Source organism: Motacilla alba, chromosome 10 (genome assembly GCF_015832195.1).
Source record: "Motacilla alba alba isolate MOTALB_02 chromosome 10, Motacilla_alba_V1.0_pri, whole genome shotgun sequence".
NCBI lineage: Eukaryota > Metazoa > Chordata > Aves > Passeriformes > Motacillidae > Motacilla > Motacilla alba.
In genome coordinates, this window is record NC_052025.1 from 3,818,500 (window position 1) to 3,926,096 (window position 107,597).

The 107,597-nt window shown below is 53.3% G+C and overlaps 7 protein-coding genes and 2 long non-coding RNA genes across 15 annotated transcripts in view; 7 read left to right on the plus strand and 2 right to left on the minus strand.

The window, feature by feature from the left end:
* PPCDC (phosphopantothenoylcysteine decarboxylase) overlaps positions 1–7,646 on the plus strand; it is a 13,594-nt gene extending 5,948 nt beyond the window's left edge. Inside the window, exons 3-6 of one of the 2 annotated variants that reach the window (XM_038147447.1) lie at positions 15–110; positions 2,387–2,515; positions 4,235–4,403; positions 7,034–7,646. In XM_038147447.1, coding sequence (XP_038003375.1) covers positions 15–110; positions 2,387–2,515; positions 4,235–4,403; positions 7,034–7,119 — 480 coding nt within the window. In that variant the 3' untranslated portion in view covers positions 7,120–7,646. Of the gene's footprint in view, positions 1–14; positions 111–2,386; positions 2,516–4,234; positions 5,449–7,033 lie in introns of those variants that run through there. The other variant, XM_038147446.1, reaches the window with a different exon arrangement.
* A 9,118-nt stretch (positions 7,647–16,764) lies between these two features.
* Positions 16,765–23,135, plus strand: LOC119705323. The gene is made up of 3 exons (XR_005258189.1): positions 16,765–17,405; positions 18,019–18,246; positions 18,992–23,135. It is a non-coding gene; the product is annotated as an uncharacterized LOC119705323 (long non-coding RNA).
* A 5,190-nt stretch (positions 23,136–28,325) lies between these two features.
* Positions 28,326–43,528, plus strand: C10H15orf39 (chromosome 10 C15orf39 homolog). Its single transcript, XM_038146955.1, has 4 exons — positions 28,326–28,465; positions 38,362–41,388; positions 41,762–41,795; positions 41,997–43,528. Exons 2-4 carry the CDS (start codon positions 38,409–38,411, stop codon positions 41,998–42,000), a joined length of 3,018 nt encoding a protein of 1,005 aa, XP_038002883.1. The 5' UTR covers positions 28,326–28,465; positions 38,362–38,408; the 3' UTR covers positions 42,001–43,528.
* A 156-nt stretch (positions 43,529–43,684) lies between these two features.
* On the plus strand, positions 43,685–51,247 carry LOC119705033 (proline-rich protein 36-like). Of its 4 annotated transcripts, none has more exons than XM_038146958.1 (12): positions 43,685–46,282; positions 46,739–46,797; positions 47,411–47,565; positions 47,993–48,096; positions 48,222–48,280; positions 48,528–48,664; positions 48,745–48,869; positions 49,012–49,070; positions 49,406–49,560; positions 49,906–50,012; positions 50,128–50,241; positions 50,433–51,247. In XM_038146958.1, exons 1-12 carry the CDS (start codon positions 44,483–44,485, stop codon positions 50,475–50,477), a joined length of 2,919 nt encoding a protein of 972 aa, XP_038002886.1. In that variant the 5' UTR covers positions 43,685–44,482; the 3' UTR covers positions 50,478–51,247. The 4 variants fall into 4 exon arrangements, with proteins under 4 accessions (XP_038002886.1, XP_038002887.1, XP_038002885.1 ...); XM_038146959.1 differs by lacking the exon at positions 50,433–51,247 and having other exon boundaries at positions 43,685–44,269; positions 44,565–46,282; positions 50,128–50,417; XM_038146957.1 differs by having other exon boundaries at positions 49,906–50,241.
* Positions 51,248–51,894: 647 nt separating this feature from the next.
* COMMD4 (COMM domain containing 4) lies at positions 51,895–53,559 on the plus strand (the record flags this gene model as incomplete). Its single annotated transcript, XM_038147235.1, has 7 exons — positions 51,895–51,975; positions 52,050–52,115; positions 52,362–52,401; positions 52,519–52,638; positions 52,848–52,928; positions 53,013–53,189; positions 53,363–53,559. Coding segments are annotated over 7 exons (606 nt in total), but the record flags the coding sequence as incomplete, so codon positions are not given.
* An 89-nt stretch (positions 53,560–53,648) lies between these two features.
* On the plus strand, positions 53,649–57,280 carry NEIL1 (nei like DNA glycosylase 1). Its single transcript, XM_038146961.1, is given in 10 exon segments — positions 53,649–53,977; positions 53,979–54,202; positions 54,301–54,420; positions 54,574–54,652; positions 55,150–55,249; positions 55,397–55,521; positions 55,997–56,024; positions 56,360–56,433; positions 56,564–56,777; positions 56,933–57,280. Coding segments are annotated over 10 exon segments (1,278 nt in total). The 5' UTR covers positions 53,649–53,683; the 3' UTR covers positions 56,953–57,280.
* Positions 57,281–57,427: 147 nt separating this feature from the next.
* Positions 57,428–69,259, minus strand: MAN2C1 (mannosidase alpha class 2C member 1). The gene is made up of 26 exons (XM_038146960.1): positions 69,148–69,259; positions 68,430–68,555; positions 67,826–67,949; positions 67,505–67,575; positions 67,184–67,361; positions 66,528–66,717; positions 66,069–66,175; positions 64,949–65,059; positions 64,498–64,590; positions 64,266–64,382; positions 63,722–63,817; positions 63,275–63,420; positions 62,724–62,847; positions 62,442–62,563; positions 61,846–61,931; positions 61,213–61,383; positions 60,847–60,929; positions 60,572–60,666; positions 60,347–60,451; positions 60,008–60,164; positions 59,541–59,684; positions 59,354–59,463; positions 58,726–58,805; positions 58,454–58,599; positions 58,188–58,291; positions 57,428–58,113 (listed from the first exon to the last, which is right to left on the minus strand). Exons 1-26 carry the CDS (start codon positions 69,237–69,239, stop codon positions 57,996–57,998), a joined length of 3,096 nt encoding a protein of 1,031 aa, XP_038002888.1. The 5' UTR covers positions 69,240–69,259; the 3' UTR covers positions 57,428–57,995.
* A 228-nt stretch (positions 69,260–69,487) lies between these two features.
* LOC119705022 lies at positions 69,488–71,905 on the plus strand. The gene is made up of 2 exons (XR_005258113.1): positions 69,488–69,658; positions 70,672–71,905. It is a non-coding gene; the product is annotated as an uncharacterized LOC119705022 (long non-coding RNA).
* Positions 71,666–105,409, minus strand: SIN3A (SIN3 transcription regulator family member A). Of its 3 annotated transcripts, XM_038146935.1 has the most exons (22): positions 104,077–104,299; positions 103,326–103,383; positions 96,068–96,288; positions 94,504–94,680; positions 92,749–92,855; positions 91,977–92,259; positions 89,795–90,046; positions 88,251–88,403; positions 87,263–87,421; positions 85,956–86,045; positions 84,435–84,553; positions 82,752–82,962; positions 81,121–81,237; positions 80,184–80,422; positions 78,808–78,991; positions 78,065–78,638; positions 77,057–77,226; positions 75,869–76,042; positions 75,087–75,179; positions 74,642–74,736; positions 74,244–74,451; positions 71,666–72,878 (listed from the first exon to the last, which is right to left on the minus strand). In XM_038146935.1, exons 3-22 carry the CDS (start codon positions 96,254–96,256, stop codon positions 72,648–72,650), a joined length of 3,825 nt encoding a protein of 1,274 aa, XP_038002863.1. In that variant the 5' UTR covers positions 96,257–96,288; positions 103,326–103,383; positions 104,077–104,299; the 3' UTR covers positions 71,666–72,647. The 3 variants fall into 3 exon arrangements, with proteins under 3 accessions (XP_038002863.1, XP_038002866.1, XP_038002862.1); XM_038146938.1 differs by lacking the exons at positions 103,326–103,383; positions 104,077–104,299 and adding an exon at positions 105,372–105,409; XM_038146934.1 differs by lacking the exon at positions 103,326–103,383 and having other exon boundaries at positions 104,077–104,294.
* Between the last annotated feature and the right edge of the window lie 2,188 nt (positions 105,410–107,597).

The following is a 107,597-nucleotide window of genomic DNA, read 5'->3' on the forward strand; positions in this document are numbered from 1 at the left end:
TTCTTTCTGCTTAGCTCGAGGTGAAGGTGGTCACCACTGAGAGGGCAAAACATTTCTACAATGCCCAGGAGATTCCTGTGACTCTCTATGGTGATGAAGAGGAGTGGCAGGTGAGTTGTTCTCGCAAATGGAAGCATTCCTCTTGAGTTTTCTTGCAAGAAACCACACTTAGTTCCTTTTTAAACCTGAGCCAAGACTCACTCCTTGGTCTAGTAATATGTGTTTGGAATGTGGCTTTTGAAGAACGTGCTGTAAAGGAGGAGGAAGAGAAAGGCTGCCCTGATGCAGTGCAGGATTTTGTTCTGCAGCAGGCAGGGAGGGTAGAGAGTGGTCTCTCTTCACCCTGGGCTCAGCTGCTCTGAGAGGAGCGTCAGGAAATGTCAAGACAGCCACTGCAGAGCCATGGTGAGCAAGTTTGGTGCTTGTCATGAGTCATACTTGTCACGCAGGCAGCAGCTTCATTCTCCTTAGCTCAGCTGTCAGGGCTGTGAACATCTCTGCTCCCTGTGAAACGACTTTTTCTCCTGACTGCAGTTTTACTGACACACTTTGAGAGTCCTTCAGTATGAAGAGGTTCATTGTACAAGCATCAAGATTTGTTTTTCCATACATTTCATCCCTGCTTTGCAGTGCTGATCTGAGCACAAGGCGCACTCTCCTTACCCCTATTCCTGCTCACACACGAGCACCACTTTTAAGTGGACAGACACGCACCAATGGCAATGGCCAGGAAACTTTCTGGCTGGTCTCAGGGATTGGTGGATACCTACTGGATCCTAAGGTGCCACAGCCTCAGGCAGCTGTTTCTGAGGAACCCTCAGTGGGGTGATAGAAGAGCTGCAGGTCAGGCTCTGAGGTCTGCTGGCACCCTGCAGAGCAGGCACGGAGCTCTTGTGATGGGAAATAATCACAGAATGCTTTGGGTTGGAAGGGACCTCAAAACTCATCCGGTTCAACCCTCTGCCATGGGCAGGGACACCTTCCACTCTCCCAGGTTGCTCCAAGCCCCATCCAACCAGGCCTGGAACATTTCCAGGGATGGGGCAGCCACAGTTTCTCTGGGCAACCTGTGCCAGGGCCTCAGCACCCTCACAGGGAACAATTTCTTCCAATATCCCATATCCCAGTATCTAACCCTGCCTTCTGGCAGCTGGAAGCCATTTCCCCTTGTCCTGTTGCTCCAGGCCCTTGTAAATAGCCTCCTTCCATCTTGCTGGCTCCTTCAGGCACTGGAAGGACACAATTGGGTCATCTCAAAGCCTTCTCTTCTCCAGGCTGAACGCTGCCACTTCTCTCAGCCTTTCCTCACGGGAGAGGTGCTCCATCCCTCTGACCAGCTTGATGGCCTCCTCTGGGCTCACTGTGACAGCCTGCTCAGCATGTCTTTGTGAGATCCTTCACTGACAACGGAATGACAAGAAACACTAGAAGTGAGTGGAGGAGGTGGGAAAGGTGTTCAGGAAGCCCCGGCTTTTCGGATGCTGCCTTTTTGTTGTGGCTTCCCATGACTCAGAGGAGGAGCAGTTTGTGGCCCTGACGCAGCCCGTGCTGGCCTGTGGTTGGGTCTCCTCTGGGGAATAAGCGCCTGATGCTGTTTGCTGCTTCTCAGGACTCTTTCCCAGTTAACTGAGCTCTTAAAACCGGGGTTCTCTTGAGCAATTCAGGGCTTTAGAGAAAACAAATATTCACTCAAGAGTGTGTCAAGGAGAAGCTGTGGCTGCCCCATCCCTGGAAGTGTTCAGGGATGGGATGGGCCTTGGAGCAACCTTGTCAAGTGGAAGATGTTTCTGCCCATGGGACAAGGTGAGCTGTAAGGTCCCTCCCAACCCAAACCATTCTGTGGTTCAGAGAGCCGAGAAGAGAGAAGTGCCAAACTGGATAAACCTCATCCATCATGGAGAAAGCCAACAGGACAGTGTTGCCTGCAGTACTTAGGAGGGTTCCCTTTGCTGCTTTGAGTGTGAGTAGGGTTGTTGCATCCTAATTAAAAGTGACATGTTGAGTTAGGGGTCTGCACCTCATGAGAAGCCAGTGGGCAGCTTCACTTCAATGCGAAGCTTTCTAAATCGCATGGGTTCCCCAGGAAATGTGTGCCTGGTTTGGGCCTGCCTGGCTCAGCTGGCTGAGGGATGGAGCTCTTAGGAATAATTACAAAGCTAAGGGATGCTGTGGATGGGGACAGCTCTTTGCTGTGAGTTTAAACCTGTGGTTGTCAGATGTGTGAATTGTCTTGTGGGGAAAGGATCCCCCCCATCCACTGATCCGCTGCCATCCCTTGAATTCCATAAGCATAATTCCATAGGATTCCATCAGGAATTGTGTTTCCTGGGGTGGGATTGATGAGGTGTGTGAGGGTTTGCTGCTGCCCACCTTGTCTCCCCTGCAGCTGTGGAAGGGCCGCTCGGACCCCGTCCTGCACATTGAGCTCCGGCGCTGGGCTGACCTCATGGTGGTGGCACCTCTGGATGCCAACACGCTGGCAAAGGTCGCCAATGGCATCTGTGACAACCTGCTGGTGAGTACCCAGGCTCTGCCTGCCACTGCTGCCACCCCTCAGGACTGCCTGACCCTGCCTCCGTGGAGCCTTGGTGCCTCTGCAGCATCACCAACAGTGAGATTTGCACCTTCTGCTCCCCCTTCAGCTGCTTGTCTCTCTCTTCCCCAGCTTGATTCCCCTGCTCCTTCTTTTTCCTCCCCTGAAATCCATTCCCACTCCTCACTTCTTTGTCTCTTGTCTCATTTCCCAGTCCCTGCTTTGTCTTCCCTGCTTTTTCTGGAGGGTGGTATTTCTTTCTGCCTCCATCCTCTCTCTCTGTCACTCGTACACACAAACACACACTCACTCCCTTTTGAGTTCCTCTACGTTTTTTTCAATACAATCTGGAAAGACACCTGTGAGATCAGATAAAACTGTTTACTTCCTGCTACTTCACCACCTCCCTCACCTAACATAGCACAGACTTTCAAACATGCTCATGCCCACTTACCTCCCAGCCTCAGCTACAGAGGATTTTGCTTGTTCAGGCTTGTTTTTGCTATTTAAAGGGCTCTTGAAGCTCTTCAGCCTAATCAGAAAGTGTATTTAAAGGGAGTGTGCTTCTTTGTTGGGTGCTGGGGACCTTCAATGGGGCTGAATGTTTTGTGGCCAGGCATTAACCACACGAAAGATCTCAGGAAGCTGCAGATCTGCATGACCTACAGCCTTTTGGGTAAGGAGTGCATATAAATGAACAAAATCCACCCAGAGCACATCACTGGGGATCTGAGAGAAGCCAGAAAGAGCTGTGGGAGGGACAAGCAATGTCTTGTCCTTCTGGGTCCCTTGTGGGTGTGCTGAGGGAAGAGCTCAGGATGGATGTCAGGGATGTGTGGCTCCACAGGCTCCTGCCCATCTCTGGAAGCCTTGTGAAGGGAAGAGGCAGATCCAGGGAAGGGAAGTGAGTGCTGGAGATGCTGGTTGGCAGTTCAGAACAGATTCCATCAGATTTCCTTGTGCTGGGAAGGGTTTGAGTCACAGGGTATAAAAAAGGGTGGGCAGGGTTCCTGTAAGGACTCTGTGATCAGAGCTGCTCCCTTGGAAGCTCCTTTGTTTGAAATGCTGCAAGGCCTGGGGAATCCAATGGACATTGCACTAAGAACAACCAGCATTATCTTTCCAAGGGGATGAGGTGATCCTGGGTTATCTGGACGTGCTGAGGAGTCAGATTTGATTGCCTGTAGCACACAGGAGCTGCCAGATGCCTTGTAACCTGCCAGCATCTCCTGCAGCAGCCCGTATGTGCTCGTGCTCTCCTCTGTTGTGTCCTGGAAGTAGCACTGCTTCCCTTGCAGGCAGTTCTGGATCCAGCTGGCATTTCATGTCAGAAAGACTCATTGCCAACTTTCAGCGTTCAGCTTTGTTATCTGAAGTGTTGCCCCGGGGGTGTCTTTGTAGCCAGTAAGATCTGTGGCCACCTCTCAGCTTCTCTCCCACGCAGTCTGTGCACATCCTCTTCCAGCTTGGTTTGCTCCAGCCTGGGCTGCTGGCTGGAGCAGGGTGGGTTTTGTCCTCTGGGTAGCCTCCCTCATCTTTCCTGCCTGTCAGAGATGAGCTTGGCTGGAATGTGCTACAAATTACTCTCGGCCCATGGGCTAGTCCAGCTGCACTGACAAAACAACAGCCAGGCTGGAAAGCTGCAGCAAAGGGATGGGAAGGAGTGAGGAAATCCCAGCCCTGCCACGGCTTCTCCTGCAGACTTGCGTGATCCGCGCGTGGGACCTGAGCAAACCGCTGCTCTTCTGCCCAGCCATGAACACGGCCATGTGGGAGCATCCCATCACAGCTCGCCAGGTGGAGCAGCTGAAGGGCTTTGGCTACACGGAGATCCCCTGTGTGGTGAAGAAACTGGTGTGTGGGGATGAAGGTCAGTCCTTTTCCTGGCTCCTGCTCCTTTCCCTCCCTCATCCTGGAGGGATGTGCTGCCTTTTGCTGTGTGGCCACAGAGATGTTGAACTGCCACGGTTTGTACAAACAACCTGAAACTTTGCCCTGTGTTATCCCTCATCATTAATTTTTAAGTAGCCTTAAGAGCTTCCAGGTGAGCCTGATATTGAAGAGAAATGCTCGTTCAGGAAGAGAGGAGATCAAAGAGAAGGAAGGTTCCGTGGTGAACGTTACCAGCCTGGGATTTGGGTGTCCTGACTTTGCCCTCTGCTGGGCCTGGGGGCTGTTTTCATTGTGCCTCAGTTCCTCAGCTCCATCACTGGGATTAAATCTTGTCCCTGAGTGCAGACAGTGAGGAAAGCCCTTTGTAGCTGGGGGTGTAGCTGTACACAAGTTTAACATTTGTTGTTGTTGTTGCCTGGGTTACTTTTTAGCTTCCCAAACAAGCTTTGATTTGGGGTTTTGACAGCAGAGTTCTGTGAAGTGAAAGAGGGGTGTGGAGGAAGTGCAGACTGAATACATCTAGCTTGGAGTGCTAAGAAATAATGGTCTCATTTGAGTTTTAGTAGCTTTTAATGGAGGTATTTTGACTTTTGGGAAGGTTTTTGATACAAACCACTTGGATGAATGGATTTGCTTTTTTAATAAAAATTCATTGGGCAAATCTCTGTGAAACATGCCTTAGTTCCAGCCACAGCCTGCACCTACTTCTATGTAACCTACTTCTATGGAGCCCTGGCTCCAGCAGGATTTTAACCACCCTGTCAGTCCAATAAACATTCTGTGACAAAGGCAGGCTGTTAAAATGTCCCTCGTGGTTAAATTCTAGGCCTGGCATGGTTTTGGAATCCTTAGGTAGGTGCAATGCCTCCATGGATTTGTACTTTTGGAACTGAAAACTAGGAAATATTTACAGTTAGGTAAGTGTAGTCAAGTAACTCAGACAGCAGTTGAAATATCCTGGATCATTAGCCTTCCACTGGGATTTTAGGCATGATTACATCCAATTTCTTCATATCCAGCTCAGCTGTGAGAGCAAACTCCTGAAGGAGCTTGGAGGAGAGGGATGCAGGGATGGCAGGAGCAGCCTCATCTGAGTGGACTCCACTTGTGCTCGTGAGTCAATTCCCCACAAGATCTTCCTGATGGCAAACACCTGCACTTTTCCTGGCAGCTTCTAGGGAGATTATGGCAGGCCACTAATGGATTCAATCTCTCTGAAGACCCAAACTAGTCTCCACAACTGACTTTTTTTCACCCCTTCCCCTTTTCTCAGGCCTTTCACCCCACAGCCTGTTCCACGTTCATTTTGGTTTTGTGGCTTCCATCCACGCAGGGGTTTCCCTGGTTTCCACACAAGCAGCACGTAGCAAAGCTCACACACGTGGTGCAGAAGAGACTCAGTTTGCACCAGTTTTGTCTGTTGATGTTGTGGTTTGTTTTGCTCTAGGAGGTTTCTCTTCCTCACCCCATGTGGTTGGGCCTCACCTGAAATGCACCAGATCCTTACTAGCCCCGAGTTTTATCTGATGAATTTTTCTCCTTCGGTAAAGGGTGGGTTTAGACAAAAAGTCTAGCTAAAAGAGTTAGAATACCAAACTGAGTTTCTTGACTGGAGAGTTTCCATACTGCCATTATTTTCATCGTCCTTGGCTGGATTTCTAGAGCCTGGCACACTGGCAGATTTCCACCTGTAGGCATGAGCTGTGCTGTAAGAGTTTGCTTTGCTAAACCTAAAAATCCAGCACTGGATTGCCAGAGGTGTTGGAGTAGTGGATGGTGGAGGAAGAAGGCAGGCCTTGGAAGTGTTCTGGAAGGGTGTAGCTCTGCCAAACCATGCAGAGGGAGTGTCTCTTGTCAGGTGCAGCTCTTCTCCCTGAGCTTAGGAGAGCAGAAGGGTCCGAATCTGCCTGCAGCTTGTCCACAGGATGCTCCAGACCTCCTGGGATTTACAGGTCTGAAAAAGAGGAAAACGACATTTCCCAGAACTAATTTCTGCTGAGCAGTAGTAAGTTATGAGATCAATTAGCCAGCAGTCTAAAATACCAAGAGAGACTCCTTTTCAGTCTTCCAAGAGACAAATACCTGTGGGAGAAGATCTTTCCTCAGCTCCAGGCAAATTAGAAGAGTGAATGGCCTCAGTTCCTGGTGCTGAGTTGAGCACACAAGGTTAGACAAGGTGATTTAATCATCTCAGGCTTTAAAATTCTGAACCTGGGTTTAAAACTGCTTCAGAGGAAAGCAGCAGGCAACATAGATTAGATGTTCATCTGGCAGATAACCAGGCCCAAAGGAAAAGCCTTTCCATTTTGTTCTGTCCAGCACTCAGCTTTCTCCAAGAGTTGCTCCCAGGATTCAGGCTGGTGGGAATCCACAGCAGCTTTCTCTAATGGAGGTCCTTTCTCTCCAGGCAGAGTCATGGGAATGGTATGGCTTTGTCAAGTCTTTTGTATAGGCAAAGACCACTTCAGAAAGATGCTGAAAACACACAATTTTGAATTGAAACACACCCTGGAGAAAGGAGGTGGGGCAGGGAATTTTCATCCACACTTTTTCTTTAGGTTGCCCCCACCCTGGATTTCACCGTGTGGTTTTGCTCTTGCCCTGCAGGCCGAGGTGCTATGGCAGAAGTGTGGACCATCGTGGAAAGAGTTAAAAGGATCCTCGAAGAACGGGATGTGCCAAAGCAGAGCTGATGTTTTGGCATGTTAATGGTGGTTTTGTGCCTTCCTGATGGTTTGGAGATAAAGCCAACAAGAAGCTGGGCTCAGCTGCCCTGGTACTCTTGGCATGCATATCTTTAGCTGCTCTCCAACAGAAGGAGCCAACGGTTGTCTTCCAGCTGGTGCCAAACTGAAATGTGGTACCTCACCACAGACTTTCAAAAACCAGAGCCAAGAATGTGCTGTGTTAGTGTGGAAAACCCTGTGGTATTTTGGGAGTAACTGTTGCCAAGGCTGCTCAGCCCCCAGTGCTTCACACCTGCTCTGTTCTGGGCAGGCTGCAGAAGGTGTTTGAGCTCCTGTGGTTCTAGAGAGGAAAAGGCCCTGCAAATTCTGGTGCAGGGTAATTGCAGCCCGTTCAAGCAAGTGGCTCCTGGACCATTCCTGCTCTCCAAAGCTTGGTCCATAGCTGTGCTGGCTCCGTGTTCCTCCCAGCAGGAGTCACTGTCCAAACAGTTTTCCCTCTGGGAGCTTAATAAAAAAAAAAGTTTTTAATCCTGCCCCTGATGAGTTGCCTCTCATAAGTGCTTTGGCCAGTATCTTTGCTAAGTTGTGTCTGCTTAGGGTTTTTTTGTCAGATATGGAGAAAAATTGACTGAAAGGAGCTCTGCAGTCCTTTTGCCCTTTCGTAGCTGTTGTCTGGACAGGGATGCAGGTATCAACCTCATTCCAAAGCACCTCCTGCCCATCTGGGTGCCCCAGTCAGGAAACAAGCAGGCCAGGCCCTCATGGAAAGCCGAGGCTGCCTGTTTGCCATGAGAATGAAGTGAAACTTCACCTTTGATGACCTTTTCAGCTTGAAAATTTACTGCCTGGCATGAATAAACTGGGAAATCCTATGCCCTTGTGGGCCAGACCAGGCAGGGCTCCCCCAGTGCAGCCTTTCCTTGAGAGCACAATCTTACTCCTGAGGGGACTGGGAGCTGTGGAACCTGCTGCTCTAGCAGAGCACTGCTGACCTACCGAGTTCATTTTTTACTAAACCCAAACAAATTTGAGGCCTTGGGTCCAGCATGTGCATCCTGCCTGTGAGGGAAGCCTCCAGCCTGCTGTGCATGAGGGAAGAGGTCACTAGGTTAGGTTTGCTTAACTTACCCATCCCACACAAATAAAACCTCTGAACCTTCCCTGTTTTGGCTCTTCCACTGACAGAAATCCAGGGAGTCACAATTTCTGAGAAGGATCTTGGTAAGAGCAGAGCTTGTGGATCACACAGAGGGCTGTGGTGGTGTTATGGCTGTGACTTCTGCCTTTTGCCAGGATTTATGGAGTGACCTGCATCATTTGCTGATGTTCTCAGCCTCTCAGAGGACATTCCCTTAAGCTCACTGACAGTAGCAGAGATGTTTCTGGCTTCCATGAGTTTTGATGTGAATGGTGTTTCTTCTGCTCACAGGACAATGTGTGTTTTGGCTGCTACCACTGGCACTTGTCCTTGGGATCTGTCACAGCTATCTCCTGTGCCTGGAGTTGTTTATCCCTCCTCCTGCTCCCTGACTTGGCAGCACAGAAAATCCAACAGAGATTCCTCTATCCCAGGACAAAACACCACATTCCTGATAAGAGCCTTCCTCTCTTCCAAGCCTGCTTTGCTGCCTTGAGCTGCTCCAGAAATGTTGACAAGTGATCTTCTGCACAATTGCTGTGATTTTTTCATTGGAAGCAGGTTGTGATAGCTTTCCAGGCTGGGATAAACCCCTTCCCAAACCACCTTTCCTTCAGGGAAATAGAATAAACAGTTAAGTTTCTTCTGGGAGGCAGGAGCAGCTTCCAGCCTGCCACAGGTACAGGTCCCCACATGTGGCCAGGGAGGTGGAGCAGCCCATGGGCAGGAGCTGTTCCCTGTGGAAAAGGAGCAGGAATAGAGCTGGGGAAAACCCTCCTGCTTGAGGAGGTGATTTTGGGACAGTGTTTTTCTAGGACGAGGCTTGGGGTGGCGATGGAGGACCTGATTCCAAACCAGGGCTCCGTGCCAGCTTGGGGAATAGGCACTGCCAGGCTCTCCTTAGTCAGTGAGGTCACCAAGAGGTGTTGAGGGATGGATCCCTCAGCGCATTCAGGCTTCCACCTCCATCCCTCACAGCTCTGTGTGTGACCCAGGTTCACAGGGCAGGCCCCAGACACTTCCCATGAGCTTTTTTCTTCAGCTTTTCTTTTTGAGCCACATGCTGATTTTTGGTTTCACTTTCCCATGAAACTCTCGGATGACCGAGGCAGCACTCCCGTGAATCCTGCTGCGTTGCAATTTCATTCATCCTGCTTAAAACGCTTTCTCTCAGCATGGCTTGGGAGTGATAAAGAGCCAGGACAAAAGCTGAGCAAAGGCAGCAGCCCACCTCCCTTCCTGGGCTTGCACATGCCCCTCAGCATCCCTGGCTCTGGCTGCTTCCCCCCATCCCAAACTCCATGGGGTCCCTTTGCTGCTTGCATTTGGGAAGCACTGGAGGAGGATGGAGATGCTGTGGTGCTGTTTTGGTCTGGCTTTGATCAGGAGTTGGCTCCCCAGCCTGACTTGGGATGGGAATTGCATCATCTCACACGCCTGTCCCGTCCCACTCCTCCATCTTGGGAGCCTACAGCAGGAAAAGAACACGTGAAAAAAAGTGACCAAACCTCCCCATATTTAGACTTTGAGCCGTGGTGTCTCTGTGATGCACCTGGTGCAGTGGCTTTGCACCCCGGGGCTCCGGATTTGGCACCCACCCCCCCGAAGGGCGCGGGGATGCCGCCCACTCCAGATCCCCAAAGCACGTGAGGTGGCAGGAAGTGGGTTTGTCCCCAACCACAGCCCAGCCAGGCGCTGAGGGAGGCCAGGGGTTGCCACAGGGTGACAGATCAGCGGTGGCAAGTGAGAACGGGAGGTGTTGGTAGTTTTTTTCCTTTCCTTGCTCTGGCAGGGTTCAAAACAACACCATTAGACACAAATCTTCCTCCTGTAAGAGGAGTGACAGTGGAAAAGGGAGATCATCCAAAGGGATAATGGGGGTTCCAACCTCTGCCCTCATGTTTTGCTTTCCACGTGCTTAGGTTTTTTGTCTGGCCAGTCCTCTGGACTCGGGAGATGCTGGGAAGCAGCTGCATGACTCTGACTGGTGATAAGGTGGTTGCCAAAAGACCCAGCAGGGCTGGGCACAGACTCCTTGGCACCAGCAGCACAGATAGCTTAACTTTGGTGGGGCAACCTCCCAGTTAAAACTCGCAGGTGCAGGGTTCTTCCCCTGGCCACCTGCCTCCATGGGTGCTTGAAAAAATTGTTTCCAGGAGTAATTGAGCTTAATTAGAGCTTGAATTCCCTGGAGGTGGGATGCTCAGAGATGCACAGGGGACTGAAATAATCTGATGGGGCAATTTCCTGCTAGGTCTCACCCTGTCTGAGGTTTTTTTCATGGGATCTCATGTTGTCCTTTAGATGGGGATGGAGTTTTTTCCCTGGGAATGCTGGCTTTGGTGTACCTCACTTTTCTGACTCTGGGGAAAACGGGATAAAGGGGACGGAATGACCAAAAAGCCTTTATGCTGTCCAGGGAGATGAGGAATAAAGGTCACTTTAGTCATCACAGTAAAGATAAAATGAATATACTCTTGACCACAGGCTCTTGGGATCCTAAAGGAAAATGGGCTCTGCATGGAGACTCCTAAAATGAGGCTTAAAATCAGGCTCCAGCAAGTGTGATCGCAAAGACCCCTCAGTCTGAAATCAAGGAGTGCCTGGGTGCCTCCAGTCCCCTGTCCATGGCATTCAACCCCTGGCAGGTCATCACTGGCCACTGCCAGCTGTCGGGGGAGAGCACCCCAGTGACCCTTTGCTCCCCTGCTCCCACAGAAGTATCCAGAAAATCCCCCCCCCAATCCTTCTTCCAGTACTGGATGAACGTGCCAGGAGAGGCAGTGCCAAAACAAGCCGGGGGAGGGCCAGCACAGCAATAAAAGCTTTATAAAAGGCATTTATTCCTCCATGGCTCCCTGCATGGCTTGAAGAGCCTTTCCCCTGGAGAGCTGTACCCCCAAGAGCAGCCTGAGCCCCTGGGCCTGGCTCTGCTCTGTCTCGCTTGATTTCCACGGGGTGCTTGGGTGGTTTATCGTTTTGGAGGAATATGATTCATGAACTCCAGCGTGATAAGGATGAGGGAGGAAAGAAAAGCCACGTCAACCTGAAGGAATGTGGCTGGTAGAGAGCCCAGCCTGAGGCTGGCAAAAGCCCTGGGAGAGAGGATCAGGCGTAAAAAGAGACAAGATGAGAACATGTGCCTGAAAAAAATAGCTGAAAGCCTCCCATGCTGCTTCAGGGGCTCTTGTCCCTCAGTGCACTGCAGCTCTGAGGGCATGGGATGGCTCCAGATAAACTCCATGGACATGGGTCAGCCAAACTTCCTAACTGGGGATAATTGATGGCCCAAGCTGCTGTGTGTGCACTGGGCTGACTGTGCTCCCAAGGCTCTAGACCACTGCTCTGCTTCCCCAAGGACCAGGAACCAGCATGGGGTCTGGGAGCCATGCCAGCCATCCCAAAGCAAGCTCCTGTGTGAGTGGCAGGTGAGGGAAGCATTGTCCCTTTGTCCCCCTGTTCTGCTGGGCACATGGCTTGGGCAGCCGATGCCATGCCGAGATTTCCTTCACCTGTGGGAATGAGGGTGGCAGGGAAAGCCCTGACCTGGTTCTTGCCGCCCCCTGTGCAAACACGTCATATTTGCCATCCTGGCGAACACAGCCCCTTTATAAAGGCAGCCAAATTTGGCTGTGATGAGAGAGCACGGCCATTATCAGAAAGAATTCCAGCTCTGGGATGTGCCAAGGCACACACAGGCAGACCTCTGCCCCTTGTTCCCATCCAGAATATCCTTCCTGAGGGCGGGGAGCTCCTGCTCTTGCAGCATCCCCAGGGAGTCCGTATCCTGCATACCCTCGGGGTGAGTCTGCTCTGAGATGTTCTGGGTGGATGTTATTTACAGCAGCATTTTTTAATTTATACCAAATCGCTCCCGGTGCCGGGAAAAAGCTGCTGAGGTGCTGGCAGGGTGCAGCTGGAGCACCCAAATGCCTGCAGCCCGTGAACCCCGCCAGTTGCCTCGGCACAAAGTCAATATTGACCCTCCGTCAGCAGCGGCACTCCCGCTGCCGAAGCAGAACAATGCCCAGCGCGTCCCTCCAGCACCGCCTCTCTGGGTCGGCTCTTCAAAAGTAATCAGCATTAAATTGTTGGGTCTGCTGGGGCTTTGTTGGAAATCAAATACGTGGGAAAAGCCGTGGAGAAAGAGAGCTCCAGCTGCTCTGCTTCTTACTCCTCACCCTTCTCTCCCTCCCCTGACCCAGCATCCATCCTCTCCCAGAGCACGCATCCCAGCTGGATCGCTGCAAGACAGAGACATCACTTCACATCCCTGTCACATCCCCAGCTCCTCGGAGGGCACTGTCGTGCCACAGCCGGGACATGGGAACTGGCAGCACCCCAGGGAAATAAAAGCTGAAGTGCTTTGAAGGCTTGGCCTCCGAAGGGGGAGGGTGATGGGGGAGCGGAGAGGAACCAAAACCCCGTAGCGGAGGAACAGGCAGAGGGTGAAGGGGAAGTGAAAGCAGCTGTGATTACTGAAAGCTCAGATGTGAAAGAGTGGCAGCCCTATCTTTGGGGCTCTCACTTCCCTGTCTGTGCAGGTTTTCTTGGCTTCGGGCTATTTTTTCACCCCGTTCCTGTCTTTGCTCATAAATTCCACCCTGGGGTGGGTGGGGAGGTAAGTGCCACGTGTGCCACCAGATTTTGGAGTCTGGGGACTGCTGAGCATCCCTGCATGGTGGGGTTTGGGGGGATCACCCAGCATCTCTGCCTGGAGGAGTTTGGGAGGGGTCACCCAGTATCCCTATATGGTGAGCTTTGGGGGGATCACCCAGCATCTCTGCCTGGAGGAGTTTGGGGGGTCACCCAGTATCCCTATATGGTGAGCTTTGGGGGGTTACCCAGCATCTCTGCATGGTGGGCTTTGGGGGGGATCACCCAGCATTCCTGGTCTGCTGAGTTTTGGGGACTGTTCCCTGCCAGGGATGCAGATGTACCCAAGCTGCATCACCCCTCTCCATCCCCTTTCCATCCCATGGCACACGGGCTGTATCTGCATGTTTGGCCTCCAAATAAGGAGGTATTTTAGTCTTTTAAGCAGACTCACAAATATGTGGTCCCTGTCCCCAAATATTGTCTGCAGGACTGTGCACCTGGTGGTGGGGCAGAGTGGGGTGTTTGGGTACATCAAGCACCTCAGTAAAAGCCTTTTTAACATGGAACACCGTCACCAAGGGTTGAAAAAGCTCCTGGTCTGCTGTCAAGCAAGGGTTTTCTTTCTCCAGAAATAATTAGTGATGCTTCCTCTAAATGGTCCTTACCCCTGCAACCTCCACGCTTAGTTTTGAGTAACAAAATTCTGCAGGTGTGTGGATTGAAGCAATTTACCAGCACTAATTAAAACAGTGCACACACACACACCTCCCCACCGCTGCCCCATCCCTGGAAAGAGTCAGCATAACTCAGCGGTGACCTCGGCTGGGCTGTGTGAATACTGTCCTCTGCGGGACCCCAAACCTGGGCTTAAAGTTAAGCCTGGGATTAGAGGCTGTGCTGAAGCCAGCAGGGTGAGTCCCTCGCTGTCCTGAATCAGCAGTGGCCGCACAGGGAAGCCCCAGAGCGGGCAGGGAGTCTGGCAGCTCGTGGGGTGTTGGATGCTCCAAGGAGGGAGTGGCCGAGGGTCCCCTGAGCTGCAGGGGACAGAAACCCCAGTAAAAATTAACACCGCTCCCACACGCACCCCCATTGGGTTTAACCCACTTAAACCTCTGTGCCTTGGCCTGTTGTGGAAGAAGCATCCTCGTTCTCCCCCAAAATTCTCCCAGGTCTGTCTCCCTTCCTTTTAAAGGCTGTTTTTTCCTCTTCCTCTGCTCTTTTAATGCTGCTGGGTCGATTTACCCTCGTTTCCACTATACTGGCCTTAAATTCCATAATTAACAGGTCAATGCAGTCAGTCCTGTTCCAGGGATGGCGAGGGAGGCGGCTCCTGCGCCGAGCTGAGGAGGGGATGCAGAAGGAAACATCTGGGGACTTTCCCTCTGAAATAAACCAACACAAGAAAGAAAGGATAATATAATTAGGCGGGGGGGAGAGGCAGAAGAAAAGTCACTCCCTGAAACCCAGCCCCTTTCATCCCGCGGGAGCTCGGCAGGGAGATCACAGGCGAAGCTGGGTCAGATGCACTGGAACATTTCCAGGCCTAAAGTGTTTAAATAGAAAGGTTATGTATTTGGGAGATTCATTTCATCTCTTAATTGGTTGTTTGTTTGTTTACATGACTCGGGAGCTCTTTTCTCGTGTTTGCTTTGCTGGCTCACTCAGCTGCTGAAAATCCCGGCCGGCCGCGTCCCGACCCGGCCAGTGCCGAGCGTGGGGCTGTCCTTCGGCTCCGGTCCTCCCCATGGCCCCTTCCCATCCCCCCGGAGCCGCGACCCTCCCGTGGCACCCAGATGTGCCGGTGGGATGCTCCAGCTGAGGCTCCACCGTGCCAGCATCTCCTCTTCCCTTGTGGAAATCAGGAGATGGTGGGGATGGACACCTATGGGCCAAAATTTGAGGCTCTCCCTCTCCCGAGCCTCCTGCCAGGCCCAGCGGAGGATGAGATTCAGAACGCCATGGGTTTGGGTTTGGTTTTCCCCCTGGCCTTGGTTCTTTGCTGGCTTCAGCCTGCACAAAATTTTGGAGCAAAATCAGCCATCTCCTACAATGGCTCTGGAGAGAAGTTTTAGAAATACCTGGAGAAGTGCAACAGTTTCTCTCTCACCCTCCTCTCTTGGCTGTATATACATTTTATGCTAATTTTCTCTTGGTTTTATCTCGGTTTATGTTAATTTCCCCCTTTCCAGGCGTGCCCAGACAATGGGCATGAGGTGCCCTGGGGCTCTTTGACCCAGCGGGTGTCCTGATGGCAGATAATCCCCTCCACCTCGTGCTTGGATGGGAGAACCTCTTTCCATCTCCCCCCCCTGGAGCCAGTGGATCTTTATTCCAGCCTGGCATCCATCCCCGGAGGGAAGAGGGGAAGCTGCGCAGATAAGGAGCAGCCACCCCCATGGATCAGTGGGATGACCTTGGGAGGAGGAGCCTCGGGGCGATGGGGAAGCCGAAGGTGAAGGAGGGGATCGTGCCCAAGATGAGCTGGCACCACCACCCTTGAAACGAGAGAAGTGTTTCCAAAACAGGCGGCTTGGCCCCAAAACACCTCCCGGCTCCTGCGGCTCTGCTGGAACTGATGTCAGCAGTGGCCACGTGTGTTTGGGAGGAGCTGATGGGCGTCAGTGCAGGAATGTGAGAATCTGGGGTTTTTTTTCCCATGGGTTTTTTGGTTGCAAATGTGTTCACATCTAGGGTTTTTTTTTTTTTTTTGTTGTTGTTGGTTTGGGGGTTTTTTTGTTTGTTTTTTGTTTTTTTTTTTTTCAAAATCAATCCCTTTCTCAGTCTTTGCTGGACGAAGAGGAATACACATTGCTGAGAGCTAAATCAGAGCCTCTGCTCCTCCTCCTCCTCCTCATCTCTCCTTCCTCCCTTTGAAGTCTGCATCAGCACTGATGATTAAAACCACCTTTAGGAGAAGTTTATTGCTTTATCCTCTGGAATTTCTTTTTCCTCCTGGACTTTTCAACTGCTGTCATGGAGAAGTTCTTCCCCATGTGCTGCTCACATGTTTTTGTGAGGATATGATGGAGATTTTAGGGAAGGCACTGTGAAAAACGCCATTCACTGTTGTTAAAATTTTAGAAGTTTAATAGTAATGAAAATAGTAATAACAGTTAGGAAAATAAGAGACAATAAAAAGCAAAGAATTATGGACATCCAGGTGCCCGGCACTCAGCCAAAAAGCACACGTTGCTAACAAAGTATTACCCCTTAAAAGCAATAGCCTGTTGCATATTCATGTATCTCTTACATGATTCAGACGTTCCTTTCAAACTAGGGTGTTTCTGCTTAATTTTAGCTTCCCCCCATCTTGTAAATCAACCTTCTTGGTTCCTCCAAGTCTGAGCTTTCCCGATAAGGAGGCAATAATTCTTCTCTTGGGATCTTGGTGTCTGTTGCTGTTATGTCTGTCCAGAGAGGATAATGCGGAGAATTTCTTGATTATCTTTACCATTCCTAGGGCTAGTTACAAAAAGTATCTTATATCACATCGTTTCTATTTTAATATTATGCTATAGCCTAAAAAACATATTCACCACACCACTTAAAAGAGATTAATACAGCAGTACTTAAAACAAATTAATACAGCATAACTTTCCAACATAACACTTTCCAACATCTAGTATTCATTTTAATATTTGAGAAGAGCCAATCATATAATATGCATTTTTCACAGCACCAGCTTACAACCATTGCAGGCTGTGATGGTGTCTCCAAGCTTTGAGGCTGTGAGAGCATCCTGTGCTGCCTCCCCAGTGTGTCCCCAGTCCCTTGGAGTCAAATCCAGCAGGACACAGCAACCCAGCCCCAGGCCATCCACTGAGCCCCATGAGATGTTTGGAGCATCAAGGAGGTCAGGAAGCCAGGAAGCCTCCAAGCTGGTGCTGCCCTGAGGTAGTGGGATGGGAGGACCAAAGGCTATGAGGAATTTTTCCCTTTTGCTGCAGGGTGTTGGGGAAAAAATGTGTCAGGATGTGGTGATGGGATTACCCTGCCACAGCCATGCTGGGTAATGGAACCTTCTCCAAAAATTCATCATTGTTTGGGGCTGAAAAGTCCTGCTGGGGCTAGAAGGTCCAAGCTGGACTTTTGAGCTGAGAATCACCTTCTGGAGAGCAGATGGGACCCTGCACTGAGCATAGGTCTTCTGCTGGTGCTGAGCTTCGATGGGAAAGCACTCAGTGGGTTTTGGGACTGTGGAGACCAGTGAAGGCTCATCCAGGATTTTCCTGGGCTGGAATTTATGTATGCCCCTGGCCAGCTGATGAAAAATCTGGAAAACCCAGGACCTGCCATGTCTTGCAGAGCCACTGGCTTGGTGTAGGCAAAGCCCAAGCCACTAATTACCTGCCTGAGGACAAAAAACTTGTGGATTTGTGTTTTCTTAGTGTCTGATCCAAGGAGGTCCCCATCCAAGTGGCACCAAGAGTGCCCCAGGGAGATCTGGCGTCCTTCTGGAGAACATGCAAAGCAGGAAAAGCTTTGAAAGCCAAGAGAAGGAAGAGGAGATCCCTGGGTGTCACTGAGCATCTCCTCCAGGCCTGGCTGATGCAATGTGAGCCCTTCCAAAGGCTGGGAAGCCCTGGGAAGTCCCCAGGAACTTTGGTGGCATCAAGGCCAGCTGCCAACTGGGGCTGGGGAGTCCCTAGCCCAGAGGCAGATGCTGAACTGGGGCCAAGCTGTGGTTCCCTGAGGGAAGGGCTGATCCAGCTGCTGTGGATCAGATGGCATCAGATATCCCTGAGGGAGGGTCAGCCAACCTCCTTCTAAAAGGTTTCCATGATGAGGACATGAGGTTGGGATGGGGAAGAGCAAGGCAGGGGGTCATTTCAGCCCTAACCCTGAGCAGCCATTCCTCTCCTCTCCCTGGCATGATAAAGCCATCCCTGAATTGGCAGTGTGCTTTTTCCCACCACCTCCTCATTCCCAGCCCTCTTTCCTGAGGGTTTCCACAACAAAAGCCCTGCTGGGGGAACTGGGGTCAGCCCCAAGTCGGTGTCCCAGTAACAGAGGGATGGAAGAGGACAGATTGTGCATCCAAGCAGTTGGCTGGGGGATGTCCTGTCCCACACTGGGCTGGAGAAGATCCTGCAGCCCCATCCAGGGATGCTGCAGCAGGCACAGCCAAGAGCCTCACTCATTTATTGTTATTTTCTTTTCCTTTGCAGGCACTGAAAATTGCTGCGTGGGAAGAGAGGTGTCTGAAGGTGATGAATGGCTTTGCTATGTTTGCCAAGGAGATGTTTTCCTTTGATGGGCACCAAAACACCTGGGCTTGCCCTTCCTGGCTGGAAGAGTGAAATTCCCTAAAACAGCTCACAAATACAGGCCAAATCGGTGGTTTCAGGAGAAAAAGAGGAAGGCTGGAGGGGAGAGGCCAGGCCCAGCAATCTGAGGTATGTGATGTCCTTGTGCTGCTTCTGTCCCAGCCCAGGGGATTTTCCACTGACCTGGATGTGAGGAGGGCACGCTCCATCCCTCCAACCAGTCCTGGCTCGGGGGAACTTGGTTAGATAATCATCCCTGAGCCTGGAGCAGGGGAACCACGCTGGGATGGAGGCTCCTAGGTCCCAGGGATGCAGCACCCCAACCTCAGCTCCTGGGTTTGCATGTTGAAGTTGGGGTTTTCCCGTAACAGGAAGATTGTGGCGTTGCCTCTGCTTCCTTGGAGGAGCAGCATTTGGGCTGTGAATCATGCCTTGGATAGCAGAGGGGAGATCTTCAGGGCTTGCTCCCTGCTCCTCTAAACGTCTGTCCATGCCTCCCTCCCTCCAATCCATCCATCCATCCATCTGTCTCTCCATCCCACCAAACCCAGGTGCTCCCTGTCATCCCAAGCTCTCTGCCACTGCTGCTTTCCTCCTTGAGGGTGGGATCACAGGGATTTGGGGCTTTGGATGTTGGTGCACATTGTTTATCCTGGTTTATCTGCTCTGTTTGGGATGTATTTGTACTTTCTTGTGGTACTTGTGAGGAGCAGAATCCAGGCACCTGTTGGGCTGCAAAAACTTCAGTGAGCTGGCATGGATGGATCTCTTCCATAAAACCATTTTTAAGCAGAGAAAAAAAAAAAAAAGGACACATATTTATAATATTTATTTATTTTTAATAGCTTTCTTTTTGTTTTTTTAAACTACTTAGCTGGTTCTTCAAGGCATTCCAGCCCCAGCAGCATCCCGTGGAGAGGAGTTCCCTGGATGAACATGCAGCCTTAGCTCACCTCTGCCAGGGCAGGGACCTGGCACTGGAGCATCACCAGTAATTTTCCACCCGTCTCCACACTGTGGAAATACACCCAGGCATGGAAAAAGCCTAGAAGGGAATAAAGAAGACACTTGGCCAGTAGAGCTTGGCTGGCTCCCAGCTCAAGGAACAGCTTCAGGTTCATCCCCAGCTCTCTAGTGCTTGGCAGGCTCGGCTGTCTCAGCTCCTACAAACGGGACAGGCCAGCAGCATTCCTGCCAAAACCCCGGGTCCTCCCGCTCCAACAGCTCCCTGCACCCCCGGGTTAGCTGCAAGACAAAAAGGGGGGAAAGTGGCCTTTTCGTGGGGTTTGGTTGGGATTTTTTCCTCCTTCTCACCGCAGAGAAAAGGAGAAGGAAATACTTGGCACGGAGGGCGGAGCGAGGGGGAGCTTGGGGACAGCGGGGATGTGGCAGTGGGAGGCGAGTGGGCCCTTTATGAGGCTCTAATTACTCCAGCCAAAACCCACATTCGCCTTGATGAGTGAAAAGAGGTTTTTACGAGGGCAGTAAGATGTCCCAGCCTGCCGGGGCGGTGATTGCCAGCCAATGGCCTGGGGCTCTCCGAGGAGCCGCTGGTGCTGCTGCTGCAATTCGACTCCAGCTCGGCAAGAGGGTCCGGCCGTTTCCCAACCTCGCGGTGCTAATCCCTCTTACCTCAGTGGTGCAGCAATAACCCCCGGAGCCACCACCACCTCCCGCTGCCGGCGGTGCAGAGCACACCATGTTCCCAGACAAGGCTCCTCACACCCTGCGCGGCCCCGGCAAACAAGAGCGGCTTCCCAAATCCCACGAGCATCCTTCCCCCAGCAGCTTTCCTTGGAAAACACCCTCGAAGAGTCACTGTCCCCAGCCCATTTCCTTGAAAACTCAGGTTGGTGTGAAAACGGTGCTGAAACAGGCTGGGAAGGGGGCAGCAAGGGCAGAGTGACCGAGGTCTGTGATATCCTCATGAGTCCAGAGAAGATAAGTGATGAGAGGGTGATGACTCACTGCCTCTTGTGCAAAACCCAGCACCATCCGATGCATCCAGCATGTCCAAAGATGTTTCTCCATAGAATTTCTCCTGACAGGGGAGGATGAGGGCGGCTTCAAAAAGCAATTCCTGGAAGAGGAAGCCACCCAAGACACCTAGACCACTCACTCTGCTGGGTGTAGAAGCTCACTGAGGCCTGATGTTTTCCTGGGATCCTCTCCTTCAGCCGATGGTAGTGGAGGATGGAAACCAATCAGTGAAATGTTGCTCCCACATCTAAGGCACAGGGTAGCAGTCAGTTCCTGGGGACAGGCAGGCCAAGCTGCAGGGTCAGGACTGGCAGGTCTGAGCAGGGGCAGGAGGGGGTTATTTGTTAGGGGTGGTCATGAAGGAAACAAGATATGCCCTTTCCCAAGGAGGCTGAAGGGAGCTGAAGACACCAGGATTTAGCCCCTGGGAAGAATGAGTCAGTCACAGGGGTGACCACAGGGATCTGTTATCACAAGGATCTGTTATTGGTGGAAAATCTGTCTCATGAGGGCATCAAAGCAGCTCCTTGTGTGCCAAAAGGAAGGGAGAAGGGGAGGAAAAGAGGACAAAGGTCCTCAGTGCCAGGCAAGGAGAGTTCTGTGGCCCCCAGCCTCTCTGGGATGGTGCAGGAGGGGGTTCAAAGCCCTGTGTCCTTCCATTTGAGAGCTTCTTCAGCCCATCCTGACAGCCCAGGGGCTGGGGGAGCTGGGAGGGGAAGGTCTCATTCTGACAGCACCACGGAGCCAGAGCTGGGCCCAGCGTGTGTTACTCACCTTTAAACTATGTGAGTAAACAGAGAAGGCTCCTCTTCCTGGTCCCACCTCAGCAATTAGGCTGCAGGCTGGAGCAGAGGAGCTTGAATCCACCCTGGCAGATCACAGGGATGCTCTGCTCTCTCTGCTGAATCCTCAGGCCAAGCCACCCTGGAGAGGAGGATGGTGAAGCTCCAGTTGGCCTCCTGGACCATCCCCTCCTATATGGAGCTTCTTGGAGATGTCCCACCAGGAGGAAAACACCCCTTTCCCATCACTTCTGGTGTTTTCACATGGGAATAAATCACATGGGACTCCATTTTCTTCATGGTGGAAAAAAAACTATTCTTTATTCGCATAACTCCTTTTCAAACAGTTTTACAGACCTCGTGTGTGACTCCAATGGGTTAGTAGCTTTCTTGTCAATTATTGATTGGTAACAAGTTGTTATTCTGTATTGATTAGTCACTCAAACCCCTGGGGCGTACGTGCAGGAAAAGTTGTTTGTGAGAGATAGTTTTCATTTTAATATTTAATGGTGTAAAAACAGTTTATGCAGGTGCCAGTTGTTTTTCACCCAGGAATAGATTGTTATGCTAATGAACTGCTCACAACAGGATTGCTTTCACATGGGAACTTGCCAAGTGCCTTAGAAGAAATGGCAGGCTAGCCAGAGCAGGCCTGATTTTATGAAGCCTTTCTTTTCGATTTTTCTGCATTACTGCAACATTTTTATAACTGTGTTACCATTTTTCGATGCTGAGCAGCAGCGACACTCATGGCTCACTGTGACGTGGGGGAAGTGGAGCCAACTGGGAAGAATTCAGTTGGGAGACTCGGCACCAGCTGGGAGGAAGAAGAGATGATCCCACAGGAAAGGGACCTCCCTGCTGGCACAGCAAAAGCCTCTGAGCTCCAGGGATTTGGTGGCCACCACTGCAACAGTGAGTCCCATTGGATCCTGATATCTTCCACTTTAGTCCTTGGGGTTCCCAGAGAGGCTTGGCTCTTCTCTGTGGAAAACCTTCATCCATCTTGGTGTCCTCTTCCCCACCAGTGCCTAGAGGAAGAGGAGAGACCACCCTGGACCATCCCCTAGAGGGAAGAGAGCAGCCTGCAGGGCAGAACTGGAGCCAGACCAGGGCCAGGGGATCTTGCAGAAGACTGAAGCGTTTCCAGGATTGCCAGTGGTCTCTGCAGGCAGGAGAGGGAATAAAATGGTCAAATTCCTCACAATTCCATGCCTGTCCTCCCACACAGAGTAAAGGAATGCGGGAGATACCGCAGCAATGCCATGCAAACACCCTGGAGAGGTGAACCTCCTCCTGACCCCAGCTAGGAGAGAACAAAAACTGTTTTAAAGACTTTTGGAGCATCTTGATACATCTGTGGGAGGCTTGTGGGCACTGGATGTGTGGGAAGCAGCTGATGGGTCGATAGCCTGCAGGAACACCGAACACATGGACATCAGAGATAAGTGGTGGAGGCAGAGTCCAGAGATGTTACAGAGACCTGTAGCCATTCCCACGCTGGGAATCATGTAGAAATAAATTAATTAACCATTCCAGAGCTTTAGGTACAGGCAACAACATCTCTGCTGGCACGGACACAGGGATTCTCTTTGGGAATGAGGCCAAGGATGTGAAGAGAAGGGGAAGAAGGTCCATGTGTTGCTGAGGTTCAAACTGGGTGACCTCAACCAGAGCAGAAACAAAGGGAGGGGAAAAAAAAACGAGGTAAGAAAGGCAGCTTCCTCAGGCTGAACCCTTGCAAGACTTACTCAGAGTTACATCATAGTGCTTATTAGGATGCAGATCCCTGAGAGCCATGGCTCCAGAGCCTCTGGAAGGATCCCTGGGGATGTGGGACTCCCTGGCCAGCAGCCAGGGTAGTAGGGATGGCACCCCAATCCCAGCTGTGCCACTGAGGCCAGCTTCCCAAACACGGGCACTGCTGCTGTCCCCACAGAGGGACTTGGCTTTGTTTGGGAGCCCAGGGAGGTGAGGGGTGTTTGGGCACGGGGCTGCCTCCTCTCTGTGCTCCTCTCAGTGTTCTGTGGCTGGCACTGCACAGCTGCTGCTGGCCAGAGCTGAGGACAGCTCACCAGCTTCCCTGAGCTGGCTGTCACCACACCCAAGGCTTTTCCAAGACCACAGAACTATTCCTCACCACACAGCACTGAGCAAGGTGGTTTCCCTGCCCTGGCTGCTCTCCTCCTCTGTACCAGGAATGCTGGGATGTCCCTGGAGGTGCCCAAGGAACAAACCCGGGTAGGGGGCTGCTTCCCCCTGGAAGGGCAGGATGCAGAGGTGGGGCTCACAGCCAGGAATCTCTGCTCTGTGGTGTGAGGTTCCTGCTGAAGGTCTTCTCTTGTGCCCCAGGATGCTGGTGCGAAACTGTGCCGTGGGACTGGCCTGGATGTTCCATGGGTATCCCTCCTTGGGTTTGGGGGTATTTCCTTCCTGCAGGCAGGGAGCAGGTGAGCCACCCCAGCGCCTGCATCCTGCCTGCTGAGAGAGCAGGGAGCGTGTCAGGAGCATCCCCAGTGCTGCCACCATGCCAGAACTTCCCACAGAGGAGCATCCAAACGTGCCAAGCTTAGCAACTCCAGCCAGGAATTCAGCGCTGGAGCTGTGGACTCCAGGCCGATGTCCCGATGCACATGTGGCTTTGCTCAGCTTTGGATGGGTTCCATCAGCCTGCAGGCTGCTCCAAGGAGCTTCTCCCTCCCTGCATCCTCCCCCAGGGTTTTGCAGGATTTCACGTCCTGTACTGGGAAACAAAAGCAAAAAGAAACACCACGGCTTTTTTATAATGAAGCGCAGGAACGGCGTGTGAATGCCCGGGCAGTAATTCAAGTGGGAACATGGAGCTGGAAAGCTTTCAGCTCCCAAACTCAACCCGAGCCTCAGCACTTGGCTTTGTGCTGCTCATTCATCCACAGGGTTATTTTTGGATTCCTCCTCCTGGGAGAACAGGATTAGTTTTGTTTGCAGTGTTCCTTGGAGAGCAGCTCGCTGAGGGAATGACTTAGCAGAGAAAAACCCTCTTGGCTGGTGGGGTCTGCTCGATTCCATGATTCTGGGTGGGAATGTGATGATCTTTCATGTCCCTTGGGGATTTATTCCCACTCTGCACTTGCTGGGGCTTGGCTATCTCATTACCTACGGATAATTATCTAGAGATAATGAGGTACCTGCATCTCTGGGTAGCTGGGCCTTGTCTTTATTGCTTTCCTGGGGCAGCAAGCAGAGTAAGCTGGGATTTTTATTTATTTACCAATAACTGTAGCCCTTGGCAGGATACAAATCAAAATTTTGAAGGAGATAAAGCTAGAAAAATGTTGGATGAGCAACCAGACTTGCCCATGCCATATTTCCTTAGAATCATAGAATGGTTTTGGTTGTAAGGGACTTTAAAAATCATCCAGTTCCTGACCTAATTTTCTCCTAGTTCAACCTAAAAGGGGATCTTAGAAGAGAAGAGAGAATAGAAGGAGAATATCTCCCATAGAAGGAGATCCAGAGCAAAGAGGGGTGGGAGAAGCTGTAAAGACCCACCCCAAAAAATTCTCAGCGTGTGGGATCTGACTTCCAGGACAGAGAGAGATGAGGGAGTTGGTATTTCAGAGGCTGTTTGGGTCTCCTTCTCTCACTGCCAGCAATCACTTGGAGGCTTGGAAGGAGCTGGCAGCTTCCAAGGCTTCAACTCCTTCTTGGCTCCAGAAGAAATGAGTGGGATGAGGAAACCTGGATCCCTCTCTTCACAATAAGTGTACTTTAAATTGAACCACAATGGCAGCTGTTGGGAGCCCTCCCTATAACCCTCCTTAGCCTTCCCTCCCGCTCTCCATCCCTTCATCCCTGTTTTCCTCTGTCCCTCTCCTGCAGCAGGCTGTGCATTGGGACTGTCTGTTCAGCTCTCTTATTCCAATTAGCTCTCTAATTAGAGCCTCATCAGGGGTGCTGCTGCCTCCGAGGATGTCTCCAAGGCGAGAGCTGCTAACGAGGCCGGGAAGTCCCTGGCAGGAGCCCCGGGGGTGGTGGGGTGGGATAAAGCTCCCTCTTGTCCTCTTGGACAGAGCAACAGATACTAGTGTCCCAAATTCCTTGCAGTGGGATGGAATTTTGGGATTTTTGGGGGGATTGAGGGGATTTGCCTTCATTCCGTTTGTGGGATGTGTTTCAGCTGTAGAGGAGGACCCCATCCATCTCCCACTCCCCTCCAAATGGCTCCTGAGCCAAAGAAACCATCTCTGTTTTGGCTCTGTTGGAGAATTTGGGGGATTGCCAGATGATTTGAGGCCTCCAGAGGGGTTCTCTGGTCCCTAGGAGCAAACCCAAGGTCATTTTGGAGGGCTGCAGTGTTTAAAACCAGGGAAGCTGTGCGCTTTGTGGCAGCGGGTGACCTTTGAATGCCACCTCTCCCTGTCACCAGGAGATCAGTTGAGCAGCTCATCTCTCCTGAACCTAAAGCATGACTTTATGGGGAAGCAAATCAAAGAGAAGAGGGGGAAAAAGAGAGGGAAAAGGAATGAAGGTAGATGTTCCTGGACAGATCTGCCCCAGGAAGAGGCAATGGACAGGCCTGTGAGCTGGGGGCCACCCGCCTTTCTCCATCCCTCGAGCCCCAGGCCAGCATCACTCTGGGTGCTGCCCCCCTAGAGGGGGTTAAATCCTTCTGGGGGGCTTAATTAGCACCGGGACAAAAAGGGGAGCAAAAGCTGGGACAAGAACCGACCATTTTTGGGGTATAGGAGAAGTGGTGTGGATGGGGAGCAGCAATGAACTCCGAGTGCTGCCTGGATGCCCATAATCCTACCTGGAGCCCCCACATCCCTGTGTCTGCCAGGGTGGACCCCAGGATGGGTGTCCCACAGGGACATGGAATGTGGGGACCCTGCAGGCACTGACAATGTGAAGCCAGCAGGTTTCCTGGGGGAGCCACAGCCCAAGCCCAGAAAACAACAGATTGAACAGAGGTGCTGAGAAGCCTCAAAAAGAGAATTGAAAACCACACGGCCAAAATTTGACTGAATCAGTCAAATCTTCACCTCCCCAGCAAGCCTGTGGGGATTCTGGGGCTGCTCCCATCACTGGGTACCAAACAGAGAGGATGCTGATGGCTGGAGGAGCAAAAAGGGTGGGAATGGCCGTGCCCTGAGTGGGAATCACCATCCACCTTTCCCCCAAAAACACGCTCCCAAGTCTTTAAAAATTAATATAAAAATTAAAGCTATTAAAGTTAAATAATGAGGGGTTTTTTTTGAAGTTGGTGTCTCCTGTTCCAGCAGGTTTGATGCCTCAGCAAGGAGCAGCTCAGATCATCTGAGTCGCTAGGGCAGAGATGAACCACACGGGAAGCTGAGAGAAGGAAATTCACAGGAGAAAGAGCAAAACAGCAGGTGTTTGCTGAGACAGCAGGTAGAAACTCCCCTCTCTGCAGCAGAGAAATGTAAGACTGAGACAATGTTGTTGAAATTTAGCTTTCAGAGTCCAGCTGGATGCCTGGCAGCAGGGATGGGGCCAAACCAGGATGAGGAAAGGTGATTCTTGAGTAAAGTTACGTAAATGTAGGAGCCAAGTCAAGCTTAAAGGGATTATCTGCCATTTTGAGGGAATTGTAATTCTGTTCAGTCAGGTCAAAATTAACACTGGTAGTTTCAATGCCCATAACTCTAAATAACAACCTGTATTATCCACCCATTCGCTTGTTTTAATATATATTAACTATTCTGTGTTGCACACTAATATATAACATCTCATAATTGAATGCAATAGCTATTCTCTAATTGCATTACCATTTGACCAAAGAGAATATTAATGGCAGCCCCTGATCGATGAGCTCCAGACAAAGCAGTGTGTGTAAACTTTGGAGCCAAGGGACTGGGAATTCCACTCCTGCTCCTCCCAGATCCTTGTTTTCTTTGCTGCTGCCACAAAACTGCTATAAATTAAAGCTGTAAGTGGAAAATAAAGCTTGTGAGGCCGAGGAGAGGAGACTTTAAAGCCTGCTTTCTCGGTCTTTGTTCAATGAAGTAATGAAAAAGGGAAATTATTTCTTTTTCACTTAGAAATCTTTATTTCTCACTGCCTGAGGGAGCTGAGCCTCTGTCACTCCTTCACTCCACGGCCTTGGGCAACGCAGTTAATCTCCCAGGATCTGTGTCACTGGGTTAATCATATTTACGTGCCTTTTATGAGGGTTAATGATTAGTCTGGGAATGTTTGCATGGACTTTTCCAGACGCGACTCCTTAGATAAACGCTCCGTGTAAATGCTGGGGGCTGGCAGGGGTTAAATGCAGCAGGAGGGGCTCTGCTTTGGGGCGGGGAGTGACCATGAGGGCGCTCAGAAGGCATCCCCAGCCCACCCCAGGCTGCCAGCCCATCCCTGGCTCTGCAGACGGGATGGGAACGCGATTTTTTGTGGACGCAGGGAGTTGTGTCCGGCCACATCCCGGTGGGCTTAGCGTGGGGAAGGCTCCTCTGTGCTCTGTAAGGGGGGAGCTCCTGTTTCACAGGAATCCCCACAATGCGCGGGCTGCCATGGGGGATCCTCTTCATGGGGACTGCTTGTGTCACCGAAATGAGGAAATAAAACTCCTTAACACCGGTGGAGTTCTAAGAAGCACACGCTATTACCCACCCGGATACAGGGCGGGTGACTCCGCCTCAGTGCACTCATGGCTCAAGACGATACACGCCTTTATTAAGCGGCGCCAATTCATCAGAAAATGTTACATACGAAGGTCTTTGTTGTCAGGGCGAGCTGTGCACGTGTTTTTGAGCAATTTGTTACTCAGGCAGCCGTGGAGCCCCTGAACTGGATTGGGCGGCATGGAGTTATTACCGAGCCCTCGATGTTCCACAGCCGCATCACCTTCCGTGAGCCGTGACTTCCTATCAGCACCTGCATCGGGGGTCCTCTCTTATGGGGGTGCCTGTAATTGGGGGCACCTCCCTAGTGGGCACTTCCTGTTAGGGACGGGTCCTTCAGGGGGTCCCTCCCTAATGGGGACTGCTTGTAAGGAGCGTGCCCTTAACGTCGCTCCTCCCTGATGGGGTCGCCCCTTAATGGTAGGGTAGTTCCTAATGGGGACTGCCTGAAATGGTGGCCCCTTCGCTGGGGGCTCCACACAATAGGGGTCCCCTTAATGAGTCACCGTGAAATGAGGGCTGCCCTTAATAACGCTCCCCTCCACACCGTGGGCTCCCCATGCGGCGCCTCCTCTATCATGAGGGGCTCGCTGCAAAGGGCGACCCCTCCGTACAGCGGCCCCCCGGCTGCGGGTGACCCCCGTAACGCGGGGGGATGTTCCCGCCCCGAGAGTCCCCTCTCCGAGCGCAGGGGCAGAGCCCAGGCCAGCTCAGCGCACATGTGGCTGGGCTGTCCTCTGCTGTCCCGTCCCGTCCCCTCCCCTCCTCCGGCCGGCCCACACGCACACCCAGCCCTCCTCCTTCTCCACCTCCTCCTTCTCCTCCTCCTCCCACTTCCTCCGCACAGCGCGGGCTGCCGGCCGAGGAGGGGCAGCGGCCCCCGTTCCCCCGTCCGCGCCGAGCCCCCAGCCGAGCCCGTAGCGATGCGCCGGGGGAGGCACCGCGCCGCAGCCGCAGGTGAGTGCGGGCCCGGAGCGATGCGCGTCCCGCGGAGCCGCGGTGGAGCGGAGGGATGCGGGGGCAGCGGGGCGGGGGGACCCCCAGCCAGCGCCGCGCTTGCCTCGGGCGCCCTCGGCGGCTGAAACCCTCGAGCAGGGGGGGATCGCCGCACGCCTTCCTCGGGATCGTCCGCTTCTCCTCGGGCGAGGAAAAACGGGTCGCGGGCTCCGCATCCCGGGATTTTACCCATTTATGGACACTTTGGATCATGCGGCTGATTCGCGGCGCGAGTGCGCTCCGGCTCCTGCCAGAGGTTTCTTTGGGGGTCGCCGGAGTGTTGCCCGCCCTGATGCGGTGGCCGTGGCTGTGCGGAGGGGACAGAAGGAGCGGCCAGCCCTGCCGCATCCATACCTCGTGTCCTGGCAAGGGCCTGCGAGCACCGAGGGGTCCCAGCCGTGACCGTGGCCAGCCTCGGATGGGAGCGACATCGATGGGCCGGGATGGGATCGATGCGTTTTGGAGGGGTTTTCCTGCCCCAGGCAGGAGGGGACGCAGTCACTGAGCCCTTCTGGTGGCTGCTCATTGCTCCGTGAAGTTTTGGGGTTTTTTAAATAAAAGTGAGTGTTCCTTGGGGGAGAGAGGAGGTTTCAACTTGAATCGCAGAGCAGCCGTGGCTTGGTGCATGCATTCCAGAGGGATCCTGCCTTAAAAAGCAGCTGGCTTGCTCCACGGGAAGGATCCGGCTGGGCTTTTGCCCGCCTGGGAGAAGATGGGGAGCTGCAAACTTTGTGGGAAAGGGACAAGAAGTGGAATGAGGGAGCTGGGACCGCTGAGGCCTCTTGTTGGTTCCCGCAAACGGCCGAAGTTTGGGGGAGCGATGCCGGGGAGCTCATCCGAAGCCGCCGGACATGGTGACCTCCTGGGCAGGATCCCGAAGTCGCCGAGGTTGTGAAAGCGGGCTTGCAGCCGGCCGGGGCAATCCGCCTCCTTCCCGCTGGAGTCCGGGGGACCCCGGGAGCCCCCCCGTGCCGCAGCACCTCGGCGGGGCTGGGGCTGCTGGGTGCCAGCGGCTCCGGGAGCTTTTATTGCTCGATTCCTGCGGCTCGGCCGCGAGTTGGCGGCTGCTTTTGGCATCACGTGGCGCTGGAGGAGGCGGGAGAGTGCGGGGAGAGGCTGCCGCTGCGGGCACCGCATCCCGGGCACGAAACTCCGGGCAGCCTGCGTGCCCCGCTGCTAACACCCACGGGCGCATTGCTGGCGGCTGGCGGGGCAGAAAGGGACGGCCGAGGTGTTCCCCACGGCCTCGGCAGGCCGAGGAGCAGCGGGAGCCCTGCCGTGTCCTCTGCACAGCGAACCGCGGCAGAGAAGGCTCCCGCGGGAGCTGCTGGGGACGTTTTGCTGCTGGTGGCACGTGTTCCCTCTGGGCTTGGTTTTACTTTTACTCCCTCCCGGCCGAACGGCCCCGAGTGGGAAAAAGCCCCGAGAAGAGGGAAAGGGGGGAAAAAGGGAAATGAACACTAAAGAAGATGAATAACGGGCTGTGTTTATTCCACCCGCTGCTTTTCCCAGCTGTAGGGTTTCGGAATTACCGGCTGCATGTGTTGGGGTTCGTGCAAGCATCCCCCCCAGCGCTGATTCCCACGCGTCCCTCTCCTCCCCCGCTGGCAGGGACAGTCCCAGAGGGAAAAGGCTAATGGTGGCAGCAAAAGCAGAGCAGCTTTCCCGCCTGGCGCTGGTGTGGGGTCGGCACTGGTTGGGCAAAGTCCCTTTGGATCTCGTGGAGAGAGGAGCCCCTCTGCCGAATGTGGCTGATGAGCTCAGCCCTCTCAGCCGGTCCCTGTGCCCGGCTCCGGCCCTGCAGTGGGATCACCCGTCCCGTCCTGCAGCTCTGCAGCCAGAATCAACTCGGAGCTGGGGAAACGGGGCGGCTGCACCGTGCCCGGTGGCGTCACCCGATCCCGTGGTGACGGCGGGGCCGGTGTCACAATGTCCCCACGGCGGGGAGTTGCAGATGCCCGGGGCTCCAGGGAAAGGGAAGCAGCAGTGGCGAAACATCGGGACTCACAAGATGCTGGATTTCTGTCCCAGCTTGTCCACCCCTGCCATTGTCCCCGCTGGGAAGGGACCCCGTGCCTGCATGGCCCTCCCACGCAGCATCTCCCAGGAGATGGATTTAAACCCCACCCTCCCAGCGGATCCCTTTGGGAAGGAAAAGAACCGCGCCTGGGGTTTTCTTCAAGCGTGCTTCCGTTTGAAGGAAGCTGCTTTCTCTGGATCCAAGTGCTGGCAAATGGAATTGGCATTGCACATCTTGGGAATGACCCCGAGGACTTATCCTGAGGCTAAAAGTGTTGGAAATGACGTGGGGGAGCTGCTTCCAAGGGTGCAAGCAGGGAGGGAAGCACCGCGGCTCCCGTGGGGGTTTCCGGGGGATTCCAGGAGAGCAGTGTCCTTCCCGGGAAGAGATAATTGCTGAAGCTTGCATGAGAAACCCACCAGGACGGCTGAGCGAGGGCTGCAGCCTCAGCTGTGCTGTTGTGGGGTGAGCTGGGGAGCTCTGCTGCCCTCCCGGCAGAGCTGCAGCAGCACCAGTGGCTCGCTCCCTTATCTGCCCCACAAGTCTCCCTCCATATCTGCTGTTTCCCCTGCTGTTGATGTGGCTTTTATCTTATCTCCACGTGCTCTTCCTCCATTTCCTCCTTGGCTTCTCTGCTAAGGCTGCCACAAAAGGAAAGAAAACCACCCCAAAATGGAGGAGATCCTACTGCAGGGAGTGCATCCCGGGGCTTGGGGCTGCTGGGCCATGCCGGGTGACAGGGGGTGACACTTGGCCCTGCTGGGAGAGTGCTGAGTGATGCACAGGTTTGTCCTGGGGCTGCCTGGGGGATGTGCAGGATGCTCAGGTGATGCTGGGGATGCTGGCTGATGGTCCAGCGGTGCTCTTGGGGCTCAGGTGATGGGCAGGTGTCTCAGTGGGATGCTCAGGAGGCGCTGGGTGATGCCAGCTGATGCTCAGAGCGCGCTTGGGGTTCTCGGGATGCAGGACTGTGCTGGGACAGGCTGCCAGCTCCACCTGCTGGCACCCACCTCCTGTCCCTGGGGGCCAGCCCCACCCCACAGCAGCCCCAAATCCCCTGAGGGAGGGGCTGAGCTGCTGCCTGGGGGTAAAACCCTCACATCACTTTACAAGGTGGTGCTGGGGATGGGAATTTTGGCACTCTGGCTCTGTGTCTGCTGGCTCCTCACCCGAGCTGAGCCAGCTTTGCTCCCTGCTGCCTGCAGCAAATTCTCTTTGAGCTGTGGAACCAAAGCAGCCGGAGCTTTCCAGGGCTTTTCCAAGGAGAGGAGTGGAGAAAGGCCCCAGCAGCCTCCCAGCACTCCCCCACTGGCAGGGAGGGTCGGATGCTGTGGAAAGGGCAGATCCCTGCACAATGAAAGCCCTCACGACCGGCCACGCTGTGGAATTGTCCAGCAGACTGTGCAGCTCCAGTTAACGCTCACACAGGCGTTGGACCTGCAGTGCCATTCCCCTGTGGAAAGGGACTCAGATGTGCAGAGATTCCCCGTCTTGATCTGAGGCCTGCCTGATGCACTGAAAGTTTGTGCTGAGATTATCAGATGGTATTATATTGACGGTTGCTTTATTTGTGTTTTCCTCGAAAGTAACTCATATGGTGACCAAATTTAGTCAAACAACTTTTATACTTTGTTAGTTTCGTTTTTGCTAAGTTGCCGTTTTGCCTTTTTACTTGGGAAAAAAAAATGATGTGGGAAACGCTTTTTCTATTACAGAAGTAGAATTTTGTCCCAGCCAAACTTGGCCTGGGAGTTTGTGCAAGGATTTACGCATATTTGGACCAAAAAAGATATGTCCTAACCTTCCATATTCTGCCTCAGAAGGCTTGGAATTTATGATGATGTGGCTACAATTTCCAGAGTTATTAACAGGAGAACTGATCAATCTGGAGCAAGGAATAGAAGAAAATGTCCCATGGCCTCCTGTCCCGTGATATCGAAACCCAGCAGGGTGGGAGATTTGGAGCGAGCAGCAGCAGGAGAGAACTGCTGGAACGTTTGAGTCGGGGCTGGAGTTAGAGGCTGGAATGTTCATGGTTAACGCCTCAAACCGTGGAGCATTTGCAGAACCTGCCCAAGTGCAGAGGGGCACCCCCCAGGCCAGGCTGCAGTTACTGTTGGACAAGAGAAGGGAAGAGGCTGATAAGAGACAAATCCTGCCCAGTGTGATGGTCAGCCTGCAGTTAGCCTGCAGACATTCATCCCCTCTGATGGGCCATAATTGGCCTCTCAACTGCACCTGCCAGCAGTTGTATCACAAGCAAACAAACCCTCAGGTGTCCCGTGATGCAGAGTTACATCACCCAGAGTCAATTCCCTGCCCCAGGGGAGGTACCTGGGTGTTCCCACCTGGCCTGAGCATTATATTAACCCCTGGAACTTTGTGCTTCCTGAACTTCCCTCACCCCGGGTAGATCATCACCGTGGAATTGCAACCTCCCAGGCTTGTTGGAAGATCCGTGGGTGCTGGGATCTTTCTACTCTTACCCTTTCCTTCCCTTTCTTTTCCTTAGGTGTTTTTGAAGTGGTATTTACACGCTTTTGTATTGCTGTATTACAGTAGATAATAACCAAAACAGCACCACTGCAACTAAATGGTTCTAAAATAAACGCCATGTTTATATATATTTATATATATATATGTTTTAATATATTTTATATATTTATATAGATCCATATGTATTTATTTATATATATATATTCATATATATTATTTATATATTTATATATATATATTCATATATGTTTATAAACACTGTTTAATCAGCATTGTTTCACTCTAATCAGCCCCAAAGGATCAATTAACAAGAACCTGGCTTACCCTCATGTCGCAGCCGAGACTGACACATGACACGACACTTGAGGTTCATGTGGCAACAGGAATTTTTTTTTAATTGCAGTTCCCTTTATACATTTTTAGAAAGCCCACGCAGTTGATCCTGACTGGCTGAATTTAGTTACCACCCAGCTTACGGGCCCATAGCTGTCTTGTGTCCCTAATGGCCTAGAGTGGTCGAGTTATAATTAGGGTTATCTATAACTGAGGCTTCCAGGCTGCTGTTAGCCACCTCAGTTCCCCCTTTCTGTTTTTAAACACGGGGGCAATGTTTGTTGTCTCCTGCAGGGCCCTTTGCAGACAGGTTGACAAACACTGCGCAATGTCCAAAATAATTGACACAAATAATAAGCCTAGGTGGGATGAGGCTCTGCATCCAACTCGACAAGTCTAGCCTTACCAGTTGTTGTGTATCCCACATACCATCTAAAAGGATTTCTCAAGCGTGTCTGAAAGTCATCAAGCACTGCTGCTCAGGGTGGCATGCTGCACACTATTTACATTAATAAACTAATTACACAAACAAAGAGAATTGCATTTAACTTGTTTACAAATGGTTAAACTTTAAAAACTATCATGCTTTGTTGATGATATGTCCCCAGGGGGTTTGATTTACAGGGACAGTTTGCTTTCACACGACCTTGTTGCCTACAACCATAACACCGGTGTGTTAACAGCGGCTGCAAAAGAATCTGTCTTAGATTGCAGTGCAAGATGTCACCAAAAGTATGCATTCTATGACAATCTGTTAAATCCAGGTGGGGCAGTGTTCTTTATCTCTTCCATGACCCATCCTCCCTCCGGGAGATATCTTCTGTTAACGGGCCATTGAGTGTCACTGCCTGACTGATAAAATTCCATCATCCCATTGTGAGATGCTCTGCCCAGGGGGAGGAGCCAAACATTCTTCCTGGATACAATCTGAGACTTCAAACACCACAGGCAGCCTTTTCCACTGAATCAACAGGACCAGTCCCTTCTACATTACCACTGGACCTTCAGAGGAAAACTCCAGTCTTCTACTGGATCACTGCTCCAACAGAATCACATCTTTCACTCCAGGAGGATTGCAGCCACCGTGTGTCAGACTGCTACCAACACCCTGACTGACAGGGTGTCAGGTCATATTCTGACTCTGTCAGTGGATTTTTTTTGTACTGCTGCATTTATTTTAATTTTCCTAATAAATTGTAGGGGTTTTTTATTTATACATACCAGTAAAGAACTGTTATTCCTATTCTCATATCTTTGCCTGAGAGCCCCTTAAATTCCAAACTGTAATAATTTGGAGGGAGGGGGTTTACATTTTCCATTTCAAGGGAGGCTCCTGCCTTCATTAGCAGACACCTGTCTTTCAAACCAAGACAGAATCAGCTAACAAAGCAATACTATCTGATTCAGTCCCAACTTTAGCACATGCATAAATTAATTTATTTAAGGATGGATTTTCTTTTGGTAACAAATCCAGCCCTTTTGCAGTCCTCATTTGCATTAGCCAATGCCAATTTTCAATTAATTGATTTCTCGCATCATTATTTCTTATTTGCTTTTCCATGGCATCTTCTATCCTCTCTATGAATTGCATGTATGGTTCCTTGGGCCCTGTTTGATTGTTGAATACCTCTGAGTTGGTGTTGCCATATCTGCAGCCTTCAGCAGGGCTTGTATCCCCATGTCTTTTGACTGTACTAAAATTCAAGGAGGTAGGCGTGCGTGTAACTGAAGAGTGTCAACTGGGGGCAGTCCCATGAGCTGAGAAACCCTGGCCCCAAAGCGTGGATCTTGCTGTGATACCTCCAATTTGCACTGCCTTTGATCCTCTCCATATCGCTGCCGGGTGTACTCGAACACCATCTATTGAACCGGGGTACAAAGCAGCTTTGCTGTCTGTGTAATATCAGAAGGTGTCATCTCATTGGCAGTAAGAAGCAGTGACACCCCTGCTACTGCCGGAGAGCGCAGCGTGTGTTTGGCAGCTGGCTGGCGCGGTTCAGGAGTGACCTGCCGTTTGAGGGAAACGTGCTTGTGGGGTGTGCTCCAGTCACATCTCAGCACCGGGAGAGCTCCGATTGTCCCGCCCACAGGCTTTGAGCCACCCTACGGCAGTGGGGGCATGGACACAGAGATCTTTTCCGTACCTTTGAGATTCCCATCCGCAAGAGCAATCAGCTTTACCCGCCTCCAGAAGCGGACTGGATCGTAGCTAGAGATGGTGACTGATACTGGTAGTGCAGCAGAAGCATCCCCTCGCGAGCTGGCAAGAGTGTGATGGCTTGGGTTCCCCCCATTAGGATGTTGAGCATTTATTAATGAAAAGTGTTCCTTGGGCTTCCCAAGCTGTGTATGCAGCAGGGTATGATGTTCCATGGTCCCGGGCATCGGCAACTTCCCACCAGCGCTTCCGGCACTGGGTGCCGCTTGACTTTTGGGCTCTGCTCGTGTGCTGATCCCGTTGGTGGCTGTGCCAAGCGGTGGCTGGGCTGCCCACACAGCCGCAGGCAGGGGCGTGCTGAGCACGTTAACGGTGACGTGGAGCACAGCGATGGCTCTGGTGGCCACGACGTGGGCGGGCTCAGGTGCTGTGCAAACGCATCCATTGCGGGCAGCAGCAGGGGTACGGTGGACAAGGGGCTCTGCTAATGGCCGCTCCCTTGTTGGTTTTTTGCCCATCACCTCTGCCCACAAGCCCGAGGTGGCATTCACTCCTGCCCTGGATTCCCCCTGCCCTCCATCCTTACGGATGATCCAGTGCATGGTGCCCACAGTGCCTCAGCTGTGGCTTTCACACTCTGCTCGGCTTTTATTTGTTTTAAAGTGTCCCGTACCAAACGCCAGGTCATTTAGACATCTTTAGTTGTTTTGTCGCCTTGTGAGGCTGAGTCAAATATCAGCTCGCCAGCCCGCTCCCATGTTTGTACATTAAAAGCAGCTTCCGTGGCTGTGCCCAGTCCACACCTCTTACACCATGATAGCAAGGCTTGTAGAGCCTGTTCATAATATTTTATCCTGGTTTGCATGGAAAGAGGCAGCATACCTGTACCAACGGCCTTTTCCTCCAATGAGACTTTCGTCCCCGTGTTCCCAGTGGACGCTCTCTATTTACAATGGTCTGGACTCTGCAGCTCTGGTCACTCCTGGCAGTTCACCCGGCTGCCTCTCCGCTGGGCTCCGTCTCCCCACTCTGTACGCAGCAGGCTGCTGCCAGTCATGGTGGCCATCACCACCTCTTGTAGTCAAGAGGGACACACGACACGACACTCGAGGTTCATGTGACAACAGCAAATTTTTGTTGCATGCAGTTCCCTTTTATAAGAGACGGTCCACAGTTTCCCTCATTTACCTCACGACTGTCTCAAGGACAGAGACTAAAACCCTGAAGAGCCTGGAGTTCTGGCCTGGATGAGGTGGATGCCTGCCAAGTGATTGTTTGCAGGTCTGCATGCTCTGCTGCCACGGTACGCTGCTTCGAGCAGGGACTGGCAAGGAGCGGCTTGCTCTGTGCGCTTACACCTGCTTCACAGATGTTATAAATTAAAAGCTTGGCCGGGCCAATATTCAAGCAGCAATCAATTTATTAATTAATATGGTAAAGTATGAGCAATACAGCGCTGGGTACAGTGGGGGAAGTTTTCCCTCCAGCTGCACAACGATTGTTGTGGCTTACAGGTATTTATAGGAGTACTCATAAGCTTTCTCAGCAGTTTCTATTCCCAATTTTTACGTCACAATTCTATACACTATTGTGAGTTAGTTTTCTCAGGATGTACCCCAGAAAGGAGGATCCCCAGATGGTGGGATCTGGCTTCCGAAAGAAGAAAGAGGTCTCCCAGCTGGTGCTGTCCAGACTCCAGATGGGGGCCCACCTTTTGATTGCAAAGACTATAAATCTCATAACAGTGATGTCCAGCTTCCCTTGGTCGAAGCTATCAATCCTTGGGCTGATGTTCATCTTCCTTTCTCAAGCTGCTTTTTACTGTTTTGCTAAGGTGTTGAGATAAGCATGTTTCCTTTTTATGTATTCTAAAGCTATAGTTTCAAAGCTCCTTCCTACAAGCAATATTCTAAAATTATACTTCAAAAGGTTATTATTGCAAAGCTGTTCAATGCTTAGCTACGAGCAGAAAGTTCCTGTCAAACAGCAACATCCTTAAAGCTTTAATTCGGATGCTGTAAAGGTTAACTGCGAACAAAGGATAGGTTCAAAGGCCTTCTTCCATGCTTTACTTCCTCAGTTATTTCTTAGAATTCGTCTTTATAACTGTCCCATGATCAGTTTCCACACATCACAATTACAAGTACACACGCTGCCTGTATGTACCTGACACGAAACACAGCTTTGTATTTCACACGGAGCAACAGGTCTCATCACAATAGCCTATGAATTACCCAACCTCTTGGCCAGATGCCACTCGCTTTAGACAAAGACTATAAAAAAGTAATTTTCTGAGGTAATTTTGGTGATCCCTCACAGAATGAAGAGGAATCTATAGGCTGTACCACGAGGACTTCATCTCTCCTTTGGTAGCTATACCCCGCCTTCTCTCTCTCTCCCCTTTACTTTGTTTTCTTCATATCTCTCCTTCTTCTCTGTCACATCGTTGTTGGCACTCAGTAAAGGTGCACTGTTGTCATTAAACCGAAAGTCCCCTGCTGCGTGTCTTTTGCACTCTGAGAGAGGTAAAACAAACCCGCGCTTGTACTGGCGGCTCGTGACACCTTTAAATAGTTTCAGAAAGCCTGCATGGTCAGTCTGGATTGGCTGAGTTTGTTACCCCCTGCCCTACTGGCCAATAGCCGCCTGCATCCCCAACGGCCTAGCCTGGCTCCCCAGTGGCCTACACTGGTCGAGTTATAATTAGGGCTATCTATAACTGTGAGGCCTCTAGGCCTGCTGTTAGCCACCACACCCTCACCTCGTGGCGTGGCTTGTAACCCTCTGCCATCACAGGCTGCTGGCTGTGGGGACTTGCTTTCCTCATGGCTCATTCTCTGTCTTTTCCAGGAAGGCCAGCTCACCTCTCCGGTGGCGACACCGGCACCAGCGTATAAATGGCCTCAAAACGGTACTCGCAGTCTGCAGGCCCCGTGATCTTCAAGAAGCTACCTCGTCTGGAGCCCGCCCCCAGCTTCCTGCCCAGCAAAATCTCAGGCTCATCCAGCCCCGAGCCCCACCCTGGCTCTGAAACCCATTTCAACTACAAGGGCTCCTACTTTGCCTGCCCGCTGCAGAGCCCCGAGGGCCCCCAGCAGCCCCCGGCTGGCTGGAGCCCCACGCCCACCTACCTGCACTACGGCCCCGGTGCCCTGAGCCAGCCCGTGCCGGCCGAGGCGCCGCTGCTGGGCTTCCTGCTGTACCCACCAGAGAGCCTGGGCAGCAGGCTGCAGCGCCTGGACACCCAGAAGAGCAAGGACAGCCTGAGCCAGGAGCAGCCGATGGCCAGAAAGAAGCTGGACAGTCCCAGGTGCCCCTTGCCGGTGAAGAAGCCAGTAGTGGTGAAGAAGACAGCTCCTCTAGCAGTCCCCAAGCCGGTGTACGGAGCCCCCGCCTCCTTCCTGGCTCCCAGGATGGCTCTGCTACTGGGAACACAAGCAGAGAGCCTGCAGCAGCGACCAGGGGAGGCAACTTGGGCCCTGCCCCCTGCCACCCACCCTCTGCACCCCAGTGAGCCCCACAAGAGTGGTCCTAGTGTTGACCACAGCCTCCTGCCGCTGCCCTCCAGCTTGGCCCTGCCTTCCAGAGAGCAGCTGAGCTCCCCCGCTGCCTTACCCCACTACTGCATCACCTTTGATAAGTACAGGTCACCCCCCAGCACCCCGTTCCTGGAAGCAAGTTGTCCCTCTGCCCAGAGCCAGAAGAAGGTGCCGGAGGTCCCCAGCCTCAGCCTGGACCCCTGGCCCAAGCTGCAGCCACCTGACAGCAGCCCAGTGATGCAGGAGAGGTCAGCAATGTGCTACCCAGCCTCCCCATACCCGCTGTCACCCCACAGATCTGGCCCCCTCTGCCACCCCCCAGCTCCCAGTGTGGGAGAGCCCAGCGCCCTGCCCAGCTTTGGCTACGTGGGGAGCAGGGAGCCCTTTCCCAGCACCTACCTCAAGCCCCAAGAGCCCAGGAGTCACTTTCCCAGCCCCTTGGAGCCCTACATGCCGAGGACAGCGGGTGCCAGGCTGAGGGATGCTGAGCCGGCCAGGGATGCCGAGCTGCCCAGGAGCAGCGGGTACCCGGGGTTTGCCGTCAGCCCGGGCGATGCGTCCGTGTTCCACGCCTCCTTTCCCGGCATGGAGCCGGGCTGTGAGCAGCACAGGGCAGACAGTCCGCAGTGGCGAGCAGGACCGAGGCACAGCAGCGCTTTCCAGCCCGTCTGCGCCTCAGAGAAACTTTCGGGGGGCTCCGGTGGGCTCGCTGAGATGTTTCCCGAGAGAGGAGGGAGCTGGGAGAAACCCAGGCGAGGGGAGGAGGAGCCTCTGTACCCCGGGAGGAGGAACAGCAGCCCAGCCCCTCAGGACACCCCCCATGGGGAAGGAAATGCCTGCAAGGTCAAGGATCCAGCCAAGGAGCTCATCTGTCCTTCTCCGTCTGTGACCCCCATTAAAGGGCTGAAAGACAAGAGGGACACCAAAGCTTTGTCATCCTCCCCACCAATGCCTGTGATCCACAACGTCTTCAGCCTGGCACCTTACCAGGAGTACCTGGAGAAGGCCAACGGCACAGACTCCATCCTGTTCTGCAGGAAGCATCTGTGGGAGGACTCTTCACCCCAAAACATGGGTGGCAGCCAGGAGCCTGCTGCCCTCAGAATTGTCTCGGTGGTGTCCAGCCTGAGGTCGGGTAGAGATGCAGTGCAGAGCCAAGAGGAAAGCTGCTACAGGAGCATCCCTAAAAAGCCAAAGCCTGTGCCCCAAGAGCTGGAGTCTCAGGAGGGCAGCCCTGACAGGGTGGGCACCGAGGAGCCACCCCCTAAGGAAATGGTGCTGGACCTTAGCTTCAAGAAGAGACTGGTAGAAGCTGGGGACACCCAGAGACCCTCTGGCTGTGCGGAGGGGACACTGGACCGAGATTATAAGGACGAGAAAGAGGCTGCAGGAGGGAAGGTGGGGTTGGGAGAGGGGGCGCAGCCCCGGATGCCTGAGGAAGACTCAGGGGACAGGAGCAACTTCCAGAGCTCAGCCAACTTCATGTTCCAAAAATACAAGCTGCTGCCCTCCCTCCCACCCAGCACTGAGCCACCCCAGCAGGATGGCAGCTCTCAAGTCCCCCAGCCCAGCCCCCCCAGCAGCACCCCCACACCAGCTCACCCAGCCTCCTCTCCATCCAGCAACCCCCCATTCCCATCATCTGGCCCCCAGCTTAGCATCATCCTAGCCCCAAACCCTCCCCAGATTGTGCCTCCCAAAGCCCCCTCCACTCCAGAGGAGGAGAAGGTGTTGGTGGTCAAGAAGGTTGATGTTGTCCCCTCACGGAGCCCCTCGGGGCAGCACTTCACCACCCTGCACACCTTGCTCTGTGACACGATTTCTGGCTCGGTGTCCCGCTCCTCCCCAGAGCTCCTGCGGCAGTGGCTGAAGAAGGCTGAGCTGGCAGAAGAGCTGGGAGAGATGCCCAAATCCCTGCCCAGCCCCAAAGATGGCTCCAAGGCTCCCAATCCTCAGAAGCCCAGCAATGGCAAGGAGATCTGGCTGGCTTTCCAAGACGTGGCCGCGCTCCTCACCAAACTGCTCTCCCAGCTGAAGACCTTCATGTCCGCTTGCCCTTTCCCCCACGTCGTCCGGGCGGGAGCCATCTTCATCCCCATCCACGTGGTGAAGGAGAAGCTCTTCCCAAAGCTCCCCGGGAGCTTCGTGGACCAAGTGCTGCAGAAGCACAAGGTGGAGCTGCGTCCCACCACTCTCTCAGAGGAGAGGCACCTGAGGGACCTGGAGCTGAAGAGCTGCACATCCCGCATGCTGAAGCTCCTGGCGATCAAGTGGCTTCCTGAAATCTACCCTGACCTGCTCAACCTCCACTGGCACAGCTCCATCCAGGAGCAGCTCGGTAGGTAGCCAACACCTTCTGGGGATGGGTCCCTGTGGCTCTCCCAGGGATGTTCCAGCTGCACCTGCCCTCCAAGTGCTGCTGTTCTTGGGGAGCATCCAAAGGTGCCTCAGCATCCCTGTCCTATCGAGGGTTCTGCCCAGCTTTTCCTCCGTGGGTTGTGGAGGGGGAAAGTTTGAACTGGAAGGGTGAAAACTCATCCTGGGGGTGTCAAGGAAGTTTCAGTCAGTTCCAGACCACCTCTGCCCATCCAAAGGCACAGTGTCAGACTTGTCACCCATGGCTGTCCCATCCAGCTGGTGACTTCACTGCTGTGTCCAGATAACGTTCTGTTGCTGCTCAAGGCCATTAACAGCAACTTTGTTTCTTCCAGATTCAAGCTCGGAGACTGGCCAGCAGCCTTCCAAGTAAGTAACTCCTATTCCAAAGTGGGTTTATAGGAATTTATGGGATTTGTTTGTAATTTTGTGGAGGTGTATGTGTGTGGATTTCATGTGAGGATGAGCTGCTGGAGCTGGCTGGGGAGGCTCTGCTCCTGGGGCTGGGCTGGAGCGGGGAATTTTTGGGATGTGGAGCTTGACCTCCCTAACCACTCCTTCCTCTCCCAGGTAGCCCTGTCCTGGAGGCACTGAAAACTGATGGCAAAGCAACAGCCACAGAGAGATCAAGGAAAAGGAGGCACTGAGGAATGTGTCAAGGGCAACAGCCAAATGATGACGGGGATGGGAAGGTCCCAGGTCCCCAGAGTCGAGGATGCCGACACCACCAGCAGCCCTGCAGGCAGGTGCTCAGGTCCCACTGGCATCAGGATCATCCAGGATACTGATACCTTGCCAGGGACCCTCTGGGGATGCTGCTCAGGGTGGAGAACAGCTCAGTGGTTTTCCAGGGACACACACACACACAGATGCTGCTGGCGGGTTATCCGGGCCCGCAGGCTTGGGCTCGAGCCCCTCACGGCAGCTGCAGCAGCTGCTTTTCTTTGAGTGGATCATCTTTCAGTGCATCTCCTGCCTCCTTCTGTGATTGCCCTGGGAGTGGCTGGAGTTCCAGTGAAGCTGGAGCAAGAGGAGCATGAAAATGGCCACAGCACCGTCCCCAGCCTTGGAAAAAGGGACTGCAGGGATGACATCCCACCTCCTCCTCTCTCTGAATCCCCCTCCTGCTTTATCCATGCCTTTCCCAATAAAGATCCCCTTCCTCTAGGATTTTTGCCTTTAAAGTGCCACAAAGACATGGCACAACAGCAAGGGCAAGGGAATCATGACTTCCATAGTCCCAGGACTAAGTTGGTTTTGTCATAAATGAAGACATTTTACAAATGTTCTGGATTTACCTTTATAAGGAGCTGCTGCCTTCAGGTCATGTGTTTTGGGGTTGTTTTTTTCTTTAAATACAGTAATTTATACGTGTCTTTTTATTTAAACTAAAAGGCTGCAAGAAACATTTAAAGACTCTTAAAGAAAAGAAAACCAAATCACTTCATATCCCAGATCCTGTCCCAGAGGAGAATGTGGGAGATGCACGTTTAGGGACCAGCTCGGTGGAGACTAAAGGGGCAGAGAGGGGAATGATGCTGCCAGACCTTGGAAGGAAGGATCCTTTCATCCCAAAGGGTTATGGGCGTGCCAGGAGGGATGTGGGCATCCCAGGACTAATGGACAGCCCCACACCCTGGGGGGCTGCAGCAGGGTACACAGCAGAGGCCTTAAAATCTCATCGCTCAGGTGTTCTTCAAGCTGCTGCAGGGCATGGAGGAGAACAAAACAAGGGTTATTCGAATTTTTTATTCCACTACAGGGAATATTTATTTTAAACTAAGAAGATGGGGGAGGTGTGGGGTGTGGGTAGAAATGACCCTACCTAAACTGTACTTATTTTAGCCAAAAGGTGTGTTTGCTACTGGGGGATTTCTGTGGGTGCCTTCCTGTTTTCTGTGGGGATGGGGTGGCTGTGGATGGGTTGGGTAAGGGGAATGCTGCTGTTCTCCTCACTCCCCCCCCACCACTCCATGCCTGTGCACGGTGATTCGGAAAGCAGTGTTTGTTAATAATGTTGATTTTGTACATATAAAGGTTCCAGGGAAGAAAGTTCCTTCCCTTTATTTAATTTTTTGGTAAGAACATGAAGAGTTGCCTCACCTGGTTTAAATGAGTTTGGCTTGTTTCCAGACATGCCCTGCTTCTGTCCCTGCCTCCCAGCGTGGGCACAGCAGGACCTTCCTGGGGTTGGAGGGTCCCCAGATCCCCCACCCGATGCACTGGCTCTCCTCTCCCTTCAGCAAGCCACAAGTGCTGTGCCCAGCACACTGCACCCTCACTGGGGGCTGGATCCAGTGTCCAGGATGCCATCACAGGAGCACATCCCAGCCTCCACAAACCCTGCGCATGACAGCCTGGGAAGAGGGTGCTGGTGGATGTCTGAGCATCAGCAACTGGGCAGGAGAGTCTGGGTTGCTCAGGGATGCAGCCTGGGCTGACCCAGGGGGGACCCTGCGACCCCTCCCCTTGTGAGCCTCCATCGGGCACAGAATGTGCCTGATCCCAAAGGCCCGGTGCTGCAACCCACGTTCTTCAGCCCCCGCTGGTGGAGCCCGGCAGGTGAACACTGCCACAAACTCTCCAACAGGGAGTTTTGGGGAGCATCAGCAGGGTTTGGGGATCCTCCTGCCTGGAGGGACAGGCCCAGCCCCTCCTGCTGCTGCTGAGCGCTGCAGAGGAGCAGAGGGAAGCTGAGAGGCCTCCAGCTTCACCTGGGGGATGCAGATGAGATTGTGTTAATTGGGAGCAGCTGGAACGGAGCCACGGCCTCCCCTGGGACAGCAGATAAAAGGCAGGGCTTGGCTGGGCCTCGGTGCTCTCTTCTGCTGGGCTGCTGCCAGGTGAGGGGTGCTGGGGGGCCTGGCCCTGCTCGGGGAGGTGTCTGGGGCCGAGGTGGGTGTTTGGGGCAGGGAATGAGGCAGTGTCTGAGCCCAGGGCTGCTCACAGCCCTGTGCTGCCCTGGCAGCCTTCCAGGAGGTGCTGAGGCTGGCACAGGCTGTCCTGAGCTGGAGGCTGCCGGGACAAGGGAGAGGTTATCCTGAGGAGCTCAGGGGATGGGGAGCTTGGCAATGGGCCAGGCACTGGGATGTGGGGCTGCAGAGACCCGGCCTGACTCTCTGCTGTCCCTCTCCGCAGCTGAGCTCTCCCCGTGGCCGCTGCCAAGAGGAGCCGAGGGCTTGGAGCGCCGAGCCCCGGCCGCCGCTGCTGCCCCGCGGGCAGGAACGATGCTCCGCGCTGCGAGGGAAGGGGCTGCGGGCACAGCCCCGGGTCCTGCTGCCCGCGGGGCTGGCCCTGCCAGCAGCCTGTGCCGCAGAGCCTTCCTGCTGCTGGCCGCGTGTGTGTGTGCCGCTGCTGTCCCCTACGGTGCTCGGACTGCTGTCACCCGGGGTCCTCCGGGCTCCCCAGCCTCCCGGCGAGGGGCGGGTGACAGTCTGGGGACAGCGTGTGGGGACCTCCTCTCCTCGGGCTGCTTCCCAGGGCTCCAAGGAGTTGTGACCGCTGGGACAGCTGCTAAGGGACAGAGCCTGGGGACACGGACTGCGGCCACACGGACATCTCGGCCCTCCCCACAGCGAGGGTCTGAGGCCACCTCCAGAGCAGGGAGTGGGCCAGCTGCTGGGGTCCCTGCCACCTCCCAGCTATGGCCGCACCCTCCTTCCCTCCCCACAGCTGCTTCTGGCCCCTCTGCAGGGGCTGCGGTGACACGGGTGGCACCCAACCCACTGGTGCCACTCCAAGGGGCAGCTGCGGGCTCTCGGGTCCCCCCCGATGTCCCCGCATGGGCACCGATGGCTGCTGGCTCCTGGAGCCCGGGCACAGCAGAGCAGGTGGTGGCCTCTGCTCTGCCAGCACGAGGGACGCCCAGCTCGGCCGAGCTGAGCCCTGGCACGCTGGGGGTGTCCCCTGCCCTGGCAGCGGAGGGGCTCTGGGGCACTGCTGGCACCGCCCTGCCTGGGGCAGCTGCTCCCTCGGTGGCCGCTGTGCTGGCCCAGGTTCCTGGGAACGGCTCTGGACTCCTGCACGCACTCCTGGCATCGCTTCCTGCTGCCCGCAATCAACGTGTGCTGGCTTCTTCCCTTCCCACGGTGTCATCTGGGGCTCCTGCTGTCCCCTCGGGGACACAGAGTGAGTGGCCTTGTCCCCCTGCACAGCCCAGTGCCACAGGAGCCTCCCCAGCACAGCCCAGGGCTCCCGGCCCTGCAGCCCCCACTGTGCCTGGGAGCAGCTCCACAGCCCCCGGTGTCATCCCGGAGCTGGGACAGCGGTTTGTGACGGAAGAACCCAGGCACAGCCAGCCCGGGACAGCATTGGTGGGACCCGTTCCCAGTCCAGCAGGACCTGCAGGGCCCAGCCCTGCCAGCCCAGGCTCTGTGCCTCCCCTCTGCTCCCCAAAGCCAGCTCTGCAGCGTGGCTCTGAGCCGGGGCACCCCCCTGTCCCCAGCAGCAGCAGCAGCGTGACATCTCCGTCCTGCCTGCCAACCTCTCCTGGAGCTGGGCGTGCAGCCAGCTCCCTGCTCAGCTCCCAGACCCTGGCTGTGCCCTCTGCAGCGACCCTCCATGCCCACGCTGTGTCCAGCGGCTCCAGCACTTCCCAGAACAGCTCCATGGCCACGGAGCAGCTCCCTGCAGCCACCAGAGAGGCCTCCAGCCCGGCTGAGCTGATGACAAGGGACAGACCTGGCTGCACAGGGCCAACAGCCCCTGCATCCCAGCCCTCCAGGCTCCCCTTGGCCACGCAGCCCGTGCACGTGCTGCCCTTGCAATTCCGGCTGCTGGGCATGGCTTACGCCCCGGCTCTGGGCAGCAGGGACTCGCAGAGCTACCGGCAGCTGGAGGGAGACGTGACACTGATGGTGGGTGCTGGGGGTGGCTGGGCTGCATTTGGCACTTTGGGGTGCGGGTGGTGCAGGCCCTGCTGGGGGAGAAGCCTGTGTGCTGCACCAGCCCTTGGCTGGTTGGTTGCACCCCTGAGCATGGTGCAGGTGGGCAAACCCCTGGCACTGCTCCACTGGAGCTTGGTTTGAGGTGGGACTGGGCTGCCCTCACCCCTGGCAGCCACAGGGCCCTGGCACATGCTGTTATTGCTGGGCTCTTCCCTGCCAGGAGTGGGGGTGGCTGCTCTGGGTATCCCAGCTCGTCCCCAGGCATTCCCAGAGGGCTGGCACTCCCTGGGGTGCCAGCGTGTCCTCCCCTGGCCAGGCTGAGCTGACTTCCCTCTATGTATTGCCCACCTGCTTGTGCATTTCCCCTTCACATGGGGGAGCTTGGAAAACCTTCCCAATTAATTACAGGATGCTTCTTCCTTCCAGCTCAACCAGATGCTGTCCGGATACAAGAACTTCCTGCGGGCAAATGTCCTTGAGTTCATGTGAGTGAGCAGCTGCTCTGCAGGGCTGGGTTTTGTGGAAGCAGCGGCCTGTGGTAGCCACCCTGGCCTTAGCGAGAGTCCCGAGTAGCAGAGTTGCTCGTTACACTTGGCTGTGATAGAGACTCTGCTCTCTTGGGAAGGTGCTCACCAGAGGAATGGCTGCGGCCATAAACACCGCGTGTGAATGCTTTTCCTTTGCCTCCCGGAAGGCTGGGAGGTGCATGTTGGAGTGAACGGCTGATAAGGGCGGGAATGTTGTGTGCTTCCATGAATGTCTGGTGGTGCCGGCTGCTTTGGCTTTCCTCTTGTATGTTCCTGAGGCTTTGTTCAACCTTTCCCATACCAGAAACATAAATATTGGTGTGTGTGTGTGCAATAAAGGTGGATCCTGCTGGAAGCAGTGGTCTCTGTTTGGTCTTTGCCAAGCTGCTGCAGGTTTGGCTGGGAGGGAAGGGCTTGCCCAGGAAAGTGCTCCAGACAGGAGCACTCAGAGGGGCTATGCTGCCTCCCTGGTGTCATCATCCTGAGGGATCCCTGTCTGAATTCCTGGATAATTACACCTGGAAGAAATAAAAAAGCAAGTGTGCAGCTCAGTGTCTGCTGTCCCTCCCAGGAATGGCTCAGTGGTGGTGCGAGGGGAGGTTCTGTTCCGGGGGGATGCTCCTGCTCCCACCAACTCCCACCTCATCCGGACAGTCGTCACAGAGGCCAGCAAGGGAAGGAGCATGTTCAGCTGGCAGCTGGATCCCCAGTCTGTCCAGTCTGCTGGTAAGTCCTGAAGATCTTCCCACAGCAGGGCTGCTGCTGCCACGTGCCCTCCTTGTGCCTCTCTCAAAGCCCAAACCCGTGCAGTTTGGGTTCCTGGCTTTTCCTCTGTTTAACATCCCTTCTCCTGGCCTGTGGAAAGCCACTGTAAGGATGTGGAGGGTGGTGCAGGGTGCATCTGTAGCAGCTGGCCCTGTGTGGGCTGGGGCTTCTGCTCGGCTCCCTGGCCTCCCCTCTTTGCCCCAGCTCTGCTGTGCTGGGACATGGTCCATCCCAACCCCTTCCCACATTCAGAGGGCTGCCTCCTCCCTCAGCTGCCCTGCTGCTTTCTGCTTTTGCTGTGTGGCCGTGGGTGAGCTCTGGGCTGAACACTCTCTCCCAAGGAAGCTGGAGGAGCAGGTATGAGTGTAACTCTTCCAACCTGCCTTAGGCTTCAGCCTGGAGAACCTGGACCCCGAGAAGCTGTCCATCTCCCTCACTGGCTCCCAGCTTGGCATGGACAGGATGGATCCTCTGGAGAGGCTGGTCAGAGAGGTGTGCCAAGCCTTGGGGGCTCTTCCAAAGGGTGATGCTGGGAGAATGGGCACAGGCTGCCTGGGTGCTGGAATAGCCCGTGCTAAACATGGGAAGGTGTGAGCTGTTGTCCTCTCCCTACCCAGGTAACTGCATCTGTCAGTGCCCTCTACAACGTGAGGAACTTCACCATCTCCCAGCTCAGGTATGGGATGCAGCTACTCCTCTGCCAACCTCCTCATTTCCTTCCCTTCACTCTGTCCTGTGCCCTCTGCAGCTAATCAGCTGTGCTGCAAGGATGGAGAGGATGGGCAAAGCTGGGAGGGGATGTGCGGCTGCAGCAGACTGTGACTGAGCCCCTTCTGTGGGCTCCCAGGGGAAAACCACCAGTAAAGGTGCTGGAGCCGCGTCCCAACCCTCCTGCCTTGCTCAGAGCTCTTCTCTCCCCTCAGGAACCTGGGTGGGAACACGGAGATCACTGGAGACCTCTACCTAGACACGGTTGTCCATGCTGACATTACGGAGGTTCTGGAAGCCCTGACTGCGCTCTCACGCCTCTCCATGGACCTGACCTCCCTCTCGGTGGAGGGTAAGGACAGTTCCCGTGTGTGCTGTGGCCAGGCTGGCTGCCACATGGGCACAGCCAGCGCTTGTTTCCTGTTCCTGCAGGGACCAAGCTCGGTCTGCACGTGTACCCTCTCTCCTTGGTGGTCACCAACAGACCCTTCAGCCAGGAGCTTCAGGATCCGCTCTCTGAAGAGCACCACAATCTCTCCAGGGCCCTTGGCGATGCGGTAGGAATGGGGCTGGTGGGAAGAGGGATTGAGGCCCTCCTGATGGGGGGAGAAGAAGAGCCATGGGAGGAAGAGGGGCTGCTTTGGGGTGTCCCAGCTGCTCCAAAAGCTGGCAGGGAGCTGAGCACAACCTTTCTTCCAGGTGGCGAGAGCCCTGAGGGATTACCCATCCTTCCTGATGGCAATCATAACAGAATTCCTGTGAGTGGGAGCAGGGGTTCTGCTGGGCAGGGCTGTACAGGGGCAGGGAGGTCTCCCTTCAGACATCAGCCAGCAGGTCATGGCTGACAGGCGCATGTTTTTGGCTACAGAAGGATTTGCAGAGGAAGCTGAGGTCAAGCATTAAGCCATTGCATCAGTGGTGACTTGCTGGACCTCCAGGGATGTCCCTTCCATCCCATGGCTCCCTGAGCGCAGAGATCTCTTCCTACTGAGCAAAACGCTCTGGGAGGAGGCTGGGAGTGCCCATGCTGTCCCTTTGGGGGGGTCATAGTGGGACTGGCAGCTGCTGGAGCTCTTCCCAACCCTGTCTGCAGGCCTGGCTCCTTGATCTGCCATGGAAACATGATCTTCCGCCACCCTGCTCCAACCAGCGTGCAAGTTCTGAAGACACTTGTGCGCTCGGTTGGGCCAAACCAGGCTTTGGCCGACTCTGACTTCCACGTGGATCCATTCTCTCTCTCTGTGGGAGGTAAGCTCCCCTCTGGGACGTGGCTCCACGAGCTCCACAGGCCCAGCGGCTCCGCTGCTGACCCGCTTCTGATCCCTTGAGTGAAGAGAAGGTCAGGTGTCTTGGCTGGTGAAGTGAGCAGAAAGTAAAATGTAGTAACAGTTGTGCCCTTTCCCTCTGCACAGCCTGGGGCACTGGGGCTGGAGCCCTTCTGCTGCAGGCTGCTGCAGGATGGGAGGAGAAGGCAGGGAGGGGGTGGAACAGGAGTTATTGCATCCCGTGTGTTTGCCCTGGAGCAGGGGGTGGCTGGCACCCCGTGGGGCAGAGCTGGCTGCTCTGGGCTCTAAATGCTGTGCTCTGCTCCAGAGGACACCCTGGACCCTCCCAGGCCCCAGCCGGGCTTCCCAGCCTACGGAGTGGCCTTGATAGTCATCGGTGGCCTCTGCATCATGGCTGCGCCCGTCGTGCTCGTGGTGAGGGCGAGTTCTGCCTGCTGGGCTGGGCCAGCAGCCCTGGCCCTTGCCTGGGCTGGGCTGAGGGACCCTGTGGGACCTGCTGGGGCTGCAGTCCTTGTGCTCTCCTCCCCAGTGCCTGGGGACCAAGAGGCTGGGCTGGCAGGCTGGAGGAGCCCTTTGGGACAGAAGAGACCCTGAAGTGGGGATCCAGACGTTGGAAATGGATAACCAGGGCTTCTGGACAGAGGTGAGCGGCCTTTGCATCCCTTGCATTTTCCTCTGTGCCTGGGAGCTGGTGTTGGTGCAGCTCACAGGTGCTTCTGTTAGCTGGTGATGATCTCTGAGGCTGCAGAAACCTGTGGGGAGCTGGAGGGAAGGGATCCTCATTCCTGCCTTCACTGGAGCTGTTTCAAGTGACCTCTTCCCTCTCCCCCCCAGGACCCTGAGGATGGTCACTTTGAGTGGCAAAGCACTTCTGCCTGAGGAGAGAAGCAGCAGCTGGGGGGAACTTGGAGAGGGGCTGTAGCTGGGAAGGAGATGCTGAGAAGCTCTCCCTGATCCTGTGGCAGCAGCTGCCAGGTGCTCCCTGAGCAGAATGCAGACTCGGGTGTGTAAAGGAATAATTCTGTATCTTAAATAAACTGTTTGTAGACCGTAAAACCCAGTCGTGAAGGAAGTTGTGTGTCTGCTGTGGGGGTAGTATTGAACCTCCCTCCCTCCTGGGCTCCCAGTACCACCACAGCCATGTGCTGCTGCTCTAACTGGTGCCAGCAAGCTGGGCTTGGTCCTCTCCAGCTTTGGGATAACAATCTTATAACAACCTTAGTGCGGGGGAGTTAAAAAAGCAAGGATGTGCATGCCAGCCCCACAGTGCTTCCCCTTCCACCTCACTGGATTTGATTTCAGATCCTGCTCTGGGGTGTTTGTTCCAGCCCCAACCCTGCCCCACAGGCTTCATCTCGGCTCCAGCCCTTCAGCAGTGATTGCAGCTCCTGCTGTGCATGCTGAATGCCCCAGAGCCTTGTTTCAGATCTTTATTTCTGTGCTGCTTTGCCTCTGGCTCTGCGCTCCTTATTCCAGCCTCAGCACCCGGAGCTTTATTTCGCCTTCCTCCGCCGCAATTTTTACTTCACCTCCAGGCCTGGTGTCTCTATTTCAGGCAAGCCCAGGGCTTTTATTTCAGCCCCACAAGCAGAATTTCACCCCCAGGTCCGCATCATCTCCCCCCACTCTTTATAAGCGCCTCAATGAGCTCCCAGCTCCGCAGCTCTTCCAGCTCCACTCTCTCAAACCTTTATTCCGCTGCCAGCTCTGCCTCTTCCCCCTGCGGCCAGGGCAGCTGTCCGTGCACCAGAACAGGATCTTTATTTCAGGTGGAGCGCTGTGACGGCGGGCCGGGCTGGCGGCCGCGGGGCTGAGGCGGCGCCGCCGCTCCCCTCAGGGCCGGCCGGAGGGGCTGGCGGGACTGCGCCTGCGCGGGCTGAGCGGGGCGGGGCCGCGCCCGGACGGCGGGGGCGGCTGTGATTGGGCAGGGCGGCGGAAGGCGGGCCGCGATTGGCGGGCGGGCGCTGTGGGGCCGCGGCCCGTGGGAGGGCGAGGTTGTGCGGAGGCCGGGCCGGCGGGAGGGCCCGGGGCGCTCCGGGTGCTGCTGCGGGCGCCCCGTCCCCTCCTCGGCCCTCCCTCCTGCCCGGCTCCCGCCTGAAAGGCCCCGCAGAGCCTCTGCCGGCGAGCCCCACCGCGGCAGGGGGCGGGGACGGGCCCGGGAGAGTTTCCGGGTCGCAAAGTCGGACTGTGCCGTAGCGGCGCGGAGCGGGGAGCGGCGGAGACATGGTGGGGAGGGGGCCGGCGGCGGGGAGCGGGGAGGGCGTGCGGAGCCGGCCGCGGGCTCTGACCGCCTCTTCCCCCGCAGCGGTTCCGCTTCTGCGGGGACTTGGACTGCCCCGACTGGGTGCTGGCCGAGATCAGCACCCTGGCCAAAATAGTTAAGTGCCCGCGGCCCCCTGCCCGCGCCCCGCCGGCTGCGGGCCCGCCGCTCACCCTCCTTCTCCCCCGCAGTCCTCGGTGAAGCTGAAGCTGATCTGCGCCCAGGTGCTGCGGGACCTGCTGGGGGAGGCCATCGAGGTAAGTGTGGGGCTGCCGCAGTGGACGCCAAGTGTTTTAACGCTATAATGGCATAATCAGCAACGTTAATTAATCTCGCGTTCATCCCGCAAGCCTCAGCGTTAAGAATGCTACCGGCCTCTACTAGTAGAACTAATATGCGTAGTAAGTGTTATTAGTATTAATGTTTAGGTAAGAATTGTTAGTGTTAACACTGGTAGTGAGTGTGTTAGCTGGTGCTTACCCTGGTGCTCTGCTCTCCCACAGTATGACAAGATCCTGAAGCTGACCTCAGATGCAAAGTTAGGTGAGCACTGCTGTCCTTACCAGGATCCCCCGATGGAGCCATGCCCAGGCATGGGCAGCAATGCGTCTGGTGATGCCTTCCCGAGGTGACAGAGCTCGCCCTCCCTCCCGTCTGCAGAGTCAGGGGATGTGAAGGCGACCATTGCTGTCCTCGGCTTCATCCTCTCCAGTGCAGCCAAGCACAATGTAGACAGTGAGTCTCTGTCAAGCGAGCTGCAGCAGCTGGGATTGCCCAAAGGTAGGGGATACCCTCGGGGTGGCAGCATGAGCCAGCCTCGGTGGGATGTTGCTGACAGTTCCCACCCAGATGGAGGGCAGGCTGGCTGCTGTGCTGTCCTCCATCAGCTCCCTTCTGTGCCGTCGGTTCCTGGGCTGCCTTGGTGGGGTTTGGCAGCTGTGGGTCTGGTGTGAGCAGAGGGGCTCTTCTCTGTGTCCCCTGACGAGCAGAGCATGCCAGCGGGTTGTGCCGTTCCTATGAGGAGAAGCAGAGCCCCCTCCAGGACAGGCTCCGGGCCTGCAGCCTGCGATGTGAGTGCAGCGCTGGGGCTCCCTGGGGGTGTGGGGTCACCCCGGAGTGAGCGGGGTGCTGACACCATGCGCTGCCCGCCCTAGTGAGCCAGCTGGGCTCGGTGCGCTGGCGGGTGGATTACACCCTCAGCTCCAGCGAGCTGCAGGAGGTCAATGAGCCCGTGGTGCACCTCACCTTCAACGTGTGGGACAGAGAGAGCGAGAAGATGACGGCTGTCCCTGTGACGCTCTCGGCCAACAAGTTCTGGGTGCTGCTGGCAGGTGAGGCACCAGGAGGGGTGGCAGCGGGGACCTCCGTGTGGGATCCTGCAGGGGGAATTGCGGTGGGAGGCACGCTGGGAATGGGATGCTGGAAGGGATGCTGCAATACCAGCAGCATCTCGTACACCCCCCAGAGCATCTGGAGTATCCCCCACATCTCCCTATCTCGGCAGAGCTGAAGCAGGCCCAGGCCCTGATGAACACCCTTCTCTGAGGAGCCCGCAAAGGAGCCCGGCCACGGCGGGAGGCTGCGACACTGAGTTGGGGGTCCAGATTGGTGCTCCTGGCTGGGGAGGAGGACGTTTCCCTTCCCTCCAGGTTTCCGGGGGTCCTCGGGGCAGCTCCAATAAAGTCTGGGTGGCAAAGCTGAGCCGTGTCCCGCCGTGTCCCCGCGTTGCGCAGCCTCTCCCCGCGGCGGGGCCGCCCCGGCAGCGCGCCGACCTGCGGCATCAGCGCGCGGCCAATGGGAGCGCGCCTGGCCCGCGCCGCGGCCAATGGGAGCGCGCCTGGCCCGCGCCGCGGCCAATGGGGGCGGGCCGTGGCGAGGCGGCGCGGCGGGCCGGGCCGTGCCGGGCAGTGCCGCCATGCCCGAGTGCCCGGAGCTGCACCTGGCCGGGCGCTTCATCAACGGGGCGTGCGGAGCGCTGGTGTTCGCGGGCGGCGTGGAACGCTCGGCCGTGGGCCGCGGCCCCGAGGTGCCCTTCCGCAGCGAGGCCTACAGCGTCTCGGCCGTCGCGCGGGGCAAGGAGCTGCGGCTGACGCTGAGCGCGCTGGACCCCGCCGCCGGCCCCCCCCGCGCAGGACCTGGTGTTCCGCTTCGGCATGTCGGGGTCGTTCCGGCTGAGCCCCGCCGCCGAGCTGCCCCGCCATGCCCACCTGCGCTTCCTGACCCGGGAGAGCCCCCCGCGCGCCCTCTGCTTCGTGGACCCCCGGCGCTTCGGGTCCTGGCGCCTGGGCGACGCCTGGCAGCCCGAACGCGGGCCCTGCGTCGTCTCCGAGTACCAGGCCTTCAGGTGAGCGTCCCGAGGAATGCCCCCTGCTCGGTTTTGGCCGCTTTTCCTGCACAGACATGTCCGGGCGACTCTTCTTGATGGCCCGTGCTCGCTTGCAGGGAGAATGTGCTGAAGAACCTGGATGACAGGGCTTTCGACAAGCCCATCTGTGAGGTCCTCTTAAACCAGAAGTATTTCAATGGAATTGGGAATTACCTGCGTGCTGAGATCCTGTACAGGTAAGGTGGGTTGAGCACCCGCTGCCACGGAGGTTTAGGCTCTGAGGGTTTGCTGGAGCTTGACAGCTCCTTGGCTAAGCCGGCCGTGCCTCCTCCGCTGGCAGACACTGGAAGGGCAGAGCGAGGTTTCAGGCTGGTGTGTAACTCTCTCAGGTCGAAGATCCCTCCCTTTGAAAAAGCTCGGACCGTGCTGGAGGCCCTGAAGGAGCAGGAGCAGGAGAGGAGGAAGAAGGTGGGGAGTACCAGGTGCTGTCACAGGCTCAGAGAGCAGCAGGTTTTCAGACAGATGCCAGAAGCAGGGGTTGGGTTGGCCGTGGCCCTTAGTGATGATCTCTGCCAGCCTCCTCACCTAAGGAAATCTACAAGTGTTTTTGGGGTGGGTGAAGAGGAAGAGGTGAAGGAAACACCTTGCAAGCTTAAAATCTCCAAGGGGAAGGCTGCAGTAAAGCCCAAGGCTGATCTTGTGGCCTCAGGGGGGAAGAAGTGGCTATTTTAAGCCTGAAAACGAACTACACGACCTGCTGCTGGTGTTTTTGTGTGTTAGCCCTCTTTCACGGCTTTGTAGCTAAGTTGGAAGCCTACTGTGTGTGAGCTCAGAGCTGTCATGTGTGGAGAGCGTGGTAGCTCATCCTCTGGAGGGCAAGAGATGGGGAAGAGGATGGGAGGAGAGAAGCCGAGGAAGCAGAGGCAGCTGGCACATGACTTCTCTGCCCTTCTCCGTGCCCGCAGGATCCTTCCCTGACGCTGAGCAAGAAGGTGAAGCTGAGGCAGGAGAACCCAGACCTCCTGGAGCTGTGCCACGCCGTGCCCATGGAGGTCATCACGGCGGGTGAGGGGACGAGACAGGCAGTGGGGATTGGGCTGGCAGGGAGGCCGGGGCTTTGCGTTCTCAGCATCAGGGGGCTTGGGGGGCCACCCTGACACGGTGATCACGGCTTCGGCTCTGATTCTGTCCTTTGCCTGTCTCCCCTCCCAGAGAAGCAGCTCCTGGACCCTGAGCACCCGGATAATTACTCTGCCTTTAAGAACTGGCTGCAGTGTTACTTGGTGCCTGGCATGAGCTCCCTGCGTGACCGCAGTGGCAGGACCATATGGTTCCAGGTAGGAGCCTGGGGCTGCTGCCTGGAGCTGGGAGGCCCCCAAACCACTCCTCTAAGGGGACACTGGCCTGTTTTCTGCTTGCTGAGCCTCCCATTACACTGTGTGGCTGAGGGTCTCCCTCTCCATCAAGCTGCTGGGCATGGGAATGACGAGGACCTCCTTTGTGGTGGGCAGCCAGCTAATGGGTGGTGAGCAATCTGCAGCAGATGGAGGGAAGGGGTGTGCTTGGGTGGTCTGGCAGCCCTGTTCGTCCCTCCTGGGCCCTGTGTTTGGGGTCTTGCAGGTACAGGGGATGATGGCAGAGTCCCCAAGGCAAAGGGTGGGCAGAGCAAGCCCAACTCCCCTGCCTTCCCAGGGAAATGTGGCTGTTTCCCTATCACTGCAGTGGCTGCAGGACGGAGAAGGGGCAGGGATTCTGCTGCTGCTGCCTGCAGAATGACTGCACCCCAGTCAATGCTCTGTCCCTTCCTTACAGGGAGAGCCTGGCCCCATGGCTCCCAAAGGTGAGTTTCCTCTCCCCTTCCTGTGGGACCCACTCGTGCTCCAGGAGGGCTCCCAGGAAACCCTGTTCTTGCTGTGCAGCACAGGGGCACAGGCAGGGGCAAAGCCCTCCTCTCTGGGGTGCTGACAGGCCTGTGACAGTCGTTAGCACCAGGGGACAGAAGCCGTTTGTCCCCAAGGCTTCTTAGCAGCATCCAAACCTGCCTGGGTGCAGCTGGTTTTCATCCTGCAGTTCCTCACTCAGAACAGCATCCCTGCAAGGTCACTGCGCCATGGGCTGTCCCTTGGGGTGCAGGCTCTGCCTCATCCCCTCCTCACCCCACATCCTCTCGTGCAGGGCAGAGACCCCGCAAGACGCCCCGCAAGAAGAGCCCTCAGCTGGAGGCAGACCCCGAGGCACCGAGCCCCAAGGTGAGCAGCTTTGGGGCTGTCTCTGGCTGTCCTGCTGCCCGTGCCCTGCTCGGGCTGCTCACCAGTTCATGGTGATGATCCCACATGGAGTTTCCCACCTCGGTAAGTTCTGGCTCTGATGCCCACCCAGGCCACCCCGCGTGCCTCGAAGCAGCGTCGCAGGGCTGCAGCGAAATCCCCCAAGCTGGAGGAGAAGGAAGTGAAGGAAGAGCAGGAAGAGCAGGCTGACAGACCAAGGAAGGGACGTGCTCGGGGGAGGAGGACAGTGACTGCTGCTCCAGCCTCGCCTGAGGTGCCTCAGAGTGTCAGAAGAAGCCGCCGGACATCTGCTGGCAGGGGCAGAGGTGAGCCTGGCAGTGCCTGTGGCTTTGCTGCACACCTGGGGGCTCTGGGAGAGCTCCCTCGTGGCAAGGGGATGGAGGGGCAGGAGAGGAGCCCATGGGGCAGAGCCGGATACCCCCTTGCCCTCTGACTCCTCATTTCCCTCTTCCTTCGCCAGGTGCAGCCCCTGCCGTGTGACTGTCACCTGCTGCCACCTCCCGAGGGGCATTTTAGGGGCCAAGAGGAGCTCAGGCAGGGCCTGGCCACGCACCAGGGGTAGTGCTAGTAAAAATGGAGCTGCTCCCTACCCGTGCTCACACTTTGTTGCTGCTGTGGCATCCTGCCAGTGTGGGAGGGAGAAGCTGAGCCTGGTGACGGGGCTTTTCCTGCTGTCCACAAGCATTTCAGGGGAAAAAGGGCCAGGACCACGTGTTGTGCTGGACTCTGACTCTTCCCTCTCCCCTTGCTGGCTGCTGATCCAATCACTGTTTTTAGCTGACTAATAAAGTATTTTGTGTAGAAATCACCGTGCATGCCTTTTCGTGCAAAGGATAAATCCCTCTGTGCCCAGCCTCTTCTCCACAGGGGCTGGAGCAGACTTCACCTCATCCCCCCAAAATAAAGGTAAGTTCAGCCTCCCCAGTGCCAGGAGTGAGCTCCTGCTCAGGCACATACTAAAGGAGCAACTACAACAAATACCTGGAGGAGGTGGGTCAATGCAGTTACCTGGAAACAGGTTCAGAAAACAGGCTGGAGCTTGTTTTTATGTAATGCTCTTGATTTTTTTTAATTTTTGTTTTGTTTCCTCTTCCGCAAGGGCAGTGCAAGGGGCAGGCAGGGGGAGAAGGGAAGGACTGGAGTGTGTTTTTACACTCACTGCTGGACAAGATGAAGGCTGTGACACAGGGGTCACTGTGGAAGCTGCTGGTCCCCAAACCTCTGTGACAGGAGCAGAGCCCCTGCAGGGCCACCAGCCTGTCTGCACCTTTGTCCACACTTGAATGAGCCCAGAACTCACTCAAGACCACCTACCCTGGCTGAGCAGTGGGCAGCTGTCCTTCCCTAAGGAGCAGGGTTGTTCAAGCACTGCTCTCTGACACTTGGGTGCAGGGCATGGGGACAGTGCCCTTGCCTGAACTGCTGCCTTGCACGACTCTTGGGATGTGGAACAGCTCAGTCTGCGATTTGAGCTCGGTGCTGGTCCCGGGGGCTGCAGCACCAGCAAGGGGCGATGTCTGGTGTCAGTGGCTCCAGACCAGGAGGACGGAGAGCACGCGGAAGGGTGTGAAGGAAAGCCTCAGGCCCCGCTGCTCCAGAGGCAGGTGGCCCTGCGCAAGCGGACGCTCCAGGAGGTCGCAGCTGGGGGGCAAAGCACAAGGCTGAAGGACTGATCTCCATCCCCACCCACCCCCAGCCCTTCTGCACGGACTCACAGCATGGCCTCCTTAACGGGGAGGGAGGTGTGGAGCCAGGCGGTGACTGTGCTGCCATGGGCCTCGTAGAGCCGAACCACCACAGCCTCAGCTCTGTCCTCGGCCTTTGGGGGGGTTCAGAGAGATGAGACAGGCACAGCCTCTCCCACACAAGTCGCTGTTTTCAGCTGAGCCTGACCACCACTCGGTGTGGGTGAAAGAGCAAACTCTGCTCCACAGCAGCACCTCAGCCCCTCTGCCCTGCCCTCCTCCACCCCAGCACCTGCCTGCTTGACAGTCTCCAGCACGATGGCAGGCGAGCTGACAGAGAAGGAGCTCCAGGCTGGGCACTGGGCACAGCTGGCTGGCACCACGTGGAGGGGGAAATTCAAGCTGTAGGCTTGCTGAATCACACCGGCCTCCTGGAAGGAACCTGCAGCACAAGAACCTCTCTCTGGTCAGCCCCTGTACGCACACAGCCAGAGGCACGCTCACCCCAAGGCTCACTAGAGCAGCCCCCAGCCCGCGTGTCCCCACAGGGCCCAGCTCTGTCACTCACCCCGGTGAGGCATCACAGCGTAGCTGAACTGGTGGTGCCCAATGTCTGCCGTGGCATCAGGGGACTTGGGTGCTCTCAGCCTAAGGCAAGGTGAGGTTAGTGACACCAGTGCCTCGGCAGCACCCACTGTCACCCAGAGCACTGCGACAACACAGCTGCTCCCCTTGCTAGCTCGAGGCTGGGCCCTGAAGTGGAAGCACACACGCAACAGCAAACAGACCCTGGACAGTCCCAGAAGCTAAAATCTGGGGTGTCATCCTGTGAAAATTGCAGCTGACGGAGTCAAACTGGAATAGGCAGTTTCTTTTAGCTTTGTATGCACCCGTAACATTAACACTCCTGTTCCTTTCCTCTCCTTAAGCCTCCCTTCGTGGGTAGCACCAGAAAAGCTACCTGCTACAAATACAAATCTGATCTCTCCTGAATTATCTTCGAGCACAGTTCACAGGAATTAGTTCTAACTGACTAAGAAAATGTAAGTCATGCAAATTCTCAGAAAACAGCCACCCACCAGACTATTTCCTTGTTCTAACCAAGGTCATTTAGGAGCAGGTGTTGTGCTGACTTCCAAGAGACACTTCAGCAGGCAGAGTACCACAGCAGCCCCCCTCACCCATCCCTAACTCACAGGGAGAGGCTGAGGATGTTCCCGTGGGCCGATGCTCCGTATTTGCAGTCGTTCAGCAGAGCTACCCCAAAGCCATGCTCGGAGAGATCCAGCCACTTGTGAGCCCACACCTGCAGCAGGCACCAAGGGATGTGTTCAGCACACGGAGCCACTGCCTGGAGCAGGAGCAGAGCAGCTCCCTGCTCACCTCGAAGCGAGCCCAGTCCCAGGACGTGTTCCAGTGCGTTGGCCGCTGCAGGTGGCCGAACTGGATCTCGTAGGTAGCGTTTGTGCTCCGGACCTGCACAGGGAACTCCACCTTCAGGAACTTGTGAGCCTCTTTCCACTCCACCTAAACGTGGCAGCAGAAGGATGTCATCATGGGGGACCGACAGGCAGACACTGCACTTCTCGTGTCCCGGAGTGCAGCAGCCAGTGCACATCAGCTACACCAAAAACACACCAGAGTCTCAACACGGATGAACGGGTGGGTCCCACTTCCACCCTTGGTCCTCAGGACCCCCAGCCTTGGGCTGCTTGCTGCAGAGGAGGACAGGCAGCAGGGGACTCCAGGGAAGAAAACAGGGAGTGGGGATATAATTCAGGCACAAGGTTCAGCTCCCCAGCTCGCAGCTGCACAGGATGTTAGTGTCACACAGCAGCCACGGGCCAAACCTGGGTCAGGAAGCGGAGGTAGGGGCACATGGCATCCAGTATGATCTCCTGGGTTAAGGTGCTGCTTTTCCCGACCTGCAGGGAGAACCTCACACTTCCCCGCAGGCCCCCAGCCAGGGTGATTTCTAGAGGCTTCAGCAGCGTTGTCACTGGCTTCCTAGAGAAAGGAATGAAGGCAGAGAGAGTCTCAGCCTGGTAGATGCAAATCCCAACGCAGCCACCCACACAGCAGGCACTCACTTCTCCAGCGTGAATGCTCTCTTACAGCTAGGACTGACAGGGAGGCAAGAATCTCAGGGCAAAGCCAAAATCCAAGTGCTGCATGCACTGCTCCTCTACCTGGTTTCCAAGTGATAATCCATCACATCCCAGGCATCCCAGTAGAGGGGAACGTCATCAAAGAGTGCAAACTGGTTGGCATAGCAGCCGTCCGGGACTGACTCTCTGAAAGAAAGTGGAACAGGGGAACAGCAGCATCAGAAGGACTGGCAGTGGAGAAAGTGCACAGTGAGAAGTCCTGGGAGAGGTTTGAGGAGCTCAGGGCCAGGACTGAGTGACACAGACCTCCCCGAGTCCAGCAGCTGAAGCGAGGTCAGGCGGCCCATCGTGTCCAGGCAGGCAGCAATTACCCCATTCTCCATGGTAATGGAGCCATCCTCCTTGGGAAAAGGCCAGAAACAGATGTCACAGACCCCACCTGCGGGAGCCGAGTGCCTCCAATGCAAATTTATCATGTGGATTCCTGAGATTTCTCCTCCTTTCAACCCTAACCATGATTTCTTCTCAAACACCCTCTGACGTGGGGAACACAGAGCTGAGGAAATCTGCCTTGTGCTTACCTGTTTCCTCACTGCCACAGGCTGAGCAGGCACGAATGGCTCCTGCACTAGGGCATAGCCCATGCTGGGGACTGTCACCAGAGCTGGAAAGCAAAGAGGTTCTGTTCCAACACTCGCCCCAGACTGAACCCTACGTGACACGACTGCTGCCCTGCTGCTGTCATGTCAGATCTACCGCCTCCTCCCGTACCCTCCTCTTCTTCATGCACACTTCAGAGACTTCATTCCCTTTCAACTTGTCCAAAGAACAAATTGAACAGTCAATAAAACCCTCCCCAGGGGAGGGAAAGGCAGAGTATTTCCCTGTTAGCTATCTCTGCCCCTGTAAGAACCCTGCTACAAGAGTTACTCCCAGGTCAGACATACCCAAAGTCTCTGTTCCGTCTGGCCCAGGCCTGGAGATCACCTCGGTGCGTTCCCAGGACAAGGTGTTCAACACGAGGCTGCTGCGGGTGCTGCACGCCTCGGGCTGCAGCAGATCCCTGCACAGGGATTGCACAGCCTCCTCCTGCAGCTGAGCACCAGCCCTGCGGATCTCTGGGCAGAAAAAGGGCCTGAGTTGGCTCTGAGAGAGCTTCTGGCACTCCCCGTGCAATGTACACACGCTTTATCGCCTTCCAAGATACAACTGCTAATTATCATTAATTATTATTATCTATTAGTGATTAAAGTGTATAATTATCCCAAACTTTGTTATTACAAGATTACGATGAGCTGTGCCAGCTCAGCTGGAAAATTCTGGTTACCGAAGCTCCTGCAAGCCCCCCTGGGCAGGCAGAAACAAACCTTGGTGGGAGTCCATCCTGGCATGCCAGCAGCAAGCGGAAAAGCCGATGAACTGGGATGGCTCTCAGTGCCTTGGCTCCCCTGCTAATCTAACACTGTTTCAGACACGCCTGCTGAGCTGGCCCTGGCAGTCCAGGGCTGGAACCTCCCCAGCCCCACCAGGCAGGACCTGCTGCACAGGGGGGTGCCCTCCTAGCCCAACTCCCTGCTCACCTGAGTAGTACTGCAGGGCATCCTCCACCACCAGCTGGATGCAGCTGCCTGGCAGGACATCGTGGAACTGGTTGAGCAGCAATAACCTAAAATGGAGAGCAGAAACCAGGGAAGAAAGCGGCGGAGAGGCCTGGATTCGTGCTGGCTTAGCTCAAGCTCTTCTCTCAAACAAGAGCCCTGTTTGCAAGACAGACAAACTTAGTTACTGTTCCCCATTACCCAACACTTGAGAGAAAAGGATTTTTTCCACAGCACCCTTTAAATCCCTTTATGTTAGGGCTTGTCAGCTGTCATCTCAGTAAACCACAACCGCAGGCAGCAAGAGCGATTTGTTTTTACCCCTCAGGGCTATGAGATACGTTGTTGCACAAGCTCAAACAAGCCAAAACTGGGGAGGAAGAAGCTTCGGTAGGAAATGAAGCTTCCAGACAGCAGAGCAGTGAGGGTTTGGAGTTATCTTTCAGCAGGGGAATCAAGCAAAGCAGCGAATTCTTTCCAGGTAGATTCCTGAGCAGTTTATGGCAGGGGTTGTGAACACACAGCGCTGCAGCACTGAACTCTGCCCTGGTGCCACCAGTGCTCCTACCCTCCCTCACCTCCAGAGCCGCTGGAGCTGGCTGGCAGGATACTGGAATGCTGCGTCCTGAGCCACAGCCAGGCTGCTGAGCACTTCCACGTCGTGGAGAATCCGCTCACATTCCCGATTCCCCTTCTTTATCTGGTGCCAGTTCAGGCCAGAAGGAAGATGATCAGGAAATGGGTGGCTGGGAGTGGATCTCCCACGCCAGCAGCAGAATCCCAGCTCCGGCGCAGGAGGGCTGGCTGCTTGCAGATGCTGTGAGTTTGCACGGCCCCCTTGCCTGGGAGGGGACCCTCACCTGGGCCTGCGTGGTGTAGGTGCCGTTGTGCAGCTCGAGGAAGAGCTCTCCCACCCAGGTGCACAGCTGGGATGACTCCTTCTCCAAGACAGAAAAGAGTTGGTCAGGGGTGGACATCTGCACCCTGTGGGACAGACACACAGACAGTGATGAGCCAGGGAGAAGCCTGTGAATGGCTAATGTTGCATCCAGGCTGGAAAGGTGACAAGCCTCAAAAACTGCAACACAGCCATACAAAGTATTCCCCTCACCCTTCTCCCACCCCTCTCCTGTGAGCCAGTCCCTCTCCTACGGACATCACCCAGGCACAGCTGCTGTGCTGGCCACTCACCCCACAGCTCTCCTGAGAGGTCACAAGCAGTCCATGGCTGCCCTGTGGGCCTGTTCTTACAGCTCCTGATGATGCAGAGATTCCATCCCCCTGAAAATCCTTCCCAGCCTTCTGCTTGCCCATCTCCCTGCCCTTCTCCTTTTTTTTTGGCAGTGCCGAAGGCCAGGCCTGGCTCAACAAATGCCCCTGCCAGGAGAGAGGGTGGGAGCTCTCCTCTCACCTGGGCAGCCCATCTGTGTTACTCATTCTTTTCATCCTGTCCAGCATCTTCTGCGTGGGGCCCCCTCCTCCATCCCCAAAGCCAAAAAGGAACGCGCTGTGGTTCACACGGCCTTTGTCCTTGTTGTTCTTCACTGTTTTCAGCATCTGGAAGGATTTTTGGGCAGCTGCAGTCCCCTGGCACCCAGCCCCAGCTCCCACAGCTCCATACAAGAAAGCCAGGTCAGTCTTTAGGGTGCAAAGCCCAGTCATGCTGCTCTCCCCCAGCCCAAAGTGCCTAAATCAGGCATGGGCACATCTTGGTGTCAGGCACCCCAACAGCCCTTGTCCAACAATGCTGCCAGATATCCCGCTCCCTTCCCAGGCAGGGCCCTCTCCCAGGAGCCTCAAACCTGGCCTCAGGGGGCTGGCACTGCCCTTCCCTTGCAGGTCTGGCAACCTCACTCACCTCTGCCACTCGCCCATGCATCCCATAGGAATCGCCAGGGGGGAAATGGGTCAGGACCTGCGAACCGTCAATGCCTTCCCAGAAAAAGGTGTGATGCTGGAGGGGAGAGAAGGGAAAATGCTGTGCACAAGGGCATTTCAGAGCCTCTTCAGGGTTCAAACTGAGCCCTCACTTTCTCTCGAGGGAGGTGCAGGATGCCCTGACCTGGTGCAGGATGCCCTGACCAGGTGCAGGATCAGTTCAAGGAGAGGACAAGAACAGGGAATGCCACCAGGGCAGGGACTGGATGTGCTGTCTGTTGGACCCACACACAAGTCACAGCTTCCCATCTGGAAGCAGAGGGAATATCTAGGGCTGGATCTCTATTCACGTCCTTCCTCTCTCCTAAAGCCTGACAGGACATCACTGCCACAAAAACCTAGTGACTTCTGGAAGCAGAGTCTGCATTAGCTGAACTGAAGAACTGTGGAACCAACAGGTCCAGCCCTGCAGAAGACTCCAGCACCCACAGCCCATCCCCTGGGGAGAAGGCAGCACAGCTCACCGGGAAGGAGTTCACCAGGTTCCAGCTGAGCTTCTGCGTGAGGAAGCGCTGGATCCCAGAGCCACGCATCAGCTGGGGCAGCTGGGCTGAGTACCCAAATGTGTCCGGCAGCCAGAACTGGGAGCACAGGAGCAGAGGGAGAGGGACGCACGCATGTCAGCCCAGCCTCACAAAGAGCAAGGGGTGGAAGGAGATGGTGGGCGAGGAAGGTGTGATGGAAAAGAACAAGTACCTCCGAGCAGATCCGGCCAAACTGCTCCTGGAAGAACCTCTGTCCCTGGAGAAACTGCCGCACCATGGACTCCCCACTGGGCAGGTTCCCATCCTGGGGGAAGGCACGGGGAGTCCATGAGGAAAGCCAGGCACAGGGAAGGAGAGATCTTGGAAGACCCTCATTCCCTGGCAAATCGTGGGGAGAACCTCAACAGGGCCAGGCAGAGGGGAAAAGGAGGGACGCACCAGGGAGTCCAAAGCTCCTTTCTCAGGGAGTGATTTGGGAGGATTGTACTTCTGTACTTTGTCCAGCTGGCTGGACACTTCAGACAGCCGCTGTTTCTAGGCCTGGAGAGCATCACCAACCAGACAGGCTCAGCAAAGGCTCTGCTCTCCCCTGCAGCATCAGGCCTGGTCCCAGAGGGTGGCGCAGGGAAGGTGTGGCAAGCCAGGCTCGCCGCGCTACTCACCATTTCCACCCAGGTGCCTCCAACGGGAACGAACTGTCCCTTGGCCACGAAGTCCTGAACGCGTGCATAGAGCCCGGGGTAGCAGCTCCGCACCCACTCGAACTGCTGCGCCTGCCAGAGCACAGGGGTCAGCCCCAGCTCCCCCACGCCCTGCCCCTTCTCTCTGCAGCACTTCTGCTTCGCCGCGTGCTGGAATGCAAGCCTCTTTGAGCTCCTCAGAGAGAGAGATGAACGCAGGGCTTGAATTAAAGCCTTCAGAGAAATTAAGATGTATTAAGCCACACAGATATGAAGCAGAAGTGTAGGTTTAAGTTTTAAGTAAGCGCAAGTGTAAGTTACAGTTTTAAATAAGTAGAAGTATATTTTAAGTACCTTAAGAAACTGTGTTAGCTAGTAAAGGCTCTAAGGCCTAGTTTAAAGTTCAGTAACTTGGCTCCAGACATATCAAAAACATAGCAGAGATTTGATTGCTCTCCTCCAGCTCTCTTCCTTCTCTAGAACAGACAGAACTATGTGCATAAATAGAACTATTCACGTGAATAAACTTATACACGTAAGTTTTAAGTAAGAAAACAGTATATTTGGGTAAATAGATAATATTAGGTAAGAATTGACACTACTTTCATACTACTTTTGCATTAGAAAGAATGTTTTAGAATCGTGCTTTTAGCTGATTGGTTGTTTTGTGTATAAAAGTCCTCCTGTATTAAAAGGAACAAGAAGAAGAAGACGACAAGAAGAAGACAAGAAGAAAGAAGAAAGAAAAGAAGAAAGAAGGCTGTGGTGCCTGCTGCTGCTGCTGTTCCTGCATGAAGCCTGGGACTTCCCTACACCAGAGAGCAGCTGTTTCAGTGCAGCTCTTGCTTGGGACTCTATGCCAGAAGGATTTTAGCATGGATTTTAATACTTTAGCATGGACTTTTAACACCTTGAACTCTTTGCCTTCGAGACTGATGTATTCATGCAATAAACAACTTTACAGCAACTAACAACTGCTCTTGCCTCCTTGAAAACCCCAGACCCAAAACAGCCTTGACCCACTTACAACCCCCCATCTCCTTGTGCTGGAGAAGCAACATGCCACGAGCAGAGGAGAGGTGTCCAGAGGGAGATCACTCACCTGGGAGCAGGCAAAGGTGAGCTCTGGATTGTGCTCCATCAGATGGACCACGGTGACCCAGCTCCGGGCACACTTACGGATGGTCTCCTCATACGGCCACAGCCAGGCTGTGGGGACAGGCATGGCCCCACCATGGTTATTACCTACCCAGGCTCCTCACAGAGCTGGAACCTCTCTGAACCTCTCCTGGGATGGGAAATTGAGGGGTGAAGCCCAGCGGGTGGAAGACAGCCGATTGTATTTCATCCCTCATCCCCAGTCCCACCAGTGTTCCAAAGGGCACAGCTAGCCAGACCCACACTCCCACACTGCTCCGGTGACAAACCAGCAGTGTGGCAGCATTCCCTCCTCTCAAGGCATGGCATCCTGTGCCTGGAACCCAAGGGCAGCCTGTTCTCCCCTAGGGCAGCACACCCTGGCCTCCAGGTGAGAGGAGAGGGAGCACTGTGCTGCTCTCACCAGAGTCAATGTGGCAGTGTCCCATGGCGTGGATGGTGTGCTGGCTCTCGCCGTTCCTCTGGCTGAAGATGGCTGCAGCCAGGTCACGCGCAGCACGGAAGGTGGCGGGGTCCGTAACGTCACACACGTTGACCATCTGGTTGGCAGTGTACAGTGCCTGGAAACTCCGCTGGTTTTCCTCCCCGAGGAGCTGGGGTTGAGAGGGATAAAAGTATGACTCTGGCCACTGTATCAGCTCAGATGTCACCTGCCTCGAGGAGAACCTGCTACCTCCTTTCAACATCTATCTCAGGAAGTCATAACAGGTAGACACCATGTCTCTGCTTCACAAACACAGCCTTTTGCCTTTTCTCACATGCCTTCCAAATCCAGGTTCCACATATGCTCATTCCAGGGGACCAGTTAATAAACCTGCTTGGAGCAGAAAGTGGATGAAAAAACACCTGTGGCTTCTCTCAATTCAGGTTTCTCCTTCTCTAGAATATCCTGAGTTGGAAGGGACCCAAAAGGATCATCAAGCCCAGACACTGTCACTTGTGCTAAAGCAGAAGCAGCAAACATTTTCCCCTCCAAGGTCTCAGGTCACAGAACAGCAGGAGGAGGAGATGCAGTGAAGCTGAGGAAAAGGTGAAAAAAGGGGAGAGGAGCTCCCAGACCTGAGCCATGTCCAGCAGTATTTCCAGATCCACCAGCAGTTCATAGACATCTCTGTTGAAGACAACCAGCTCAGCCTTGCTCAGGGTAACCCTCCTGTCTGGGTCTGGAGGGGCGATCATGCTGCCCTTGCCAGCTCCAAAGAGCCCATTGCAGGCCAGCTCCACGTAGAGTGTCAGGCTGTGGGGACAAGAGGAGACCATCAGGGAGCAGGTCACAAGCACCAGGACACACAGAAGGACGTGTGTGTCCTTGGCTTCTCGGCTTCCAACAACATCAAGGTCCCCCAGCAGTGGGGGGCTCTGGCTGGCCTGACCACCCACCTGTGGGGCTCTGACTCTTTCAGGCTTCTTGTCAGGATGTAACTGGTCTTCTCACCTTCCTTGGTCAATCCCTGCACAGGAAGATGGCACATTCAGCAGATGTCAGCAGAGGTCCATGACAGCAGGCTGGATGGGCAGGATAAGATACCCCAAAGTCCAGCTGGACAGAGGGGCTGGTCCCACAGGCTGTGGGATAACTGTTGGCACAGGAACAGGAACAGAGCCCTGCACACACTACCACAGAAGATGTCAGGGGTGCCAAAGGTCACCAGTGTGTACATAGCAGGGCACCTGGCACAGCCCTGCTCCGTGTCTCCATACCTGGACAGGCTGGCCATCTCGCCACACCATGCCCTCCCCATCGCTCTCCCAGACGAAGTGCACTTCCCGCCCTGCCCATGCCGGGGGGATGCTCAGCTCCACCTTAAACCAGCACGTCTCCCACCTGGAAGAGAGTGAGCAGCAACCTCAGTCCACTGTGTGACCTTCTCCCGAGGGAAAGCACGCTTCCTCAGAGCCCTCCATGGAAAAAACAGAGTGGGGACAGCCCACGAGTTTGGCGGGATTCACACACCTGATTCAACCTGTGCCCTTCTGGAACCCCAGAGAAACCGCCAGCAGCATCTTGTCTGACCACTGCTGGGATAAGAATCTCCTCCCAAACTTGACAAGCAAACACATCCCCCCCAGAAGCATCGGAGACACAACCATGGTTGCAAGGAGCTCGCAGCAGAAACGAGCAAGAAACTTGTCCCTTCCCTCGGGAAACCTCCCTTAGGCCTTCTGAGCAGCCGCCTCCAAGCACTCAGCAGGGAAGAAGGTCATCAACGCGTGTCTTGTGAGGACCCACCCGCACAAATACCTCCGAGACACGAGCTCCAGCCCCAGCACGGGCACAGCACCACCGAAACCTGCTGCTACTCACGTGGGCCCGAAAGATTCTCCCACTCGAGCCGGCCCGAATTCCTGCACGACAGCCTCCTCGTACGGGATGCGCCGCGGAGTCTGGAAGCAAGAGAGCGATGCCGGTGGACAGCGGTCCCCAAAAAGCCTGTGGTCGCAGACGGCCGCATGAGCAAGATCAGTCCCGCACGGACTAGCCCGGGGTGGTATAGAGCTTTCACAGCACGGCTGAATCGCCCTGCCACCACCCATCACCCTCAATAATATTAACAGAGTAATAAAGTCATAAAGGCTGAGTAATAAAGGGCCCTGCTGGCCCCGGGTGGCCAGGGGAGGGCTGGGGGGCTGAGGGGCTGTGCCGTGGAGCCCCGGGGCAGCGCTCCACGGCCACTAAGGAGGGCGTGTGTGTCTATGTGTGTGTGTGCGTGTCTGTGTGTCTGTTTATCTGTGTGTCTGTCTGTGTGTGTCTGTGTGTGTGTGTGTGTCTTTCTGTGTGTGTGTGCGCGTGTCTGTGTGTCTGTGTGTGTCTGTGTGTCTGTTTATCTGTGTGTCTGTGTGTGTCTGTTTATCTGTGTGTCTGTGTGTGTGATTTGTCCCCTCCGCGCGAGGCCACTGAGCTCCCCGGGTCCCCGCACCCACGGCCGGCAGCGCCCCGGGGCAGCGTCCCCCCCCTGAGGGGACGCACCGGAGCTCATCCCGGCCGCCCCGGGGGTGTCCCGGAGAGTCCCCCTGCTGCCCACCTGCCCCGCAGGTTGCAGTCGGTGAAGTAGGTGTCGGAGAGGAACTTCTCCACTCGCTCCAGGGCCGTCCGCCGGTGCTTGATCGCGGCCATGGCAGCGCCCGAGCCCCCGCCCCGCCCGGCGCGGCGCAGGCGCGGCCGAGCCCCGGAGCCCGCCCGGAGCCCGCCCGGAGCCCGCCCGGAGCCCGCCCGGAGCCCGCCCGGAGCCCGCCCGGAGCCCGCCCGGAGCCCGCCCGGAGCCCGCCCGGAGCCCGCCCGGAGCCCGCCCGGAGCCCGCCCGGAGCCCGCCCGGAGCCCGCCCGGAGCCCGCCCGGAGCCCGCCCGGAGCCCGCCCGGAGCCCGCCCGGAGCCCGCCCGGAGCCCGCCCGGCCCTCTGCGGATCGGGGCGGCCCCGGGGATCGCCCTCCTTGCCTCCAGCTCTCCTGCTTCCCGCCTCCGCGGCGCATCCCGTACGAGGAGGCTGTCGTGCAGGAATTCGGGCCGGCTCGAGTGGGAGAATCTTTCGGGCCCACGTGAGTAGCAGCAGGTTTCGGTGGTGCTGTGCCCGTGGTGGGGCTGGAGCTCGTGTCTCGGAGGTATTTGTGCGGGTGAGTCCTCACAAGACACGCGTTGATGACCTTCGTCCCTGCTGAGTGCTTGGAGGCGGCTGCTCAGAAGGCCTAAGGGAGGTTTCCCGAGGGAAGGGACAAGTTTCTTGCTCGTTTCTGCTGCGAGCTCCTTGCGATCATGCTTGTGTCTCTGATGCTTCTGGGGGGGATGTGTTTGCCTGTCAAGTTTGGGAGAAGATTCTTATCCCACCCTGAGCACTCCCTGGGTGAGGAGAAGGCAGAACCCTCTCATCGCTGTCCCTCAGCCTAAGCAATCCTGCACCCTCTGCTCCATGTCCTGGTTTGCCTCCAAATCGCCCCAAAATGTCATTATCATCAGGAGGGAAGGAAGAATCTGTACACGATGCTCAGCCCTGATGTTTTAATGGAAATACTGCGCTACAGTCAAGTTTACAACATTGGTATAGAAATCACATGGGTTGTGGGCCGAGGATCATGTTACAGAGTACAAAAAGCAAGATCAAATAAAAAGAAAATTAGAAAAAAAGCAAACCTCTGCTATTGTACAGGCCGGGAGCAGAGCTGGGGTGTCAGATGGAGCACCAGAGGCAGAGGTCTCCCCACGGTGTGTCCCAGGGACCTGCACCAGCCCCCCTTGGCTCAACGACATGCAGGCACAGGACCCTCCTAGCATAGGACCCCCACCAAGCAGCAGCAGCAGCTGGTACTTCCAAGCTGGCCAAAAGTCTAAATCACCAAAGATTTTTCCCTTCCACATCACCTCGAGCATACGCCAGAATAAAAAAGGGGGGGAATAATAGGGGAGCGTGCATGACACCTTTGGAATGGAAGAGGACACATGAGAGCCCCTTCCTGCCTGGTTACAGCAAAGGAGGCGAAAGGAGACAGGTGATTTATTGCTAGCAAAGTGTGAAAATCCCCTGCTGGGCTCTTCTTTCTCTCCCTCTTCTCCACAGGAGGCTCCCATTCCAGACCTGCCTGCTGTGCAGTGGCTGCCAAGGACTCGTGGCCCCTCGGGGCTGTGACTCCCACCCCGGCTCCAGGTCCCCCTCCAGCCCTGCTCCCCGGCGTCTCTCTGTGGCAGGGCAGGAGCTGTGGTGGCAGGAGAGCCTGGAACTAGGTGATATTTAAGGTCCCTTCCAACCCAGGCTGTTGTATGGTTCTGTGAACCTGCTGTCTCTAGACACAGTGAGTCCCTGGAGGGGCTGAAGTCGTGGCAGAGCCCTGCTCGTGGCTCCCTATCCAGGGACGATGGAAGCCACTCCAGGTGGGCAGGACTGGCAGCATGGATTTTTGCTAGCAGAGCCACCTCCTGTTTAGGAGACACGGTGGAGTGGTGGCTGTCGTGGCTTACAAAGTCTGTGCTGATTCCTTTATGTTTAAATTCAGAATCTTCCCCCGCGTTTTAAATATCTGCCAGCGTTAAATTTCTCTACTTAAAAAAATATATATCCCATATGTGGAGTGCTGGAGTGAAATGCACAGAGACCCCCCAGTCCCTCCTCCTCCTCTTGCCCACATGCACACACACGCAGAGCAGCTCTGTCGAATACTGGCTTGGTATTTCCCATGATGTTTTCTCCAAGACAGAAAGGGAAAAATACATCAGCACAATCAGCCCCAGCTGAGTTGCTCAGCAACACTTCCCAAAAGCGAAGATCCTTGGAGCTGGAAGACAAGGTGGATAAAAATTACCCACCAGGAAAAAAGCCAAACATTAAAAAAAATTAAAATTATATACTCTATATTTATATTTCTTTCAGGCTGCTTATACCTCAGTTGTTTAACCCCCAAACACACAGGCTGCCTCTGCTGTTTCCTCTTCCCAGCCTTAGAAAAGGGGTTGGATTATACCTCCCTCTTCCCTCCTCCCCTCTCCCACCCCAAAACTTGCAACAGTGCCTCTCAGAGCAGGAACACGGCTGTGGGTGAGCGAGTGTCTTCCTCCAGTTAAGAACAAAGACATTATTTTTTTTATTTACAAAAAAAGGAGAAAAAAGTTTCCACACAAAAGCACTACAATGATAACTCCCTTTGGTAAAAAGTGTAATAAATGTCTCCATCGGTCTGTCTGTCGGTACTAATTCTCAAGCCACCTGGTACTATGGTACACAAGAAGCTAGTACAGTTATGCTAGCACATCAAGCATAATTCCTTTAATTAAAAAAAAAACAACAAAACAAAACAAAAAGAAAAAAAACCAAAAAAATTGACAATTTGTACATTTATTTACAAAAAAGGAGGGGAACATGTTAAAATCGTGTTGTTCTCTGCTGTGTGTGTGTACGTACATGTGTGTGAAAAGCTGGTGCATGGCACTAGGAGAGACTAGTAAACAAGCAGGTACAAAAAAAAAACCAAAAACAAAACAAAACAAAAACCAAACCAAAAACCCAAAATAAAAATAAAACAGTTCCACTGGCACTAGAAAGGACAGACCGATCTGCACAGGGTGAGTCCAGCCTGGGAGGGAGGGGAGGGAGCGAGAGGAATCCGGGGCGCGCTGCCCCGCGGCCCCACGCCGGAGCCCGCTGGGAGAGGAGAATCCGGCGGTGACGGGCACCTGGGGATTCCGGGGACACAGCCCGGCCGCCCGGTGCTGGAGAGCATCCTGTTCCCCTCCCTCGCCGCTCAGGGCCTCCGGGGAGTCAAAGCCTCAACGCTGCTGGTGTGTACGAGCTCGTGGTGTTTCTCTGGGATGGCTCAGTTCAGAGAAGGGTCCTTCCTGCCCACAAGGGCCGGCAGCCCACGGCCCCGGGCGGAGATCCACGTCCCCACGGGGAATGCCGCCGGGACGGGCTGCACCAGCCACGCACTAGTCAAGTGGCCATGTGACGGAGATACACAGTGAGGGGAGAAAGGCATCTCCCTCCTTCCCTGGATGCGCGCACACACACACATCTCCCGGGCTCGTCCTCGCCCCGGGGCGCTCCTAGGGTGTCTTGAATATCGTGCCGTATTTGACGCGGTACTTGTTGATGCTGACAAAGTGCAGGGTCTCTGTGTCACAGGTGGTGGTGCAGGGCACCAAGCCCTCCAAGCCTTCACCCATGAGCCACTTGTTTGTCTCGGCTGCCATTTCGCGGGGCACGTGCTCCTTGGTCCATTTGTCCACCCAGGCCTGGAACCGCTGGTGCAGCCGCTTGCTCACCCTTTCGTGGGACTGCAGAAACAGGGAGAGGTGTTAGGAAAAGGCAGCTTTGGTCCCCAAACTGCAGCATAACACCAAGCTTGGCTACTGGGTGACACGGGCAAGGGGATCAAACACACAGGGTTTGTAATGCAGGCGGCTGGACTAACGACAGAGGGTAAGCTCTGATGAAGATCCCCCCAGGGTCTCCTCTCCAAGCAAATATGTGGCAAAATGAGCTCAGAAATATAAAAAAGTTTATGCTTTTTGTTTAATACAGCAGTTCACAGGCTGGGGACATGGAACATATCCAGTGTGAGCATGAAAGCTGAATGCCCAGCCCAGAGTGAGTGCATTACTCGCCTCTGCTAGCACCCAGGACCAGGCAAGTCCTGCTCTCCCCAGCCCTTGGGGTCTGTCCCCAGCCCCCAGAGAGGGGCACAGTCCCAGGAAAGAGCAAGGTCAGTGTGCGTTACACGTGCTGGGGACACAATTGCGACAGAAATTTAAGTTCCAGGTCAGGTCTAACAGGCTCAAGAAGCTCTGACTTAACAGAAACATCAGGAGAGGAAGAACTGTGCACTTTTTTGGGTAAGAGCATCTGCCTAAGGAATGTAAAACGCAGGACAGATGGTATAAAGCCATGGCTACAGTCATAATTGAAAACAGCCAATATAATTAAACCTCCAGATTAAAACTTACAGATTTTATTATTTGTTTGTTTTTCTCCCAGAGACTGAACTGCTTTGGGGTGTTAAATGCTAAATCCAATAGATTTGTTTCCAAAATCCAATGTAGCTTCTACAGCTCCCTCAGTGTATTCCAGCAACCAAGGGCTAAGCTGCACACTACATATTCAACACTTCAAGAATTTAAGCTCAGATTCTCTGTGAAGAGCACTGGCACACAGTATCCTGCTTATAAGCTTACATTTCCTTGAGGTTGGAGCCAGTTGAATGAGATAGACAGAATTCAATCAAAATCCTAGTATCAGCATTTCAAAGAGTCACTACACTGCAATAAAATGCTCTCATCTGATGCGGATGCAAAGTTTAAGACAAATTACTTTACAACTAATGAACTGAATCCACTATCTATATCTCATCAGCAAGAAACATGGTAAACAGTTGTTTTATAAATCTAAATACATGATAGAAGTGGATGGAAATATTCCCATAAGATGAGAAAAGGAGAGTGTCAAAGCATCCAGATGACCAGATCAGTTTCCTCCAGTGCAATCCTCCTAAATTTCACCCATCTGGAGTCACAAGCTCTTTTCATCTTGGATAAACCCAAACCTCTACAGCTTCCCCAACAGCTGGAAGGGCAATGCCTCCTTCCTTTCCCCGAGTCCCAGGACACACCAGCAGCCCACCCCGTTCTCTGGCTGGCTCCTACCTGCTGAGCTCGCAGCAGCGCGGTCCTCCTGTACATGTAATCCTCAGATTTGATCACGTACACCATCTTATAGGAGTTCAGCTTGAATTTACACTCCACCTTGTCCAGGCTCTCTATGTTCTCCATGGACTTCTTGCTGTTTCCCTCCTTCCCTTCCTTCTCCTGCTGTTCCCGACCACGCTGACACTTGCGGATCCTCCTCAGGTTCCTGCAAACCAGAGAACCCCTCTCGGGATTAGCAGCCACGCCCTGGCTCTGCACAGCTGGGCCTAAGCTCAGCTCAGGCAGTGATCTCAAGGCCAGGTTGGACAGGGTCTACGGGAGGTGTCTCTGCACACGGCAGGGGGATGAATGAGACGAGCTCTAAGGGCCTTTCCCAGCACAGCCTGGCCACTCACCTGGGCAGGAAGACGGGTTTCTGGGCCAGGTGCTCGCGGAGCTCGGGGGAGGTAGAATCAGAGTTGACGTAGCGCTCCACGTAGTCGGACCAGCGCTGGAAGCAAGCACAGAGCACGCATCAGCCACTGCCCTCCCACCAAACAACTGCAGGGGTGGAGGAGGCCAAGCTGGAAGTCATGCAGAAGAACACAACATGCCTTCTGAAGGCTCTGTGTATCTTATGCCCAAAAAGGCAGGTACAATGGTTCTTTATGTGGCTTTGAGTATTTTCTAACATGAAATAAACCGAGAAGGATTGCCTGCTCACATCACTGGAAGCTTTACGGCACGTCCTTGATGTTTCTTTGTCTTGTGCTAACGGACCGTGCCACCACTCAGCATGGACACTCTGGTCCAGAGCAACCTTGACCATCACAGTCAGCTCTCTGGACAAGCTGCCCTTACCTCTGCTTCCACAGGGTCATCCGAGTTCTCCTCTTCTGTGTCCAGCAGCTCAATGGTTAACTGAACTTGACCTCTGCTCTGAATGAACATCAGCTACAAAGAAAAAGCAGAAGGAGCTTCAGCAAGAGGAGGTTTGAAATAGAAACAAACACCTTCACTTCTCAGTGGGGCAAAGGGACAATGAAGCAAGTTGGCAGTTTCTGGGGCTTCTTGGGCCCTCAAAGTAAGTTTGAGGGCATGGGAAGAAATATTAAACACTCAGGCTTTTATCCAAAGTACTTCTCTGGCTCAGAAAGGGCCTGACCACTTCCTGCCTCTTCAGCAAAGGAAGTATGGATTTGATTAGCACAGGTTTATTAGCAATGTACGCAGGCAGCAGTGATTTAATGCCCAGTCAGTAGTGGCAGATCTCCCGACAGTCAACAAAATTGAGACACCAGAGAAACAGGAGAGTTTGAGCTAACAAATCAAAAACAGTGGTGGCCGAGCAGTCAGTATGATACAGCCCAAAGCTGCTGTAAAGCACAGGGGATATTCACTGCTGCTCCAGGAAATATATTTCTCCTTGAAACTTCATTTCTGAGGGGTCCTTAGAGAAGCATTAACCTATGTTCTAAAAGCTGGCAGCACCTGCGCTGGTTTTGGCTGGGACGGAGTTAATTTTCTTTATTTTTGGGTACCTAAACAAGGCTCTTTTTTAAAAGACTGATGCCTCTCCCTTCTTCAAAGGCAGGCCCTCAGCTCCTGCTGGTTTCACCCCGCGGTTCAGAGCCTGGCTTTACCTTGAAGCAGTTCTCCTCAGACATGAGCTGCTCGGCTTTGCGCTGGTAGGCGGCCTCCAGGAGCGTGCGGGAGGACTGGGACGCCAGGAGCCCTCCCGTGGCCCCGTTGCTGTTCTCTGACAGGTACAGGTCTGTCACCTGCACACAGATCTCATCGCTCACGATGTGCTGCAGCTGCAAACAGGAGCAACAGGGGCAAGGGGTTTGTCAGGGAGGCTGCTACACCCCAGAATAGAATAAACTGTGACAATAAGATTGAGCTCAAGCAATAAAAAATCCCTTAGCTTCTTCCACTTGCAGATGATCTCTGCTGCTATGTGAAAAGCCTACAAGATCTTCACAAAAATTAGCAGGCAACAAAGCATAACTACTCAGAGAAAAACTACACACGGAGAACATTCTGATCAGCAGCAGGGGAGGAAGGGCCACAGCTCTGTGACACAGCGTGTCCTCTCCTCACCAAGGGGCTGCTGCTGTGTCTGAGGAGAGGGGTGGGAGGTTCAAGATCAAATTTATATTTTGTGTAAGTTTAAAAATCAAAAGTCTCCCAACTGTCTTCTGAATTCAGTTAATCTCTGGACTGAAGGGCTTGTGAAGAGCAGCTCTACTCTTCTGAAAGAGGAAAGCCCTTCCAAGCTATTCCACTTCCAGCCCCTTGTGTCTGTTTTTGTTCTTTATGTCACAAAAAGGCACAAGAATTTTTCCTTTGCTCACACATTCTTCCTACCAACCCAATAAAAGGACTGGAGTTTAACAGCCAAAATGAGCTACTCCAGCAGCCAGATAAAAGAGACAAAAGGTTTTTCTAAAAAGTGTGCACTCCTGCAGCACTGATGGAAAGGAAAGGAACTATTTACATGTGATTTCTTTGGTTTTTTTCAAAGCTAAAGCAAGATTAGCTCTGGACATGCTTTGAATACTTACATCCCAAAACATCTGCAAAACAAGGAAAACTTTGTACAGGATATTCTCAATAATTCAAACAGATCAAAAATCACTATCCCTTCTCTATTATGAGGGTCAGAGAGCTGGGTGAAGAAACAGCCTGAGTTTACCTTCCTACCCCTGAAATTCCCCATGTGGGCTTACAACAAAGCCTCCAACGCGAGCCCGGGTCCTCACTGCAGCAAACAACCCGCCTGCTTTCTCTGCCCCGCCCCACCCAGCCCCAGCCGTGCTGGCAGCCACCTGTCGGACGATGCTCTGGATCAGCTTGTCCATGGTGAAGGCGATGTAGGCGTGGATGGTGAACATCTCGCGCAGCGAGTCCTCGTACTGCGACGAGTCCATGTTCCCGTCCAGCAGGTTGCGCACCATGTCCAGGAAGGCCGGGTAATAATCCTCAACATCGATGTCCACTGCGGCAGGAGAGAAGGGGAGACATGGGCACACCACCCCCAGGAAGGAACCCGTGGGTCTCGGGCTGTAAATCCCCCCGGCTAGCTTGGGATTTAAGCCCGCATGGATCCTACATGGACGAAGTAAAGGACGAGAAGCGCTCTTTCTCCACGTGGTTCTGATGTCCTGTTTATTAGCTGGAAGGGGACATCTGCATCGTAGGGCTTCCAGGTGGAAAAAGAGCAAGAGCTCCAAACCCAAGGGACATTTATACCCATGGAATGGGAGGCGGGGACGGAAGGCTGCAGCCAAGGGGACACCAGTGAGGAGGGGCGAAGGGAGAGGCTACAAGGGACAGACCACCTTACCAAGGGATACCATGGGAACAGTTCACCCAGTGCAGAACATCTAAATACCTATATAGTGCATCACAACACCCCCAGGAAGGGCTGCTGTGAGTTTTGGTCCTCAGGTGACCCACGTGAGCTGAAGAGTTAGTTAAACTCATCCTTCATGGACATAAATCTTTGTACATAAAATCATACCTTTTAAGGCCACAGGTATTTCCATAATCTTTTCCTTTCTAGCTCTAGCCTCCTCCATGAGCAATTTATTTCTGAAAGGTTTTACTTAGGGAACTTGAGGATATGCAAGGGTACAACAAAAGCTCTTATGAAATAATTGCTGTGTATTATCCTTCTGCTAGTGCAAGTCCTATGTTCTCCACATCTTCCCATCTCCCCAGGGATAATAAAAGAGAGCCCATCTTAAAGGGTCACTGCTGTCACATGCCTGAAGACACCAAACTACAAACAGAAACACCTTTTTGCCCCCAGCCTCCCACCAGAAGTCACTCACTGGGCTCCTTCAGTCGCAGCTGGATGGCAGGACTGTCACTCTTGTCTCGCTTTATGCCCAGCACTTCCCTCTCCCACTCCCGTTCCCGCGTCTCCTCCTCGATCTGCCGCTCGGCCTGGGTGCAGATCCGCAGCAGCCGCAAGCACAGGATCTGGTGCAGCCTCATGAAGATGTACCAGTTGCTGTTCACGTAGAAGAGGTTGTAGACCTCATCCATGCCCCGCAGCTTCTGGGCTGTCGTGTTGTTGAACATCAGCTTGGTCTTGGGAGGACTACCCCCAACACCATTGTGCTTTTTTGCAGCCCCTGTGGCTTCGTCCACATCCATTTCCTCTTCTTCTTCCTCTTCCACATCCGAGAGTTCACCTCGCTGAGCAAACAGCAGGTCTGGAATGAAGTGATACATGATCTGCTTGATTTTGTACTTGTCCTCCTTCTGGATTCCCGTCTGCCGCTTCACGTGGTGGATGATGAGAGAGGCAGCATCTTCCAGGATCTGCTTGTCTTCATAGGCGAGTGAGAGGTGTGGGCCTGTGGGGACTCCAGCATTGTCTTCTGAAGCCTGTTCTTGCCTCTACAACAAAGAAACAGCATAAAAATCAGCCTCAACAATCCCTCTCCACCACTCAAGAGCCTGCTAGAAATGGATTTCCTCCCTCATCAAACTGTGAGGAAGAAGAGCGGAAACTGCACTAGCAAAGTGCATAAGCTCGAGGGAAGGAAACTCCTGGTGACCACCTCACCTCATCATAGATGCTTTCAATCTCATTGAGGAGACTCTTTGACCTTAGGACCTTGGTATCATTCTGCTTGAAGTTGATGCCCTGGTGGTCCAAGGATTTCAGGTAATACTTCTCATTCTGCTCTCGCCAGACTTTATTAAATCCTCTCTGGGCTTCTCGCCACTCTTCCTCTTTCATCTTTAACCTTGGATTAAGAAAACAAAGGTGAGCTAAGAGGTGAGCAAATAAGAAAAACCTCGGCCCGTGGGTTTTGGAGAGTGTTGACAAGAGCTGAGCTCCCAATGAAATGGGCATGGACCACAGATCCCACAGAAAGGAGCTTTCCAGGAGGTGCCCCCTGGACACGACCTTCTGGAGAAACCACTGTGTTTTTTTAACATTTAGGTAAAACCCCACAGGAACAAAGCAGCCTCAGGAGAGGGAACAAAGGGACAGGGAAGGCAAAAAAGCTGGCCTTGGTCTCTCAGAAATCCCCAGAAAGCTCCACCTGTGGAACAGGGGCAGCTTAGTTTGGACAACTGAACAAAGCATGGACATCTGAGTGTCCTGGGAACGCACTCCTGAACCTTGACTCAGCAGCCCAAGCAAAGCACCCCTGATTCAGTCCAAGAAGGGTAGGGAAACTGGGACCTTGCAGGTATCCTGGGAAGGCTGCTCTGCCCAGCTCCAGAACTCCAAAACAGGACCAAGAGCCCCACAGAGATAAAACAGCCTGTGCTGCTTACACATCCCCTCCACCTTCCCCAAGGAGTTGCAGCATCCATTCCCCTTTAACTGAGGAAGGGGAGCCTGACAACAGAAACATTCCTCAGGGAATCTGGGGCTAGCAGAGACACCATGATCTGGGCACACAGACCCATAGGATTTGGAAAAGGATCACAGTTAGCCCTGGGACAACAGTTCCCTTTATCTTACACACACTGCTGACACCAGGGAAGAAAAAAGTTTAAGAGGAGACAACAAAAGCTCTATATCCTTCCAGCTGAGCTGTAAGGATTTTGCTTCAGGAGGGCAATTCCCTCTAGGTGATTATTATGGAATACACCAACTGTCCAGAATATAAATGAACTTTTTAGTTTCACAGAATAACAGAATCATGGAATGGCTTGGTTTGGAAGGGACCTTACAGATTATCCTGTTCCACCCCCTGCCATGGACAGGGACACTTCTCACTGGACCATGTTGCTCCAAGTCCTGCCTGGCCGTCAACACTTACAGGGGTGGGGCAGCCACAACCTTTTGGGGCAAATTCACAGCCTTGTGGAGGGCACACTCCTTAGGGGCAGAAATCAGCCAAGTTTCCATAAATTTGGAGGTCACGGAGTGCATTACCCTTCGTAAGGGACGCTGGGGCAGGGCGCTGGGGCAGCCAGTACCTTTTCAGTACGATGGGAACAGCCACAGAGGGGTTCTTGCGAAGCCCATCGATGATGTCTGCCGCTTTGTCAGCGTATATCCTCTGGAGAGCCTTGCGGTGGATCACCTCCGAGGTGCCCCCCAGGGTGTTGTCCAGCCGGAATTTGGCCTGCTCCTCTGCAGACAAGCGTGACAGCTTCTTCTGGATTGCCTCCAGAACGCGGATGGTTGCCAGGTTGGTCTCCAAGACAACATCCAGCTGGAGAGAACAGTGCATTAGCCGTAGCATTTGAATAGACAAAACACGATACTTCACGGAGGCAAACATTCAAGTGACACAAAACAAGAAGCTGCGCCTGTTTAACAAGGTGTACTCCAGCACTTTGGTGTTCAGCTGCTCTAAAATAATCCAATTACATTTCATCTGCTACCTAAATAATACTGCGGAAGAATTTAAAGGCTACCAGAATGATACTGTTCGGAAATTACATCTTCCAGCTGGGAATAGAACACAATTGACAGTTACCCTACAAAAGGACGTGCCAAATCTGTGCAGATTCAGGTAATTGCCCAGCTAACTTCCATTTCCAGTCAAAATGTCAGTCATTTAAAATCCTGAACATATTGCTTTGCAGATGATTACAGGGGGAATGCATGTTCTCCTGCACTACGTGGGCAGGAAGAACAGAAAAGATGCAACAATTCCATGCTGGCCGTTCAACAATTTCACGTGGAGCGGGGTGAACGAAGAGCTCCGCACAAAAGGTGAGGTGAGGGTGGCAGCTTAGTGGTTATGCAGCCACTGCTTCTTGCACGAAGAGAAAACAAGCTTTTATGCCAAAAACCAGGTGGCAGACACAATAAAAGATGCAGAATGAAAGGTATCATTACATCACACTCATTAACTGTTCACAGAACAGAGCTTTCTGAGACATGAACCAAGGAAAAGCAATTTACCTCAAAACGCTCGTCCTCACACCTGTAGATGTGCTCTTCATATTGTGTCTTCTTGGAGCTCACAAATGTGGAATCTTCAGACCAGGACGGGAAGGAGACCCAGGTGTCATTCAAAACCTTTGAGGAAGGCAGAGGGAGAACAAGAGTCGTGGTCAGTGTTCAAGGGGATCACACCTGGCCAGCTTCAAGAGCAATCTTCTGATGGGACAATCTAATTCCCAGCTGGAAAAAGTGTGTGTGCCTTCCAAAGCCCAGCATTCACAGGGCAACCCCAAACAGCCAGGCAGCCTGAAAAATTCATAGGCTGGAGCTGTGAGGAAAACCTTGCGGGAAAAGAGGAAAATAAAAGTGAAAGGAGCTTTTTCTGCTACTTTGGATTAGACAGCTGCAACCAGCTGGTTCCCCATGTGTGATTCACCATCAACACTGTATGGTCACCACAGCAGACATGACTGTTAGGACACAGTTGCTGCCTCCAAATAAGATTAATTGGAAGTATAAAACCATACCCCAGCATCACCTTTCCCAACAAAACAGCTCAGCACCTGCAGCTTTCAATACAGGAGGAGAACACTAAAAAGCAAACAACCAACCCAGCAACCACCTCAAAGAGGCCAAAGGCAAAGAAACAATGATTCTGGCAGGCAGTCTTGAAAGCCAGGTCCAGTTTTCATAAACCCAAAGCCTGAACAACTGAGTCATTAGATTCTCACAGGGAGAGAAGTTTGTAACTGGATCACACAAGAAGCTTCTGAGAGACGTGTCAAGACATGGATTAAAAATTCAGCATTTCAGGAAGAAAGATGCATCTGAGGGAACACGTGGGAGAATCTGTCTACAGAAAACATGATTTTCTTTTAAAGTTGGCCTAGAGACAACTCTGAAAGCAGACTAAGTGAGAATTTAGGTAAAAAGGTAGCAATAATCCTGAATTACATACTACCTTGTAAAGGACCTCTGAGATCACATTAAGACCACACGGAAAACCAGTTCTGTCATCTCCTACTTAAGTTTGCAATCTTGATGTTCCTTCCAAGGGTTGTACCATGTAACACATCTTATTTAAGATGTAGGAGCATTAGGTATGTCAGTAATTAACCATCATAACTATTCAGTAGGTTTTTCTGCAGCTGCCTCCCAACACTCTATGCAAACCTTTCACAAACTTCTGGAGAAGAGCTGATGCCAACCATCAAAGCCACGTGGGTACCACAACTCCCAGCCAGCTTCCAGCATAACCCAGTTCCTAGACTGACGCCTCACCCTGTGCAATAGCTTGTGGATATGATCCAGGTTGATCCAGGTGTTTATGGGAGTGCCACCAGGAATTCCTGAGGTGTTCTCCCCTCGGGCTGCCACACGCGCCGTGGCGATCCCGAGCCAGGATGGTGTGCCCACACACGCCTGGCTGCGGGAGCAGCACGGATCAGAGTGCAGCACTGCTGGGCAGGCACCTGCCTGGCCCCAGCCCCATGCTCACCACCACCAGACGTGCCCTGACATCCCCAGGAACCTTTCCAACACAGGGATACAAAGGAAATCCCCCATCCTGCTCCGTTTGGCTCGCTTTTGCTCCCGTGCTTTAAAAAGGCTGGGAAGAGCCTTGCTCTGTGGCACAGCCCTTGTCTTACCTCTTTACACAGTGGAGTCCTCCCCGTGCACTTGGGCTGCTGGTAGCTCTTGGGCAAGGCTCGGTAGCTGGAGCCCAGCCTCTTGCAGGAGGCATAGTCAATCTCCATGGCAATCCCCTCAGTAGCCCGTTCCTTGGGATACGTCTCCATGTGAACAGATTCCTTATATCCCAGAAAGTTTTTAAACCAAGTGAACAGCTCTGGGAATTTCCTAAAACAAAAGGAACGAAGTGATAAAACAATCTAAACAGAATGCAAACAGCGCTGAGCTGCGATGCCAAAGCTAGAAGGGACAACTACAGACAACCCTCTAAACTATCAATCTGGTGAGAAGACCCTCTCTGCTCAACCCCACTCCCACAGAGCCTGACCAAATGGGAAACCAGCACCTGCTGTTGATCAGGTGGGGATTGCTCTCTTGGTGCATCTAAGGTGCTTTAGGATTAGTGACCAGCAAGGAGCAGCTGTCAAAGCTTTTGCTACAGGGTCAGCACTCGTGGCACAGTCACATCTGGGTCTCCCCAAACCACCCTGGTACTGAACTCAGGCCAGGCTCCTCACTGTTTGCCAGTGGTTTGAACCTTAAACCAGACCTTTCCTTTCCAGAGGCAGCAAGAAGAAACCAAAAGGCAATTCTGTAACTACACAGAAGGTTTCAGTGCCAGGCAATTGCTTCAACTAGACTTCCCAGAGCAGCGTGAATCATGGAGAAGCCTTTGCCTGCAAGGCCCAAGTTTGCCTGTTTGCAGAATTTCCTGAAAAATTTATTCGTCTAAAATACAGCATTTGTTCAACTCCTCTTACTTCATGCAAAGCTCCAGCAACAAGATGAAGTGAACCTGTTACTAATTGAATCCCTAGTTATTCACTGCTTTTTCATTATATGGCAAAAGATAATGCCCAACCTCAGAATAAAAAACCCCTGTATTATATCTTTCCCTATAGTTAGGAGCACAGGCAGTAGATGGGGGAATAACAATTTTCTTGTCAAATATTGCACCTTTTCTACCCAAAGTCAGACATCCTGCTGATGCCTGGCTAATTCCAGTGGGCCTACAGAGCGAGTGGAAGCTCCTTAGGGCAGTTTCTCTGCACAGTAGCTACTGAAATGGGGTCCTGAACCCAATTTACGTTGCTACTGCTTTCTCCCTTGGAACCAGCAATTCAATGCCCAGGCAAAAGAAACACTAATCCTGCTGTCCAAAGTTGATGAGAGGATATCTGATGGTTTTAACCAATTAACAGAGCTGCTCTGTACACTACTGACAATCATGGAAGTAATAAATTCCTATTTAAAGCAAAGAGTTCCTTAACATTTTTGGCTTTGTGACAGAATTCAGCTGCTTTTTGGAAACTTTAGTGAGTTTATATCAGCACTCTGCTTTTTTGGGAGGACATTTCCTGTGCAATTAGACAGCTGATCTTTTCTCAAAGACATAATTTGAGAATGATTCCAGAGCAAGAAACTGCAATAACAGGCTGCTAATAATTCTGTGCGCCCCCTGGAAAGGGAAGACACACAGCAAGCAACAGCTGAACTGCTCCTGCATGCTGCCTGTCAGGAGACAGCTGGGAATCTCTCTGGGATAAGGAATAGGAAAGGGCAGTGCAGAAGACCATGAAGGTGAGTGTTTCTTTCCTGGCTCCACAAGAGAAACAGAGAGGGAAAGGGGCTGCACTTACCCCAGGAACGGGGAGACCAGCTGCACGAGCTCGGCGCGGGAGATCACCTCCTGGTTGAAGATCACCAGGCAGCGCAGGAAGTTCTCGTACGCCTCCGTGCTCCGCAGAGCTTTGCGCACCTGAGCCAGAGCAGACAAGAGAAGAGGAGCTGTCAGGGTGAGACTCAGCAGGGGGAGGTCCAGGAGACCTGGGTTTGACACTGTGTTACCCACCACTGCTCTTTGAGTTGAACAGAGAGAATTTGCCCTGTACACAGGGCCAGACAAACTGGTACTGCTGGGATCCCCCGCCCATGCTGGGATCCCCTGCAATGTCAGCACTGGGGCATTACTCTAAGAAAGGAGCTGCAAGTGAAGAACTAAATCCTTCAGAGAACCCTGTAACAGCTGGATTACAAAGCACTGGAATCATGGACAACGTCAGTTACAACTGCAGCACCACAAACCCACCCAGGCTGCTTTTACACTCCAGAGAGTATTTCAAGTAGGGAGTTGGGGGTACAAGATCCATGCCCTGGGTAACACCTCTCCAGCCTCTGCCTGCTTCCAGCTCGGATTGTCACAGACAAATCCTCCTTCTGTGACCCCTGTAATCCTCCTTCTGTAACTCCTGATCTTCACAGAATGAGGAAGCCAAACTATTCATCCCAACACCATTACCTTGCTCACAAGAACAGCAGGACTGAGATTTATTACTGTTAAGTTATTCATCATTATGGTTATAATTCCACAGCAGGGATTTTTAGGTTTACTCATGTTAACATCTACACATCCTACAAGCAATAAATTGGTTCCCAGTTACCATTAGCTGGTTCCCATCACGCTGCAGAATTCACCAGATCAGCAGGGAGCAACCAAGACTGTCATCAGTGCGTGAATATTGCTTAAAAGGATGGTTTTAAGTCCATCCCATACTCCCCTCTGAGCTATAAGGCACTGCATGGACATCCCAGAGAAGACACCAAGGTACCACTTGGAAACATCCCAGATCTCCTTCACTTGATCTGTGTGCTAAACCAGCAACAGGTAACAACTGTGCAATTAATTAGATTAATCTCTGAGGGGAAATTAAAAAAAAAAAGGCAGCCCCAATGTAAATATGAATCAGGTGCTTTGTAAACTTGAGCTCCCCCACTGCAGCCAGCTGGCTGTAGATGGGTACAAGCTGTGCCAACACAGCAAGACACGCCACGCACATCATCAGCTGCACGGGGGATCTTGTGAAGGGGAAAACCATTTGGAGTGTGGGTTACAGGAAAAAACTCCCATTCCCTCCAACAAATTGCAGCAGCAGGTGGAAAGCTGGAGAAGGAGCTCTGAGGAAAAGACACGTGTAAAAAATATCACCAATATTTAAAAAAAAATTCAATGTATCTGACTTTGAGGTCGCAGGATACAACTGAGGTCAAGCTGAGGAATGTTATCAGGGTGGTGTAAAACACTTCACTGTGATAAAAATCCAGATGTGTACACAGGAAGGACATACATCAAGGACATGCAACATCTGCATCCTGCCTCTCACCTTCTCGAAGAAGAGAGATTCTGTCCCCACACCATGTTTGCTGGCTTCTGCCAAAGACTGGTCTTTCAAACCAAGCAGCTTTGGTTTCTTCTGTTATCAAAAAAAACAACAAAGGCAATTAAAAATAAAAGGTGTGTTCAGCAAGTTGGGGTAATTTGATTATCTATCACACGTGAGTGCCAGCTCCCTGACCCCACTAAGTGCTTCCCATTAAAGGAAAAGTGGATTTTTTAAGAAAAAAAAATTATTAAAGCATGTGCTACAAGTTAATTTACTCAATGTTAATAAGTAGCATGCCACTCCAAATATGTGTAATACATTGTTTCACCCTTTCCTGTAACTAGCTGATTGTTTCAACCACACTACAGCATATCTTACTTTGATAACTAGTTTGGAAAACTGCCAGAATAGATGATTTTCCTATCACTCATCTGCAAGTCTTACACCTCCCCAGAAGGGCAATTTTTTTCTCTTACATTCTACTGAAAGATGCTTTATTTTCCCCATCCTCAGAAAGGCTGTAAGGTGCCTCCAAATTGTGCTTTATTTTGGTGCCCTCGATTTGAAGAGGAGGAGAAAGGGCAGAAGGCGACTTAAATGGTACAATTATGCCTGCTAATGCTTTTCACGACAGAGGAAGATATACTGGCTTCAAAAAAAGCAGGCAAATTTATCCCTCATGCACAAACACGAGGCCACCTGGCCACAGGACAATTTTTGTTGCACTACAAAGCCTCGCTGCTCTCACAAATCATGCGTCATTTGAAAAGGGCAAACTCTGCCGAGAGAATAATCATTTATCATTGTATTAAAAGCTTCATCACAGGAAAGATGAGCAAACATGATTCTACTGCATCTGCTCCAAGTTCTACTACAACAAAGCTTTCAGGCACACCTTTTCAGCTCGTCTTTTCCTACATGCCTTAGCAACATTTGCTACAAATATTGGGCAAATTTATTCTGTGGCATTACTGAGACTTTTGTCTCCACACTCCATCACTCCCCCTCATTAAACACTGCTAATAAAACCACATCTTTGTTATGAACTGATGAAAACTCTGTTTCCCCAAGCCATTAAAGTAACTATGTCCCACCCTCAGGAGCAGATCCCAACATCAGTTCACAAAAATCAGAGGCAAAGGCTTGTGCTTGGAAACAAGGACTTCTGAAAGGTTAAAAGACAAACACTGTTCTCCACGTTCTCAAGCTTCAGCCCGTGCCACAAAAGTCACAGGGACTTGGAAGACACATCCTGCTGTGGCCCAGGCTCCTGGGGCAAACAGGGAAGGAGCAGCACAGGCTCTTACCTTCACCGGAGGGGTGGCTCCGGTGCCCGAGTGCCGTCGGATCTGGCAGCCATTCTGGTTGGGTCTCTGCTGCTTGTTGTTGAGCTGTGGCTTCTTCACTGTGCCCCCATGGTCATTCCTGACCGATTCCACTTTCTCTGCAGTTGTCTTACTCAACAGCTTGTTCAGAGACAAACCCACAAGACCATCAGGGCTGCGTTCCACACAAAATGTCACCGAACGGGCTGGGCTGGAAGGGACCTTTAAGGTCGTTCAGTTCCAATGCCATGCCATGGTCAGGGACAGCTTTCACTATTCCAAGTTGCTCAGAGCTCCATTTGACCTGCCCTTGAACACCTCCAGGGATGGGGCAACCACAGCTCCTCAGGGTAGCCTGTGGCAGTGTCTCACCACCCTCACAGGGAAGAATTTTTTTCTAATAACTAATGTGAAGCTACTCTCTTTCAGTTTTCCCCCATTCCCCCTTGTCCAGTCACACATGCACTTGTAAAGAGTCTCTCTCCATCTTTCTTTGAGGTTCTCTTCAGGTACTAGAAGGCCACAACTAGGCGACCCCTGAGCCTTCTCTTTTCCAGGCAGAACAATCCTAATTCTCTCAGCCTTTCCTCACAGGAGATGTGCTTCATCCCTCTGATCATCTTGGTGACCTCCTCTGGACTTTCTCTGACAGATCCATGTCCTCCCTGTGCTGGGGACCCAAAGCTGGATGCAGCAGCCACCAGGGGTCTGCTGCTTCTCCTAGCTCTAGATGATCAGTGGATTTTACTGCAGTTACAGCACTAACTTAGAGCAACCCTCTAAGGCAAAGGAATTGCATTGAAAATAAAAGCTATTTAAGAAACAAGTTGTAGCCAGAAAACACAGTCTACCCCCTGACCTCCTTCCTACACCCCAGGAAAGTCAGAGCAAAAGCACGTTTTCCTGAACACTGGCTTCATTACAGAACAGTCTGCACTAGGTGTTTCATCCTGTCTCCAAGGCTACTCACCACAGAGCTGTTGGCATCAGGCAGGAACTGCCCGAATTCCGAGAGCAGATCCTCCTGGTTCTTGAAGAGGCGAGCCACCTGGGCATAGACCTCCTGCTCTGTCAGGGCTGGAGTGTAGTTCCCTCCTGCCTCCTTGGCATTACGCTGCTCTTTCTGCCAGAGGGAAGAGGAGAGGTGTCAGAAGAAGGGATGCACAAATTATTCCAGTGACCAAGAAAAAAACAAATTTTCGGTGAAAGGAATAATGAAACAGCAAAGGTCTCAGCTTCTTACATAAAGAATCAATCCATATTAATAGTATGACTCTCATATAGTCTAAATAGCTATACTTATATACACTATATACTTATTACTTATACTATATAATAGTACATATTCTTACATAAAGAATCAATCTATATTAATAGCATGACTCTCATATATTCTAAATATCTATACTTATATACTATACAATATATACTTATTACTTATACTATATAATAGTATATATTCTTACATAAAGAATCAATCTATATTAATAGCATGACTCATATATTCTAAATATCTATACTTATATACTATATAATATATGCTTATTACTTATACTATATAATAGTACATATTCTACATAAAGAATCAATCTATATTAATAGCATGACTCTCATATAGTCTAACTTATATACTATATAATATACTCATACTATATAATAGTATATATTCTTACACAAAGAATCAATCTATATTAATAGCATGACTCTCATATATTCTAAATATCTATACTTATATACTATATAATATATGCTTATTACTTTTACTATATAATAGTATATATTCTTACACAAAGAATCAATCCATATTAATAGCATGACTCTCATATATTCTAAATATCTATACTTATATACTATATAATATATGCTTATTACTTTTACTATATAATAGTATATATTCTTACACAAAGAATCAATCCATATTAATAGCATGACTCTCATATATTCTAAATATCTATACTTATATACTATATAATATATACTTATTAAATTATAATATATACTTATATAATATATATAGTTATATGCTATAAATACATCCTAAATGCCCAACTGGCCCTGGAACAGTAAGACACTGACCAAGGAAGTGGGTTTTTTTTGCTTTTAACATAGAGCTACAGCCTCACTGCCTCATCCTAACATGACAGAAAACCACCAAATCCAGTTTTTGAACAAGCATTGCAGACACTTCCAAACAAAGATGATGGATTGAGATCCATTACTTCACACGGCTATGTAATCTTTTTAACTTGCCAGGCTTGTGCTTATTTCAAGCAGAATTCAAGACCAGGCTGGACAGGGCTTGGAGCAACCCGACCTAGTGGAAGGTGCCCCTGCCCATGGCAAAGGGTTGGACTGATGATCTTGAAAGCCCTTTCCAATCCAAACCAGTCTATGATTATCTGCTGGCCACTGCTAGTACAGCAGAAAACCCAAATGCAAGTTTTGGACACCCCGCCAAAGCAAAGCAAGAGAAATAACCACACGCAGAGACAAATTCACGTTTGCGACACTCACCTGATACGTGTGGAGAATCTCCAGGAAGGCCTTGTAGATGTCTGGCTGTCCCTGGAACCGATTTTTGATCTTGTTGACGTAGTTGATGGCGTGGTTGAACTCCACGGGCTGATTGTTCTGCAGGGATGGTGTGGTGCCCAGAGAGATTGTCACAGGCGTGTGCGGCTGGACCGGCGGCGAGCGCGGCGACGCGTACGGCGGGATCGGGGGCGTCTGCTGGCTGGCAGGAGTATGAGCCTGCAACTGCGATGGCTGAGGAGAACACAGGCTCTGTTAGGAGGCATCAGAGCCCCTCGTGCTTGGGATAAAGGCACTTTTAATCCACTTCGGGGTAAATAAATAAGTAAATAAAAATAGATAAATATTTAGTGGGCCAGCAGAGACTAAACTGCATCACGGAGACAAAATACCTGGGCCATTCAAGCAGGTGTTACTAAGGTGATTTTCCTTGCTAATTGCTTTGGACTGAAACCTGACAAGAGACACAAACTACCTCAAAAACTTAACAGAGCCAAAATGCATAAGTATGACTGGCTCCAACACTGCAAGTTACTTTGGCACTAGTGAACAATTGTGGGATGCATGAAGGCAATAGCAAGGGAAAACATGAATTTCTTGAGACAAAAAGCAGGCAGCGAGCAATTATTTTGAATACTCTCAATGGATGTCAAACAGCCAGGTGCAAATTTAGTTTTGAGGTAACAATTTTAAACGGAAACGGGAGCACTTATTCCCCTCACGTTTAACATTTCAAAACTCATATTACACAGAGTTTTCAGGACTGAGAATGTAAACAACTGTCTTAGGATGGCCATAAATATCCTGTTACAATGTCTTGCCTTGCTCAGCTACAGCTTTACCTGCCTGGTAGGGACATCTTACCTCACTGTCTAGCCAGTCTCTCAGGTTCATTTTAAAGTTTCAGCAAGGATAGTTCAACACTTTGCAGGTTTGATAGGGAGAAAACCACTTATCCCGTGGTGTTAAGAAGGAGACTGCTACATCTTTACTGAGAGTGTGTACCTCTTCAGAAAAAATCCCTGAAATCTAGCACAGGCAAGTCCATTCTGGAATGATCTGCAGTGTCCAGCTTGGCAAATCTTTTAGCAAATCTTTCAGCATGTTTTTGTTTGCCATTTCTGAGCAGGAAGTTGCATGTCCCAACAATGTTTGCCCAGAGATCAGCTAACTGCTGCATTTTAAACCCTGCTGCTTTTTAACTGCATGTTACCTTTTCCTTTAGCTTTTCCAGGCAATTGTTATCTAACAGTTTAGGGATTAACCCTTGAAACTTTGGAGATTCCCTCCCTAAGGCTCTGAAATATTTTTGCATTTTGAGGCTAAAATACACAAAATTTCATCTGGAGTAATCTCCTTGAACATCTCTTATCCTGTTCTGTTTCACATAAAATACATCTTTTGGACAGTAGCATTTGGATTATATCTAAACCAGAGTCAAATTTCCTTTGTTACTAAAAGGTCTCTGTTTTAGGTACACACAGCCAATACCTACAGGCAACATCACAGTCATCTTGCTAAACTCTTGCACTTTAGATGTTGCCAATAACTCCTGAACCCTTCCAGCTGACAGCTGAACCAGACCCCTCTACAAAAACCATTCAATCTCAAAACAAGACCTCAAGCAATGCCACCAAATAACAAATGAAGGTTTCCTGAAGGCTTAATTGCCTCAAGCATTTGAAGTAACACACACATTTTCACACCAAAGAGAACATCTTTATCACAACCTCTGTTTTATGGGCAATTTCTTGAGACTTTAGGTCTAAGACAATATACACAAAAGCAGGCAGATAGTGTGTGCCCAGTGCTTTAACTAGGAGCCTTTTCCCTTGGTTGCTGGATCGCTTCTTAAATAATGTGTGTGCCATTTACCAGATGCTCTGACTGTCTTTCAGTTCCCCACTGCCAGCAACAAAGCTTCTCCAAACCCTTAATGTTTTGGAAAGCTTATTGGAATTGCTGTCAAATTAACTATGACTGCGTCTTCAAGTTTTGAGAATGAGAAACTAATCCAGCAGCAGAAGGGGAACACACGAAGGCTCACAAATACTGTGGGAAAGCAGCGTGGAAGTTAACTTTTCACTCCCTAGCTGCACACCAGCTTCAGCTGGAGGCAGCAGGATGCCCGTGCTCTCAGTGCAGGTCACCCAGAGCCTCTCACCTTGCTGATTTTGGCAGGTGTGGGCTGTGGGGCCGGCTGTGCTGGTGTCGGGGTCGACTGCGCCGAAGGCTGCGACGGATGCGGCGGCTGCGGCTGCGGCTGGGGCTGCAGCCCGTGGGTGGGGATCTGGTGAACCTGCCCCGGCGTGGTCACGTTCACCATGTCATTGGTCTGCACCTCAATCTTGTAGCCAGGCGGCAGGAAGGTGTTGAAGCCCATGATCAGGTCTGGGTGGCCCTTGAAGAGCTGCGACACACGGCTGATCACCCCCGGAGTGTCGATGCTGGGGAAGGAATAAGATCGCAATGTCACCGTCCTTGCCACCTTGCAGTGGGACAAGGTTCTCCACACAGCAATCTTCCAGTAGATTTTTTTTTTCCCCTTATCACCTCTAACCTATGAAACTATGCAAAACTGAGTCCTGTAAACAGACTGCTGAACTCAAGAGCGACATTAGCATTATTTTATCAGCCCAGACAGGGTTTTAGATCCACGAGATCCAGTCCCAAGTCTGACCATTATTAATGGGCAGACAACCAGATGAATCAGCTGTCAAGGTTGAACTTGTGAACTCCCACTCTAAGCAGAGATTTAGTATATATGAAGGGATGCATTTCATTTTCAGAAAATAAAGCACACAACTGCTTTTACATCATTGTCCAGGTGGGTTAGGTCTGTATACAAAGGACAGAATTCAGCTCCTGCCCTGTGCTCCCATGTCCACACACACTCTTTCTAACCTGGAAGGAAGAAGCAAAATGCAGCTTGTTACCTTTGAGATTTAAATTCCTTCATAATATCCAAGAAGTCATTGTAGACCTGTGGCTGACTACCAAACTGTAGCTTCACCTGGTCAAGGTAAGACAATGCATCCTCCACCTGGAGACAGACCAGACAGGTCATATTAGTAGAGAAGATTTGATTTCACCTCCCATTGTTCTGTAAAACACTCAGCATTTGACAACACAGCTGGTAGCCCTGAGCTTGGGCAGGGAGTTAAGGAGCAAAAACCTCCAGAGCCTGGTTTGTGTACTACCAGCACTGTTTGAGTAAGAGGTACTCACTCCCCACTCCTAGCCCACAAGATAAAACTGTACCAAAAAAAGGCAAAAAGGGACAAAAAAAAAAAAAAAAAAAGGCAACACAGATCAGCAGAATTACTCAGAATGAAAAAAAAAACCCCAAAACCCAACACACTCCAAATCTACCCTCACTGAAGTGACTGCTAGGATAAACAGAACTAGACTGAGTATTTTTCCTGCATTCATATGTGGAAATTATTATGGAAGTCTAAGAATAAGCAGAAAGTGGAAATGACATAGTCAGTGTAGTAGATGTCTGCCAGGTACACGCTTGCACTTCTCTCAAAAAGCCAGACATTTCAGTCCAACGTAGAAGGCCTTTGAAAATGGCAACTGTGGGCGGCAAATTGTTTTACACCTCAAACAGCAAGAGGTTCATGATTTGTGTACCAACAGCCAATTTTCAGAGGTACAGGAAGAACAGCCATGGCCCAAAGCGAGAGCTCTGGGTCCCTGTGCCTCCAGCAGCCTGGCCATGCACTCAGCAGCTGCAGGAGCTGCACACAGGACCCCTCTTTGGTCTGAAACTAAACAACAGCAATGGAAGAAAGACCCATGTACAGCCCCAGCCTTGCACCAGCAAAGGATTTTCCATGGATTTCACTGTGAGGAAGAAGCACTCTTTTTGAAACCTGTTTTCAGAGGTTTGTAGAAATGAAGTTTCCCACATTCAGCAAAAAGAAAGGGCAGTGCTTTCCACCAAAACTGGAAAAGACTCACACCGTATTTGGAAGAAGCTGAAACAGGCACCAATTTGTATGTATGTGCCTTCTCCAAATGTAGCAACTTAAAGGGGTTATTTTTGGTGGACTTTTCTCTTTGTTTAAGGGTTTTGCAGCACATAATCTGAGAATAGAGCCTTCCTTACTCCCAAATTACTCCCACACAACCACCCACACATGCCATGTGTTCAGAAAAGCACCAAATGTTTTGGTAATTTAACCCATTCATCCAAATACTCTAAGCAATACATTCCTCCTTTCCCTCCCTGCCACAAATCTTTTCCTGGCCAATCCAATTTCTTTTTATTATGGTTATGTGAAACAACAGGGCTTCAGCAGAAAGAGAAGTCCATTTCTGCAATCAACAGACTCCCAAACACAAGAAGCATCAAATCCTGGGAAGGGGAAAGGGAAGGGGAAAGGGAAGGGGAAAGGGAAGGGGAAAGGGAAGGGGAAAGGGAAGGGGAAAGGGAAGGGGAAAGGGAAGGGGAAAGGGAAGGGGAAAGGGAAGGGGAAAGGGAAGGGGAAGGGAAGGGGAAGGGGAAAGGGAAGGGGAAAGGGAAGGGGAAAGGGAAGGGGAAAGGGAAGGGGAAAGGGAAGGGGAAAGGGAAGGGGAAAGGGAAGGGGAAAGGGAAATGGGGTAAAAATGGACAGAAAAAGGGACCTGGCTGCAGAAGGAATTTTGGGAGAGGACGGTTGCCATCAGGCAGCTGCTGACATTACCTTGAGCCTCTGGAACTGCTGCTGGCCCTGCACAGGCACGGCCGGGGGCGTGGGGTGCGTGTGGCTCTGCACCACCTGGCTGCCGTGGGGCTGCACGGGCGCGGGGTGGTGGTGGCCGCTGTGCACGGCGGCGATGGCCGGCCCGTGGCTGCCCGAGCTCTGCGGCACGGCCGACACCTGCCAAGGCAAACAGCACGTCAGGCACGGCCTCGTGGCACAGAGCAGAGAGCCTCCCAGGCTCCCCAGACACAGCAGTACAGTCAAGGAAGCAGAAGGCAGCTGGTTTGAGCTTTAAACACGACTGCTAACAACTCTGCTCGACCAGCTCCAGACAACTCTCATCCCATCCTCCAAATACAGGACAGCCCTCCCTGCAGACACATGCCAAACACAGCTTGTCCCCAGCCTGCACGCTCACTGCCTGTCCAGTATGTCTCCTGACATAAAGACCTGGAAAAGGAGGGTAAAATGGAATTTTTCACCTGGCAAGAGCCAAGGTTCTCTCCTTTCCCTATATGTTACAAGTAATCATCTGAATGAATGAATCGACATTCTTGATAATTCAGTCTGGGTACTGAAAGTCAAATTGTGGCTCTCTGGCATCAGCAGGTTCAGGGGAAAACCCAGCTTGGTACTTCCCCTAGAAAACCAGGGAAAGAACAGAAAGCATGCACTTTTGGGACTTCTTCATACCATAAACCAGGAAAGTTTCAATTTGGAAAATCATTTTCACAAACCCAGTTTTCCATTCAAGCCTCTTTTCAATGGGACATACTTAACTTAACCCTCATGAACAAAATAAGGTTTGCCTGATGGTCCTTTTTAGGAAGGACTGCCAGTATCAACACACCCTCTTACAAAGGGTCTGCCTGCAGCTCTTCAGCTCTGTGGCTGCCACTATCAGTGTGAATATCCTTTCTGCAGAAGCAAGGATGAAGCTGTGTGTAAAAGCAGGCACTAGACAGGGAGAGCAGCTCACCAGCAGCACAAGTGTGGAAGATTAAACATGCCAGAAATGTGGCAGAGACAAATATCCCACAAATTGCCTTTCCCTGCTCTTTCACTGACAGCTATCTCCTGTGTACTCATAAAATGATTTTTTTTTTCCCTGCTCCCAACTGCCAGCTCCTTGTAAAGGAGGCAAGAGAGGGAAGAGTGCCACCTAATGACTCTGGGGTAATGTTTTACGAAACATTTCAATTTTCCTGAAAGTCTTCAATCTAAATGCTGATCTAGTCCGTTAAGCTTAAGATCACCCAAGATACCATACATCTTTTACAACAGCAAACCTTTTCCTGTTGAAAAACAGAAAAACGGAGGAAAAACCCCCCACAAACCTGACTCTGTGATTCAGAGACCACGGTCTGAGAAAATCATTAGAAGAATTGTGTTCAAGAAAGCCAAGTCACACCACATTGGCTCACGAATGAAGCAAGCATTGACAACGAGACGTACGTTGTCCATTTTCTAAAGGAAACCCGTTACCAAAACAAAACCTCGTGTGAAATACGGCGCCACAGCGTGGTGCTGGCCGTCCACAGACCTCCGGGCTGAGCACACACACCTGGTAGCTGGGAGTTACGGAGTACTGGATCCCCGTGGCCGACTGCATGGTCTCGGAAACCGCCTCATAGACCGGCGGGGCCGGGGCGAGCACGCGGTGCTGGTGCGGGAAAGCCTCGGTGCTGCTGGTGATACGTCTCTGCTGCGACGCATACACGGGTGACTCCTGCTCATCCAATCGCCGCTTCATGCTGAACTCATGCTCGGGAAGCACCACAAAACCTGGGGAAACCACACTGGTTAGCACGGGGAATCCATCCGGCGCTCCCGTCCCGCGCCACGGGTGACGCAGCCATCACCGCGAGCAGGCACAGCGAGTTCCTGTCTATTCCAGTGCTGATTTCTTGCAAGGGGAAAGTGGAATTAAAGATCTAGCTTTCAGCATAAAACATGCAACCGTATCCCAGCACAAAAAGTACAACCTTATTGTTGTTGCAGTAACCTGAAAGTTAAGGATTTGCTCAGTCTCACCTGAAGGATGTTGCTGACATGCAGACCCTGAGCGATGCAGAGCTTGTGAGCGCAGTGTTTGAACACAACAGACTGGGGAAGGATGTGTTACCTACACACCGTTTATACTGACAGCAAAAAAACCCTCTTGGACAGTCCAGGTAGGATGACAGCTGTCAGAGATCCTAAAGGATGCTGCTGACACGCAGACCCTGAGCATGCACAGCTTGTGAACACAGTGAACACAACAAACTAGGGAAGGATGTGTTACCTACACACCATCTATACTGACAACAAAAAAAACCCTCTTGGACAGTCCAGGTAGGATGACAGCTGTGAGAGATCCTAAAGGATGTTGCTGACACACAGACCCTGAGCGATGCAGAGTTTGTGAATGCAGTGTTTGAACACAACAGACTGGGGGGGAAGGATGTGTTACCTACACACCATTTATACTGACAACAAAAAACCCCTCTTGGACAGTCCAGGTAGGATGACAGCTGTGAGAGATCCTAAAGGATGCTGCTGACACGCAGACCCTGAGCAATGCACAGTTTGTGAACATAGTGAACGCAATAGACTGGGGGGGAAGGATGTGTTACCTACACACCATTTATACTGACAACAAAAAAAAAACCCCTCTTGGACAGTCCAGGTAGGATGACAGCTGTGTGAGATGCTTTAAAACATGGGAAAAAAGCAGGACGCAGAATCAGCATTTGAAGTCACTTCCAGAGCCCCAGAGCATTGAATACATGTGTATTAAACACATTTCACGTGTAACTTTAGGTAAAGACAGGGGTCTACTATACTAGGAGTATTTTGGGTACCACATGCCACACCTGTGGTCCTGCCAGCACCCTGGCCCCCTCAGAAGCTGGATTCCTGCCTGCCTGCCAGGGAGCACACATCAGCAGCTCCCTCACTTACTCCCTCCTATTTTTTTTCATGTTCCTGCCCAACCTCAAGTTGCTTTTTCTGCAACTTGATTTCACTTCAAATCTGGCAGGTCATTCTGCCACTGTCCCACTCCAAAAGGAGCCATGAATTCCTCCTGGCTCTGTTGGATTGAACTAGTCACCCCAGCACTCTTTACTGCAAGCAAATTCCAGTGCTGCTTTCTGCCCATTGATAGTTATTGCCATCCTTGAGACGTTATCTGCTGTTTATCAAAAGCACAGGCAGCCTGTTAGGATGCTGGAAGGACAGAAAACAGTGAAACCACCCTCTTCTGCTTTAGGATCTCTCCAAAGCAAGGCCTTTTCAGCTCAGTGCAGTTAAGACACACTCACTGCTAAGGCAAGCACATGGATAAATGAGAGGGAACAACATTCCCCCAGAATAATGGTAACAGCCAACCGAGCCAATCCCCATCTACCAAGTCAGGACAGCTCTGCACAGTCTAAACCTGTCATTAATCAAATAACCCAAAGACCATTAACTGATATCTCACATCAAAAATGGAAACGGGAAGCAGCAGGACAAAGGTGCAAATTTCCTCTCTGTGACATAAAACATGGAAAAGATTTGGAAAAGTTTGTTTTGGAAGAGACCTTAAAGATCATCTCATTCCACTCCCTGCCACGGGCAGGGACACCTTCCACTCTCCCAGGGTGCTCCAAGCCTGTCCAACCTGGCTTCAGACACTTCCAGGGATGGGGCAGTCACAGCTTCTCTGGGCACCCTGTGCCAGGGCCTCCCCACCCTCAACAGGAAAAAATTTCCTCCCCATATCCAATACAAAGTCTCCCTATTAGCCCCTCCTTTCACTTGGAGAGGGTAGGACAACAAGGAAGATGATTTAATTTATTTTTAAAGTTATTCTTCAAGTTCAACCTCTCAAGAGGTCCCCAAATCACCTGGCAGGTCACAGACAGGAAGCAGAGAAGGACTCCTCGCCCAAAGTAAAGGGGAAAGCTCCTCAGCTGCATCTTAACTGCAAGTTACAAACCCTAAGTAAGCCTGACCCCCAGCACACACTCAGCAGGCAGAACACACTCCAGGAGCTCACTTCTCTAATGGTGCCTGCACTGGCTGTCTTTTCAACTGGCCTCTGCTGATAAATGAAGAGCCAGGAAGGTTAACATGCAGCTACTTCTCTCAGGCACAGGCCACATTTCGCTTGGCAAAACCAAAGTTTTATGCTAATAAGGCTGGGACTAAACTGAGTAAATCTGGCCACACACCATCCACCCACGAGCAGAGCCGGCCAGGATTTTGCATGACAATGGCTGAGTGCATGAGTAAAGTCTGGGCAAAGCTTTGGTGGCAGCTCTTTACAAGCTTCTCACCTGCTTGGATACCCTTCTGCTCTGAACCCTGCTCCCTCAGCCAGCCCTGCCACTCTCTTCTGGCCTCCCAGGCTGGTTCTGGTTCTCCCCTCATCTGTAAATATGGTATGCAGATCCACGTGGTGTGTAAGTGGCGTGGTGGCTGCTCAGTGTCCCACCCTTGGGACTCATTTCCCAGAGCAACACCCCACGCTCAGCCCTTCAGATGCACTCACCAGCCCCTGAAGCACAGGCTGTTTGAGGGCAGGAGATGGCTGGAACACTCACGTGCCCTTATGAGGACTAAAATGCCACCTCAGGCTGTCTGAGAAGACTTTTCCCCGTGAAGACCACACAGATCTTGGCCTGTGAGGCCACAGGAATCATGACAGCATCAAGGACCCCTCACCACACACACACCAGCAGCGTGAACATCAGGTTTTGAAGCTCCCAATTCTTGCAGGCTAAGTATACTATCTTCCAAAAATTCAGTTTGCTCTGTGGTTGATATTGAAACTTCTGTAAAGCAAAAATTAAAGCTCATCTTCCCTCTGAACTTCCCTCAGCTTCACCAGCTGAGCTTGGACTCTGCTGTTATCCAAGCACTGGACCTGCTTCAGCTGTGAAATTCTGTATTATATATGGAGGTGGGTGTGTGTGTGTGTATATATATATATATATATAGTCAATATATAGGTAATAGTCAATAGCACCAGTCCATCTTCCCAGATAACACCATACTAACTCCCACCAAGGGCCTGCAACCCACTGAGTAAGAGTGGCTCACAGCAAAGCAGCCCTTAATGAAGACTGCTAATTAAGAGGCTTTATTAATCCTAGCAGAGAGATGGTCTCAAAGCTCTGCTGTACCTAGACAGAGACTGGTGATGGTAACTCTGCATCCACCCCCCAAACTCTAGAGAGAGGGGAAAGCAAACCAGCACCACAACAGTGACTGGTCTGCATCCTGCAGGAGACACGGTGCTGAATGGTCCCCAAGTGCATTCATTTCCTCACTGAAGTCCTGCTAATCTTGACCTGGCATCTCTCACTGATCTCCCCTGTTCAAAAGCTGGAGAGATCGGTCCTACACAAAGTCCCTGCCCTCCCACAGCCCACCAAAAAGCTGAGGAAGGAACAATGAGAACCAGATGAAACCCAGGACCAGACATGTCATTTTGAACTGATTTAGCCCAAGCATGCTGCCCAAAGGGGCAATTCCACCCACTTCCACCCTCAGTAACAACTGATTTTTCCTTGATGATGGCAAAGCCCAGCTAAGGGAAAGGTATTTTGAGAATAAGCACACAACATCAAAGACTTTTACCAAGAGTTTTCCCTCCACATTACAAACAATACTATGCTCAGGCATCATCTCAGAAATGCAGCACACATCTCCGGCATCCCCTCATGGACTTTGAAGTGCAGATTTAGAGAGCCCCAATTCAAACTGCAACATTGATAACCTTAATTTGAGGGTTGAAAAGCCCTCGAAATACAGCAGGGACTGAAAGTAAGTCACAAAATTCAGGTACTTTCCTTCGTTAAAGCATTAACAGGATGCACGTAGGAGATCTTAGCTCCACCTGAGCAGACCAAGTCAAGAATTGAATTCCCTTTCCCCAGCAGCATTTCTACCCAAACTCCCTTTTAACTCCTTAAAAGGGGCACACTTCTTTCTGTCTAGGGGATGATGAAAACTATTGGGGTTTTTTTACCTGAGGTTTTTAGGTTTTAGGCTTTTAGAGGGATTTTTTTGCAGAAGGGGGGCTGCATGGGAACACACCTCTGGATCTTCCCACCTGGGCCACAGGTAGGATGCATCAGGCAGACACACACACACACACACACAGAGGATCTTCAGCTGGTAAAGCAAAGGAAAAATTAAGAAAAGCTATGTTGCATCTCAGGAACAACACCAGAATTGTGGAATGTTACCTCACCAGCTTCATCAGAGGGTTTTCCCCATCCATCTGCCCCACATGAGCTGGTGGGATGGAAAAGGGCAAGTGGAGCACATCCCTTTGCCTCTTGTACTGAGGAAAGCAGAGGAGGGGCAGTACTGACACAGAAGAAGGAACAAAGAGGGGACAAGGCTGGATGCATGGAGCATTGCAGGGCTCTCCTCCTGCCTGCTCACTGCTCCATGGGAGCAACAGAGGCACGAGAGCCCAGGTGCTGTCCTCTTCCATCACAAAACCGCCTGTCTGGTGGCAGCTCTGCTCCCCAGCTTTTTACCACATAATATCCCAAAAATCTCCGTTATCTCTATTGCAGGTTTTCCCACCAGCTAAGCAGGGTCTTCAGGCATTGGAGATCAGCTGGTAAAGTTAAAAGAAAAAGCCAAAGAGAGCAAATTGGGAAGGTGCACTGCTTCAACACCTGTTGGAAAGCCAGCACACCTGTGGATAAACACCACCTTCACCAAGTCCAGACTAAAAAATCCACTGGAGAGGATTTTGGTCCCTCTGAAAAACTGCAGGGAAACTGCAGAGCTGCAGAGGATTTGTTAAACACACGCGAGGGCTTTTTAAAAGGTTTTCTTTTAAAGGGAGAGAGGACTCAAAAAGTAGGGAGCAGCGAGTGTAAGTCTCAGCTCTGCTCCCGGAACAGTCACGGATGCGCTGCAGGACACATCCCACATAGGATTAGAGGAGTGCACAGCAGTGCCTGCTGAAAGGAGCCAGCTCAGGTTCCAGCAGTGCTGCTAACCCAGCCACACGACTTCCAGAACATGACCCAGCTTGTTCAGCAGTCACTGCTACACTTTGTTTTTACGGTGCCACACAGCCCCGCAGCACGGGGATAACCCCTCGGCCACGCTACAGAAAGGCACATCTGGGTCCAGAGCTTCATTCCAAAATGAAACGAGAAGCATCCTTAGAAAAAGGTGCTGGAAAAGCACGACCTGAAGCTTTGGGAGCAGTTGGGAGAGTTTTCTGCAGGGTGACACCGTGCCAGCACGCACCAAGAGGCAGATGGGACACAAAAAAGCCCACTCGTCCAGATGGGGAACAAGTTGGTGAGGCACTGATCCCTGCTTTGCTAAAAAGTGGCCCAGGTGCCAAACCCACCGCAAACACGATCCAAAACACGCTCAACAGAGCTTAGAGCATTGTTCTGCCCCGTTCCCTGACTGCACCTACTCCATGCACAGAGAGAATGATCAGAATCCTTCCATTTAACTAAATGCAAAAAGACAAGACCCCAGCGGGGCTGGAAAAAAGTAGCCTAGTCCCAAAAGCACAGCCCAGGCTGAAGTGACAGCTATTATGGGGCTCTTTTCTGCTCCAGCTCCAACAGCCATAAAAGCTTTCCAATGCTGGAGAAGTCCAGAACAGCAATCTGGACAGAAAACGATTCATAAATCCTGGAAACGTAAATGATCCGCCTGCCAATTCCAACACGATGCTCCCAGCCCCAAGACCCACACGTGCCAGGAGCCTGAGCAAAGGGCTCCCCCAGCAATCCAGGCTGGGGCCAGGGGGAGAGCATCCCCTTTCCCCATACTGCTCACAAAACCAGCCTGAATCAGCCAGACTTTCCCCAAACTTGAGCAAATCAGTGCTATTTTTTTGGATGAATGACTACGTTGCAGCATCTCAAACTAATCCATGCTGAGACCATGTGTCTTCACCAGAAGCAGAAGGTGGGAGGGATGAGGATAAGATACTTTGGGGGGAAGAAAGCACGATTTCCTTTTGCAAAGAGCGTACCTGTGTGAAAAACTGCTAACTTCTCCTCAACAGGGGAAAAAAAAGACCCTAAAAAGTGGTTTTTTTGTCCTTGGAGATCCAGCACAGGCTGCCACCAGGCTGCCAAGGCACTTTACGTGACGAAGGAAGTTTTACAGATGCTTTAAAATTAGTATATTAAAATAAAATGTCACTTTAATTTAAAATACTGCACTATACAGTTAATCCCATATAGTAATGTTTACTTTTCTGAAAGCGTAATTATTTTTTCAAATAATTACAAGTTCGGAGTGGAAAATGGCCAGTACAGATACAGCTGTACTGAATTAAGTTGGGCATTTCCCACTTGTTTACTGAGCCTGCACCTTTTAGCACAACTAAAAGCGGCAAGTTAAAAGAGAAACATGAGGTGTTATGTCAGCCTTAAGCTACACTTTAACACACAGACCAGGTTTAGGTTCCTCTGGACAGCGTGGGAGACTGAAAATCCAAGCACAGCTGGAGATGCCTTTGATAACGAGTTTAAAATAGAGCGGACACAACTTATTTTGCCCCATTTCAGTGGTCCAGATAAATAGGTTTCTTCGGGGATGTGACTTCTACCTGAGCACACGTGCTATTCACACAAATAATGACTGTTAAAATTCAGAATGGCTCTGAACCCAGGCCAGGAAAAGGCAGAAAAAACAGCATTTAGTTAAGCAGACACAGAGCACAGTCATACTTTTAAAGCTACCTGAACTCCACCAGCCTCCTGCTATCAAAAAAAAAAAAAAAAGCAACCCTGAAGTAGTTTCTAGGGATGTACAACAACCTGAAGAATTAAAAAAAAATTATTAAATACCAATGTAAGCATCTGCCAAGCCCACGGCACGGGAGGACGAGCAGAGGGATCCGGCTCGCTGTTAAAATCGCAGGAAAATTAATGTGTGCACGAGGAGCTCCCGGGTTTCCATCTCTGCGCGCCGCTCCAACAGGTCCTTTCGGAGCGCGGAGCCACGGAGCCGGAGAACTGCGGAGAGCCACGGGGGGAACCCGCGGCCACCCCGGAGCCGCGGCGGACCGGGACGGCGGCGGGGGCACGGCGCTCTCACGGCAACTCCGCCGGGAAGTTGGGCGAGCGCCGGGACCGGGGAGCACCGCGCCGCCCCCCCGGCTCTCGGAACGCCCCTCCGGGCGGGCGGGAGCTCCGGCGCGCGGCGCGGCCGGTACCGGGGCCGTGCAATGCGGGCGAGCGCTGCCGGGGGCGGTCCCGCCGCAGCCCGGGAGCGGCACCGGGCGGAGGGCGGGCGGAGGGGCGGGGGGAGGAGGCGGCGCTCGGCTCGCAGCGCGCCCAGCGGCCGCCGCACGCTCCGCCCGCCGCTCCCGCCATGCCGGGGCCGGGACACCCCGGCGGGGCGGGGCGGGGCGGGAGGACGCGCGGCCGCCCGCGCGGGCCGGGGCTCCCCGGGGAGCCGCGCCGCGGGCACCGACCGGCCCCCCCCAACCCCGCGCCGCCGCCGCACCGGCGCCGGGCCCCGCCCCCTACGGATCGCCGGAGGGGGCCGGCCCCGGGCCCGGCGGCCTCCCGTCCCCGCCGCCCCGCTCTTCCTTACCTCGAAGCGGCTCCTGGCAGCGGCCGGGTCTCCCTCAGGGTCCGGGGGTGGCGGGCACCTCCCGGGCGGGCGGCGGGGGCGGGCTGTCCCCGGCGCAGTGAGAAGGGGGGGTCCCCGCGCCCCTCCTCCCGGAGGGGGGGGGCGGGCGGGGGCGGCGCCGGTGCCCCGGCGGGGGCGGGGGGCTCGGCGGGGGGGGTAAGATGGAGTAACCGTCTGTCGGCCGCCGCGGCGGAGCGCTGCCCGCTTCTCTGTTCCCCGGGAAATCCCGCCCCTCCTCGCGCAGGGGGGGAGCCCCGAGCGCCCGTTGGCTGAGACGCGCGCCCGTCACCGTCTCGGCCAATGGGAGCGCTGGCCCCGCCCACCAGGCCCTCCCCTATTGGCCGCGGCCCCCAGGAAGGGGATGTGGAGAGGAAGGGAGGGAGGAGAGGAGGGGGGGGAGCGACCGCCGAAGAAAAATGTCCGTATAAGCAGCGCGCCCCGCCCCCGTCCCGCCTCCCCCGCCGCCCTATTGGCTGCGACACCGAAGCGCCGGCCAATTGGCGAGCGGGGCCGCGCCGCCGTCACGACGAGAAGCCCACCCACGCGGCGAATTGGCCCCGCCCGCCACCGGCGAGGCCACGCCCCCCTCTCTGGGGAGCCCTTTTGTGGAATGTTTACATCGCGGCCGCGGCCCGCGCCAGCGGCTCCCCCCGTCGTCCTCCCTCCGGCCCCAGGCCCCGGTGCCAACCGGTTCGGTGGCGGGAGGTGAGGGGGGGGCTTGACGGCGGGGCCCGGGCCCGGGGGCGGCGCGGCGCTGCCTTTTGTCCCCGACCCCTTCACTTCCGGGATGGCGGCGGCCCACGTGGGGCGGGTCGGTTACACGTGCGGGCGGGGGGCGCAGGGCGCTCACACACACTCGCTCCCGCACACGCCCCGCACACTCGCACACGCTCACACTCACGCACGCACGCACCGAGAGGGAGGGGGGGGCTGTGGGCGGTGCGCGCCGCGGGGGGCGGCGCCCTCAGCTGCTGCGGCCAATGGCGTGCCAGGAAGGGGGCGTGGCCGCCGCGGCAATGGCCCCCCTCCCTCCCTCCCTCCCCCCCCGCACACACACTCAGTCACTCGCCTCCCCCCCCGCCCGTCGCGCGCTTCCCGCCGGCGGGAGCCGGAGCGCGCGCGCGCTTCCCTCCCCTCCTACCCCCCCCCTTTCCCTCAGGTTCCCGCCCGCCCGCCCGGCCGGCCCTTGGGAAGCGATTCCCGTGAAGGGGGGCGAAACTGGGAAAGTGCGTGTGGGGGAAGCAGCTGTTACCTACCCTCAACGCGCAGGCGAGCAGCCCTGAATGGAGGGGGAACTCCCCCCGGGGCGGATTGGCCCCGCGGTGCCGATCGTCACGGCCGCGCCGCCCACGGCGGGAGGGGGGCCGCGGGCGAGGGGGGTGTGAGGGAAAGGCCTCTCTGCGGAGGGCGGCGGGAGCCGGGCCAGCCGTGCCCCCGCCGCGGCGGCCGGCGGTGCCCTCCGCTAGAACGCGAGATGGAGGTGGGGGTCGATGCCTTCGCCCGTCGTGTTTCTCTCCCTCTGGAAAGTTGTGGAGGGCGTTGCTGGGCTCCCCAGACGGAGGCTGCAGCAGCCGGGCCTGGCTGCCCGTTAGTGCTCGTCTGGGCATCTGGAGCGTGCTCGGAAAAGGGTGAAACACAAGCACACGTGTTCCACGCTTCTGTTAAAACGTGTGCTTCAAGCACCTTCACTCAAACAAGGTCCGAATCTCCTAGTTGTATTTTTTTTTTCTTTGCAGCTGTTCTTCCCTGTCTCAGAGCGGGAGAGCGTTGCAGGAGCAGGCAGCGGGGTGGTGCCGGGACAAGCAGCGGAGGCTCTGTACCTGGGGGCTGCGCTCGGTCTAACCCCTGGAAGGGCTCCCGACACGGGGGTTTGATCCTGCACGGGCTGCGGTGCCACTGGAGATCGAGCCTGAGCCTTGGAAACCGGAGACAAGGAAGCAGAAGGGCTGGGAAACGAAGCGCTCCGGAGCTAGGCTCTTTCCAAACTCCCAGGGCGCAAAATTGCAAGCACTAAAGTAATCGTCACTAGCGAGGCGGCGTGCACACAGCCAGGAAAGCCAGATGAGACAGGTGGGCACAGCGATGGCAGCGCCGCCGTCGGATTGCCCTGCAATGCCTTTAAATCCCCGTTTCCAAACTCCAGCGGAACTTTGGATTTTGTTCTGTGTTGTTACTTGTGCCCGTGGTGGCTGATCCCCATCTCTGGGCCACTCCAGGGAAGGGGAGATCCTCCAGGCATCAGGCTGATTGCACTCAACAGCCCGTTTTTCCCACCGCTCTCCAAACAATACATAGTTTTTCTTTCCAGTAATTTTTGGCCATCTGCGTGAAGTGACCATTTCCAGAGAAATCCTTGTTTGCTGCTGAGCGGGACCTGCTGGCACAGAAGGAATGGATGGAACAAAACATCATGTTGTGCAAGAGGACTGAAAATGCTGGCTTTGAGAAGAAACGCAGCCCTGGAAATAGTAAGGGAGGGTGAGTGTTTGGGTTGTTTTCCCATGGAAAAGGTTTACAACCTTTTCCTCCGCCTCCAGCACAGATGGGCTCTTCATCCCTCCTCGAAGGGAGCAGCATATCCGAGCTGTTCCCATTCAGAGCCAGAGTTGGTTACCTCCCTCCCTTTCCTCCGGTTATTCCTCTCAGATACCCAGCACATGAGTCTTGGAAACGTTGTGGTTCTCTGTGCCCACATCCTGTGGGATTGAGCTAGAAGGCACAACCACCTTTACTCTGTGCACAGAGCGGGCTTGGTTGGGATTTCACAGCCAGTGGAAGAGAGACGTGGGCCGGGCACATTCGTGGGGCCACGTGGGACACTTGGCATCACCTGCAGCTTTCAGATCTGGACCCAACACTTCGCCAAAAGCCCCGCTGAGCCACAGAGAGCTGCTGCTGACAGCACAGGATTAACAATAAACTGCCAGCACTCCCCTCCTGCACGTGTGCTGAGAAGAAAGCCCAGCTGGGTGAAAAAGTTTGGCAGTGAGGAGCCAGGAGCCTTCCTTCAGAGGATGAGAGCTCTCTTGGAGGGTCCACCCTGCAGTGGGTGCCTGGAGGGGAACTCTGGGGCAGCCTGAGCCGGAGGAGCAGATCACACTGCCTGGGCTGATGCTGCTCCAGGAGACAGCTGGGTGGAAAATGGTACCTGGAAGGATGGGACACTGCAGCTGAACCAGGACCACTCTGCAGGCAGGATGTGCACAGCTCCAGGGGTGCTCCCAACACCCACCTCTTGTGCACTCCTATGCGCTGGGACATGCAGCCCTTCCAGACGGATTCCCTGCTGCCTCTGGTTCTTTTCCAGCCTTGCAGAGCTCGTGTCTGACCTCGGTTTGGCACAGCCACATCAGTCCACCCCCAGAGCACAGGGGAAAGCTTCTCCCGGTGCTAGTCCTAGAAAGACACTGGCATCTCTCACTTTTTTAAACTCCAGCTGAACAAACACAGGTGCTGCTCTTCACACCCGCCAGCTGCCCTGC

Excerpts from the sequence above, each read along its gene's own strand:
- C10H15orf39 (XM_038146955.1), top strand. The coding sequence starts at position 38,409 with ATGGCCTCAAAACGGTACTCGCAGTCTGCAGGCCCCGTGATCTTCAAG. Across the intron at positions 41,389-41,761 it reads CTCCATCCAGGAGCAGCTCG|ATTCAAGCTCGGAGACTGGC; the intron begins GTAGGTAGCCAA and ends TGTTTCTTCCAG.
- SIN3A (XM_038146938.1), bottom strand. The coding sequence starts at position 96,256 with ATGAAGCGGCGATTGGATGAGCAGGAGTCACCCGTGTATGCGTCGCAG. Across the intron at positions 94,681-96,067 it reads CCGTAACTCCCAGCTACCAG|GTGTCGGCCGTGCCGCAGAG; the intron begins GTGTGTGTGCTC and ends TTGCCTTGGCAG. Across the intron at positions 82,963-84,434 it reads CTGGTCTCCCCGTTCCTGGG|GAAATTCCCAGAGCTGTTCA; the intron begins GTAAGTGCAGCC and ends CTTTTGTTTTAG.
- LOC119705033 (XM_038146956.1), top strand. The coding sequence starts at position 44,483 with ATGGGGAGCTTGGCAATGGGCCAGGCACTGGGATGTGGGGCTGCAGAG. Across the intron at positions 46,798-47,410 it reads GCAAATGTCCTTGAGTTCAT|GAATGGCTCAGTGGTGGTGC; the intron begins GTGAGTGAGCAG and ends TGTCCCTCCCAG. Across the intron at positions 49,561-49,905 it reads ATTCTCTCTCTCTGTGGGAG|AGGACACCCTGGACCCTCCC; the intron begins GTAAGCTCCCCT and ends GCTCTGCTCCAG.
- MAN2C1 (XM_038146960.1), bottom strand. The coding sequence starts at position 69,239 with ATGGCCGCGATCAAGCACCGGCGGACGGCCCTGGAGCGAGTGGAGAAG. Across the intron at positions 66,176-66,527 it reads ACACTGCCACATTGACTCTG|CCTGGCTGTGGCCGTATGAG; the intron begins GTGAGAGCAGCA and ends CTGTCCCCACAG. Across the intron at positions 62,848-63,274 it reads AACACAGATGGGCTGCCCAG|GGTGCAGATGTCCACCCCTG; the intron begins GTGAGAGGAGAG and ends TCTGTCCCACAG.